The sequence below is a fragment of the Bradysia coprophila genome, unplaced genomic scaffold, assembly GCF_014529535.1.
Source record: "Bradysia coprophila strain Holo2 unplaced genomic scaffold, BU_Bcop_v1 contig_232, whole genome shotgun sequence".
Taxonomy (NCBI): domain Eukaryota; kingdom Metazoa; phylum Arthropoda; class Insecta; order Diptera; family Sciaridae; genus Bradysia; species Bradysia coprophila.
In genome coordinates, this window is record NW_023503493.1 from 662,534 (window position 1) to 797,137 (window position 134,604).

Below are 134,604 nucleotides of genomic sequence, written 5' to 3' on the forward strand. Positions count from 1 at the left end.
TGGACTTCATTTGTTTGAACAATAAATGGCTGAAATTCAAAAAAGGCCTCGTCGGGATTTCGCCCGACTAACCGTGGATTTACATAGCAACGTAAAAGTGACAGATGCAATGTTTTTTAAATACTGCAACCCGAAATTTCATTCATAAAATTAAAATTATGAATGAAATTTCGAGTTGCCGTATGAGAAAATTTTTGCATCTGTCACTTTTACGTTGCTATGTAAATCCACAGTAAGGCAAAAGGCCCTTCGGGAATCGCCCGAACGCCCAGTAAGGCCAGTCCGGGCCTGTCTTCAACTATTTTTTTTGTCAAATGCACCTTTTGAGTGACTGATATTTTCTCAATAGATTTTTGTAATTGTAACAAAAACGTAAGCAAATAAGTTAAAACTTTGTAGGATTGAGCCATCTCTGTCAAAGTATGGTCAACTTTCAAACAGTGCTGTACTTCTGGGCCGCTGCTATTTGCTCGTCGTGCATAAAGTACCTCTTGATCATGAAACATTGTTTAGCCACATCTCTGCTTGCAGTTGTTTAGACGAAATGATGCTTCCGTTGTAGTTTTGAATGTGTGGCATGAATCAATCACAACATAAATCAAAAAAAGACCTAGCTGTATTTACAGCATTCTATTTGCTTACCCTGTATATGTAATTTTAGGTATCTGCTGCTTGTTAATTATCAATTATCAAATCGATTATTTTGTTGCATTTATATTTTCTGGCAAAACTTTTGACGAATTGTTCACACATAGTTCATCGTCGAACTTGACCTTCCAAATGTCAAATCGATAATTTTGGGAACCTAAATTTTTCACTAGTTTCTCCAGTCACTGGAGAATAACACATTAAATTATCAATTATCAACAGAGTAAAATCCTGTTTTTCTGGAATAATTTCCAGAACCTTATTCCGAGATGGCCCATCTTCGAACTTAACCTCAGGAATCCCATTCCTCGACGATTAAAAAGAAAATCATCAAAATCGGTTAAGAATTACTCAAGTTATCGTGATGACAAAAAAAATTGGTAACAAACAATTACGTTTTTGATAACATTTCATACATTGTGTGGTAACCAACATTTCAGGGTATTTTCTGGCGTAAGACCCTTGATTTTCAGTCAAGGGAATTAGGATGTTGCCACATATAACCACTCAAAGCCTAATATATACCTATGCATGAAGGAAGCAAACTTAAAACCGTAGAATGTACGTAAGTTTTCGGTCACAAGTATTAATTTCAAGCACAGCAAAATCCATCTATCGGCCTGACACTTTGCCGTAAGTTGCATAATAAAGATAAAGAGAATAAGTCCAAAGCGAAGCAATGACAGAAAATGTACCATGGAAAGCTATATGGAAGGCTGAGTTGACAAAAATACAAGGAAAAATGTGTCGAATTACAGTCCAAAGTTACCAATTTTAATGGTATTTGTCGGAGAATTTTTATACCATTCAAGTATAAATTTGTAACTTTGGACAGTAATTAGACCCGTACGAAGTACTGGGGTCTTATAGGTTTACGCATACGTTTGTAACACGTCGAATTGGACTCCCTGAGTAAGGGGAAACCTATTGTGGTTGTCTAGAGATGCCAAATCCGCGAAAAAAAAATGTCCGTCTGTCCGTCTGTCCGTCTGTCTGTCTGCACGATAACTTGAGTAAAACGCATCCGATTTTGAAAATTCTTTTTTTTTTCCCGTTTGGTAATGTCAAAAGACAGGCTAAGTTCGAAGATGAGTGATTTTGGATCGACCCCTCCCGAGCTGTGGCCCAATAAGTGCTTTACGGGTTTTCGAAGATATCTCCGGACATTTAAACGTTAAACTTGTAAGTGATACGTCAAATAAAAGGTATTTACAATACCGATCGACAAAAAAAAAGTTTATGGAAATCGGATGACCGACTCGTGAGTTAGACCCCTTGGTGTGGAACAGGCACAGGGCGGCAAGCATTTTTTGCTTGTAGGTCGGCCACATTTGAACATATTTCGTCTGTTTTAGCTTTATTAGATAGGTATTGACCGTACCAATCAGGGAAAATTTTTTTTATGAAATTATGTTCTCCGGAGCGTGAGCTAGGTCTCTTGGAGTGAGCTCTTATCTGGCTACTCGGAAGTACAGTGAACGTGGTGTATTTTGACAATATCTCGAGTAAATTTTGACCGAATTTCATGAATTTTTTTTTGTTTGAAAGGTATTAACGAATGTAAAGCGTCGGTACTATTTCCGGTCTCCTAACAAAATGGCTGCCGGCGGCCATATTGGATTTTAGTAAAATAGAAATATCTTGGGAAAAATGATACTTAGAGAGTTTCTGTTAACATGGAAATAATTTGTTATGTGTGTGGGGTTTCAGGGATTCCATATACGGACATCTATATATACCTATATACAGCTATATTGAGCTATATACAGGCATATAGAGCTATATAATAGCATATATTTATCTGTGAAATGTTTATTTATAGTGAAATATAGTTAAATATAGCGGTATATAGCTGTTTAAATAGGAATTTATGAAATTTGTCTTCGTACGGGGCTGTCTATATTGCCTCCGGCAATTTAGTTGTATATGATAACAAGGCAAAGAGTGGATAATGTAAGTGATTTTAAAGGGAGAATAGTTTTTCAGCAGAGAAGAAAATGAAGTAAGAGAAATGAAGAGTTTCACATTAAAGGCTTTTGATACGAATAGGTGTTTCGTACGGGTCGGCGTTAGCTATGTTTCTATATATTCTTCATTCATTTTTCAGCGTGTAGACCGTGTGTTATTTCTAGTCTTTTTTCAACAATTTTCCACGAACTTAAAGACTATGAAAAATGTTGACGTAAAATGTATGAGCCGTCGGTCAAATATGTTTCTGGCTTTGGGAGAGAGATTACGTCGTCACTTCTCTTTTCTCAATTATATCAAAACTCTACCGATAGAGAATTTCAACAGAAAAATAATTAATTTTTGACTCGACGGATTTTAGTCAAATAAAATGTCATCGCATAGCTCCACGACTCCGGGACTGCTAGAAGTTGTGATTTGTATGAACCTTTATTGGAGACTGATAAATTTTGATGAAGAATTATTAAGGTATACTTAGATCAACCTAAAGTATAAAACCTTTCTACAATGCTACTTTGTTATAATCTATAACTTCAACAGGGACAGTAATCAGTTTTTCAATCGGCGATATTGGTGATATAAGAGTATTAAAAAACGATTTGATAAAATGACAACAACTGTCAAATAAACAAAGAAAAAACTCAATTTTGTTTTCTCACACGGAGCACCTTTTTTTTAAGACAAAGCTGAAAGAAAATCGATCTGAGCAGATTGTCATAGCAGCTAAACGCAAGACTCATAATTTAATGTGAATCTGACTGACGCCTTTGTACTTAAACTAAAAGATGAAACAAACGTATTTATACATAATCCCCTATTGTATACAAATCGCATACCTTTTAATTGGTCTAACACACATCTTCTTGTATATAGGTGGATTATATAGATTTTACCTAAAAACTATTGTTACACTAATGCCTCTCGGTGCATTATTCGACTTTTGTGTTAATGGCTTTTCACAACATCCACACAAACACTTCACATATTAATGTTCTATTGTGTAGACGATATATATACACACCGAAGGCTTTGTGTACAGTCTATAGTCGGGGATTTGGAACTGTTTACTTAAAACATATTAAATATTCCCTACTTGATTTTCTTGTTTTCTTTTATATCTTTGGCGGGAGAGCTTTCATTCTATACAGTAAATGTGTTACGTTACGTATATATATATGCACTTACAGCAGAATTTTGCTATGGCTAAACGAGTATATCTCTGACAAGAAAAATAAAAATCAGCTCATTCGAACACATTTTCTACAAATTCTATATAATACAGTGTTTGGAAGTGCTTTGGATGCCTTTTGTTTTAATTAAAGTTTACTGGAAAAGGAGAACATTCATTTTTATATAATCATGCTCGTACATTAGTAATCGAGCGTGACGCAGGTCCAGCACAACAAAAAAAAAGATTGGTAAGGAACTGAACTTGAAGACTACTCAGGTGACTTGGCGCTGACGACTCCTACTATATGAACATTTGAAATCTAGGAATCCTGGGATTCGAGGTTATTCCTCTAGCATTTCTCAACTTCCATCAGGTTTTTTGATGAAATCGGATTGTTATCGACGTAACCAACCTGCTCCCATTATGGTTCCCACATTTTGGGATTCGAGGTTATTCCTCTAGCATTTCTCAACTTCCATCAGGTTTTTTGATGAAATCGGATTGTTATCGACGTAACCAACCTGCTCCCATTATGGTTCCCTCATTTTGGTATTCGATGTTGTTCCTCTAGCATTTCTCAACTTCCATCAGGTTTTTTGATGAAATCGGATTGTTATCGACGTAACCAACCTGCTCCCATTATGGTTCCCTCATTTTGGTATTCGATGTTGTTCCTCTAGCATTTCTCAACTTCCATCAGGTTTTTTGATGAAATCGGATTGTTATCGACGTAACCAACCTGCTCCCATTATGGTTCCCTCATTTTGGTATTCGATGTTGTTCCTCTAGCATTTCTCAACTTCCATCAGGTTTTTTGATGAAATCGGATTGTTATCGACGTAACCAACCTGCTCCCATTATGGTTCCCTCATTTTGGTATTCGATGTTGTTCCTCTAGCATTTCTCAACTTCCATCAGGTTTTTTGATGAAATCGGATTGTTATCGACGTAACCAACCTGCTCCCATTATGGTTCCCTCATTTTGGTATTCGATGTTGTTCCTCTAGCATTTCTCAACTTCCATCAGGTTTTTTGATGAAATCGGATTGTTATCGACGTAACCAACCTGCTCCCATTATGGTTCCCTCATTTTGGTATTCGAAGTGATTTCTCTAGCATTTCTCAACTTCCATCAGGTTTTTTGATGAAATCGGATTGTTATCGACGTAACCAACCTGCTCCCATTATGGTTCCCACATTTTGGGATTCGATGTTGTTCCTCTAGCATTTCTCAACTTCCATCAGGTTTTTTGATGAAATCGGATTGTTATCGACGTAACCAACCTGCTCCCATTATGGTTCCCACATTTTGGGATTCGAGGTTATTCCTCTAGCATTTCTCAACTTCCATCAGGTTTTTTGATGAAATCGGATTGTTATCGACGTAACCAACCTGCTCCCATTATGGTTCCCTCATTTTGGTATTCGATGTTGTTCCTCTAGCATTTCTCAACTTCCATCAGGTTTTTTGATGAAATCGGATTGTTATCGACGTAACCAACCTGCTCCCATTATGGTTCCCACATTTTGGGATTCGATGTTGTTCCTCTAGCATTTCTCAACTTCCATCAGGTTTTTTGATGAAATCGGATTGTTATCGACGTAGCCAACCTGCTCCCATTATGGTTCCTGAATTTTGGGATTCGAGGTTATTCCTCTAGCATTTCTCAACATCAATCAGGTTTTTAGACGCATTCTTATCGTTTTCGATACAACGAACCTGTTCCCATTATGGTTCCTACATTTTGGGATTCGAGGTTGTTCCTCTAGCATTTCTCAACTTCCACCAGGTTTTTTGATGAAATCGGGTTGTTATTGACGTAACCAACCTGTTCCCATTATTGTCCTTACATTTTGGGATTCGAAATGATTCATTTAGCACTTCTTAATTTAAATCACATTTTTGAACGAATTTGGATTGTTTTCGACCTGCTCCCATGATGGTTCCTAGAGTAACGCATTAAGTAATGCTAAATAACAGATATCGCTAGTAATACCCAAGGAAAATTTTTGCTCCGAAAAAATTGCGTCATAAGTGCCAAATGTTGAGGAAGTCTCACCACTTTTTTAGGAAAATTTCAATTTTCGTTGTCAAAATGTTTGACTTCAGTATGCGTCGCTCTCCCAGCGATAACTGTTATTTTCTAAGTACCAACACACGGACTTGTGTCACCTTTACCCTTTTCCACTAACTCCTTTTGCACAGCACTACATGATCTTACCTGCTAAGCCTTCGGGTGTTGGATAGGTATGTTATACGCTGGAAAGTTGTAAACTTCTCACTTCCCAAGCAACTCACATACGGGTATGTACGTACATCGGTGTAGCCGTTCTGTATTGAAGAAAACTTGCTATAAACACTGTAACACAGTAGTTGAAGAGGATAAAACAGAAGTGGCACCGGTGCACACATATTCTTAAACCGAAGAGGCCAAGAAAGTTTTTAATTGGGAAAGAAAATGAACCAATTATAGGTGGGTGGGTATCTTACACGAACACACATAACATATCGACGCTCAGACTGGCGAAAAGAATGGAGTAAATTTTTGTTTGTGTGACCGTGTTAAATGTAAGTGTCGCGAACAATGTAAAACTTTACTGTTGTTGTAAAACTTTCGTTGAGGATAATGTTTTAACGACGCCCGTTCATGCAGCTATAACGTTGTTTTACATAGGAAACGTCTACAGATTGACAAACTATCAATAAATGTGTATGCTACATGCTACACATCCGCTAGTTATAAATTTAAATTGTAATTGATATCGTGTGCGCAAATAAATGGGTAGTTAAGACAAAAAAATTGTCGAAAAGGAGAAAAGAAGCGAGAAAATATCTAGAAATCGGGAAATGACCGGATATCGGAAGGAAGATGTCCCTATGACTTTTTATTGCATTTTCGTATAAGAAACATACCGCTTTGTTCAAAAAATTGACATTTTTGACATCTGAAAAATTTCGTCATAACTTCAACTGAAAAACGTGAACTTTACACAAAACTTGTCTTTAAACAATTAATTTTGAACAATATTACAGATTATAGATATAGACTTGTGTACAGTTCACGTTTTCAATTGAGGTTATGACGAAATTTTTCAGATGTCAAAACTGTCACTACATGACAGAATTTTCGATGTGGTTTGGCAGTTTTGACATTGACATTTTTGACGTTGTCAATAATGACATCTGAAACTTTTTGTCATTTTTTGTGTCCCTAAATTGAGGTTATGACGAAATTTTTCAGATGTCAAAAATGTCAGTGTCAAAACTGTCACTTCACGACAGAAAATTTCGATGTGGTTTGGCTCTAAGCTTTGACTACTTGATTTTATTTAGCGCGTCTCACATTGCATCACATTACATTGCAATCATAAACCGAAGCGATAGTGGAGATTTGTGACGCTAGTTCGACTTCCCTAAAAAATAAAAAAAGAACAACCAACGGGAGAACTAAGGAACCGATACATAGGCAAACATTTTACCTTTTACACTCTGAACCGAATCAAAAAAAAATATGTTCAAACGAAAGTACTCGTCAATACAAGTTCAACGAGCTACAGATCATTAAAAACGGTTATTTACATCCGGAGAAACCTTGCATTAATTCAATCTTAAGACTTTTTCACCGGCAAATCAATAAATTAATTTCTGTAATTAAAACATTTTCATGAACATTTCCAAAAAAAACGCGCTTTTATGAAAGCCATTCTTTCATTTATATGACAAACAGATGACAGCTACATTTCATAATGATTGTGTAGTAGATCAGTGTTGCCGTGCTTCACATAAAATGTGTGCGAAATTATGAATTTGAAAAATTTTGTTTCTTCGCAAAATTTTTGGAACATTTTGGAATTTCTGGTTTTAGGTTCCAATGTGGAATTTGTTTTAGGGTTTAAGGTTAGAATGATCCAACAAAATCTTGGAAATTCTTTTAATTTTTTGTATTTAGGCCTATATGGCACATACATAGTTGCAGTAAATTGGTAATCATTGAGTTTCGTTGGCGGATAAATTTTTGCGGCATTTCAAGAAAATGGCGGCCATCTTGAAATTTCGTATTTTTGAGCTATAAGCTATAATAATTTCGGGCTATAATGCATGGAAACGTCGAAATAGTGTATAGCTTTACTCAATATAAATACTTTTCCTCTGTACTCGCATCATTGCAAAGGAACGGCTGGACATTTACGAGTCAATTTTTTTCGCTCGCTCCGCTCGCCTTTCTTTCAATGATAAAGACATTTTTACTCAAAAAATATTTCTCTCACTCCGCTCTCGCCTTTAAAGAAAAACATTGTTTGTCGATAATTATGATGAAATGATGCCATATTGTGTTCGGGAACCTTAAAGAGGATTTACGTAGGTATGTGGCTTCAATAAGATTGAAAATAAATATTCTTTACCGGGAAATCCCAATATTATCACCGGGAAATTTGGTCGAATTTTCGATACCCGGAAAAATCGAAAAATCTGATGTGGATACCACGGAAAAAACCTTATTTGCACACGCGATTGGCTAGGTCAAAAAATGTTATATTTATGCTACCATCTGTCATACAAAGCTCGTCTTTATACTAACCATCAGGCCATCACAATACATTGTATAATAAACGCTAGTTTGCTTGTTTTTGTCGGTTCGTTGCTGGCTGATCATCATCATCATCATCATCGTGGAAATATAATGCAATCGTATCAATTAATCGTATACACATTGCATATTGATACGACGAGCGTATGTTGTTGTGGCTGAGCTGAAATTTGGGAACAAGTCGGTAAATTGAAATTAATTAGTCTCGGTTTCGCCGCATGTTAAGATTTTAGCAATATATAGTGCTATGCTGTGTGCTGTCGAATGTGTAAGTTCAATTCGTTTCGAATTAACAATCCATCTGTGCATATCGAGGGACACCGTAATCATGTTTCGAACAAATAATATAGAAAATTGTACGTGTGCAAGGTGTGCAAACACAGTTATCGATTTGTAAATCATGAACACTTGCAGTTAGAGGGTGTACAGTACAGTGTTATAAGGTAGATGGGAATTTGATTGGCGTGGTTCGTTATGTATATATATCGTAACAGGCTCGTCCCAAAAACAGCTGATTCATTAACTTTCTTGACACTCAATTGCAACACGACAGCATAATACGATCCCAACAAAATCTCTTCGAGAAAATTGTGACGCAGTCTTTGTAGTAAAACAACAAAAATTTTACCCAAAAAATCTGCGTCGAAGCTGAAAGCGTCAACTCTAGCGATATCATTCATTTTAGAAATTGTATTTCAAAGACTGCGTCACACTTTTCTCGAAGAGATTTTTGTTGGGATGTCAACGATAAGTTTACCGATGAAATTTTACAACGAAAGTTTTACAACAAAAAAATGCGTCACAAGTGGCAGATGCCGAGGAAATCCCTCATACGACGATAATCATCTGCAACTTTTTGACACATTCTTTTTGTAAAACTTTCGTAAAATGTTTCAAAGAAAACAACGAACTTGCGAGAGCTGTCACCCAAAAGAATTTCTCCTTCATTTGACACTTCCCACAATTGGTTCAAGTTTGAACTTGCTGAAAGTGTCAAATGAATTGGAAATTCTTTTGTGTAAGTGTTTTGACAGCTACCGAAAGTTCTTTGTTTAATGGATTTCCGCTTCGAAACAGTTACCCGTCATACGGGGAGATGACGCCATTATGTCACTATACATCAGTTTCATGACATTGTAAACGTCAGACGCGATCCCTGCTGTCAGACATGTCGAATGAATTGAACGAGCGACTTGTGTGCAGTTAATGTCAATTAATTGAGGTTAAGGACTACTTGACGAAAAATTGAGTGTCGTTACGTTGACGAGTACCGTGTAATTAAAATGATCTATAGAACCTGTCGGTAACTCAAATGGCATTTCAATACAGAATTTCAACTGAACTAAATTGCGCTACAATTCTGTATGAAAATTACAGCACAGTTCAGTGAATTTTTTGCAATAATAACCCGCAGCGAACGGCGTAACCTCCTCATATACCGTCTTGGATATACTCTTCCCTTGCCTTCGGCAGTATAAATCATTTTTACCTAAGTGGCAAATCTCTACGCACGCTAATACTCTCATCATGTGTCATAGAATTATCTATGTTCTCCTTCACGACTACACCTTTTGCTCGGTTAGCGCAAAATGTATTCAAGATAAATGTTCGATTTAATCACGTACTGCAATAACATTGAAACTGTCGCCAAGCTCAATATTATCAATCGACTGGAAGACTTCCTTACCGTTTTACTCAAAATCTTTCGTATTTAATTGTCCTAGCGCTGCATTGACTTCATAAAACCACCGCTTTCTGTTATTTAATTAAGCCAAAAAAAAAGTAAACTTTATCCCATCACATTATCCATTCTTCTCGCCTTGAATAGAATGGAGAAAAAAAACGATCATAAATCACTCTCAACCATAGAGGGACGTTTAAATTTAATGCTTCAGAAAAATTGCAACTTTACTATACTTGAATTTAATAAGCCCACACGCCAAAACGGGAGAAAAATTCTTTCAAGCAAAACTCAGCGTCATCTCGTACAAACACCGTTCTATCTATATAAATCAGATACAATGTTCTCTTCACTCCGTTTTTATATCGTTCCCTTAAATTAATATGAGAAAACAAACTTAATATCTCGTTCATATTATATTAAATACCTCCTCCTTCGGAAAATAATAAGCTTTGGAATCATAAACAAGCGTTATCCATTATTATTATGGACCCAGAAAGCTTTATTCTCCCTCTTTTGCCATATTACAATATAAACCGTTATAATGCACATCGCATTGAAAATCATATCTGTATGATGTGCTATGTGTGGATAGATACGTGTAAAACATGCTTACAACACCGTGCGTATTATTATCCCTTTGCATGTGGAGTCAAGGGACTCACGTCAGAAAATACTCCTTGAAGTTCCCATTCTATCTATCTATCACTCTGATAGGTTTTATGGGAAATGTGAGCAATGTTAGCAAAATGTTTCATCGTCCAGTGAACGCGCTGAGTTAAGTTATAAGCTCGTACAGAAAATCTATTTTCATGGACGCGTCTGCCCCGTCTCCCCTCAATTGCGTTTGTTATCCTGAGTTATCCAAAATACATGAAAATGACAGAAATCGGTGTAAGTAGGGCTGAGTTATCATGGCCATACGTTAGTGAAGGGCTGTGACGCAAGTCCGTTCACACTGAAAAATTTGACAAACATTTTTTCCGCAAGACTTAGGAAGATATTTACACGAACTTTTTGACTTTCCCCCTTTGCTTCAACTTATTATTTATTCTGGACGTTCATACGAGGTCAACGAGCTATCACACGCCACATAAGGTTAAAATTTGGCCGAGATATTAAATTTCAAAACTTGGAAATTTTTAGAAATTTGTATGAAGAAATTTGTCACTTTGTCCTTCTGTTACAACGAAACTTTTAAATTTACCGGTGGATTTGGCTGAAATTTTCAGAATATGTCAAGGACGTAATTCTAAGAAACTAATTTGAAGGAATTTTCATAAAAGCTTATAATTTCGGAGCTATGAGCGTGTTAAGTTGTTGAGCTATGGGACCTTATAACTCGGAAAATGTGGCAGATTGAAAGTTCGTTTAAAAGACAAAGTCATACAGTTTCACATTCTAGTCGACACGCATTTCATGGTTTCACTAAAAAGTCGTCTATTTGGGAGCTATGAGCGTATTAAGTGCGTCAAATTTTTAGAATTTCCTCAAATTTTCGATTGTCGTCAAATTTTCTATTTTCGTCAAATTTTCAAATTTCGTCAAATATTTCGAATTTTGTCAAATTTTTGATTTACGTCAAATTTTTGTATTTCCACAAATTTTTTAAATTTCGTCAAATGAAAGCTGGAAGGTTTAGATCAAATAGGACAAACTGCACAATATGATTGTCTGTTATCTGCGACCAAATCTTGACAAATCACATCTTACAAACGAACTGATATCGCCAAAAACCACATACAGTGGAAGTGTGACGCAAGTCCTGTTATCCACTTACAAAAGAACTGAAATCGGTGTAGGTGACGCTTACAGATTCCACACGCAAAAAGATATGCGTCACAAATGGCAGCTAATGAGGATAAAACGCGAAAGTTTGATCATAAAAAATTTTAACAGAAAAATTTTTTGTAAGAAAATTATAACAGCGTCACCTGCACCGATATCAGTTCTTTTGTAATTGGATAACAGGACTTGCGTCACACCTCCACTGTAAGTGGTATTGGACGATCGACGATCCAAAATACATGAAAATGGCAGAAATAAGTATCGCCCAAAACCACTTACGGTGCAGGTGTGACGCAAGTCCTTTTATCCACTTACAAATAAACTGATATCGGTGGGCTTGACGCTTACAGCTTTGATACGAAAAAGGTATCACAAATGGCAGACAATGATGTAAATGTAAACAGCTGATTGAAAATTGGTTATTAAAAACCATAGACAGGTGTGCGCGTGTACACAAACGTTTCATTGACAAAAAAAGAGCCAAAAAATTTTAGAAAGAAAATTGTAAAAAATAAATGGCGTCACTGTACCTTCTTTCTAAAATTCATGAAGCGCGGGAAATTCAAATATGTAAACCTGATGTAAACTCTGATTTTCCATACTCTTTTCCGATTTTTTATACGAACTCTGTGGTCGCCCTAACAGTTTTAGAGCTGAAAATTGTTGCCATCGAAAACGTTTTTTTCGTATTATTCCCCGCTAAAATGTTTCCGGTTTTTTTTTCCTGTATTAAAATTATTCTCTGCTGTGAAACGACAGTTATAGAAAGCGAAATGGGCGAAAGATTAACATTTTTCAATATTATTTGCTGTCAAACGTTCGAATCCATTTCTTTGAGTCGTTTTATTTTTGTAGCTCACCTTACATCAAAATCAAATATACTACACACACATCATCCCATTCACCCCCATTCTTTACACAAACTTTAAGTCTATCGAACCATGGGACTTCAAACAAAAACTTTTCCATATCAAAGTTCAACATTATTCCGTGTCGTCTCTTATGTATCAAAAGCTTCATTTCTACAATTCACCTACATTCCATCCAACATATTCTGTATAGCACCCAATATACACCTTTCACAGTGCTCCAAAAATCTATATATTATTCAACCAACCAACCCAAGGTATTAAAGAGATCTTATTATGGTGGATGTCATGGTTCATTTGTCGCAGACGATGTTTTTCAGTGGGTTTTTGTTCGGAATGAATAAAAATAGGATCATATTATACCTTCCAGGCAGGATATATACTTCTTTTTATTGACAATAAAATATTTCGATGGGTTGAATTTGGTGAAATCATAATAAAGAGAAAAAAATTTTAAAAAAGAAGAAAATGAAAACATGGATCTTATACCGACTACGACCTGATTATTTGACTTTCCAAAGAAAGTTCACGAAAAGATTTAAGTTTATTCCAACATTCAATTCATTTGGTGTGTGGCTGCGATGTCTGTTAATGAAATAGCATTTCGTCAGTGATTTTCACTTATTACTAGTCCACACAGTTGGTGAGATCATGTTTGAAAATGGTGTGTCTACATTACATTTTCTTTTTTGACAGATCATTCACTGGTTCACTGGAATCGTCAAGAAAATAATGACAAGTTTCATTAAGAGCAATGGACCCTTTTTGAAAATTTGTAGCCTACATTTAGGCGGAAAAATATTCGTTTTTTGATTATTCTCTCAACCAAAATCTTTTTGCAAAAATGCAAAATTCAACAATTTGTTACTTTTAAAAGGAAAAATTGGTTCGTGGGTGAGAACTTATCCCACTTGGAGAAACCTGTGCAGATTACATAAATTTACACAATCCGCACAGGTTTTTCCAAGTGGGTTGAGTTATGACTCACAAACCAATTTTTCCTTAAACTTTTTGCGTGCTCCAACGGTTTTACTTTTTCAAAAAAAGATTTTTGTTCAAAGAATCATCAAAAAACCAACATTTTCCCGCCTAAATGTAAACTACAAATTTTCAAAAAGGGTCCATTGCTCTTAATGACAACTTTCACTGACAAGATAGTTGTGACTGTTTGGATCAGTAGTAGGTCTATTCCATCTGTCAAAATGACATTCTACCCGTCAAACGAAAATAAATTTGCGAAATGGTCACCAAATCGTAGATTTTGCTTTAGCTCGGTTCCACCAACAGAAGTGAGGAAAATTAACGATTTTTGTGACTTATTCGAACATTTGTTTTCATTTAACGTTTCAAACGTCACTTTGACAGATGGGATAGACCAACTTATGATCAGAACATTCACAGTTCTTTTCGATCAATCATTGGAGGACGCAAAAATGTGTTACTTTTAAAGGAAAAATTGGTTTGACATTCGTAACTTGACCGGCGCAGTTTACACAATCACAGGTTTTTCCAAGTGGGTCAAGTTATCACCCACAGACCAATTTCTTATTTAAAAGTAACACATTTTGCGTGCTACAATGGTTCTACTTTTTCAAAAAAAGATTTTGATTCAACGCAATCATCAAAAAACGAACATTTTTTCGCCTAAATGTAGGCTAGAAAGCAATTGGTATATTATTCTTAAGTCTGAATTCACAGTCCGTTTTCATTCCCTTTTGCCTCCGTGTACATGACAGTTGGCATTTCATACAATAGAGCACATTGTTTGATATGACAACTGTCACGTACATGGAGGCAAAAGGGAATAAGAATGAACGACTCTAATGGCTCTGAGGCCACCTTAAGCCGTTCAGTAATTCACTTTTGTTTTCAAATATTCTTACAATTAGTGACAGTTCTCACAATTCTACCCATATCGCTGACATCAGAGAGATGCTAATAAGACGACTGTGCCGTCGTTTCGAAATGACCCAGTCGTCACAAAATGGCAAGCTTAATTACGGCTAATATTACGGCTAGGACGTCGACGGATAGAGAGAATATGTAGAATGACAGCTGGGTCTTTGAGAGACAATTCAATGCATTTTCTAACGATCGAATTCAAAATCATTTGACATATTCCATCTATACGTCGAAACGACGTCCTAGCCAAACAATACAGCACATGATGAACCTATTGTGCAAAAATTGGTAACTTATATATGTTTTCTGTTAACATATTGCATTTTTCGAGCAATTTTAATACATTTTTCACGATCTATAGATCAGTACACAGTACTGAAAGAAGACAGTGTATGAAACAAATTTTTGGATTGTTAAAAAATCTGGAGACATTTTTCATACAAAATAGTACTCTATTTGACAGCTGTCACACGAAGCACTTTTGCTTGATGTAAACCTGATGCAAATCAAGACTGTATACTTTTGGGAGGTCACGCAGATCGCCATTTTATTAGATACGCGGGAAAACACCTTTTCCATACAAACAAATTCGCTAAAATTGTGGTGTGTAACCCGCGTATCTGCATCTGCGTGACCTCCCCAAAGTATACAGCCTTGGATGCAAATGCTTATTTTTCAGACAAGTTCCATTAATTTAGCATGGTCTCACGAACTCTGCATACTTATCTTAACCTGAGTTTAGGTAGTGTGCTTGTCATCAATTTATGAGTAGCTGGTGCAGATATTCAAAGTATCAGAGAAATTTCGTACTCAAAATGTTAAGTGAATTAAATTGAAGATAATGCAATCGTTCAGCGGATCTCAAACATTACGGAATAAACCCAAGGTTCGCGTTAATTTAAGATTTATTATGTTGCATCCGTGACGATCGGCCTAATAATGTTGTTAGAACCAAGGTAACATACTGAAGGTAACGCAAATCCGCAAGACCACACGGATCCAAAGTTTCGGGTGAATATAATCTTTATAATGTTGGACACAAGACAAATTCACTTTGTTAGGTTGCAACACATTGCAACACTCAATACTAAACAACGCAGTTCCAACAACATGATCATGCAAAATGTCACGGACGCAACATAACAAATCTTATATTCACCCGAAACTTTGGATCCGAATTTCTTGCTATTCCCTGAGTGTCTGCGTTACGTCAGTACGTATATTTACCTTGGTTTCGTTGTGTTTCACATATATTGAATTCGTTTGCGTCAAGTTGCATCTAGTGGTGAATTTGGAACAATTTAGCGGCGTTATGTTGGACACATATAAAATTCGTTTGCGTCAAGTTGTATTTAGTGGTGAATTGGATAAATAAACATACTGAAGGTAACGCAAATCCACAAGAACCCACTGCCCGCTACTTTCCGGCGAATATAATTTTCATCGTGTTGGACACAAGTGTAATTCACTTCACTACAACATAACGTAGCACATGCAAAACTCAATACTAATCAACGCAGTTCCAACAACATTATTATGTTAAACGTCTAAGTTAGACAACATACGAAAATGAATTTCTCTGATCCGCTGAGGGTCTGCATTTATATACTTTGCAGTTACAACCAAGGTTCTGAAAGAACAGGTTAAGACAACTCTGAGTTGATCACGAAGGCGGTGACACACACAAATTGCGTCAACGACTCCGAAGTTTATATGAAAAAAGCAACTTTCTTAACCTGTTCTTTCAAAACCTTGGAAAATGTGTTGACAACATTACAAAAATAAATTCACCTGAAAGAAGAGATCAAAAACAACTCTGATCCGTTGAGGGTTTACATACTTTGATTACAACAACATTATTACGCCAAAGGTCACGGATGTAACATAACGAATCGGTAATACTGAAAAGAAACAAGGCATTCATAACATGTTTTCGTCCTTGTTTTCATGACGAAATTGTCACAACTGTCAAATAAAGTTAGAAATTTCTCTATCGAAAATTACGATTGCTGCATTTGTCAATGAAAACTAGGACCACTAGACACGTTTTCAATGTCTCGTTTGTTTTCAGCATAAAGTTTGTGATCCGCTGAGCTTGTTTGCGTCGGTTTACATACTGGCGAGGTGAATTTTTTGTACTAATTTTTTTCAAGTTGTCAGCCTTGGAATAGATTGCGTCATCAACATAGAATGGGGGAATTTTCACCGAACGAATCGTGAGCTGAGAGGTATGTGGGGAAAAACTGGCGAAATAATTGAAGTTTCAAACGTTTTCCCGCCCAAATATTGTTCGAGACTCGCACCACAACCCGTTAAGTTGGTTGGTGTCATCTGGTGGTGAATTGCATGAACCAAATGACATTTTTGACGTTTTAACGAAACAATTTTTTTTCTGGTCGAATTGTTTTGACAGTAAATTTCATGAAGAGTTCTAAATTCTTAACTTTTGTTCGAAATTTCGTGAAAAACATTATTTTACGGCTTACCGAATTTTCGACTTAGAATGGACGTCAGAGAGGTGTGTAGGACATGCCTGAAACGAGCCACGGAAATGCGGTCCATCTACGAAAATGATGATAGCGAACAGGACCTGTCAACAATGATAACATCCATTTCAGATACCACGGTAACCGAATCTAAATTTTGCTTTTGTTTCATCGCATTCGCAACAATCCAATTTCAATTTGAAGGCCTCGGAACTGGATGGACTGCCGAGCCAAATTTGTATCGAGTGTCTCGGCACTCTGCGACAGTCGGTTCAGTTCAAACAACAGTGCGAAAATGCCTACGAAACGTTGAAAAGTGTGCTCGGCGTTTCGATCGAATCAACAAAGCCATTGGAAGAACCGGGTGCGGTGGTGGAAAGTGATGTCGGCGATGCAATCGAATCGGATTCGAGTGACCACTTGTACACAGATCATCGGGTCGATACGCAACATTGCGGTCCGAACGAAAAGTCCATTCAAACGGAAGACATTTGCTTCTATCCGTGCGAGATGTGCGAACTGAAATTTTTCAAGGAAGAAGCGCTGAAAGAGCATCGATTGATGCACAAGAACAAGGAGACCGGTTTCAAGTGTCGCAATTGCGACCGGAATTACACGAGGCTGTCACATTTGCGACGGCACATCAATGCCGCACATCCCGAGGTGAATATCAGCGGAAAACTGGACGACATTTACTGTAAACAGTGTGACAAACACTTTACGCGACACGAACATTTACGCCGGCATATGCTGGTGCTGCATCCGGAGCAGACGGAAAAGGCAAAGTTGAAATTGGAAAGCGACGGCGAATCGGTTAAATGTGGCGGATGCGGTCTAGGGTTTCCGAATCAACATTGTTTCGATCAACACGAGAACTGCGAAGCCAAAATTGCGTAAGTGTCGGTGAATCCAATTGGTGGGCAGCAACGCCGATTGACCAACTTTCTCTTTCGTTTCAATTGTATCAATTGATTGACTGCCAATGGTGTCGATTAGAACTCGAGTGCCAATTGCATCTATTGGAACTCGAGTGCCAATTGCATCTATTGGAACTCGAGTGCCAATTGTATCGATTAGAACTCGAGTGCCAATTGCATCTATTGGAACTCGAGTGACAATTGCATCTATTGGAACTCGAGTGCCAATTGTATCGATTGGAACTCGAGTGCCAATTGCATCTATTAGAACTCGAGTGCCAATTGCATCTATTGGAACTCGAGTGCCAATTGCATCTATTGGAACTCGAGTGCCAATTGCATCTATTGGAACTCGAGTGCCAATTACATTTATTGCAACTCGAGTGCCGATTGTATCAATTTGACTACTGGAACTCTTGTGTCAATGGTGTCGATTTCGAGTGCCAATTGTATCAATTACATCTATTGGAACTCGAATATCGATTTTATCAATTTGACTATTGAAACTATCAGCACCGCCTATTGACCAACTTTCTCTTTCGTTTCAGGATACTGGACGAGAAGCTTAGCATCGCGAAAATGGAGTGCACTGAGGAGGAAATAGTTTTCGAGCCGGAAATCAGCGTCGAAGCCTGTACGACCGATGTGCCTGTAAAGTCGGAAATCACATCCGATGATGATGAGCCGATGATTCCTGCCGAGGACGAGGACTCTTCGTATGCAATCGAAACGGCAGAGGACGAAAATCAAATGGACACAATTGCAGGCGATTGTACATCGGACGGAGTCGCCATTTCGAAAGGACGACGTGCGAAAAAATCAGCAAAACAATCGCCGAAACCGAAACGACCGACCGGCCAGCAGGAGAAAGTTCACCAATGCGCCAAATGTGAGAAGATTTTCAACCGAGCGACGCATTTGAAACGGCACATGGCAACACACAGTGATGTCAAACCGTACAGTTGTGAAATATGCGACAAGCGTTTCCGGCGACCTGATCACCTGAACATCCATCGACACCATCATTCGTCCGTTAAGCCGCACATTTGTGACATATGCCAGAAGGGATTCACACGATCGGAACATCTGCGGAAGCATAAGGAATGCCGGCACGGCGACAAGAGCCAGGTGACGATAAAAACGGAATTCTGTGATATTTGTCAGGTAAGTTTTGCAGAGGCGCTGGATGTGAGGCTTAGCAAAATGAAATTCATTTTTTCCAGAAAGGATTTACGACACCGAAGTATCTGCAAGTTCACATGAAATCGCACACCGATCGCACGTTTGCCTGCAAATTTTGTGAGGAAAAATTCGGAACCAAGGCCGAATTGAACGAACATCAAAAAACGCATGTCAACGAACGGTGAGTGTGGGCCCTGACCAGCAATTTTCTGCTTTCGTCATTTTCCATTTTTTTTTCTTGTTATATGCTCTCTGTAGACCGTTCCTTTGCTCCGAGTGTGGACTGAGATTCGTGCGGAACGATTACTTGGTCATTCATATGAGGCGACACAAAGGCGAAAAGCCGTACAAATGTGAGTAGTGCCATACAAAGGCGGCCATTGCATTTCCAGTGAAACAGAAACGAAGTGACTGTTGTCACTCGAGTGCCAATAGTGTCGATTAGACTAATGGAACCGGAGGGTTAATTGTTCCAACTTGACAATTGGAACTCGACTGCCATAGTGTCTATTAGACTTTTAGTACTCGACTTCCAATGGTGTCGATTAGACTGTTGGAACTCGAGTGCCAATGATGTCGATTATATCAATGTTACTCAAATGCCAATAGAGTCGATTAGACTATTGAATCTTGGATGCCAGTGGTGTCAATTAGACTTTTAGCACTCGAGTGTCAATGGTGTCGATGAGACTAATGGAACTCGAGTTCCAATTGTGTTAATTATTAGACTATTGAAACTCGATTGCCAATAGTGTCGATTAGACTAGTGGAACCTTAGGTAAAATTGTCATTTAGCTACAAGTACCAATGGTCTCAGGGAGCTGCTGGAGTGGACCACGAAAACCACCTTTTTGATCATTATTTGCGTAAAATTCCTTCGACTTGAAATGTACTGCAGAATCTGCAGTAGAACTGAAAGTGAAAGATTTCTTATCGACACTTGTCGGCAATCGAGTTCCAATAGTCCAATTGATCCAATTGGCACTCGAGTTTCAATAGTCTAATTGACACAATTGGCACTCGAGGTCCAATAGTCTAAATAACTCTATTCGCACTTGAGTTACAATTGTCAAATTGATACAATTGGACCTCGAGTTCCACTAGTCTAATCGACACAATTGGCACTCGAGATCCAATAGTCTAAATAACTCTATTCGCACTTGAGTTACAATTGTCAAATTGATACAATTGGACCTCGAGTTCCACTAGTCTAATCGACACTATTGGCAGTCGAGTTCAAATAGTCCAATTGACACTATTGGCACTCGAGTTCCATTAGTCTAATCGACACTTTTGGCAGTCGAGTTCAAATAGTCCAATTGACACTATTGGCACTCGAGTTCCAATAGTCCAATTGATACAATTGGCAGTCAAGTGCCACTAGCATGTACCATCCTGGAATCCTCAAAGCGTCGACCAATTTCGACCAGTTTGATGATTCCATGTTCTATTCACCCGGGAATCATTTCCATCGACACCTCAATTTCTGTTCTACTTTTTACAGGCAAATACTGCAACAAAGGCTTCCCACGAGCAACGGACTTGACCGTTCACGAGCGCTATCATACCGTAAGAGTTAAAAATGAAATTTGTTTTCTATGAAACGATTAAATATATTCTCTCCCATGCATGTGACCAAAGGGCGAAAAGACACATTTGTGTACGATATGCGGAAAGGGCTTCCAACGTGCCTATAATTTACTTGTCCATACCAGAGTGCATACAGGTACAGTTTGAAACTAAATAAAAACTAAATATTTTGTTCAACGAGCGAAGAAAAGTTGGAAATTGGATTTCGAGGGTCACCACAGAAAATTCAATTTCCAACTTTTGTTCCCTTAGGTGAAGACAACGTTTTTCACAGCAAATGCTTCTGAAGTTTCAGTGGAGGGAAGAAGGTGACTATTTTCTCACCTGCGTTGTGAAATAGTATTTTACGTTACTAGGGATGAAAATTGGAGTTTTCGTGTTGATCCGAGGCGTAGCCGAGGTCAATAAACACACTAAAACGAGACATTTTTACTTCGAGTTATATATAAGTTGAAGGTCTCTGCAGGTCAGTTACTACAATCTGACCACTCCTCAGTGTGCCCAACTTGCTCCCAACTCTAGAACTCAAGGATGGTGTGAGCTTCAATCAGTTTTTTTCGATATGCCAGATTAACTGAGTGAATTTTCCATTTTCCGAGAAAAAGTTGTTCGACCGATTATAGGTATTGAGCCGACCTTTCGAAATCTGGTCCAAACATCAAAAAATATTCGGTTGTGAGGGAGACATTTCACTGAACACTGAAACCGGTTTTTACCGTTATTTTTCGGTTCAAAACACCCATCCTATCCCGTTATCAAAAATCCAAAAAGTTCTCGATCTACACGTGGATCTCAGACTACATGTGGAGAAACTGCAACGTTTCTCACTCGAACTGTGATGTTTTTTTTGTTTCGATGACAAAAAACGTTGAATCACACCTCGCATGCATGCAAAGCGTTGTGGCCCTCGCTTCGCTCTGATTACAAACATATCGTTGGAAGTTCCTATGTTTCTCCCATCGGTAAACAAATAACTATTTCAGGCGAACGACCGTACAAATGTCCCCACTGCATCAAAAGTTTCGCTCAGGGCAATGACCTCAAAGCTCACGTACGCCGACACACCGGGGAACGCTACAAATGTGAAATTTGCAACGAGGGTTTCATTCAGGTAACCGAACACAATTTGGCACCATCCGAAAAACGTTCACATCCGAATCACATCCCCGAATTTTAGGGCTACCACTTGACGCAGCACAAACGAAATGTCCACGGCATTGACATGAAGTCGCACATTCGTCGCGTGGAGAAATTTATTCCGCCCGCTGAAAGTGTGGACATTCAAGAAATGGATTTGTACCGAATGCAACAGAGCGAACATTTGCGCAAATTGCAGCAACAAGCCGACGATGAACCGGTGGACTTTCGTAATCACTTTAAGGTGGTCAACGATGACGGCACCATCGAATTGTTGGGTGGAGTGGTGGAAAGTGGCGCCACGGAAATGATCAAAATTGAGCATACACAACATTTGTCGCAAGATTCACGATCGTCGGTGAGTGTGTTTGTCAATAATTTCGATTTTTTCGCTGGAGAGGAACTTTTTCACCCGAAACTTCGGTTCGCTGAAGATTGGCACGGGCATGTAAATAATGTTTCCTTCGCGGTAACCGAGTCAAAATTTCCCGGTAATCAAAAATGTAAAATTGACATCACGGTTTCAATTTCCCGGTAACCAAATTAGTCTGGGCTGCTATGTCAGAAAAAGTCGTCTCGCTTGCTGGCGACTTTTAATGTATTTTGACTGCAGTATATGATTGAGGTGCCAAAGTTTCAGAACTAAATTTTTTTTCTTGGCCCTCACGAACCGGTAATAACCGGTTAAAACCGGTTTTACTGTAAAACTTAAAACTCAGATATCTCCGTCAAATCGAAATATTTTTTAGTGGCCTCAACGGTTTCGGAAACTTTGATCCAATACCTAAAACTCATGGAACAACTTTGTTGTCAAGGGACCCAAAAGTAACCCAAAAAAAACCGCTAATTTTGAGACCTATTTCACTGACCATTTCTTATTCAACTTTGACGTGTGGGTTTTTTTTGGAAAGGTAATTTCATACCCTACCAACAACAGCTGGCCAAGCTCTGTCATATCAAAGAATCGGGCGCCACGGCTCCAGGAAGCATCAGTACTCTTCTCACAAGTTTTTTTCAGAGAAAATTGTGGGAATTAATAAGTGTTTCGAACGATTTGAACGATTTTTACTCAAGACTATGATACCTTTGATTGATATGACTCAGTCTGAGTCTTCCCAAATGCATTCCAAAGCTAGAACTCAAGAAAAACTAACATTTCCAGCAATTTGTTCGTTGTTTCCTCTGGATTTGCGGACAGAATGATGTGTTTGGACGTCGGTTCATAGAATTCCATCAATCCGAAGGGTCACCTTTCTTCCCAGTGCTAGAACTGGTGAGATGGTGAGTACTTTCTACGGTTTTTTCGGACTTTCTTCTGGACTTGAGGGAAGTCTGAGATGTCTGGAGGTCAGTTCCTAGAATTCCATAACTGCAAAGGATCCATCTACTTCCAAATGCTGGAACTTTAGAATGACCAGTACTTCCATCAGTTTTTATTCTATTCAATGAACATTCGAAATATAGTAGAACTAACCTCTAAAGACCTCAAAAGTTCCTTAAATCCAGAGAAAAGCTTAAAAAAAAACTGATGGAAGTACTGGTCATTCTAGAGTTCTAGCATTTGGAAGTAGATGGATCCTTTACAGTTATGGAATTCTAGGAACTGACCTCCAGACATCTTAGACTTCCCTCAAGTCAAGAAGAAAGTTCGAAAGAACCGATGGAAGTACTCACCATCCTAGAGTTCTAGCACTGGGAAGAAGGGTTGCCCTTCGGAGAGATGGAATTCTAGGAACCAACATCCAAACACATCATTCTGAAGACTCAGACTCAGTCATATCAATCAAAGGTATCATAGTCTTGAGTAAAAATCGTTCAAATCGTTCGAAACACTTATTAATTCCCACAATTTTCTCTGAAAAAAACTTGTGAGAAGAGTAATGATGCTTCCTGCAGCAGTGGCGCCCGATTCTTTGATATGACAGAGCTTGGCCAGCTGTTGTTGGTAGGGTATGAAATTACCTTTCCAAAAAAAACCCCACACGTCAAAATTGAATAAGAAATGGTCAATGAAATGGGTCTCAAAATTAGCGGTTTTTTTGGGTTACTTTTGGGTCCCTTGAGAAAAAAGATGTTCCATGAGTTGTAGGTATTGTATCAAAGTTTCCGAAACCGGCGAGGCCACTAAAAAATATTTCGATTTGACGGAGATATCCGAGTTTCAAGTTTTACGGTAAAACCGGTTTTAACCGGTTATTACCGGTTCGTCAGGCCCAAGAAAAAAATTTAATTCGGAAACTGTGACCCCTTTACAATATCCAGTAGTCAAAATACTTTAATAGTCGCCAGTGAGCGAGATCAATAGCAGCCCGGACTAAATTTTAACGAAAAGAATTTACCGGTAACTACGTTACCAGAATACCACATTATTACCATGCATTACCTGTCATTCAGCTTAGTCGAGTCCGTTTTTGCGTTGAATGAAAAATTCAATTTAGTCGAGTCTTTGGTTCTGAGGGCGGGCTCGCTTCGACAGTCGCTGAATATTCAAATGTTATTTCGACGACTTTTTCTTCCACAGGACATAACCGTCACCCAACCGAACATTCTACTGACGAATGCCGACGAACAACTCGACGACCAAGCCGATGGACTTATGCCGCTAAACATCTTCTCTGGCCTGCATTCCAAACTAAAATTGTCGACCAGTTTCCAACAGTAGCAGTAACGAAATGTAGATTCACGCCCCACCCACACTTTTAAGCAATCTGTTTTCCGGTACGAAAAGTTGGCCCGTTCCGACCGCAATAAAAAGCTCTGTACAAAGATTTGGTTTTCGTTTTATTTGTCATCCCCTTTACACATTTCGTATCTGATGCATTCAGAGCTAAACCACCCGGTCCAAAGCCTCCACCAATACGATGCTGTTGCCCCGAATCACCTGTGAATTGACATAAATGTGAGCAAACTGCAACACACCAAACAGAACGTTAGCGCAAACTTACCACCATACCGATGTTGTTGCGTGTACCATCGCGACATTCTTCCACCGTTTCGTCAATGACGACATTCATGAACGGATCGAATCCACGCAGTATGCCGGCCACCGTACGACCGCCATTCAATTTCAGCATCATTCGTTTGTCCATGAATCTGAGCGGTAAGAGAACGGGAATGTGATTATGGTTGCGGTTGGCTTCGCGGGAAATGTATTTTGTGAGGATCTCGCTCTGGTAATGAACAATACGCTCGAAACGCAATTTCCCACTTTTCATCACTCGTTGAACAAATTGCTTTTGTTTTAAAATGTCAAACTTGCGCAAGCTACGCAATTTGCTCGATTGATTCATTTCGATCATCAAAATTGCGTAGCTTTCGCAAGTTCGACATTTCAAAACAATTAGAAAAGGCTTCAGGCCTCAAAAGAATTTTCTGTAAACATCCAGTAACCGAACGCTCTAACCGGAACTATTTCACTCAACGTTTATGTCAAAGAATTGGGCCTTGAGTCCGAATCATCCAGACCAAAATTTGCAAAGTTTATTGCGACCGTTACTCGATTATTGTTGGTGCAAAGCATAGTGATTTACACCTTGTCTCGACCGAAACATAAACTGCCACCATAATACTACGCACGGCGTTTCGCCCAGTTACTCAAAATACGATCAGTTTGCAATCAGTTGATCGGATTCTAATGTAAACACAACATAACCTCCAAAACAAGCAAAAATATCGACGAGAATACAATGCGAATCGGACATTTTCCGCCGTTTCGTTTTAAGTTTACTCACTTTTTCAACTCTGGCGGATGGGCTTTATTCGACATTATTGGTCAGTAACTTGGCAGCAACTTTATAGTATTAGAATGGAAACGTTTAGTTTTTAGGTGCGCTTGTAATGTTTGAAGCGGTGTTTTTGATTTGTTTCACTGTTCCCTACTGTCTTCGTTCGTTCTGTCATTTTACTGCGTAAACTGATACCGAGATGGCGCAGATAGGTACACTGAACGAACGAATGTTATCGTTAAAAAAATGAGCTGCCGATTTCATAACAATATGTTTCCAAGATTTTGAATATGGCGATGTTACCGATGTTACGCAGATCACAGCAAACTTTTGGGAGTTCACGGAGTTCAAGCTGATCGTAATAGGAAAGTTCGGTTGGCCCATAGAGTTACACTCGTGAGTTGGCGTGATGGCGTTTTGTCGTTTTATCATCTATCCATGTGGTCACTACATAGACAACCCTACCTTTGTAGCATTTATCAACCCTGATTCATATGTTGATCTGTCAAAACGGAAATTATGCTGACTTATTTCAAAACTGTAACGAAATTCACAGATTTAAACCAACTCTAAGAACAAACAAACACAACACAAATTCAATGACAAAATGTCAGACAGTACTCAATGAGTACTACTCATGTAACATCAGTCAAAACAGCAGTAAAAACAACAGCTACTGGCCACAAGAATACAATTATTAGGAGCATCGGCACCCAAAATGCTGGTTTCCTCTTAGAAGTAGCATTTTCATAGAAAAGCGCCATCTCGCCAACTCTCGAGTGTAACTCTATGGGTTGGCCTATAGAGATGCTACAATTTTTTTTCAGTACTTCATTTTTTGCATTCTATTTTCAGGTGACATAACTTCACTCAGGTCATAGCCATGAAGTTGCTTTATAAAAAAAATCAGAGAAATGATAAGTTGGTACGCCTGTGGCGAGACAGAAGGAACATTGGAATGACAGTTGGCTTCTATGGTAGAGAATTTGAGAGAATGTATGTGCAATTCACTCATATTCCCTCCAAATGGAGCCAACCGTCATTCCAATAGTCCTTATACCTCAGGCGTACTAACTTATCATTTCTCTGAAAAAAAAAAAATAGATCGATGACATTGACGAAACGTACTAGAAACCAAGGTTCCGAAAGAACAAGTTAGGACACTTTCGAGTTGATCACGAAGGCGGTGTGATCAAAACTTTCCTGTAGCGCCAACTATGTTTGGAAAATTTTATATGGCGATTTCAACTTAACAAAAAAAAAAATATTTTCAAGCTGACTTTTAAAACATTATACAATCGCTAAACCGTTCTGGTGTGCATACGTTATTTTGCACCCGCTGGTCCCATTTGGAATTGTATGTGACCAGCTGGTGCAAAATAACGTATGCACACCAGAACGGTTTAGCGATTGCACATGTCTGTATTGTCAAGATTTGTGTTTCACCCGCCTTCTTTCAGAACCTTGCTAGAAACAGAGAAATGTTGAGCTGGTACTCATATGGCAACAATTGTGTATGAAATTCTCTCGCATTATTCTATCCCATAGAAATTTTGGGATGACAAATGATTCCTCTGGCACTTCCTAACTTCCATCGGATTTTTCGATGGATTTGGGTTATTTTCGACATGGGTGTGGTTGTCCAGCGTTGGTTCCTAAATTTTGGGATGACAGATGATTCCTCTGGCACTTTCTAACTTCCATCAGATTTTTTGATGGATTTGGGCTATTTTCGACATGAGTGAGGTGTTCCAAGGTTGGTTCCTAAATTTTGGGATGACAAATGATTCCTCTGGCACTTCCTAACTTCCATCGGATTTTTCGATGGATTTGGGTTATTTTCGACATGGGTGTGGTGGTCCAGCGTTGGTTCCTAAATTTTGGGATGACAGATGATTCCTCTGGCACTTTCTAGCTTCCATCAGATTTTTTGATGGATTTGGGCTATTTTCGACATGAGTGAGGTGTTCCAAGGTTGGTTCCTAAATTTTGGGATGACAAATGATTCCTCTGGCACTTCCTAACTTCCATCGGATTTTTCGATGGATTTGGGTTATTTTCGACATGGGTGTGGTTGTCCAGCGTTGGTTCCTAAATTTTGGGATGACAGATGATTCCTCTGGCACTTTCTAACTTCCATCAGATTTTTTGATGGATTTGGGCTATTTTCGACATGAGTGAGGTGTTCCAAGGTTGGTTCCTAAATTTTGGGATGACAAATGATTCCTCTGGCACTTCCTAACTTCCATCGGATTTTTCGATGGATTTGGGTTATTTTCGACATGGGTGTGGTGGTCCAGCGTTGGTTCCTAAATTTTGGGATGACAGATGATTCCTCTGGCACTTTCTAGCTTCCATCAGATTTTTTGATGGATTTGGGCTATTTTCGACATGAGTGAGGTGTTCCAAGGTTGGTTCCTAAATTTTGGGATGACAAATGATTCCTCTGGCACTTCCTAACTTCCATCGGATTTTTCGATGGATTTGGGTTATTTTCGACACGAGTGTGGTGGTCCAGCGTTGGTTCCTAAATTTTGGGATGACAGATGATTCCTCTGGCACTTTCTAACTTCCATCAGATTTTTTGATGGATTTGGGCTATTTTCGACATGAGTGAGGTGTTCCAAGGTTGGTTCCTAAATTTTGGGATGACAAATGATTCCTCTGGCACTTCCTAACTTCCATCGGATTTTTCGATGGATTTGGGTTATTTTCGACATGGGTGTGGTGGTCCAGCGTTGGTTCCTAAATTTTGGGATGACAGATGATTCCTCTGGCACTTTCTAACTTCCATCAGATTTTTTGATGGATTTGGGCTATTTTCGACATGAGTGAGGTGTTCCAAGGTTGGTTCCTAAATTTTGGGATGATAAATGATTCCTCTGGCACTTCCTAACTTCCATCGGATTTTTCGATGGATTTGGGTTATTTTCGACATGGGTGTGGTGGTCCAGCGTTGGTTCGTAAATTTTGGGATGAAAGAAGAATCTCACAAAAAAGTGACACAAAAACTTTTGAAAGAAAATTTGACAAAAATAAATTTGAGTCACAAGTGGCAGATGTTGAGGAACCTATTGTTAGGAAAATGGTTGAAAAATGAACTGAAAGAATTTAAACGGAAGAAAACCGAATCATCTGCCACTTGTGACGCAAATTTGTTTTTGTAAAATTTTCTTTCACAAATTTCTTGGGTCAACTTTTTGTTGATAAAACTGTTGCGAACGTCGCACAATGCGTCACCATCAGCGATATCAGTTATTTTGTAAGTTTCTTAAGTTGAAATCGTCAAATAAAACAGACCTAGTTGGCGCCACAGGAAAATTTTTTGATTACATCGCCTTCGTGATCAACTGGAAAGTGTCTTCACCTGTTCTTTCAGAACCAGGGTAAAGTCATGAGAAGTGGTGTGTTACCGCGCGTATCTAATAAAATAGCTTCACTACTATGACGTTTACTCTGTGATAACAAAAGTGAAGTTGCTTCACATGAAAATAATCTGCGGGGAGAGTTCAAGGTGAAATTTTCTTTTCCTTTGCCATCAATCTAGTTATCCTCAATCCTTGATTGTTAAACGTAAAATAAATTCAATTTTGGTTGTCTTAAAAATAAATTTTCAGTTGAAAAAAGATGATAAATCTAATATCATTGGATCCCACAATAGTTATTCGAACCACACCAATACCACCAGTCATTTGGTTTGAACAGAACGGCATCATCTTCCAAGATCTCAAATACGATCGCTTCGACGAAGCAATAGAATTTTTGAAAGAGAACTACATTCCCTTCGACACACTTTGCCGCTCGGTCAATATGGTCGACCACATCGATTTGATCGAAGAATTCTGCGAAGCAATCCGATTTCTGTTAAAAAATGATTGTTCGATCATTGCGGTCGAAAAGGCAACGAACCAAATCGTCGGAATCGTTGTAATGACAATAATGAGACAAGAACATCGATCATGGTTAGACCGCGGCCAAGGGTCTATGTTAAATTGATCTAATGACTATTGAAAATTCAGGCTGTTTTGGGCATTCCTGGTGAATAGAAGTGCTGTGACGAAGAAAATATTTGGATTCCAATGTAACATAATGCTCGAATACTTGAACCGAAACCGAACTGCAATCGTTGATGTTTCGTTGCACATTTCCATTGTGACTATTGCTCGCCGTATGAAAGGAAAACTGTTCAAAGAAGATATCATTTTGCAAGCAGCCAAAAGTGCTAGAAGTGTGGGAGCGAATAGTATTTCCTACATAGCAACGTCGAACAATGACATCGAGAGAGCCCGACGAGTTGGATTTAAGGTTTCTGCGAGAGAAAAATAGATATTTTACGTCACAAGGCGTTCAATTCAAAATCTTTCTCACGCAAGTCTTTCTGACGCGGCGCCATTTTCATACAAGGAAACGTTGAAATGCATTTTCAATTTTCCATCGACTCGTTCACTTGAAATTCACTTTTTAGGCACACTTACGGCGTGAGTTGAAAAGTCGAGTTTTTGCGGAAGGTTGCTCCTTCAGGAACTCTTCGTTAAGTTTCACTGGTGATAATTTTGACACTTCTTTCATATAAAATATGTCAAAATCTTCACTTTGGGTAACGAATTTTTAGTTCCTGAACGAGTTCTTGAACCGGGACTTTTCATTTTTCCGCCGAGTTACGGACAATATCATTGACGAAATCAACGGTTTTCGGTGCTGAATCTTCGGCTTCGTCTCGGATCAACAACCTTCACGCGAAAACTGGAATTTTCGACTTTTCCGTCCTTGTGACGTAAATATCTATTGCACAATTGCTTCACAACTACATCAACAGTCGACAATTTATTTAGGAAGTAGAGCTGAGAACATACAACACATACATGGACGAAAACGGAAATGCTGTGCTATCAAATGTACCGGCTGGCGAAAATTGTTCGATAATTTTTCTGAATTGTGTTGGACCCAAAGCCAATACATCTATCGCTTCCATTCTGTATACGTAACTGAATTTTAAGTTGATCCAAAAATGAAAAATGTTTTCGCTTCAAACCTACCATTTTACCGATTTTTTTTGTATAATAGAATCTGGTTTGATCTCTGCAAGACTTGGCGAGCTGTCAACTTCTGGGACGATTGGTATTTTTATAAGAAAAATCTAACTTGGCAAAAACACGCATTTCGTCAAGTTTGATTTTCTTGTAAACAAGCCGAGCGTCCTATAAATTGTCATTGCCGCGAAATACTATAATATTCATCCGTTTTTCCTCATTCAGCAAACTTTTCGTGTTGCTTGAACAGTAATTCTCTATTACAAATAAAAATGGGTGACTTTATCAAAGATCGGAGATATTTTGTATTGAATTCAAGCAATTTTAGTCTCATACGACCTGTTGTTATAAATCATTATCCCAACAAAAATCTCTTCGAGAAAAGTGTGACGCAGTCTTTGAAGTACAATTTCTAAAATGAATGATATCGCTAGAGTTGACGCTTTCAGCTTCGTTACGCAAAAATTAGATTTTACACCCAATTAGTTCAAACAAGCTGGCTTAGTTTTTCTCATCATCTACCAAATAATTTTTACCAAAAGAAATTTGACTGGAAACAACCAAAATTTTACCAAAAAAATCTGCGTCGCATGTGGCAGATAAATTTTCTTGCTGGTCTGTTCCTGAACATCTGCCACTTTGCGACGCAGATTTTTTTGGTAAAATTTTGGTTGTTTCCAGTCAATTTTTTTTGGTAAAAATTAATTGGCAGATGATGAGAAAAACTAAGCCAGCTTGTTTGAACTAAAATTGGGTGTAAAATTCAATTTTTGCGTCAACTCTAGCGATATTATTCATTTTAGAAATTGTACTTCAAAGACTGCGTCACACTTTTCTCGAAGAAATTTTTGTTGGGATATCAGTCGTTTTAAGAGTTTTAGAACACTGCTTTTTATAACAGTTTGTAACAGAAATTCGAAAATTTGACGAAATTCGAAAATTTGACAAAGTTCGAAAATTGGACGAAATTCGAAAATTGGACGAAGAAAGTAATTCTCTATCTGCCACCATTCAAGAAATATCTCTAAAACCCCAATTGACCCACCCATTTCCAACTTTCGACATTTTTCACAAATGCTGTTCTACTCGTAAAACTCTGAGACTTTGCCGAAGAAAGTAACTCTCTATCTTTCATAACCCAAAAAAATATTAGTCCTTTCATCCTACGCTCGGGTAGCTCAAAATTTGGTCACTCTAATCACTCTAGCTCAAACGAATCTGCCCCGATTTTTTAAATTATTTTTTTGTTCGAATCGTGTTACGAATACCTTTCATTTGATGGGTCGCACGCCTCTGTAGGTTTCAATACAGCTAAGCTACAGCCGAAAACGCGTTCCCGACCCTCGAAAACCACACTCAGAAACCACTTCGAGGCCAATAAAACAAAATTCTGGTTTTTCCTGGGGTAATGGCGTATCACATATTCATTTTTATGCCCACCCTGAGACTCCTGTAAAATTTCATGGAGATTGGCTGACTGGTTTCCGAGATCGACCGTCGATAGATAGATAGATAGATAGATAGAAACATACAGAGTAAGTTGAAAGATTTTGATTGTTTGGGAACAGTCAATTTGGTGCATTTTCTATCAAAATGACCAACTTCAAAACGATGTATCTCCGGCAATTTTAAAGTTACATAGTCGAGTGATAGCTCGTTTTGCTCGTATTTGAAGAGAGAATATGATAGAATATGTTTTGTAGTGATTTTCTTCGTTCTTTTTTTGGAAGTTAGACTGCGTCAAGTCCTCCGCTATCGCTCCGGACATGATTGTCAATGTTGTTTCAGCTGTCAAATAAGTTGTAATTTTCACAAAACTGACCTTAAATCGAACAAAAGAGATAAATTTACGCTACAACTGCGCTACAGATTAAAACACCGTAATGCCTTTGCCATATTCGTCTACATTCGTCGACACGATATTACCAATATTTCATGCATAGTTCGCTTTTCGCATATCTGCTTGACAATTTTTCTGTCAAATAATGTGGAAATTGGCAATGATTCTTTTGAAAAACAGCCTACCGAAATCGGGCGTGTTTTCTAGTGGAACTTTTTATAGGCACCTAGAAAGGACTTCGACCCTATAACAGTCATGAGAGCCGCCAACTTTCAGCCGCCAAAAAACGGCGGCTAAGGGCTAAAACTGCCGCCGCCGCCGCCGAGGTTTTAAGAAGGCTAGACACGGCTAGCCGCCGCCAGATGGTTAGGTCGGCTGACTCGGCGGCTAAAGGAAATTATAAGTAATAAGAATGGTATTTTTTCTTCATAAATATTAAACACCAAATATCAACTACCATACCAAATAAGTAGTTGATTTAAAAAAGATAATCTTTTTTATTTACCTGTTGTTGATTATGATCATAATAATATTGCATCATAAACTTTTGAAAAAAGCGCTAAAATTTGTGAAGAAAACGGAAAGCAAAAATGCAAATTGCGATGCCGTCACTTAAAACCTTACCCGTACGCTGCAATCTTCTGCCTATTGTATTGTAACAGTATAATTTTTTAATTGTTAAAATCAATCGGTATCGGTATCTAATTGTATGTGTGTCATATGTGTTTCATCTTTGATTTGGTTGTTAATAAAAAATGAGTTTCGCTCTTCAGTTTGGTGTCGTTAAAAGTGTTTAAATTTAAACAAATTGAATCGAATTTAAAAAAAAAGGATTTTCGATGATTTAGTGCCCTGTAGTGCCCTAAAAACATTTACGAATTGGAGTCAGACATTCGAAAAATTGAAACGATAATTTTAAAAAGTGAAGACAAAGACTTAGTTCGGTTGTGTAATCAATTGAAAATCAAACTTTGTGGTAGAAGAGATTTTTTCCAAATTCAATACGCAAATATTCAGTACAATATCCGAAATCATAGAAAGGATAAATTTGAAGAGTATAACATCGAAAAATTTTGAATTCCTCGAAGTCCTTTGTCGTGCTTATTATTTCAAGGTCAGTGAATAATTGTTTGAAACAAAAAATTGCTTTTTCAGTGGTCAGTGTATAAAAAATAATTTTCACTTTGACATTTAAAGGAAAGTTTGAAGCATTCACTATGGCTACTTCGGATGAACCTGAGAATTTTGTTTACGACGAAAAACTGTCCGTAACAGTGTGCAATGTTAAAGAAGGTGAAAATGCGTCGATTAAGAATTACTTTGGGTTCCTGATCCGATCAGCCGCCGCCAGCCGACTTTTTCACCGGCGGCTACTCCTGGACGCCGCCAGACTTTTACTAACGGCTTAGCCTGTATAGCCGCCAGCCGCCAGTCTTTTTTAGTTCGGCGGACGCCGCCGACGATTTTTTGTCGGCTCTCATGACTGCCCTATAAGCCAAAACCACTTTCAAAAAAATTCTTCGAAGCTTGTGTGGCTGGTGAAAGGTGATCGAAAGCCGAAAATTTGCACTTTTCTTACCAAAATTTCTCCAGGTACACGAGCCGTACAGGGTCGTATGGGGTGTCATTAGAAAGGTAATTACATGTACTATTGAGCCGAATAGAGACTCATTGGTTTTAAGATTAATCCACACTGAAATATGTGCAGTTGAAGTTTTCAACCGAAGACTTACACTGTTCTTACAGAAATTTCTCGAGGTACACGAGCCGTACATGGTGGTGAGGGGTATCATTTGAAAGGTAATTTTATGTGCTTTTGGGCCAAATAGGGTCTTATGGGGTTTGGATGCATATGCGATGAAATATGGGCACTTAAACATTTCAACTTATCATATTTCATCGTAGATGCTTTCAAACCACCATAAGACCCTATTTGGCCCAAAAGCACATAAAATTACCTTTCCAATAATACCCCACACCACCATGTACGGCTCGTGCAACTAGAGAAATATTGGTAAGAAAAGTGCAAGTTTTCTGTTGAAAACTTCAACTGCACATATTTCAGTGCAGATTAATTTTAAAACCAATGAGTCTCTAATCGGCTCAATAGTACATGTGATTACCTTTCTAATGACACCCCACACGACCATGTACGGCTCGTGTACCCGGAGAAATTTTGGTAAGAAAAGTGCAAGTTTTCGGTTTTTGATCACCTTTCACCAGCCATAAAAGCTTCGAAGAATTTTTTTGAAAGTGGTTTTGGGTTCTAGGGTCGAAGTCCTTTCTAGGCACATAGAAAAAAGTCCACTGGAAAATGCGTCCGATTTCGGTAGGCCGTTTTTCAAAAGAATCCCTCCAATATTGTGTAGACAGCTCAAACGCACTTCAAGCATGAGGGTATTGAAACTTGACAGTTTGTCACACAGCTGTAAAAATATTTTCATGTAAAATAGAGTTGTTTCTGCAGCTGACCACTACGATCACTTTTGCTTGAAGTGCGTTGACAGCACTCATGTAGGTTTGTTGCAATTAACTGTAAACCCGACAACGACAACGATTTCAGCCACATAGATGAACATAGCCTAAACGTCAACATTTTTCTTTGTACATTTTTCGTTAAAATTTTCGTCAGCCGTAAAGTTGAGGTTAAGTTCCCTACTGTGGATGAAATTTGACATTTCGAAATGATCTTGGAACAAACCTATTGTGTGGCCAAAGCAAAAGAAAAATATTTTGAACAAAATATTTTCAGAAACAGTACATTGACATTTACGACATACTAAGCCGTCGTTAAAGTTGCCTGTTCCGTCGAAACGGCGTCCCAGCTGTGATATCTGCATATCTCTGTAAATTTATGTTTTTTCGTAAGCCTCTACAAGCGATGATCGTTGCACGGAAATAAGATAATTTCGCGTAAGAAAAAGGAACTTGACTCCACTTACCGGTGTACACTTGGGTGCAGTGTCAGTATAGTGCTTACAATTTCTATAGAATTTTGAATTCAATCAGGTTTCCCGTAATTTACATAATACATCGCTGAAGCTTTTTGCGTTATAGATAGATCAAGTCCAAAGTTATTCGAAATGTCAAAAATCATCCACAGAGACACTAAGCTGAACATATGTGCAATCAGAATGAGTAGGCTTTTTGTGCACGTTTGAAAATAGAAGCAAATGTTTGAATGGTTTTCATGGTTTTCTTGAAAAATATTGAGCCTATAAGCTTGCGCCATACAAGAAACAACGACAATTTCATTTTAGGGCTCAATATGGATGACGGTGTAGCTGCGATCAGTTCGCTTTTCAAGGAAAATGAACACAAGTAATGAAAAGTGAACAGATTGCAGTTGTCAGCCAGAGAGATGCTAAGATAACGGCTGGGACGCCGTTTCGACGGATAGAGGGAATTTGTCAGCCTTTTTCATATAACGAATGAAATTTCAAAAATGGCTGACTTTTTCCAAAATTGGTCGGTTGTTTACAAAATAATTAATTTTTGACTACAATGATTCGAAAATCAGAATATGGAAATACGTTTGCATCGGTGTCAAAATTAACGTAAAGGGTTTTATTTGCAAGGTTCTTTCGTATTATCTGAGATATACACGTTCAAAAATTGGTCTCCAAAATTGCTTTTTTCAATTCGGAAATTGTGTACGAATACTGAATCTGATTTATAAATAAATGGACTTACGTTCATTCTGATCCCACAAGGATCATGTTAGCAATTTATTTCATTAAAATTGGTGATGCTGGAAGTATTAAAAAAAATCTGTGGTTATGTCTTTTTCAATTTGACAGCTGGTCGCATACGGTTCAATTTTTTTCAGAAATGATGGACAAATTCCCTCTATCCGTCGAAACGGCGTCCCAGCCGTCATATTAGCATCTCTCTGTTGTCAGCGGTCAATTCATCCCTTCACACCATCTAGTCTTTTTTCGAACTTAAAACTCTTTAAGAGCGCTCACCCCTACATTTGTGCGCACAAATATTCATATCTTGATGATTTCTCTGAATCAAAATCTTTTTTTGAGAAAGTAAAACCAATAAAGCACACAAAAATGTGTTACTTTCAACGGAAAAATTGGTTTGTTGGTCATAACTTACCCACTTGTAGAAACCTGTGCGGACTACACAAATCTGGAAAGGTATCTCCAGGTGGGATAAGTTATGACCCGCAAATTATTTTTTTCTTTGAAAGCAACAATTTTTGCGTACTTTAAGACAAATCGACACAAGTGAAATATTTTCGATGATCACTTTACATCCGCGCTCATTCTGGAAAAGGTGGGACCATCGTTTTGCGTTAAAATGTGTTGGCTTTGAGTAAAAATAATAAATGTTTGTGGTGGTGTAAACCTACTACGAGAAAACACAATAGTTCACTGAAATTAGAACGAATTCTGAGTTTTCTCATAGAAGTCAACATCACCACAAACATTTATCATTGTTACGGGACGCCAACACTTCTTGTCACAAAACGGTTGTCCCACTTTTTCCAGAAAAGACGCGGATGAAAAGTGATCATCGAAAATATATATTTCACGCCGTACGTGTGCCTAAAATTTGAATTTTAAGTGAACGATTCGATGAAAAAGTGAACCAAAAAATACATTTGAACGCTTCCTTGTATTAAAATAACGTTAGAAAGACCTCCGCACCTTTCATTTTGAATTTCGACCGTACTTACGGCGTGAATTTTTTCACCGAAATTTAGGCTACAATTTAGCGTTGTGTCGATTAGTCTTAATGGTTGACTTTAAAAAAAAGTGTGGTTCAGGCGGTTCAGGGATATCATCAAAAACCGCCCAAATGTTGGCTCGTAAAGGAGCACACGTTTCGATGGATTTAAAACAGCACCTAAATATTAACCGGTTTCGCGCGGGCTATTCTTGAAAATGACTGAATCAAACATCTAATCTGATCGAATTAAAAATGTTAGCTTTGATGTTCACAAGTGTGAAATTGTTATTATATGAACAACGTTAATAATGAACGGATTTCTCAAGAATTTTAAGAGAGAATTGTTCTGTCAGCACTTTTAACAATTTCGTGCGGACTTGGTGAAGACGCAGCTTATTGTTTTTTGTTATCGAATCACACATAACAGTCTGATCTTGTTAGCGAATCATCTGTATCATAGAATTACACCTAACACCAAACGTATGACATTCGATGTATTTTCGGCTCGCCGCTCAATAATTATGTAAACATTACATGCTCGAAACGAAATACAATTATTGCACAAACATTTATGCACCTTGACGGCCGATAAACAAAAAAAAAAAATTTGCTGCGATCCAACAGCTTGATGCATTTGAATCTGGGTGTATATATTATGCGACAGTCTGATGGATAAATCATTAGTCTTTGATCAGTTATCATCAGTTGCATAATATTGTTAATTTGGATTATGCAACAGTTGATGAACAGTCGGTGAACTATTTATTGTGAAAAACGTGCGATTTTTTGTATGCAGTAGATTCGGGCTAGCATATCACTCTAAAAATGATGAAGCGCTTCACTTGTCTTCTGCTGGCCGGTATTCTTATACAGTGCATAACCGTTACGGTTGCATCACCTTTGGATAAGTACGTTTTTCTATTTTGTGTAAAAATTGACATTACTGTGCCTTCACACAGCGACGCGAAAGTGACGGATGCGAAAATTTTCTTTTGTCCTAATGTCAAAGAACAAAAGAAAAATTTCGCATCTGTCACTTTCGCGTCGTTGTGTGTAGAAACACTTATGGATCACACATAAATGACCGCTTTTTTCAGTGCTGCTGGCAGATTGAAATCATTATTAACTCGCTTAATACAAGGTCATTTCTCCCCACAGGCGTACCAACTTATCATTTCTCTGGAAAGAACAGGTTAAGACACTTCTGAGTTAATCACGAATGCGGCCAAACACAAACTTTGACAATTTTGAACACACTTAGGACAGATTGTGTGAAATGGCAACTTGATAAAAATAATTTTTTGCCTTCAAGTTTACTTTTCACACAATCTCTGATGAGTGTGCTTAACAAAACTTGTCTAAATTGTCAAAATTTGTGTTTCACCCGCCTTCGTAAGTGTCTTAACCTTAACCTTTCAGAACCTTTGATAAATATGCGTTCTGGAGAGTTTAATGTATGTTCTACCTCCCAATTAGGGGGTCTCTTTGGGGGTAGAAAACACATTTGACTCACGAAAATGCATATATTTAGCGAGTTTTTAATGATTTAACTACTTAGCTGCCAGCGCTGAGGACGTCATTTATGAATGATCCTTACCTAATAGAATAGATTCAACACGCCCTAAGCAGTAGGATAGACTCAACAGGTGAAATAGTCGAAGAAGACACCAGTCTCAATTAAGCGAAAACTCCATGCGAGTGATCTCTAATAGACCTTTTAACTTCGAACAAGGACTAGATGGTCTGGAGAGATGAATTGACAGTTGACAACTGTAATCGATTCGCTTTTGATCACTTTTTACTTTGTATTCAACTAAAGTGAACGAAAATAATGAAAAGCGAACCGATTACAGCTGTCAACTGTCAATTCATCCCTCTAGACCATCTAGTCTTTTTTCGAACTTAGAAGGTCTATTTTGACCATTTTGTCAACACTTTCATTGATTTTGACGTCATCTAACCTACTTCTGCAAGGGTTGTGGTGATCATATTGTCATTGTCAATGTCATTTGATATGTCAAATTAGTTGTCAACTTCATCCAGTTACCCTCAATTTTTGAAAAATTTATTTGAAATCTTAATTTTTCTGAGGTCAATTGAATCAATTTGACAGCTCATTTGACACTTATTTGAAAAAAAAAAACCCGCTATTTGATAATGATCTCTTACATCGCCAAAAAGTGATTTGTTTTTTGGAGACGAAATTGATCTAGTTTCGAAACGGCGTCCCAGCCGTCATATTAGCATCTCTCTGCGATAATCCTGATCCTAATTTTGAAATTTTTCAATTTCCTGCAGAACCAAATTATCCAGCGCAAACGATGTGGAATCGAATCAACGAACAAAACGAGAACCTGACGTGGCGTTAGTTCTGTCAATCATCGATAAAAAATCGAGGAAAATTAAAAAAATCGAAATTGGCGTGGACGACGATGGGTTCGATATCAACGATCGACGTCCGACAATCACATCGGACGAGGGTAAACGTCTCATAACCAAATTGTTACAGGACGGCGGTGTTCAAATCAAATCCAATGTGGCGGAAAAGGATGCGAAGAGTGGAAAGTGGGAGGAATTGTTTGAAACGCTTCAAGATGCTAACGAATCCGAACGTTCGCATACGCAAAAGATTACGAAAGGCCACAGTTCCGATGACGATAAATTGGACAAGATATTGCAATTTTTAGCAAAATTGAATGAAAAAAATGGCGGCTCTCAGTCAACCGAAAACTGTGAAAATTCTGACTGTGAAAATGACAATGACGTGAAGCGAAAGCCGAAACCAGAGCACATTAGTGGTAGAAACGATGATACCCAAGAATCTAAGCGTAGACCGAAGCCGCCTCATGTCGATGCCGGAAGCTCTGAAGACTGCGACGATTGTGACGAAAATAACAACGACGTAAAGCGCAGACCGAAACCAGTCCACATTGATGACAAATACGGAGAGCCTGAGGATACCCAAGGATCTGTCAAACGAAAGCCAAAGCCATCTCACAGTGATGAAAGTCCCGAAGACTGCGAAGATTGCGACGAAAACAAGAACGACGTAAAGCGAAGACCAAAACCATTGCACATTGATGACGTAGATGAAGATAGTGACGAAGAACTTCAGGAACCAGACAGCCGAGCTCATCGACGCCCGAAACCACAACATAACCGCTACAAAGATAAGGATACTCAACGAAAACCAAAGTCGTCTCACATTGACGTTGAAAGTCCCGAAGATTGTGAAGATTGCGAAGAAAATAAAAACGACGTAAAGCGCCGACCGAAACCACTGCACATTGATGACAAATACGAAGATCCTGAGGATACCCAAGGATCTGTCAAACGAAGACCGAAGCCATCTCACATAGACGTTGAAGGTCCCGAAGACTGCGAAGATTGTGACGAAAACAAGAACGACGTAAAGCGCAGACCGAAACCAGTACACACTGATGACAAAACCGAAGAGCCCGAGGACATTGATGAAAGTCCCGAAGACTGTGAAGATTGTGACGAAAACAAGAACGACGTAAAGCGTAGACCGAAACCAGCACACATTGAAGACAGAGATGAAGATAGTGACGAAGAACTTGAGGAACCAGACAACCGAGCTCATCGACGCCCGAAACCACAACATAACAGCTACAAAGATAAGGATACTCAAGGATCTGCTAAACGAAAACCGAAGCCGTCTCACATTGACGTTGAAAGTCCCGAAGATTGTGAAGATTGCGAAGAAAATAAAAACGACGTAAAGCGAAGACCGAAGCCAGTGCACATTCATGACAAATACGAAGATCCTGAGGATACCCAAGGATCTGTTAAACGAAGACCAAAGCCGTCTCGCAGTGATGAAGGTCCCGAAGACTGTGAAGATTGTGATGAAAATAGCAATGATGTGAAGCGTAAACCGAAACCAGTGCACGTTGATGACGGAGATGAAACTAGTGACGAGGAACTTGAAAAACCGGACAACCGAGCTCACCGACGCCCGAAACCACAACATAACCACAGAGATAAGGATACTCAAGGATCCGTTAAACGAAAACCGAAGCCGTCTCACATTGACGTTGAAAGCCCAGAAGACTGCGAAGATTGTGAAGAAAATAACAATGACGTAAAGCGAAGACCGAAGCCAGTGCATATTGATGAAAAATACGAAGAGCCTGACGATACCCAAGAATCTGTCAAACGAAGACCAAAGCCGTCTCATATTGACGTTGAGAGTACAGAAGACTGTGAAGATTGCGACGAAACTAACAATGACGTAAAGCGAAGACCGAAACCATTACACATTGATGACGGAGATGAAACTAGTGACGAGGAACTTGAGGAACCAGACAACCGAGCTCATCGACGCCCGAAACCACAACATAACCGCTACAAAGATAAGGATACTCAAGGATCCGTCAAACGGAAACCAAAGCCGTCTCACATTGACGTTGAAAGCCCAGAAGACTGCGAAGACTGCGAAGAAAATAACAACGACGTAAAGCGCAGACCAAAACCAGTGCACATTGATGACAAAACCGAAGAGCCTGAGGATACCCAAGGATCTGTCAAACGAAGACCAAAGCCGTCTCACATTGAATCGAAGAGCTCTGAAGAATGCGAGGATTGTGATGGAAATGGAAACGATGTAAAACGGCAACAAAAACCAAAACACATCTACGACAAAGAATCTGATAATGAAGATGAAGAGAACCAGTCATGTCCTGATGATTTAGACGAAGAACAGCTACTTCAAGGTATCGCATTCGTACAAAGTCAATTGAAACGTTTCCTGGGCATCGAGTGTACATGCAATCCAACAGAGAACACTGTCTTGAAAGAAGATTGTCCAATACATAAAACATCATCTGCGCGCCGCAGAAGGGAACACCAAGATGAAAGTGTACTAAGTGGTCGATCGTCAGCAGAAAGCCGGGGGAAAATCTCCAAAAGCAAAAAATTTACGAAAAAAGCTTCTGTAAAAGATGTAAAGAAGGGAAACAGTGGACCGAAGAAGATCACAAACAAGCCCGATTTGACGACTGCCAATAGCATTGCAAAGCAAAGAGTTATTGCAACGGCGAAACATTTGCCAAGAGTCACAGCTGACGACATCATCAATTTATTGAAAGAGCTTGGATTATCAGCGGACAAGGTAACAAAATCTGAAATTACTCCTACAAACAGCCGCTCTCCATCGAAAAAGCATGACACAGCCAATGACGATCTGCAGTTCTTTCGTAACGAGTCCAGTGTACATAGATCCTCGGCCAACGGCGAATCGTCATCTAAGAAAAATCGACGAAAATTACGAAATCGGAGAAAAGGAAGAAAAGCTTCCTCATCAAGAGACGTCTCGGCAACTTCAATCAAACGAAAGCAAAGAGGTATCGAAAGTGACGAAATTGCAGCCAAACAAGACGAAACCTCGCCTCTACATAATTACAAAGCCGAAGGTTATACAGAAGAAATCTTACTATCTCGTCCTGTAGAATCCGCTGCTGAAGACAGCGTCGACCCGGACATTGAAATTCTGAAAAGTATATTCGCTAAGTATAAGGAACATGCTGCGGCTGTCAAACAGAACGATAATGTAATGGTCGAAACCAGTGACGAATCGCCAAGTACTTCAACCGATCAAGACAGTCGGGTCGAGGGAACAGAACCTGGCATTACCGAATCGGTGGAAAATATTCTAAAAGAAGTTTCAGAAGAAGGTAACGGCTGGACAGACGATTCCGATTCGTCAAAAGAGTATGTGATAGCACAGGTGTCGGATAGTAATTACCGAGATTTGTACAAGAAATTTGCAAGTTTGTTTGGTGACACCGCAACCGTGGACAGTGACAGTTCGACAACTATCGACGGTGATAAGTAGGAAAGAATGAACGGGGCTCTGTAAGATGGTTTAAGTTTAAGTTTTTTTTTATTAATAAAATTTGTATTCAAACGAAATGCAACGGTTTTTGATTATATAATCTGCTGCTCCTTTCCAACAACAAACATTGTCCGCAGGTTACTAAATAATATAGTCTTGGTATACCCTTCCATACACACCTTGAATGAATTTTCATCAACGGTTTTTATTTTGAATTATTTTCGTAACAAATACACACACGCACATAAGGACATACAGCCACACATATTCTATACAACTGGTGTAGTTCCCCGGCTTTGCTCGGGATTGCTATAATGACAAAATACTTTCAAGCGTCACAAACATTTTCAGTCACTTGTGACGCAAATTATTTTTTGTAAAATTTTCTTTCACAAATTTTTTGAGTCAATTTTTTGTTGATAAAACTTTTACGTACTGCGCACAATGCGTCACCCTCAGCGATATCAGTTATTTTGTAAGTAAGATAAAGGACTCGCGTCACATTTACCCTTTAAGGGTTTTTTGACTGATATCACCACTTTTGTGAGTATGTCATGTCGACAACATCAAAAAACCTTATGGAAGTTAAAAAATTCTAGGGAAATCAGTCTGAATCCCAAAGTCTAGAAACCAATCTTGGAACATCTCACTTATATCGAAAACAACCCTAATCCATCAAACAAAACCGATGTAAGTTAGTTAGTGCCAGAGGAATCGTCTGTCATCCCAAAATTTAGGAACCAACCTTGGAACACCTTACTCATGTCGAAAATAACCCAAATCCATCGAAAAATCCGATGGAAGTTAGGAGGTGCCAGAGGAATCATCTGTCATCCCAAAATTTAGGAACCAACCTAGGAACACCTCACTTATGTCGAAAATAACCCAAATCCATCAAAAAATCCGATGGAAGGTAGGAAGTGCCAGAGGAATCATCTGTCATCCCAAAATTTAGGAACCAACCTTGGAACGCCTTACTCATGTCGAAAATAACCCAAATCCATCGAAAAATCCGATGGAAGTTAGGAAGTGCTAGAGGAATCATCTGTCATCCCAAAATTTAGGAACCAACCTTGGACCACATCACTCATCTCGAAAATAACCCAAATCCATCAAAAATACCGATGGAAGTAAGATAGTGCCAGAGGAATCATCTGTCATCCCAAAATTTAGGAACCAACGTTGGAACACATCAATCATGTCGTAAATAACTCAAATCCATCCAAAAATCCAATAAAAGTTAGTAACTGCCAGAGGAAACATCCTAAAATTTAGGAGCCAACCTAGTCGAAGTAAATGTAAACCACCGAAGGAAAATCTGCAAAACTACACGGAATTCTAGTGTAACGCAGGATCATTGAAGCAATAGGTTTGTTCCAAAGTCATTTCGAAATGTCAAATTACATTCACTGATGGCTCTTCACCTCAACTTTCAGGTTGACGACAGAGAGATGCTAATATGACGATTGGGTCGTTTCGGCAGAAACCAATTTCAAAATCATTCGACAAATTCCTTCTATCCGTCGAAACGACCCAGTCGTCATATTAGCATCTCTCTGTCAAAACTGTCCAGCATCTGGTTGACGAAAATGTTAACGAAAAATGTTGAAAGAAATTTGTTGACGTTTTGGTTATGTTCATTTCTGTGGATGAAATCATTGTTCGTGTTGTCAAAGTTCGGGTTTACAGGGTTAACAGTTAATTGCAACAAACATATGACGATTTCAACAGAATTCGTCGATGGTATGGTGAATTCAATCAAAATATATGAACGTTACCATTACCAAACTTTGTTTTATTTTTATTATTAAAAAAAGGAAATGTCTACCACTTCTTGTTACGAAAATAATGTTCGAACTGGAAAGCGTAAAACTGAATTCACATTATTATTTGCCTAGACCTCCTATTGGACAACGACCATCGCGACACATACCTGTTGGCGCGATGCCAACCATATCATCGCACATCTGTCCGTTAGGTGAATTATGAGATTCCTGGCTTCCATCCGCATACTTGCATATTATTTGACATGAAAGGCGTCGATTTTTTGTCGCATTGATAAGGGTTCTATCTGATGCATTATCTTCACATATTTGTTTTTCTGTTGGTTTTTATACAACAAATGAAAACTTTAGTGCTAAACGACTTATAAATTATTTAAATAATTGCCTTCGTCATTGGGTTCCAGTATACCCTGCGCAGAAGTAAACTCAAACAGATTGAGTGCAATCATTACAGCGAAAACAGCAAGCGGTAAATTTCGTCCCATTTTATATTCTTTGATAATCACAAAATCCTCAGAGTTACTAAATTTAAAATGTCGTTTGAAGTTCTTTTATACACATTTTTGCGTACCGCGAAATCATGCTCACACGTTATTAAGCGGGCGCAATGCAAGTCCACTATCAAAAAAAGTTTTTAAAAAAATGGGACGATTTACAGCAACTTTTTGACTTCCACACTAACTTCAACGACCCACAAACTTAGATATTTGTAATCCAGGCATCCATACAAGTTCAACGAGCTAACACACGTTACAGTAGCATGTGATTTAGCTGAGATATTGAATTTCAAAATTTTGATTTTTGTATGAAAATAACAGAGCGTTGCTAATATGACGGCTGGGACGACGGAACGGCAACTCTGGCACTACCTAGCTTCCATCGGATTTTTGATGGATTTTGGTTATTTTCGACATGAGTGAGGTGTTCTAAGGTTGGTTCCTAAATTTTGGGATTCAGACTGATTTCTCTAGAATTTTTAGACCCGTACGAAGTACTGGGGTCTAATATGTTTACGCATACGTTTGTAACACGTCGAATTGGACTCCCTGAGTAAGGGGAAACCTATTGTGGTTGTATAGAGATGCCAAATCCGCGAAAAAAAAAATATCGCTGAGGGTGACGCATTGTGCGCCGTACGCAAAAGTTTTATCAACAAAAAATTGACTTCAAAAATTTGTGAAAGAAAATTATACAAAAAATAAATTTGCGTCACGAGTGGCAGATTTTGAGAAAGCTGTTGTTAGGAAAATGGTTAAAAAATGTGCTGAAAGAGTTTAAACGGAAGAAACCCTAATCATCTGTCACTTTGTGACGCAGTTTTTTTGCAATTTTCTTCCACAAATTTTTTTGTGGCAATTTTTTGTTGATAACACTTTTGCGTACAATGCGTCACCCTCAGCGATATCAGTTATTTTGTAAGTAAGATATAGGACCTGCATCACATTTACCTCTTACGGGCTTTTTGACTGATAATTTATTAAAGAAAAAGGTTTAATTAACTTTTTATCGAAATCAAATAAAATTGACATACTTATGTTCTACATTAAGTTTATTATTTATTTCAATGGCTAAAATAGTGCATTACAACTAAGCCATTGAAAGTCACTCAATAAATAGTTATTTGCATCACTTGGTTTGAAACCATCAAATTACAGTTTAAGTGTGAATTCGTATGCCGATGGAATAATTTTAGCATAAGTATGTATGTTTCGTCGAGACGAAGTCCAGTACGAATACTTTCGCTTTATTTGATAGGTATTGACCGTACCAATCAGGGAAAAAACAGTTTATGAAATTCGGTTCACCAGAGCGTGAGCTAGGTCTCTTGGAGTGAGCTCATATCCGGCTACTCGGCCGTACAGTGAACGTGGAGTATTTTGTCAATATCTCGAGTAAATTTTGACCGAATTTCATGAATTTTTAGCCCCGTACGAAGTACAAAGGGGCTTATAGGATTACGATGCCGTGTGTAATTGATTGATTTCGAAGCAGACGGTCAGGGCAAAGTGTTTGCCTATGTTCATAGATGACGAATCTGCAATAAAAATTTTGTCTGTCCGTCTGTCCGTCTGTCACGTCGATATCTTGAGTAAATCAAATCCGATTTCAAAAATTTTTTTTCCCTGAAAGATAGTCGAAATAGTGAGGCTAAGTTCGAAGATGGGCATATTCGGGTCGGCCCTTCGTGAGTAAGGGCCACCTAAGTGATTTAAGGTCTTTTGGTGATATTTATGGCAAAACAAACGATGGAAATGTAAATGACATGGCAAATGATAGGTATTGTCAATACCAATCCAGGAAAAAAAAGTTTTTTAAAATCGGGTGAGTGGACCGTGAGTTAGGGCCTTAGAAGTGAAATGCTACTAGGGCCCTATGTGTATTTTACATAGAACTCGAGTAAATTTCATTCGTTTTTCGTAATTTTTGTTTCATTTGGAAGGTAATCAAAGGCCGAATAGAATGTTGTTGAAAAAAAAAATTAAATTTGGGTCCTCGGACTGAGGCCGATACTAGGCCCTTCAAAAAAAAAATTTTTAGGGCGATTTGAAATTTTTGTTTCATTTGAAAGGAACGTTAACCGGCGCAATAGGCTTACGGTCAAAGTAGGGTGACAGACGCACTAGGACCACGTATGCAATAGATATACGGGTTTGTACGGGGCTCCGACGGTTCTGATGGCTCGTTTGTTTGAAAAACAATAAGTTTCTTCCAAGGCCGTTCAAAATGTCAATCGTCATCCACTGAGAAGCCAACAAACATAACCTCACTTTGAAGTTTTAACGAACAAATTTGTTTAATTTGCGGTTATGTTTGCTTCTGCGGATGACGGTCGGTTGTTTCGGTCTATCAAAATTCGTATGGAAGAAACCTATATCCATATTACGATTAGCGACTTCAACGACGACTTTCTTCGTAAAACCATATTCGACTTAGTTCAGGGTGTGGATTTGAGTAGTAAGTCACAAATATTCTATTTGTAAAATCTTTTCAATTTGGAAATATTTTGGCTTCTTATTTTTCATATTTCTACAATATTTGACAAAAAAATCACGAAAAAAATAGATTAACCCCTTCCTCATTTACCTGATTACAGATAGATGCTAATTTATGACGACTGCGACGTCGTTTCGTCGGATAGACGGAATATGTCGAATGACAGCTAGTATTTTGCAAGGTATAGATAAAGTGTGGAGGTAATGATTTACTCAGATGGCCCGATTTTCTATTCCATTTCTTGTTTTTAACGAAGGGAATAGGTGGCGTTTGTATCGAACTTTCGTGCAACCGCATATCTGATTCGGTATATATGACATTACCTCCACACTATATTTACCTTGGTTTTTTGCGAAAGAATTTAACACATTTTCTCTCGACCAAAATCAAAATCATTCGAAATATTCGCTCTATCCGTCGAAACGTCCCAGTCGTTATATTAGCATCTCTCTGAATGAAAGTCGGGATCCGTAATTTCTCTGATCAGCTGAGTGTTTGCATTACCTTCAGTGTCATAAAGGCAAGTTCCAGTGCTCTAGGATTTTTTCGTCTGGGCTCCTACAGACAGGACTTCAAAATCATGTCCGGAGCGTTAGCGGAGGACTTGACGCAGTCTAACTTCCAAAAAAAGAACGAAGAAAATTTTTTGAGACGCGGCAACTATATAGCCGAACATTTCAGTTTCTACCCTTTGGTTTATATCACCACAAAACATATTTTATCATATTCTCGCTTCAAATACGAACAAAACGAGACTATGTAGCTTTAAAATTACCGGAGATACATCGTTTTGAAATTGGTCACTTTTCATACAAAATACACCAAATTGACTTTTCCCAAACAATCAAAATCTTTCAACTTACTCTGTATGTTTCTATCTATCTATCGACGGACGATCTCGGAAACTAGTCAGCCAATCTCCATGAAATTTTGCAGGAACCTCAGGGTGGGCATAAAAATGAAATTGTGATACGCCATTACCCCAGGAAAAACCAGAATTTTGTTTTATTGGCCTCGAAGTGGTTTCTGAGTGTGGTTTTCGAGGGTCGGGAACGCGTTTTCGGCTGTAGCTTAGCTGTATTGAAACCTACAGAGGCGTGCGACCCATCAAATGAAAGGTATTCGTAACACGATTCGAACAAAAAAATAATTTAAAAAAATCGGGGCAGATTCGTTTGAGCTAGAGTGATTAGAGTGACCAAATTTTGAGCAACTCGAGCGTAGGATGAAAGGACTAATATTTTTTTGGGTTATGAAAGATAGAGAGTTATTTTCTTCGGCAAAGTCTCAGAGTTTTACAGAGGGGCATATGTGAATAATGTCGAAAGTTGGAAATGGGTGGGTCAATTGGGGTTTTGGAGATATTTCTTGAATGGTGGCAGATAGAGAATTACTTTCTTCGTCAAATTTTCGATTTTCGTCAAATTTTCGAATTTCGTCGAATTTTCGATTTTCGTCAAATTTTCGATTTTCGTTAAATTTCGTCAAATTTTCGAATTTCGTCAAATTTTCCATTTTCGTTAAATTTCGTCAAATTTTCGAATTACGTCAAATTTTCGAATTTCGTCAAATTTTCCATTTTCGTCAAATTTTCGATTTTCGTTAAATTTCGTCAAATTTTCGAATTTCGTCAAATTTTCGATTTTCCTCAAATTTTAAATTTTCGTCAAATTTTTGATTTTCGTCAAATTTTCGAATTTCGTCAAATTTTCGAATCTCGTCAAATTTTCAAATTTTGCCAAATTTCCGAATTTCTGTTATAAACTGTTATAAAAAGCAGTGTTCTAAAACTTCTAAAACGACTGATATCCCAACAAAAATCTCTTCGAGAAAAGTGTGACGCAGTCTTTGAAGTACAATTTCTAAAATGAATGATATCGCTAGAGTTGACGCTTTCAGCTTCGTTACGCAAAAATTAAATTTTACACCCAATTTTAGTTCAAACAAGCTGGCTTAGTTTTACTCATCATCTGCCAAATAATTTTTACCAAAAAAAATTTGACTGGAAACAACCAAAATTTTACCAAAAAAATCTGTGTCGCAAAGTGACAAATGTTCAGGAACAGACCAGCAAGAAAATTTATCTGTCACATGCGACGCAGATTTTTTTGGTAAAATTTAATTTTTGCGTAACGAAGCTGAAAGCGTCAACTCTAGCGATATCATTCATTTTAGAAATCGTACTTCAAAGACTGCGTCACACTTTTCTCGAAGAGATTTTTGTTGAGTTTTTAATTGTGAGAACTTCAGGAATCCGTCGATCTGAAAAAAGTGACCAGTACTATTAACACGATATTTGAAGTTCTACTAATGAGAGTTGATGTCTCGAAAAAAGTAAAAATTGTTGAGGAAATCCATCTAGCCGAAAAAATTCGCGATGGAGAGACTTGTGGTTCATAGTGGACACAACACAGTTTTGCACACAGTTAATTTATCTTCATTTACCATGCATTCGGAATCACAAGGACTTTCAAATTGTACCGCACTTACCATGGTCACCATGGCATGGTGTCCATTACACAAGGGCCGGAAGTGTCTCATTTATCCTGTGATGTATTTCTACTCGAAAATGTTTCCAATATTTTAAGTTCATTTCAACTATGATTCGCTAGACTTGTTCGTGAGCAAATTGTTTTTAAAACATTGGATCAAGCACCACCGTCGGAATTTGTATCAATTGCAAATGAAGACAAACAAACAAACAAACAAACAAACATTGAACTTTATGGTATAACAAAAACAATCTACGTCGGTTGTTCCATGGACTTAAAATTGTTCCTAATCTCATAGAGAGAGAGAGAGAGAGAGAGAGAGAGAGAGAGAGACAGATAGATAGAGAGATTACAATACAGCATTTTGCCTCCAATTTTTTTCTTGCATTTTTTATCTTCATCATGTTAAGCAATTCTATGATGTGTCTCTTCAACAGTAAAAGTAAGAAATTCTTTAAAACCGAACATAACCGATCGTTCTACAATCCCATACAAAACATTTCAGTTGAACACATTTGTAACAACAGCAACAAAGCTGTTCAATTCCATCGAATATATAAACGAAGACTGCATTATACATGCACCATACAAATGAAAAGAAGACGAGAAGAAGAAGAAGTGAAAAATGAACTTAAGTCCTCGGGGGTTACCAACTTGTTTATTGGATGGAATTCAATTTCAGTCGTTGTGGTATGTTCAATCGGTTCGGATGGGTTTAGGAAATTCGATGTTTTTTTGTTTTTGTTGTTTTTGTAACGCGTTACTGAATTCGGTTGATAAATTTATTAAATTTTTATTATTTAACCAGAAGAATTCCAAATAAACCGGAAACTTTTTTCTAGTTTTGTTCATTCATTTTGGTAATTAGTTTTGATGTTGCGTGTGTCCAATATATAGACTCGTCGGAACCATCTCGTCTAGAACAAGTTCATACTCAAAAGAGCTATTATAATTACATGAACTCTTAAATCAAAGTAATTATTCTAAGAGCCACAAAGTCAGCATTCTTGCAGTTATTATTTATAAGAAAAGAAAAGAAAAAAAAAAGATTGTTGTTGTGTTGTGCCTTCCTCTTTAAATAATATTAAAACGTGAGAAAAACAAGAGAAAAATTTGCGATTTATAAATTCTTCTCAAGAGTGCCTGGTTATCGATATGTATCTTGATGTAGCCATACGAAACTTATATGCAACATTATAATGCAATAGCATTTATAACAAGTGGAATAAAAGAAAATTACCAAGAGGAGCAAAAGAAAAAGTAAGAAGAAGAAGAGGAAGAAGAACAAAAAAAAAACGTGAGTCCGGTTTTCAGTCCCTGAATGTTGATCCAATTAAATTGCTGGAATTTTGAATGTAATATCAGTTTGAAGTATGAGATATAAACCGTTTCAATTCAATGAACGTCATCAGGTTTGCATTTTTATTTATGGAATGGTGTTCTATTTCCTCAACAGTGTTGAGCATGCAATTGATAAACAACAAGGCATCAGAACAGTCGGAGCGTCTGCTGCGACTTAGCCCCGTACGATCCGTAATCCTATTTCGTCCGTAACCATAATACGTCCGTAGCCGTAATACGCCCGGAACCCTAATACGTCTACAACCCTCTAATGCGTCTGTTACCAAAATGCAAGTCAAGTTGGGCATGGTCAAATTTACTGAAAGTGTTCATTTTTAAAATTGCGCATAGCGCAATTACGAAAGCCCGTACGAAGTACCTCTCAAATAAAACCAACAATTTACGACATTATTTTATAAACCCAAATTTTTTTGCCAACTTTCCATTGGGTATTCAATTACCTCTCAAATAAAACAAAAACTAGCAAAATCGGTTGAGATTTACTCGATTTATGTGCAAAAAGCACTTAGGGCCGAGTAGCGGCCTTAGTCCAAGGGCGCAAATTTGAAACTTTTTTTGCCATCATTCTATTCGGCATTCAATTATCTCTCAAATGAAACAAAAACTAGCAAAATCGGATGAGATTTACTCGATTTATGTGCAAAAAACACTTAGGGCCGAGTAGCGGCCTTAGTCCAAGGGCCCAAATTTGAAAAATTTTTCGCCACGTTCTTTTCGGTATTCAATTACCTTCCATAAAAAACTAAATCTAGCAAAATCGGATGAGATTTACTCGATTTATGTGCAAAAAACACTTAGGGCCGAGTAGCGGCCTTAGTCCAAGGGCCCAAATTTTAAACTTTTTTCGCCACGTTCTTTTCGGTATTCAATTACCTTCCATAAAAAACTAAATCTAGCAAAATCGGATGAGATTTACTCGATTTATGTGCAAAAAACACTTAGGGCCGAGTAGCGGCCTTAGTCCAAGGGCCCAAATTTGAAACTTTTTTTGCCATCATTCTATTCGGCATTCAACTATCTCTCAAATGAAACAAAATCTAGCAAAATCGGATGAGATTTACTCGATTTATGTGCAAAAAACACTTAGGGCCGAGTAGCGGCCTTAGTCCAAGGGCCCAAATTTGAAACATTTTTTGCCATCATTCTATTCGGTATTCAATTATCTCTCAAATAAAACAAAATCTAGCAAAATCGGATGAGATTTACTCGATTTATGTGCAAAAAACACTTAGGGCCGAGTAGCGGCCTTAGTCCAAGGGCCCAAATTTGAAACTTTTTTCGCCACGTTCTTTTCGGTATTCAATTACCTTCCATAAAAAACTAAATCTGGCAAAATCGGATGAGATTTACTCGATTTATGTGGAAAAAACACTTAGGGCCGAGTAACGACCTTTGAGCCCTCCCAACAAGCTCGCGTTGCATCCTACACAAAAACAATGTTCAGCAACTTTGTTCTACTCGTCAATACCTTTCATTTGATATATCACAAGCAGCTATTACGTGCGTATTTCGGTAGATATCGTCGAAAGACTGAAAAACACCTATAGGGCCCTAGCTCTGGAAGGGCCGACCCTACCATGCCCATTTTCGAACTTGACCTTACTTTTGTCGATACCAATCGGGGAAAAAAAGAATTTTGAAAAAAGGTTGTGATTTGCTCAAGCTAGAGGGGTCACGGACGGACGGACGGACGGACGGACATTTTTTTTATTGCGGATTCGTCATCTATGAACATAACCAAAAGCTTTGCCCTTACTGTCTGCTTCCAATTCGACGTGTTACAAACGGCATATTAATCTTATAAGCCCCCAGTACTTCGTACGGGGCTAAAAAAATTGCTGAAAAGTTTGATGACTGGCTCAGTTTTGGTTTTTAAATCAGAGTTGCACGTTAACCTGCTGGGCCGTCTTAGGTTGACTTTTTTTTTGCGCCAAGGGGCAACTGTTAAATTCACGTCAAATGTACATGTGGCGTTACGGTTAGGGTGGTTCAAAAAAGACTTTGTGTGATTTTTCTGGGTCCCATAAAGGATGATTCTTAAATTACGTAATGCCTTTTCAGTGATTTCATCAAAATTAAATCCGAAATAACTCGAGATCAGCGCGGTCTGTGAAATCAAAACTATTGCCTATTCCCCCCATCGATGGTAGAACCTTGAATCGTAGAACTTATTTTTAACTTTGCAAGCCACTTATCATGTCCGGAGCGATAGCGGAGGACTTGACGCAGTCTAACTTCCAAAAAAAGAACGAAGACAATTTTTTGAGACGCGGCAACTATCAGAGAGGTGCTAAGATAACGGCTGGGACGCCGTTTCGACGGATAGAGGGAATTTGTCAGCCTTTTTCATATAACGAATGAAATGTCAAAAATGGCTGACTTTTTCCAAAATTGGGCGGGTTTACAAAATAATTAATTTTTTACTACAATGATTCGAGAAGCAGAATATGGAAATACGTTTGCATCGGTGTCAAAATTAACGTAAAGGGTTTTATTTGCAAGGTAATTTCGTATTATCTGAGATATACGCGTTCAAAAATTGGTCTCCAAAATTGCTTTTTTCAATTAGGAAATAGCGTACGAATACTGAATCTGATTTATAAATAATGGACTTACGTTCACTCTGATCCCACAAGGATCATGTTAGCAATTTATTTCATTAAAATTGGTGATGCTGGAAGTATTAAAAAAAATCTGTGGTTATGTCTTTTTCAATTTGACAGCTGGTCGCATACGGTTCAAATTTTTTCAGAAATGATGGACAAATTCCCTCTATCCGTCGAAACGGCGTCCCAGCCGTCATATTAGCATCTCTCTGGCAACTATATATTGCCGAGAATTTAAGTTTCTTTCCTTTGGCCTGTATCACCACAAATCCTATTCTATCTTATTCGCGCTTCAAATACGAGCAAAAAATGAAAGGTTTTCGTAACACGATTCGAACAAAAAAATAATTAAGAAAAATCGGGGCAGATTCGTTTGAGCTAGAGTGATTAGAGTGACCAAATTTTGAGCTACTCGAGCGTAGGATGAAAGGACTAATAGAGAGTTACTTTCTTCGGCAAAGTCTCAGAGTTTTACGAGTATAACAGAGGGGCATATGTGAAAAATGTCGAAAGTTAGAAATGGGTGGGTCAATTATGTTTTTAGAGGTATTTCTTGAATGGTGGCAGATAGAGAATTACTTTCTTCGTCAAATTTTCGATTTTCGTCTTTCGAATTTCGTCAAATTTTCGATTTTCGTTAAATTTTCGATTTTCGTCAAATTTTCAAATTTCGTCAAATTTTCGATTTTCGTCAAATTTTCGAATTTCGTCAAATTTTCGAATTTCGTCAAATTTTCAAATTTTGACAAATTTCCTAATTTCTGTTATAAACTGTTATAAAAAGCAGTGTTCGAAAACTTCTAAAACGACTGATATCCCAACAAAAATCTCTTCGAGAAAAGTGTGACGCAGTCTTTGAAGTACAATTTCTAAAATGAATGATATCGCTAGAGTTGACGCTTTCAGCTTCGTTACGCAAAAATTAAATTTTACACCCAATTTTAGTTCAAACAAGCTGGCTTAGTTTTTCTCATCATCTGCCAAATAATTTTTACAAAAAAAATTTTGACTGGAAACAACCAAAATTTTACCAAAAAAATCTGCGTTGCAAAGTGGCAGATGTTCAGGAACAGACCAGCAAAAAAATTATTTGGCAGATGATGAGCAAATCTATGCCAGCTTGTTTGAACTAAAATTGGGTGTAAAATTTAATTTTTGCGTAACGAAGCTGAAAGCGTCAACTCTAGCGATATCATTCATTTTAGAAATTGTACTTCAAAGACTGCGTCACACTTTTCTCGAAGAGATTTTTGTTGGGATCTTCTTCATAGTAAAATATTGCAATTTGACTGACTACTTTCTCGCTATAGCAAAGCACACGAATTTCCAAACTCCAGTTACTAGATTATGCAAATTACAACACCTCCGCTTGATTTACATAAACCAAAGATTCGTTGACTATTTTCCGACTAACTGGCACATTCCATTTCCGAATCATGTATGTTCCGATTTCAATTCCATTTCGTTACACTTCCATTTTTGTTTCCGTTTCCTTCCATTCCCATGCGGTCAATTCCGTCTACCGCTTCCGATTCTTTGTGGTGAGTTCCTTCTGCCACTTGCGATTCCATTCTCAGCATAAATGTCAGCTGGACTATGGCCTTTAAACAACTCCCAACAATTCAATCTTCTGACGATTCAATACCCGATGTATCTTCCACATCCCGAACTGAATTATTCCCTCCTGTGTGATCTGGGCCCATAACCTGTTGGTTTTCCAGATTCCAGTTGCAGTAATGACATTAGGCTTGTTAACCTAGCACATGACCAAGAAAAGAAAATGGCCGTCCACATAGACTATCCTCCATACAGACTTGACAAAATCAATTCCAAATTTTATGCCAATCTTTCGTCAAGAGCTTCCAAGAAATGACTAGCGAGATCAAAAATTGTGGTTGAAAATATGTTTTATACCAATTTGACCCACCCTAATGTCGGACGCCGAACGTACATGTCCTCAAACTCAATGTAGATAAACACTGAAGGTAATGCAAAACCCTCATCGGTTCATATAAATTACGGATTCCGACTTTCGGGTGTTTTCTTGTGTTGTTACACCTGCTCTGTTTGTATGGAATCTCATTCATTTCACCACTAGCTGCAACTTGACGCAAACGAATTCATTATGTGTGCACCATAACGAAGCTAAATTCAACTGAAAGACCGAAGGTAATGCAAATGCGCAGTTACGCACGGATCCCTACTTTCAGGCGAATTTAATTTCGTTATGTTGCACAGTTGCACACATACTGAATTCGTTTGCGTCAAGTTGCAGCTACCTGTGAGGTGATTTCAATTCAGAGAAATGATAAGTTGGTACGCCTGTGACGAGATAGAAAAAACAGGCGTACCAACTTCAATCAATTCCTTACAAACTTAGCAGGTACAACAACATTAGAAACGAGAAACTATCACGATGGCAACATTACAAAAATGAATTCACCTGAAAGTCTTGATCCGTAATTTCTCTGATCCGCTGAGGGTTGACACTACCTCCAGTGTTTATTATACTTTGCAAGTTCTAAGTAACATAAAAAACCTGTTTGTAGTCTCGGGTGCGATGTTTTTTCGGCGCCATAGGGCCAATTGCTCGTTTAGCCCATATGGAAATGAAGCCACTGTATAACCTCTTTTGCTTACCTTACATAAAAACGTTTACGCGCGCAGCCATAATGCGAGCAATGTTTTGCAATAAATGTGATTCGCATGCGATTATACTTAATGCTGAACCATTTCTTGTTTGTTATTGCAATTGAATGAATGATCGTTTGAATGGAGGCATTACATTAACCGATTTGTTTGCTGATTGTTTTCATTGTCATCATGTTCGGTACACAAATTTTTTCTTGATGTAAATGCTCGCGTTATTAATAATTGAAAAATATTTGTTTTTTGTTAGACCGAAATTCCGTTGAAATTTCACCTCATGTTCTGATGTTTTAAGTGTAAAAATTATGGGTACGTGACACGAACGTATAATGATCGCGCACGAGTCACATGTTCATGGCATACAATGGCATACAATTGAATTGTATCAGTCACATGAGCAGTATTGTAAAATGTGGGTGAATGAAGTGTGGGCTAATGAGACAATAGAATTTTGAGTCTTTTTTTCTAGTCCGCTTGCCGCTTCCTATTTAAGACTTTTTGTTCATTTGCTATTGACAAAGACCCGGTACCGAGTCATATTTGTACAGAGAAAGCTCTGGGCTTCAATTCGTACAGATCAGTGACAAATAGCGGTTTCTTCTCTCAAAAAGTGTCAACTCAGTTGTCAATTTCACAAAGCTAACCTCAAAAGATGTTTCGTTCACAGAGCCGCCCCTTGAAATGAATGAAAATTGGTGTGGCGTCTCACCATCCAATCCTTTTTTTGTTCGATTTGAGGTTAGCTTTGTGGGAATGACAACTTATTTGACAGCTCAAACGACATTGACAATGGTCTAAACAAAATGTTTCTGGGATGAAATTCTCTCAGTTTTATTTGAAGTGATGTTATCAGCCGCCAGGCGTTGCTCTGTTTATGTGTCGACGTTGAATTATTGTTGAAACTGTGATGGAGAAGACAATAATAAATTAAGACCACCTCTGACGCTTCTAGTAGCAATATTTAAGGTAATAGTCCAGGCTGCTATGTCATCTCGCTCCCTGGCGAGTTTTAGATTATTTTGACTGCAGTATATGATGAAGGAGTCAAAGTTTCCGAACTATTTTTTTTTCTTGGCTTAAACGAACCGGTAATAACCGGTTTTACCGTAGAACTTAAAGCTCGGATATCTACGTCAAATCGAAACAATTTTTAGTGGTCTTAACGGTTTCGGGAACTTTAATCCAATACTCAAAACTCGTAGAGCAACTTTTTTGTCAAGGGACCAGAACTGCCCAGAAAAATGGCCCCAAAAAACCGCTAATGACTCATTTCCTTGGCCATTTCTCAATCATTTTCGACGTGTAAGGGCTTTTTCGAAAGGTAATTGCATTCGAGCTTTCTTCTGAACTTGAGGGAAATCTCAGATTTCTAGAGGTCAGTTCCCAGAATTCCATCACTGCGAAAAGTCTATCTTCTTCCCAAAGCTAGAACTCAAGAAAAATTTACATTTCCAGCAGTTTTTTCTAGTATTCCAGATGAGGAAAGATTGAGGTGTCTGGAGGTCAGTTCCTAGAATTCCATCACTCCTAAGGGTCCATCTACTTCCCAACGCTAAAACTCTAGAATGACCATCACTTCCATCAGTTTTTTTTAGTTATTAGTCAACCAAACAAAACCTCTGAGCCGAAACTGGAGCTGTGAAAGGAAGCAAGGACCAAGGAGGAATTTATAGTGAGATATTCCGACCAGTTAAAACTGTGACAATTTGTATGAAAAGCCGGTCTTTTCAATCTGTTAAAGTGACGTTTTAAACGTCAAAAAAATATTCGATTTAGTCAGAAAATCGTTTATTTTTCCTCAATACTTATGGCGAAACAAAACTAAAAAAAAATAATGATTTTCTGACTACTTCGAATATTTTTTTACGTTTGACGTTTAAAACGTCACTTTGACAGACGGAAAAGACCGACTTTTGATCCAAACTGACACAATTCTTGAGTAATGAACTCCTTTAACTTACGAGATCGGAAATAAGGCGAGTAGCTTGTCGAATCTTTTATCTGTGTTCCCGCTTATCAATTGAAGAAGCATCCCGAAACTTGCCTAGTAAAAAAAGTTGAAAATTTTATTTCGAGGGTTTTCGAATTGGAAGGAAATGAAATCTCAGATTTAATGATATTATTGCATGCCCCATGAGAAAGTTGACCATTACATGGTAGTTTGTCACTGCGAAAATGATCCATTACACGAAGCATATTGTCGTCGGCTCATTTTACTCCAATTCCTTTGTGACAATCAACTTTTGCATGAGGAAGCCAATTACCAAAGATTGTTGCTCAAAAACGTTGCTTCTATCACAAAACTGTTACCTCATGAAATGAACAACTTTAGCAGCACCAAACGTATTCCACTACTGTTGTGAAACGCTGGCCCTTTCGTTTATAACTCTCTTTGTTACCGAATCTTACAAAAATCTTTCCACATGTAATTGATTCTTCAACACGTTAAGCAAATTTCTCACAATATTTTTTCCCGTATTTGAATTCCCATTTTGCAGCTCATCACCATAATTATTGAGTTGTGATTGCAACCGTCTAATTTTCTGCACAATATCGTGAACAACGAAATGTTAGTTGCATCCATTGCGGTCATGACTTTTTTTCCTCGATTCAACAATTGTTATGGAAAAGTGATTTCAGTCTTATCGTGGCTGAAGTTCATATGTTCTGTTTCGTTTCCTCCATGGTTCAACACTGTTTACATATTTGTCTTATTGCAACATCGAAATGTCAAACGTCATCAAGAGGCAACATAACCAAACAAAAATGTTGACAAAATGTATAGGTTTGTTCTAATTAACTGTAAACCCGAACTTTGACAGCACGAACGTACGAAAAGACAACGATTTCATCCACAGAGATGGACATAACCTAAACGTCAACTTTCTTTGTAAATTTTTTGCTACAACTTTCGTCAACCTGAAAGTTGAGGTTAAGTTGCCGTCTGTGGATGAAGTTTGACATTTCGAAATGACCTTGAAACCTATGGAAAAACGTTGAGATTATGGCTATGTGGTTGACGTTTAATAGTAAATTGCACTTTGTACCTGCACTTGGAAATGATCTATAGATCATCTTCAAGATACGGTACCCATTTCAGACGAAACCTCACTTAAGTTTCGTTCACTCATTCATTTGTATGAGATTTTTATAACGTGGATGACATTTCAGACGGCCTTGAAGATGATCTGTTGTGAGAAGTGAGAACTAAATCGATTGATCGTTCGCTACTAACTTCAAGCATATGAAATGCATTGACGTTCAATATTTTGCATTATGAAGATCCCTTTTAGAGCGATAAAAAATATTTTTGTTTCACATCCCCATACGATCAGACACATCATACGAATTCGATATTGGCTCTACGGATGGAATATTTTGTGTGTTATTGGATCTGTGTGTTTCACAGTCTAGAAAAAATGTATTTAATGCGTTCATCGTTCGTTTATATATCTTTTAACGAACTTTTTATTACTCTCGAGACACATGACGCCTACATTTCGATAACAAGAAGCAGAAAAAAAATTGTTCGGAGGGTTTATTGTCACCAAAAGTTTTTTTTTATTTTTAAATAAAAACAATGCCGAGCAGTTCATTATCTTGGTAACTATTTCATTTGCGCTTCAATTATCACCTTCGAAATTCTTCTTCCAATGAAACGTTAAAGCGTTCCATTTTAATGTCCAGCTTATTTCTTAAAGTATAGTTTCCACTTAAAAAGAGCACTCCGTTTAGCCTCCGTCTACATGACAGTTGTAAAATAGAACAAAGGAACTGTCACGTAAACGGACTAAAAAATTGAAATAAATTCAATTTCCACTCCGTTTGCGTGACAGTTCTTTTGTTCTATTTTACAACTGTCATGTAGACGGAGGCTAAACGGAGTGCTCTTTTTAAGTGGAAACTATACTTAACGTGTGAGCCTTTACCGAAAAACGTTGAAACGTTGAAAGCAAGGTTGTAAGGCTATAAGGAGGTTACGTCGATGACTGGGGCAGCAATCACAAAAAATCACTAATCTTTGCTGTAATTTTCATACAAAATTGTAGCGCAATTTCAGTTCAGTTGAAATGCTGTTAGAGTTACCGATAGTCGCATCTACTTCAGCGGATGACAAAAAACACAAAGTACAAGTTTCAGGTGATATTGAATGCAGCGTCATATGTTGTTTGGTGTAGCGCTTACGATTTCAAAGCAATTGGAAAAGGCCTGGGTGCCGATTCTCGAAACATTCGTAATTAGCATTAAGGTGACAACTGTCAAGTTATGAATTCTTAAATTTACGAGAATCGGCATCATGGGTCTCAATTCTCATTCTTGAAGAGTTCCTTACTTGACAGTTCTTCTCTGATTTTATACGTGCAGTTGTCAAGTTACGAATATTTGGACTAGTTATGAAAATACGAGAATCGTCGTCCTGTGTCAGAGAAATGATAAATTGGTACGCCTGTGGCGAGATAGAAGTAACATGTGAATGACAGTTGGTTTCTCCCTAGGGGAGATAATGTGAGAAAATTGCATACAAAATTGGTTCCATTCTGTCACATAGATACCAACTGTCATTCATATGTTCCTTCTATCTCGCCACAGGCGTACCAACTTATCATTTCTCTGCTATAAACACGAAACCCAAGTTTCAGGTGAATTTTAATGAAGTATCATATTTCGTTTGGTTCAGCGCTTACGATTTGAAAACAATTGGAAATGGCCTGGGCGTAGATTATCGTAGAATTCGTAACACTGGGAATTCGGTATTTGACAGTTGCCTGCATAAAATATCCCATAAGAACTGTCAAGTTACGAATTTTTAAAGTTACTAATGTGACGAGAATCGATGGGCGTAAATTCTCATGCCGTTCGTAACTTTAAGAATTCGATGGGATATGCACGCAACTGTCAAGTTACGAATAATGACTTACGAGAATCGTCCCCCAGGATGCCAATTCTCGTGAATTTACCGTTGTCACTTTAACAGTTACGAGTCGTATGAACCACTATTAGCATAGTAAGGTGACAACTGTCCAATTACAAATTCTTAAATTCATGAGAATTTCACACACTCGGCCTCAATTCTTATACGTTCGTAACTTGACAGTTCTTCTAGGATATTATACACAACTGTCAAGCTACGAAAATACGAGAATCGTCGCCCCTTACGAAAAGTATGAAATGACAATAAATCTACGAGTCTAATCTAGTCTTCTTTTCAAGCCATTTGTTTTGAAATGCATTTGAAATGCCCTGCGTTCATAACTTCAAACATTCGTGACTTGATAGTTGCATGTCTCAAATCCTAGACGAACTGTCAAGTTACGAATTCTTAAAGTTAAGAAATTCATGAGCATCGACGTCAAAATGATTGTATGTCAATCTCGCGTCGGTATGCGTAGCTACAGTAAGGGTGAAAAGTATTTCAGCGCTAGAGAGAATTTTACTGAAAATCGTACGTGTGTTACACTGAAATGACCTTGCGCTGCACTCGATTTCATCCGAAACTTGTGTTCCGTTTGTTTTTTGTGTTCAGTGGTCTATGTACTTTAGGCACATCAAAAAGACATTTCAAAAAGAAAGATTCTGCATCCCAGTCCGTCCCTGAAGAATATACTTCGATACATAGATACCGCACTGTGAACACCTCCTAACAAAAAATAAATGTTTTCCATTAGAATACTCGAGTTCCTATGAAAAATGTTACTAATTCCAGGACATTTACATTTCATACCTATATATGAACAAGAGTACGAATTTGAACGGTGGGAAAGTCAAAATCATAAAAAATTTGACGGAACAGGTACAAAAAGTGTAAAAAGAGAATCTATAAACGCCATAAAAACGTAAATACCAAAGATCCTTGTTCCGTCACGTTGGTGAATGAATGTACCGTTTAAGACATGCATTGTAGGAAGTAAACATTGAATGAATGAAATCAATTTATGGCTTCAATGGGACCGTTCAAAAATTACGTCACGTGTGCAGGTCTCCTCTTAATTCATTCTCCATGGTAATTTTGATTTATTCCTCCATACATGTTCGCTAAATGTCCTCTGGAACAGTAAAGCATTTCGTCCAAGCAGCTGCCAGCTATTGAAATTAATTTTAAAAGTAGGCGAAAGGCAGTCAACAGAAAAAAACGTTGAACAGAAATGCCACAACCACAACATGGAAATGTAATTCATTAGAAAAATCATAGAAACATCATAGATGTGAATCATCAGCCCAAAAAAATTCTGAATGGGATGACATTTACGATCTCGACTTAATCATTCGTTTTTTTTTCAATCACCCAAGATTTGAATGATTTCGGTTTATCACATGTCAAGCAGACGTTGCATATGACGCCGTTTAGTTTCGTTAGAAATGGATTATTTTGTGACTCATTTCATTTTAAAGGTTCAGTTGTTTAAAAATAAATGTTTTATTTCGCCGAGCGTAGTGTTTGTAGATCGAGCCGAAGGCGAGGAATGCAGTTCAATGTTTGTGTTTTCAATTCTATCTAGCAAAAACCGGTTTTTTCGATCAGCGTGGACCCTTTGCAAGTTTGTAGCCTACATTTAGGTGGAAAAATATTCGTTTTTCGAAATGATCACTCTGGACCGAAATATATTTTTTTTTAAAGTAAAAGCATTAAAACACGCAAAAATGTGTCGCTTTTAATGGAAAAATTGGTTTGTGAGTCATACCTTATCCCACTTGGAGAAACCTGTGCAGATTACATAAATTTACACGATCTGCACTTGTTACTCCAAGTGGGTTAAGTTATGATTCACAAATCAATTTTTCCTTTAAAAATAACCCATTTTCGTGCTGCAATGGTTTTACTTTTTCAAAAAAAGATCTTGATTCAGAGAAATCATCAAAAAACGAACATTTTCCCGCCTAAATGTAGGCTACAAATTTGCAAAAAAAGGTCCATTGCTCTTAATGACAACTTTCACTGACAAGATAGTTGTGACTGCTGGGATCAGTAGTAAGTCTATTCCATCTGTCAAATTGACATTTCAAATGTCAAACAAAAATAAATTTGCGAAATGGTCACCAAATCGTAGATTTTTCATCAGCTCTATTCCACTAATGAAAGTAAGTAAAATTAACGGTTTTTGTGACTAATTCGCATATCTATTTTCATTTGACGTTTAAAACGTCACTTTGACAGATGTGATAGAACAATTTTCGATCCGAACAGTCACAGCTCTTCTCGATCAAAATCGGTCGTGAACCTCACAGTTAACTTTCATAGGACTAACTGAGCGACAAAACTTAAGAGCAATGGACCCTTTGCAATTTTTTTGTCTAAATTTAGGCTGTTTTTTGATCATTTCTTCGAATTAAAATCGTCGGAGGACGCAAAGAGTGTTACTTTTAAAGGAAAAATTGGTTTGTGGTATCACCCACTTATCCCATTTGGAGAAACCTTTGCAAATTAATTGATTGTGTAAATTTATGTAATCTACACAGGTTTCTCCAAGTGACTCAAAAACAAATTTTTCCTTTAAAAGTAGCACATTTGCTCCACATTTGCGTGCTCCAATGGTTTTATTTAAAAAAAAATGTTTCAGAGAAATCATCAAAAAACCAGGCAAAAAACAAATATTTTTGAGCCCAAATGTAGGCTACAAATTTGCAAAGCCCAAATGTAGGCTACAAATTTGCAAAAAAGGGTCCATTCCTCTTAAGAATGACAGACGACAAGCATATCAACAGTTTTCCTATCTGATCTATTACTTCATTTGATCAACGATTTTCAGAGATTGATTTCAGAAATCTCTTACTTCATATGTTTTGAACATGCTTTTTGCTATATAAGATCTCATCAGTCAGACCTTGTCGTTTATATTATTGCTGTAGTTGTCGATAACAGATGACAGCCGTCTGTAACAGGTTCGTTTTCCCAAGTGTAGTATTTGCAGTCAATGTTTGTGTTTTCAATTCTATCGAACAAATTCAAAATGACCACAATGCCATGAAAAACAATTTTTTTTTCGTTCAGCGAGACAGATTTATGGTCAAATCGGCAATGTTAATGCATTTGTTTTAGTTTATTGCAAGGAACAAACCGAACGCTAAAGTGATAAAATATGGTGCATAATTAGCCAAATAAGTGAATCCATATGCCTCGTGTGAAGTCATTTCACTCCGTCCACCTTCGGCTCCACTCGTTCCACGAACATTCACACTCAGATATATATACTCTCGCCCGCATTCAAACTCGTGCAATCAGGACTCACTTACTCGACCAACTGAGCACAAGGGAAATACGTTTTACCGCTCATGAAGTAATGACTCATTTCTCATTAATATCTCCACCAGCAGCACAAGTTTTGACTATTCGACTATCGCTATGACGTGGTAGAAAGTTGAGTAAGCCTTTTTCATTTTAAACACGACAGACATCGATCTACTGAATCTGCTACTTCTTTCGTTAAAAACAAAATCTTTTACCTCATTCGTTTAAACATACATTTTGCTATATAGGACCGCATTGACCGGAGGTTATCGTTTCTTGTTGTTGATAACACAGGGCTGAACGTTGCTAAGAATGAATTGGCTAAAGGATAAAATTCGTGTCTTGACTCCGAAAAATATGCAACACCAGCGGACCGTTCTAAAATAAAACATTCACATTCGGACACTGACAGCACACCTGACTCTCTAACTCTATCTCTATTCTACTCACGTGGGGTAGCAAACGGTTTTTTTTTGTTTTAATCGAAATGATAGGTCTTCTTGTATAGTACACCACTTACACCGCTAACTATGCACGCACCCGCCGGTGCACTTTAATATTCACATTAAATTTTAGGGGATAAAAACCGGAATAACATTTCCGCTCTGTCTGTTGGGATTCGTGCAACTCAATGCTCGTTTTAATGTTACACCAGTCCCTTTGATATGAAATTGTGTAAATTGTGTACAAAATGTTATTTTCATTTTCATGTGTTATTGTGTGCACCATTCTCGGATATTATAAAACCCACCTTTCGTTTTATTCATGCACACCGAAGTGTGCATTGTAGGACTGGATTAATAAATACGTATTCTTATATCCACATTATCATTGTAGAGTATATGCGCGGCATAATCACATACAAGTTGAAATTGAATGAAAGGATGTGGAACATAAATAAATAACAAAAAATTGTGTAAAGGCGGTTAAAAATTACAACTCTCATGTGTTGTTGCTCACATTTGTTGTTGTCTTGTTTCACATAATAGTCTGGCCTCCTATGTCGGAAAAAATGCGTTCTGCTCGATATTTTGAACTTTTTTTGATTTTTGACGACGGGATATGATTGGGGGGTGAAAGTTTTTCGAACAAAATTTTTTTCTTGGGTGTTTTTAACCGGTAAAAACCTGTTTTCGTGTAAAACTTAAAACTGAAACATCTCCGTCAAAACAGAATATTTTTTAATGGTTGGACGAGAATCTGAAAGCTAGGCTCAATACCTACAATTACTAGAACATTGGAAAATGGAAAATTCACTGGGTTACACTGGGCTCCCTGAAAACAACAACTCAGGACTCATGTTCAGGACAACTCAGTGAACTTTCCATTTTGTTCTAGGGAGGTATTGAGCTGACCTCCCAGATTCTGGTCCAACCATCCAAAAAATATTATTTTTTAACCGAAATATTTCAGTTTTAAATTTTACACTTAAACGAGTTTTTACCGTTATTTAACGGTTCAAAACAGCCAAGAAAAAATTTTGGGTCGGGAAACGTTCGCCCCCCCAATCATATCCCGTCGTCAAAAATCAAAAAAGTTATCAATTGAACAGGATGACAAAAGAGCCCGGACTATAAACACTTTTCGATTTATACGTTGAGCAATTGTATAGACGTAGCTAGTTTTACGTGGAATTTCTACAGTTTCTTTATGTTCTTCGAAAGAAACCATATGAATGAGTTTAACTCGTTTAACTTTACGCAAAAATTGGCTAGTATATCTCCCTGTAGTAAAAAGGTGAAAGGGATTTGTAGGGCATTCGATCTATTACAGTATCTCAAACTCTGCGACGTATGATTTAGTTATGAAAGTTCGAAATTTAACCTCTACCACACAGGCCCACTCTAGCTTCCAAGCACTAACATAGAAAACCTTCGGAGTCTACTGTATTCCGATCCTGCGTTTCTTGCATGAACATAGAACATTTTCTGAGGAAGATAAAATGGGTCATTTCAAATGACATCACAGTGTTCCAAAACGTTACTGCCACATTCATAAATCTATTTTTGACATCAGTACGTCACTTTGCGACCCCTTTATGTCCGGAATTACCCTACAGTAACAGTAGACTTTCGAAAAACCAAGAAAAAATTTTGTTGGTTTCTTGGGTTTTGGAGCCCATTTTCCCCGTGAGGGGTTTCTAAATTTTCCATGTTAAATATAAAAATCCTAAGGACGTTGCAACTTGCATTGAGACACCTCAAGCATACTCCTTATGGTATTTTCTATGTTCCCGAACCTACCTGCTCACCAATCGCTGTAAAACAGATCTCTTATTCCACATTTTCATCAATAACCAAAAAAATTCAAAAAAGCCTCATGAAATAAAATCGTTGTCTCTAACATTTCTGCAGTAGTAAGTGAAGGCGAGAGGCAGGGGAACATAGAAAATACCATAAGGAGTATGCTTGAGGTGTCTCAATGCAAGTTGCAACGTCCTTAGGATTTTTATATTTAACATGGAAAATTTACAAACCCCTCACGGGGAAAATGGGCTCCAAAACCCAAGAAACCAACAAAATTTTTTCTTGGTTTTTCGAAAGTCTACTGTTACTGTAGGGTAATTCCGGACATAAAGGGGTCGCAAAGTGACGTACTGATGTCAAAAATAGATTTATGAATGTGGCAGTAACGTTTTGGAACACTGTCATGACAGTAGGCACTGCGTTTCTTTTGACTTGTTTTCGTTGTATATGTTTGTTCCAATTAACTGTAAACCCGAACTTTGACAACACGAACGTGCGAAAAGACAACGATTTCATCCACAGAGATGAACATAGCCTAAACGTCAACAATTTTCTTTGTAAATTTTTCGTTACAATTTTCATCAACCTGAAAGTTGAGGTTAAGTTGCCCTTTGTGGTTGAAATTTGACATTTCGAAACATACAACACAAACAATCGTAAGCCCTTATCACTAAAACCACCAAATTTGACACATGTCAATTCAGTGTTCATGCTAGGAGCAGTGCTGTGACAGTAGGTATGTTTTATATGTGTGAGTCAGACTCCACATTTGACAATGTGATATCAGAGTTTTAAAAGTAATCGATGTTCTCTGTCAATTAAGAGCAATGGACCGTTTGCGAATTTGTAGCCTAAATTTAGGCGGAAAATTTTTCGTTTTTTGATGATTTCTCTGAACTAAAAGCTTTTTTTTTGAAAAAGTGACACCAATAAAATGTGTAACTTTTAAAGCAATTGAAATTTGAATTCATTGAGGCGTATTCAAAATTTGCGCCAAAATATCAATGGTTGGAAACATTTAATTGACTGGGAACATCAATTACTTTAAAAACTCTTAAGCAGAGTGCTGCGGGAAAATTGTCACAACTTTATTCGTAATTCTAATATTGCTAGATTTTGAATAGTTAAATGCAGAAAGGGGACGTGTCACATTAGCGAACTATAAGAAAAATGAAATTTCGTTCATTTAGCTTCGTTCCGATTAGGCTGACGATGTTTAAAACAAAAAAGAAACTGCAACTGTCAAATTGACGTTTTAAATGTCAAACAAATAAAAAATATTCGAAGTAAGCAGAAAACTATTTACTTCTCCTCAATTCTATTACTTCCATAAAATTGAGGAGAAATAAGCGATTTTCTGGCTACTTTGACTATTTTTGGTACGTTTGATTCAAATGTCAATGATGAATGACAGATGGAAAAGACCGACATGTAATTCCACCTGTCACAATTGACATCGTTAGTATATTAGAAGTGGAACTAAATCGATGAAACTTCATTTTTCTTATAATTCACTAATGTAACACGTCCCCTTTCTGTATTAAACGATTCAATCGTGAAATGTTCAATATATAGCTCATATAATAACGTTTCACCGGCAGTGTTTCACTTCTTCATTTCATTGATAAATTGTGGATCGAAGAATTATGTCAAATCTCGATCGTCTGATGACTCGAATCAAGTTTGTGAGCTCACTCAAAACTCTTTATGAATCAATTTCTTTCAATTTTCGTTTTAACGATTAGGTAATAACGATCGCACTGTGTGAATTCTCATTCAAAACTGTGGACCGAATTGTCTGTGTTGTCTCCATTGTTATAAAATCACACAAATAAAAATTTGTATCAGGAAATTATTAGTCAATTAAAACAACTTTTTTTGGGAAGTGAGTTCACGAATGTTTGATTTTGCATATCAATGAGATAGACCACAATATTGTGCTTTAGCGAAAATGAATAAGACATTGACATATAAATAATGAACGGCCAGACTCTGTATGCAATGTCAAGAGCTCAATAAATTTTACATTCATTTAAAAGGTTGTTTAGAGCTACAAATGATTGACATCAGCAATGAGATTTAAGTCTTTTTTTTCCTGAAGATAAATATTTACATTTTACCTTTTGATGGAGAAAAAAAATGTTTTCTCGTCTTTACATTCAAGGGTAGAGAGCTAGTATCTCAGAAATGAATTACTTGTGGTATGCGAGTAAGACTTTGTACGTAGAACGTATGGCTTGAACAATGCTCGAACAAGTTTAGTTTTCTCACAACCAGTTTTGTGGTAGTCCTCCTCCAGTCGAAGAAAATGGGTAGCATGGCTGATGACGAAGCTTAAGTTTACATCCAAAGTAAAAATGATTTGCCCGGCATTCTATTGGATACCAAGACTTGAGCCTTTCTTTTCATTAATCAAGACTATGAGCTGTGAGACTAGCTAGGCGAATACACTGAATGATTGATTTGGGACCTCCCTCACAGCCTTTTACTGCCAATAAGAAGGGCAGTCTTTTACCATCGGATTTACATGACTTTCGAACCACGCCTTAAAGTATGCAAATACTTTCTGAGGTAACTGATATCTCTCTTGAATGTAGGCTATACATATTAGCACAAATTCATCGTACTTGAACTACACGCTACATCATACGAGTCATTCAGTGTGTACATCGTTAAAGCCAGAAAACATACCGCCACTGGCCAAATTACGAAGCTTCCCACAATTGTTACTCATGAAAGATTGCTTCGTTTCTCTGTACGCCTATTGATTCTGTACTGCTCCGACTATCCAAATTTAACAACACAACCAAAGTTTGATCATTTGTTAATTATGCTCCTGATAACTGGGCCCATAACCTGTTGGAATTGGATGATTCATGTAACAGGACGAACAAAATAGCTTTAAATGAAACCAAAATTGACTTTATTGACGACGAAATAATTTAGATGTGTAGTCCTGAAGAGATAGTAACAGAATCAACAATTGATTTTTGTGAACCAAGTTACTAGATTTATTGCAGGATTACTATGATTTCCAACAATAAATAGTTAATTTACGAGTTTCTGTGTAGCCAGTAGCGCGAAAAGAGTTTTTTTTTGGGTCTTATAGAGTCGTTTTATTCCATCGATCTTTAATTAACCTTGATAACTGTACTGACCTTTTGACCTTACTGAGTAAGCCTTACTCGGTTTTTTCCTTCTCTATAATTTCGTTCATCCCATTTGCTTTTAAATCCAATTTGTCCTCGCTTCCCCACAGAATGCTGCTTAGTAAAATGCAATATGTATGATCATGTGGACGTTGACATTGACCACATAGTTGTTGCTGTTTGTTTAATCAATGCTTTCGTTGAAAGAAAAACCTAAGCCTAAACAGGAATTCACAATCAACACCATATTTGACTGTAGAGTTCGCCTCGTCATCACCGGTTCTCTTTTTTTTTCTTCTTCTCCATTATTAATTTATTACTACAAAACATTGTATGTATCGAAGACATATTGGTCTTATACCAATACTCTCTGGTGTAAAGAATATATGCTGGGAGTGTGTGGTATAGTTTGATCGTCAACAAAATAAAACCAGTCTTTTTATACGTTGTGTACGCAGCAGTTTTTTTATTGAATGAATGCGAACGTGGATTTTTTTCCGCTCCTCTCCTCTGGTGTGTTTAACCAAATGATTTTGTATTATATCTAACAGTATTTCTGACTATAATCTCTGCATTTTACAGACCATGTTGGTTTATGTCGGCAGGTTAGTTAGCGGGCGTGACGCAAGTCACAAAATCATTTTTTTATGGACTAAGAAACCTTCACTGTCTTCAATAATTCACTGTCCTTTCGACGCTTTAGAGTCTACTTCTTGTAGAATAATTCAATTCTTCTCATCCACGTTCTTCGTGTTTCTTCGTCCAGTCTTTCGCCATGTGACCCACTTCACTACATGTATGGCAACGAAACTTAAACGCACCATTTTTCGACGATTTTACCATCAATGCACCACCGTGACTTTTCTTTATAGCTAGTTTCGGGTCTTGTAGAAGCAATGTCTTCACAGGATCCAACGTCAATTGCGCAGTTGAAGGGTGCTGGGCCCATAACCTGTTGTAATCGTATATTCGCAGTGTACATAAATGACTTCCTTACAGTTCAAAGTGATAGACAAGAATGATTTATTCGGTGAGAAGTTCAACGTACATAAATACTGCGGAACCAAGGTTCTGAAAGAACAGGTTAAGACACTTCTGAGTTGATCACGAAGGCGGATGACACACAAATTTTGACAAAAAAATGCTTTTTATTGAACAGACTCATCACAGATTGATTAAAATGTCAACTTAATAAAAACTTTTTTTTCTCTTCAAGTTGACATTTCAAACTATCTGCAATGAGTCTGTTCAATAAAATGTATCTATTTGTCAAAATTTGAGTGTCGACCGCCTTCGTGGGTGTCTTAACCTGTTCATTCAGAACCTTGATTGGAACAAGCCTAAATCAAACGTCCATATGACCCGTACAAATTACAATTCCAACAGATTTTTGGAATCTTGGCAAAATTTTGTATTTTGAGGTGAACTGACCCACGAAATTTGGAAAATAGAAAAATAGTGACAGTTGAGGTCAAATATCGGTCTAATGCATCTGTCAAAGTGACGTGAATACAGTCAGAAATGAAATGAAAATGAATGGACTATCTGTCATTATTTCACTACCAGCGAAAAGAGTAACAGAAAGTTCATAAAATTTTACTTCTCAGCTAACAGACGCGATAGAGATCTGGTTCTAATTTTTCTTCTGTTAAACTTGACAGAAGAACAAAAGCAAAATTTGAAGTAGGTCTCTTTCGCGTTGCTATGTCTAACTAGAGTACGTCTATACTTAACTTTAAAGAAACGTCTTCGATTTTGTGATCACAGCTAAGATTTATTTTCGTTTGACGTTTAAAACGTCACTTTGACAGATGTAATAGACTGACTTTTGATCCAAATTGTCACGATTATCTGCGTGATCTATCTATTCTGGACCTATCTCTTCTGTAGACTGGAAACTACGTTTCCCCTACGTTTCCATACAATCTTCATAAACCCGCTCTGAATGTGTGTACGTTGTCAATGAAAATGAGAAAACAAATTTCAGCGAGGGATGTGTTGGGGTTGAAGTGTGAATAGTAAATATTGGTCAAAAAAAAGTGTTTCAATTTTGGGTCTTTGGAGGGTTTTTGGGTTTGGGGGGAAAGAGAAGTTTTGTTGGTCAAAAATATAACTTTTGATATGTTGTAAGAACATCACTTTTCTGGAAAACGTTTATTTGCAAAAATTCGAGATTTCAGGGTTTTCTTGGTAAAATGTTTCCCACCTCGATAATTTCTCCGAGATGTACTCTAGGCTTTCGTTGGGCAGGAAGAGATGTAAAGGTTTTTGCGGAGAACTAAGTTGGAAAGGAACTTTGTTGCCATCGCTTCATCCAGACGAGTGGGCGAAATAACGTCAGAAATGACAAAAAAATCTGAAATAACAGCAATCTTTTGTAGGAACTGCATTCTAGATCTAAAATGAGGAAGAATGCCTCAAAGTAAGAGTTTCTCCAGCTGTGCTCCATACAACTCACAGGGCAAAAATTTTAGGATTTTCACGAATTTTCAGTTCTTTTTTGGACTCCACTCTGGAGTTTCCTCATCATCGTGGTGGTGGTTGGTCGGTTCCTGAAATAACATGGTCCTTTACCTTTCCAAGGAATGAACTCATGGACTTTTGTGGCTTCTGAGGGCTTTGTTGGGTTCCTTTCTGAAACTTTGGGATTATTGAGGACGTGGTGTCTTAGTTCCTAAAATTCCGTGTCATGAATGAAGGACTAGATTAGTTGTTCTCTAAAGAAAGAGTGTGTTTGTGTGGACGCAATTTTGTGTGTGAACATTTTCTTTGTTAAATTTTTCGAGTGCACAATGCGTTACCATTAGCGATATCAAATATTTTTGTAGGGAAAACCACAAGGACTTGCGTCACGTTGACCCTTGACGGGGTTTTTTTGACTAATATTAAATTATGTTTTTTTAATGAATTTTTTTCTTCTTTTCTTTTCCTATTTGGATTCTTATATGTAGACTGCTGCTGTAATTGCTGAATAAAATATCTATGCGATGAACGTTTATGTGGCCAAATAGAATGTTTACAGACAACGAACGCAACAACAAACAACGATAGCAACTCTCTGCAGCAAACGTATTATAAAATTAAGTAGAAAAAAAACCAACAACAACCCAATTAACAACAACAAAAACAGTGCAGTGCTCTTTGAACTTGAACAAGTTATTAAAATGTAAAGCAAAATATTTATTAAATTGCCAAGCCAATTGATTCAGTACAAGACATTCGAATCCACCGATGAGTGTTTACATAAAGTGCGCTGTGATGTGATCATAGTCTCAGTGTGTTCAAATGAATGAGTAATTTGAAACAACCAACGAAACGCAATGAACGAACCATTCACCCATTCACCATACAAAACATGTGCAAAAGACCAAAACGACAACGACTACCCTTCAAAACGTATCACATTGCCAAACTTAAAACGGTCTAACCGTCTCACACATCCATCGCGCGTATATAAATGCTAAAACATATGCCACCGGTCCCCGCGTCATCCGGTCCAAATCGTGGTCAAACGCGGGGACACAATCGATCCATTCAACCGCTGAATGTGTCTACGATATCACAGCAGAGCGGCCAGAAATTGGCCAATGGTGGACCACCGCGAATGATGCTCAACACGACGCCGTTAACGTCGTCCGCGTCGTCGAACAATCATAGTCATTTGAATTTGAATACCAAACATCGCATTGGTGCTCGTGAGGCGCTCACCAGTCTGGGTCTATTATGTTTAGGTAATATCCACATCGTGAAATGGCGATGTTGTTTAAGAGCAATGGACACTTTGCAAAGTAGCCTACATTTAGGCGGGAAAATATTCGGTTTTTTGATCATTTCTCTGAACGAAAAATTGAAGACATTGGAGCACGAAAAATGTGTCGCTTTCTAAGGAAAAAATGGTTTGTGAGTCAGCAGTAGGTCTATTACATCTGTCAAAGTGACATGTAAAACGTCAAATAAAAATAAATTTGCGAAATTGTCACCAAATCGTAGATTTCTTTCCACTAATAGAAGTGATTAAAATTAACGGTTTTGTGACCTATTCGAATATCTGTTTTCGTTTGACATTTAAAACGTCACTTTGACAGATGGTATAGACAACTTTTGATCAGAACAGTTACAGCTCTTCTAGATTAAAATCGGTCGTGAACCTCACAGTTAATTTTCAGAGGACTAACTGAGCGGAAAAACTTAAGAGCAATTGACCCTTTTTGGCGGAAAAATATTCGTTTTTTGATGATTTCTCCGAACCAAAATCTTTTTTTGAAAAAGTAACACCATCAAAGCACGCAAAGATGTCTTACTTTTAAAGGAAATGGTTTGTGGGTGTGAACACTCATCCCACTTGGAGATTACATAAATGTACACGATCTGCACAGGTTTTTCCAAGTGAGATAAGTTATCATCCACATTCCAAAAATCAATTTTTCCTTTAAAAGTAACACATTTTCGCGTGCTTCAATGGTTTCAGAGAAATCATCAAAAAACGAATATTTTCCCGCCCAGATGTAGGCTACCAATTTACAAAAACGGTCCATTGCTCTTAATAACAACTTCCACTGACAAGATAGTTGTGACTGCTAGGATCAGTAGGTCTATTACATCTGTCAAAGTGACATTTTAAACGTCAAACAAAAATAAATTTGAAAAATTGGCTGGTCGGTGATAACTGGTCCCACTTGAAGAAACCTGTGCAGATTCTATGTAAACCGCACAGGTTTCCGAAGTGGGACCAGTTACATCTTTTTCCGGTAAAAGTAACACATTTTTGGGTGCTTAATGGTTTTACTCTTTCAAAAAAGAATCTTTGTTCAGAGAGAACATCAAAAAACGAATATTTTTCCGCCTAAATGTAGGCTACAAATATGCAAAGGGTCCATTGATCTTAAATGGATTATTTTGGCATCGAAAATGTGAAAATGAAACTCTTTTCGTTTTAATTTCAGTTTCCCTTCTACTGGCCCTACTTTCGTTGATATTTTTGTTAAAAATTTCGCCCGGAGGACGTGATCCACCAATAGGTAAATATTTGGAGAGAAATTGCCAGTTCAAAGACTTTATTTCTCATTGAAACCGTTTTCAGAGAATGACGAATACATAATCGTTTACGATGATGTTACATTAGCCCTGTGCGCACTATCGTTGACGTTGAATTTGTCATGCCTTCTGGTGTGTGGTATCCAATTTCTGTTTGCTGTAAAATTAGTTAGAGCACCTGCAACGTCAGGCCGGTAAGTGGAAACATTTTTTTTTGATCGTGCAACGATATTTGCTGTATCGCAAATTTGTTTCATGAAATCGTGTAAATAAGCCAAACTGTACTAAAAAAAAAACAAACAAAAACATTGCCACGAATTGGGTAAATGTCTATAGCTTAAAAAAGTGTGTTACCTTCATGTCAGTTTTAATATTGTTACAGCATTTATTGTTGATCAGTCAAAAAACCCTTAAAGGGTAAATGTGAAGCATGTCCTTTACGACGCTTTGTACGCAAAAGTTTTATCAACAACAAAGTGACACAAAAAAATTGTGAAAGAAAATTTTACAAGAAAAAATTTGCGTCACAAGTGGCAGATGATTCCGTTTAAATTCTTTCAGTACATTTTCAACCATTTTCCTAATAACAATAGTTTCCTCAACATCTGCCACTTGTGACGCAAATTTCTTTTTGTAAAATTTTCTTTCAAAATTTTTTTGAGTCAATTTTTTGTTGATAAAACTTTTGCGTACGGCGCACAATGCGTCACCCTCATCGATATCAGTTATATTTTAAGTAAGATAAAGGACTTGCGTCACATTTACCCTTTAAGGTTTTTTTGACCACTTCTGTAAGTATGTCATTTCGACAACATCAAAAAACCTTTTGGAAATCAGTCGGAATCCCAAAGTTTAGAAACCAATCTTGGAACACTTCTCTCATGTCGAAAATTTAGGAACCCACCTATGAACACCTGACTTATATCGAAAATAACCCAAATCCATCGAAAAATCCGATGGAAGTTAGGAAGTACCAGAGAAATCATCTCTAATCCCAAAATTTAGGAACCAACCTTGGAACATCTCACTCATGTCGAAAATAATCCAAATCCATCGAAAAATCCGATGGAAGTTAGGAAGTACCAGAGAAATCATCTCTAATCCCAAAATTTAGGAACCAACCTTGGAACATCTCACTCATGTCGAAAATAATCCAAATCCATCGAAAAATCCGATGGAAGTTAGGAAGTGCCAGAGGAATCATCTGTCATCCCAAAATTTAGGAACCAACTTTGGAACACCTCACTCATGTCGAAAATAACACAAATCCATCGAAAAATTCGATGGAAGTTAGGAAGTGCCAGAGAAATCATCTCTCATCCCAAAATTTAGGAACCAACCTTGAAACACCTCACTCATGTCGAAAATAACCCAAATCCATCAAAAAATCCGATGGAAGTTAGGAAGTGCCAGAGGAATCATCTGTCATCCCAAAATTTAGGAACCAACTTTGGAACACCTCACTCATGTCGAAAATAACACAAATCCATCGAAAAATCCGATGGAAGTTAGGAAGTGCCAGAGGAATCATCTGTCATCCCAAAATTTAGGAACCAACTTTGGAACACCTCACTCATGTCGAAAATAACACAAATCCATCGAAAAATTCGATGGAAGTTAGGAAGTGCCAGAGAAATCATCTCTCATCCCAAAATTTAGGAACCAACCTTGAAACACCTCACTTATGTCGAAAATAACCCAAATCCATCAAAAAATCCGATGGAAGTTAGGAAGTGCCAGAGGAATCATCTGTCATCCCAAAATTTAGGAACCAACCTTGAAACACCTCACTCATGTCGAAAATGACCCAAACCAATCAAAAAATCCGATGGAAGTTAGGAAGTGCCAGAGGAATCATCTGTCATCCCAAAATTTAGGAACCAACTTTGGAACACCTCACTCATGTCGAAAATAACCCAAATCCGTCAAAAAATCCGATGGAAGTTTTGAAGTGCCATAGGAATCATCTGTCATTCCAAAATTTAGGAACCAACCTTGAAACACCTCACTCATGTCGAAAATAACCCAAATCCATCAAAAAATCCGATGGAAGTTAGGAAGTGCCAGAGGAATCATCTGTCATCCCAAAATTTAGGAACCAACTTTGGAACACCTCACTCATGTCGAAAATAACACAAATCCATCGAAAAATTCGATGGAAGTTAGGAAGTGCCAGAGAAATCATCTCTCATCCCAAAATTTAGGAACCAACCTTGAAACACCTCACTCATGTCGAAAATAACCCAAATCCATCAAAAAATCCGATGGAAGTTAGGAAGTGCCAGAGGAATCATCTGTCATCCCAAAATTTAGGAACCAACCTTGAAACACCTCACTCATGTCGAAAATGACCCAAACCCATCAAAAAATCCGATGGAAGTTAGGAAGTGCCAGAGGAATCATCTGTCATCCCAAAATTTAGGAACCAACCTTGAAACACCTCACTCATGTCGAAAATGACCCAAACCCATCAAAAAATCCGATGGAAGTTAGGAAGTGCCAGAGGAATCATCTGTCAACCCAAAATTTAGGAACCAACCTTGAAACACTTCACTCATGTTAAAAATAACCCAAATCCATCAAAAAACTATTTTCCTGCCTCACGTATTAATATGGGTAGTTATGTCCTCGTTTGGACATAAATATTTTGCCAGAATAGGCCAGGGATGTTATCATATTAGTCCAAAAAAAATACTTACAGTAAATGTCCATCCTTTCCGCGGGGTGCTGCGAATGGAACAATTTGTTCCAGGGCACCATATGAAACAGAACCTATAAAATCACTTGCGATGTATTTGTGTTTAATTCACCGGATTATTTAGTGTTGTTGCTGTCCGTGTTGTAGATGTTAGGTATATAGATTATCGAATATGGCTTCAATTTGCGATTAAACGGCATCAAAATTAAATTACATATTTAATGAGGTCGATTGAGGGAGTGAACATGTAAAGCGAGCTGTAGTCGTAATGTCTGATGCAATTTTTCTTTTTAAAGTGAAATTTCCTCTCATCTCTCAACACTTTGAACTAACACGAAATTTCCATTTTGCAGAGGAAATAAATACCTTCAAAAATCAAGCGTAAGCAGGGTCTGCGCTGTTGGTGGATTCTTCATTTCGATACCGATATTTCTAACTGGTAGGTTCAATCGACTCGTCCAAATTTTTGTAAACTGTTCACTACTTCCGTTTCAGGCATAATTCTGTACACATTCACGCAATTCCATTCAACACCAGCAATTATAACCAGTGTCCTAATCGGCATCGGCATCGTATTCTGTGGATGCGCAATGGTTCACAACGTATTCGTTTGGCAGAAGGAAAAGACGATATGCGTTCGCCAAAATCCGATCAACCTAAATTTATCGCTGCACGCACCGATCAGTACAATATCACCGCCCGTTCAGTACATGAACCATCCCATCAATCATATGCACCTGAATCACAACCATTCCAATCACAATCACAATCACACACCGCTAACGCAAATCAGTCACACCACGGTGACGCCAGTGACGCCACTGTCACCGAACCATTCGCATGTGAGCTTCAATCATTCGTATGTGCCCACGTATGGCGTACGGAACGCAACGCCACCAACACCGAAAGTCCTGAGCAATATCATATCGAGCAGTCGGGATGCCAGTCCGGCCATGGCGAATGGAACGTTGGAATTGAGCAATGTGACCAGTACCAATTCGCATGAATTTTCCACACTGGTTTAGTGGGGGAATGACGGACGGGCTTTCTTTTTGTAGATAGAGATGCACTCAAATTTGTGTGTAGAATTTTGTTTTAATTTTTATTTAACTTTGATCCGTCGGATACGAGAAATGAAAAGACAATTGCTGTAGCAGTAGGTGTTGTTTCAACGAGAGATGCTAAATTTTAAGACAAGCTGTACATAGCCATTTTAATTAAACTAAGCTCAGTCGATATATTTATGAAAAATACAGATTTGGAATTTTCTTCGAATTGTTTCACTAACTATTGCATACTAAAAGCCCGGAAAAGCAAGTCGGTCTTGCCAAGAATCCAAAATTTAATTTTTGCGTAACGAAACTGAAAGCGTCAACTGTAGCGATATCATTCATTTTAGAAATTGTACGACAAAGACGACAACATTTATCGAAAATTTGACAAAAATCGAAATTTGACAGGAAATTTGACGAAAATCGAAAATTTAGTGAAAATCACCCTGAAAGTGACCAAATATTTCCAACTGCCCACCAAAAAATTTGAATTTTGAAATTTCTACAAAATTACAACCAACTTCACAACACTATCATTATCATCACAACACTCTCAACACTCTATATGAGAGGAATTATTCCGAAAATTAATTAATTAATTCTTCAAAATTCTGATTTTTCCATGGATAATGATGAATGAAACTTAAGTTCTAACGGCCTGACTAAGGTTCCTGCAAAAATTTATGGAGATTGACTGCGGTTTTTCCGAGATCAACCATCGATAGGTAGAGAGACAAATAGAAACATACAGAGTAAGTTGAAAGATGTTGATTGTTTGGAGAATGCCATTTTTCATGTATTTATACTGAAAATGACGACTTGGAAAACGCAAAATCTCCGGTTCCCGAGCACTTTGGTAGGCGTGTGACAGCTCATTTTCTTTGTATTTCAAGTGAGAATATCACTCAAAAAAATTTATTCGTTCTTTTTTCGGAGGGTCAGATTGCGTCAAGTCCTCCGCTATCGCTCCGGACATGATGTACAAAGCAAGCGAAAAAAATGGACCAGTAAATGTCCAGACGTTTCAATTCTGTTCCTTTGAAACGACGCGAGTGCAGAGGAGAACGTATCATGTCCGGAGCGTTAGCGGAGGACTTGACGCAGTCTAATTTTCAAAAAAAGAACGAAGAAAATTTTTTGAGACGCGTCAACTATATATAGGCGAGAACTTAAGTTTCTTTCCTTTGGTTTATATCACCACAAAACATATTCCATCATATTCTCGCTTCAAATACGAGCTATCACTCGACTATGTAACTTTAAAATTACCGGAGATACATCGTTTTGAAATTGGTCACTTTTCATACAAATCACACCAAATTGACTTTCTTCGAACAATCAAAATCTTTCAACTTACTCTGTATGTTTCTATGTATCAATCTATATTGGTCGATCTCGGAAACTAGTCAGCCAATCTCCATGAAATTTTGCAGGAACCTCAGGGTGGGCATAAAAATGAAAATGTGATACGCCATTACCCCAGGAAAAACCAGAATTTTGTTTTATTGGCCTCGAAGTGGTTTCTGAGTGTGGTTTTCGAGGGTCGGGAACGCGTTTTCGGCTGTAGCTTAGCTGTATTGAAAGCTACAGAGGCGTGCGACCCATCAAATGAAAGGTATTCGTAACACGATTCGAACAAAAAAATAATTAAAAAAATCGGGTCAGATTCGTTTGAGCTAGAGTGATTAGAGTGACCAAATTTTGAGCTACTCGAGCGTAGGATGAAAGGACTAATAGAGAGTTACTTTCTTCGGCAAAGTCTCAGAGTTTTACGAGTATAACAGAGGGGCATATGTGACAAATGTCGAAAGTTAGAAATGGGTGGGTCAATTATGTTTTTAGAGGTATTTCTTGAATGGTGGCAGATAGAGAGTTACTTTCTTCGGTAAAGTCTCAGAGTTTTACGAGTAGAAAAGAAGGCATTTGTGAAAAATTTCGAAAGTTGGAAATGGGTGGGTAAATTTTGATTTTGGAGATATTTCTTGAATGGTGTCAGATAGAGAATTACTTTCTTCGTCAAATTTTCGAATTTCGTCGAATTTTCGAATTTCGTCAAATTTTCGAATTTCGTCAAATTTTCGATTTTCGCCAAATTTTCGAATTTCGTCAAATTTTCGATTTTCGTCAAATTACCAAAAAAAAATTTGACTGGAAACAACCAAAATTTTACCAAAAAAATCTGCGTCGCAAAGTGGCAAATGCTCAGGAACAGACCAGCAAGAAAATTTATCTGCCACATGCCGCGCAGATTTTTTTTGGTAAAATTTTGGTTGTTCAGTCAAATTTTTTTTAGGTAAAAATTATTTGGCAGATGATGAGAAAAACTAAGCCAGCTTGTTTGAACTAAAATTGGGTGTAAAATTTAATTTTTGCGTAACGAAGCTGAAAGCGTCAACTCTAGCGATATCATTCATTTCAGAAATTGTACTTCAAAGACTGCGTCACACTTTTCTCGAAGAGATTTTTGTTGGGATACTGAGTAAAGCTACACTATTTCAACGTTTCCAATATGAAGAAAATCGATAAACGATTTTAAACCAGAAATGGCGAGCGAAGCGAGTGACAATTTTGGTTCAAGGTCAAACCTTTTTTCTATTTTCGTAAAAAAATCTCGATTCGCTTCCCGTTGTGTACTTCTGATTCGTTTCGTTACTTTTACGATTTTCTAGTTTCTCAATTATCAATTTTCTGTTTTTTGGTAATTTGTAGATTTCTGGTCATTTTCCGATTTTTAGACATTTTCGAATTTCGGTCATTTCTGGTCATCTATAGTCGTTCTCGAATTTTCTTCTTTTTTTTTCATTATTTCTTCCCGCTAGGCCGGGTAGATTTCCCGGTATCCAGTTTTTCGGCAAAAAATTCCGAGATCGAGATCTTTTGTAGGGAAATAGTAAAAAAAAGCCTTGTCATTGAACTATAATAGCGATAAAACAAAAATTGTCGCTTGCTTCGCTCGCCTTCACAGGTTTTTAAAAATCGTTTTTCTTAATTTTGAAAACGTTGAAATAGTGTAGGTTTACACAATATAGGTTCTCCCCTGCACTCGCGTCATTTCAAACGAACAGAATTCAAACGTCTGGACATTTACTGGAAATTTGGTCGAATTTTATAGGTTGGGAAAGATCGGGAAATCGTATACTTTCGTAATAGTAGGCCCATCACACTCACCGCATTTCGTATGTAGGATACCGACGGAAAATTGGTACCTAACTCCAGCTACACATAGCGACGCGAAAGAGACCTAATTCAAATTTTTCTTTTGTTGTACTGCCAAACTTCACAGAAGACTGGATTTCCACTTACAAAAAAAAAACATTTTCGATTTTGGTGAATTTCTTCTGTGTGAACTCCCCAAAGTTTGCAGTTTTGGTATATTTGACGTTTATCAAACCAGTGTGTTTGCCAATATTAGGTGCAATATTACGGTCTGTTTTATGCTAATTTATGAGATCCACTGAATGTTAGCATTACTATCAGTATCCTAGGAAACACAGAAAAGGTAAAACCGACGGAAGTTTTCGCTGAATTTGATCATCATCGATTTTCTAGACGAACTGGAAATGTCATTGCAAATCTGAATGAGTATTATTAAGAATATTCTAATTCAAAATTGGCACATTAACATTATAAGCTATGGATACAACATTGTCGATTTGGTATGTTTTGTTTGCCGTCCGAACTCTGTTAATTCTGCAATTTCATCAATAATTTGACTAGTTTTACTTTCAAACTATTATCAAAATTGGGTGATGGAATCTGCCAGATTGATGCTAAAGTCGTACAATTTAAATTACGCAAATAAAGGTTTCCTACATTCAACCATTCAGTTCGCCTTTTTTATTTTTTCCTGAAAAGACGCTCAATGGATCTTCGCTAAATCGTATTTTTAAACCTACCTTGGATATTATTGTGCGCTGTTTCGTTCAAACGAAAGATGGCACTGCGTAGCTTCTACACCTTCTACATCGAAAGTTCTACTATAATTGTTCAGAGATTGATACATAGATGGCTTCACAAGAAAATTGCTTTTTATAGGTGAGTTTGAAAATTATCAACGGGAGTGCCGTAGAAAATACAGTACAGGTTCTAGTACTTTAATAGATCCAAGATCAGTTTCATCGTATTGAAAAAATTGTTCAGTTGAGTCACGACAAACGTCTCGTGAGCTGTAAAATTCCGTATCAGAAACATGCTGGAGGTAAACTAAGCACCGTTAAATCACGCAAAATATGAAAAGATTATTGAGATTACGTTCAAATCAACACCTTTTATCAGCCAAATGGAATCGCATTGATTAAAATTGTATACGTCGCTGAAACGTCATCTGGCTAAATTTAAATCTGTCTCATATTCACACGGTTAAAGCAAGACCAAGATGTGAAGATAAAGAGTAATCGTTCAGGTATCATGCCCGCACGTTAGTAAGCGGGCGTGATGCAAGCACATATGACGGCTGGGACGCCGTTTTGACAATTTGACAGCTGGTCGCATACGGTTCAATTTTTTTTTTCAGAAATGGTCGACATGTTACCTCTATCCGTCGATATATGATGGTCTTGTCGGAAATTTTATGGATCATTAAGTATTACCTTACTGGGTTGGTCCCTAAATTTTGGGATGACAGATGATTCCTCTGGCACTTCCTAACTTCCATGGGATTTTTCGATGGATTTGGGTTATTTTCGACATGGGTGAGGTGTTCAAAGGTTGGTTCCTAAATTTTGGAATGTCAGGTGATTCCTCTGGCACTACCTAACTTGCATCGGATTTTTCGATGGATTTGGGTTATTTTCGACATAAGTGATGCGTTCAAAGGTTGGTTCCTAACTTGCATCGGATTTTTCGATAAATTTGGGTTATTTTCGACATTAGTGCGGTGTTCCAAGGTTGGTTCCTAAATTTTGGGATGACAGATGATTCCTCTGGCACTACCTAACTTACATGGGATTTTTCGATGGATTTGGGTTATTTTCGACATAAGTGAGGTGTTCTAAGGTTGGTTCCTACATTTTGGAATGTCAGGTGATTCCTCTGGCACTACCTAACTTGCATCGGATTTTTCGATAAATTTGGGTTATTTTCGACATTAGTGCGGTGTTCCAAGGTTGGTTCCTAAATTTTGGGATGACAGATGATTCCTCTGGCACTACCTAACTTACATGGGATTTTTCGATGGATTTGGGTTATTTTCGACATAAGTGAGGTGTTCTAAGGTTGGTTCCTACATTTTGGAATGTCAGGTGATTCCTCTGGCACTACCTAACTTGCATCGGATTTTTCGATAAATTTGGGTTATTTTCGACATTAGTGCGGTGTTCCAAGGTTGGTTCCTAAATTTTGGGATGTCAGGTGATTCCTCTGGCACTACCTAACTTCCATCGGATTTTTCGATGGATTTGGGTTATTTTCGACATAAGTGATGCGTTCAAAGGTTGGTTCCTAAATTTTGGGATGACAGATGATTCCTCTGGCACTTCCTAACTTCCATGGGATTTTTCGATGGATTTGGGTTATTTTCGACATGGGTGAGGTGTTCTAAGGTTGGTTCCTAAATTTTGGAATGTCAGGTGATTCCTCTGGCACTACCTAACTTCCATCGGATTTTTCGATGGATTTGGGTTATTTTCGACATAAGTGATGCGTTCAAAGGTTGGTTCCTAAATTTTGGGATGACAGATGATTCCTCTGGCACTTCCTAACTTCCATGGGATTTTTCGATGGATTTGGGTTATTTTCGACATGGGTGAGGTGTTCAAAGGTTGGTTCCTAAATTTTGGAATGTCAGGTGATTCCTCTGGCACTACCTAACTTCCATCGGATTTTTCGATGGATTTGGGTTATTTTCGACATAAGTGATGCGTTCAAAGGTTGGTTCCTAAATTTTGGGATGACAGATGATTCCTCTGGCACTACCTAACTTCCATGGGATTTTTCGATGGATTTGGGTTATTTTCGACATGGGTGAGGTGTTCTAAGGTTGGTTCCTAAATTTTGGAATGTCAGGTGATTCCTCTGGCACTACCTAACTTGCATCGGATTTTTCGATAAATTTGGGTTATTTTCGACATTAGTGCGGTGTTCCAAGGTTGGTTCCTAAATTTTGGGATGTCAGGTGATTTCTCTGGCACTACCTAACTTCCATCGGATTTTTTGATGGATTTGGGTTATTTTCGACATGATTGAGATGTTCCAAGGTTGGTTCCTAAATTTTGGGATGATTCACATGGCACTTCCTAACTTCAATCGGATTTTCTGCTGGATTTGGGTTATTTTCGATAAAATTCAGGCGTTCATAGTTGGGTTCCTAAATTTTCGACATGAGAGCTGTGTTCCAAGATTTTGGGATTCAGACTGATTTCTCTAGAATTTGTTAACTTCCATCAGAGTTTTTGAGGTTGTCGACATGACATACTTACAAAAGTGTTCATAACAGTCAAAAAACCCTTAAAGGGTAAATGTGACGCAAGTCCTTTATCTTACTTACAAAACAACTGATATCGCTGAGGGTGACGCATTCTGCGCCTCTACGCAAAAGTTTTATCAACAAAAATTTTTTGAAAGAAAATTTTACAAAAAGAAATTTGCGAAACAAGTGGCATTTCTCTGGAATAAAATGACCAAATATTTTTTTCAACTTTCTAATCTTTAGCGATATAACAAAGGCTGTAAGCTAGTAAACTGTAAACAATAAACGTTGACGACAATCGCAAATTTCCTCCGCCGTTTCCGCCATCAGATGGAGTAGTCGTTTCAAAAGACGGTGTTGAAGTTATGTTTCCACCCCACGGTTTCGGTACAAAAGAGTTGCATCCATCTTCGAAATTACAGGCGCAGCGAAAAAATATCCAATGCTCAATAGGTCCACCTATCGTACAGTCAGGGAACACAGGATGCCTGGGAATACAGTTGCGGTACACGAACAAGACGGTCGTACTAGTATAGTTCCCCGTGTTATTGCAATCCCAATTGGTTACTTGTTCCGTTGCTACAATGGGGAGATGTGTTATTGTAACGAATTAAATAAAACCAAAAATGTCTTTCCTTTACCATCATTGGTGTTGGTACAATTCTGCAAATACTTGATGTCTGGATCGATACAATCTTCATTCGGATTACTTAGGTCGTGAGTACATTGATAACACTGCAATGCTTTAAAAATATTTCAATTATTAGCCATTGTCTACAGCGACTGCTGGGACTGCTGGGCTGGAAAAGGTGGAATACCATCTAGAGTCGCTTACCTAACGACTTTAATAAAATTCACTTTTTACATGGTCCTGGCTTCTAGAGAATACTTACCGTAGGCTGTGCGGAAGATCACGAATAAAATTAGACCCGAGAATAGTACAACGTTCATGTTGTTACTGTGTACGAGTAAATTTCGAAAATGTATACTCGAATAGGTTGAGCCGAGTTTCTTCAAATGAATAAATTTCATAAATCTTATCCGTTATCGTATCAAAAAGATATTGTGATAAGACTGAACTACACACATAAATGAACACCTAGAATGAATGCGAAAAGAAGAGTTGCTAAGAACCATTTCACTCGATATGTTACTACTAACCGACTAGTTATCGTGTATAGAGCTGCAAAATTGTTACACACTGCGAGCATATCACTGCATAGTCACTAAATCTGTTACTTCTTTTGTTTAAAGTATCATCTACAGTTGGATTCTAAGTCTTTTACTTCATAAACTTTATCATACATTTTACTATAAAAAGACGACAACTTGGTGCTGTCGATAACGATGACAGGCCAATTCTTAAAGGTTTCAACTGCAGCTTAATCATGCCCGCACGTTAGTAAGCATATTTACAGGCACTTCATTATGTATTAACTTCCACTAGGTTGTTCCTAAAATTTGGGATGACAGATGATTACTCTGGCACTTCCTAACTTCCATCAGATTTTTCGATGAATTTGAGTAATTTTCGACATGAGTGAGGTGTTACAAGGTTGGTTCCTAAAATTTGGGATGACAGATGATTACTCTGGCACTTCCTAACTTCCATCAGATTCTTCGATGAATTTGAGTTATTTTCGACATGAGTGAGGTGTTACAAGGTTGGTTCCTAAAATTTGGGATGACAGATGATTCCTCTGGCACTTCCTAACTTCCATCGGATTTTTTGATGGATTTGGGTTATTTTCCACATGAGTGTGGAGTTCCGATGTTGGTTCCTTTCTAAATTTTGGGATGACAGATGATTCATCTGTCACTACCTAACTTCCATCGTCATGGATTTCGGTTGTTTTCGATATAAGTGAGGCGTTCCAAGATTGGTTTCTAGATTTTGGGATTCAGTCTGATTTCTCTAGATTTTTTAACTTCCATAAGGTTTTTTGATGTTGTCGACATGACATACTTACAAAAGTGGTGATATCAGTCAAAATAACCCTTCAATGGTAAATGTGACGCAAGTCCTTTAACTTACTTACAAAATAACTGATATCGCTGAGGGTGACGCATTCTCCCCAAAGGCTTCTTTCTGAAATTTTCTGTGTTGATAAAACTTTTGCGTACAGGCGCAGAATGCGTCACCATCAGCGATATCAGTTATTTTGTAAGTAAGGTAAAGGACTTGCGTCACATCTACGATTTAAGGTTGTTTTTTTGACTTATTCGTAAGAGAAAGACTTTTGCAAAAAATATTGTGGCCAGCTACGTTTTCATTTTAACAAACTGAGTATTTCCAATCAAGTCAAGGCCTAATTGCGCCAATTTTTAAAATAGTCCAGTGTTGCTAAGCGATTACAGATGACGTTTGTTTTCGAAGTGCTGAAGCAACGCCGTCTGTATTCATTTTGACAAGACAACGATTTAGTAAATGCAAAAACAGCGGGAAACAGGGGAATGCACAGACTGTTTTGAGACCCATCATAAAAACAATTACGAGTTTTACGTTGTTTGCCTCTGTTTTGGGTGCCCACCTAACTTTCTGCCGTAAAAATGTTATCAGATTCAACGGAAAATAGTCCAAAAAAGGACGGAAGTTTGGAGTCAAGTCTCAGGAGTCAGGAAAACAGACTTTTTTGTGTTTTCGATCGTTTTATTCAGTTTTCATTGGATAACTTTAAGACAGCGTACCTTGACAGTACATATGGGATTTTATACACGCAACTGTCAAATTACGAATATAGGTTTGTTCCAAGGTCATTTCGAAATGTCAAATTTCGTCCACAGAAGGCCACTTAACCTCAACTTTCAGGATGACGAAAATTTTAACGAAAAATGTTTAAAGAAATTAGTTGACGTTTAGGTTATGTTCATCTCCGTGGATGAAATCGTCGTCGTTCGTGTTGTCAAAGTTCGAGCGTACAGTTATTTGGAACAAACATATTGGGAGTTACGAAAATACGAGAATCGTCGCCCAGCCATCAAAGTAGTTTTAATAGCTTCGCGCCGATTCTCGTGAACTTAAAAATTCGTAACTTGATAGTTGTCACCTTAATGCTAAGAGTGGTCCATACGATTCGTAGCTTTTAAGGTGACAGCTGTTATGCTCAAAACAAACGAGGCATTGAAAACGTGTTTTGGTCCTAGTTGTCATTGACAGATGCAGCAGTCGCGATTTTGAATAGAAAAAGTTCTAACTTCATTTGACAGTTTCGAAAATTTCGTCATGAAAAACAGAACACGTTTTCAATGCCTCGTTTGTTTTGAGCATTAAACTACGAATTCTTTAAGTTACGAACGACATGAGAATCTACGCCCTGGAGACTTAAAGCGTCACATTTTTTGTGGTGAAAGTTTTTTATGATTCGATTGCCAGCTACGATTACAAAAGAGTTGGCCGAAAAAATTCCGTACGCCCTTATACTTCCGCTGATTCTCAGTCAAGACGTAAGTTCGCTGAAATTTCGAAAGTGGAAAGAGACTATAAAATACTTGGAGAGGTCATGCAGACTGTTACTTTATTAAAATACGCGGAAACACACCACTTTCGATGATTTTGCGTATAAACAAGTCACCATCGTCGATTAGTGATTTTTTTTTTATTAAAATCCGCCTTATAATAGACCTGAACACAATCCAAATATTTACAATAATTTTTCGAATCTCACCCCAAATAGTCAACAAAAGAACATTATGAGTGGAGTATGGAGTAGCAATTGATTTCGAACTGTTTTTTGTTTTGTTTTTGTCTTCGTTTCTACTTTGTTCTATCCAAAGCCATGAACTATATTTTGCGATTAATTTTCGACACAATGTTAATTCGAAATGCGCGCTGGTTGCTACTTATATTATATGTGCCCATAGAAGTACTAAAACGAATTTACTATATTCCCATATTTCAGTGTCGACACAAAGTTAATTCTCTTTTTTTTTCGCAACATCATCTTTGATTGTTTCCCTATCGCCTTCAGCCACAAGGTGTGCGATTTATACACCAAACACGCGATACAGTCAATAATATTCAACTCATTCATTCAAATAAAATATAAAAAAAAAACGAGAAATAATCCAAACATATCACAACATCGATATAATATACACACTGCTGCCCCGAAAGCCCCACAAAAGAACGCAAAAAAATGTATCGTAACAAATATTTGATTGAGCATTTCCATTAAAACCGGAATATTTATTCAAACCGAAAAGAATAACAAATCGAATATACAAAAAAAAAACCGTTACGGAAACAACAATCGCAGGACGAATTACTATTATTGTTTGTGAATTGTGGTGGGGACAGCACTTGTCAAAAATCTGTACCACTATTCGATTCGAAATATACCGCAAAATCATTGCATACTTAAGGTCGAAACACACGAGCAACTTTTTGCGTTAATGGGATCGACAATTATGATGCTGAGCTTTCAATGAGTATGTACCAAGGGAGATGCGGGAAAACAGGAAAAGTAGGAAAACACGTAGTTTTTCCTGCTTTTCTCACCAATAGCTACTGTTGTATGTACAAACTCGATTTTCCAAAAAATTTAATAATTTGTTGCGTCTCGTCAATACCTTTGATTTGATGTATCGCACACCATTTTTAAGCCAAAACATCCAGAGATATGCTGGATATAATAGTGAAAAACGGGCACAACAAAACAAAAACATTGTTTCGGGAACGTGACAGCAAACTTCCGTCGCTGTTTTGAAGCACTTCCCGTTGAGTCGCGATAACGTGATTATGTTGGAATGTTAGATGGGCACGTAAAACAAAGGTAGACACAGTAAAAGTAAAAAAAAGTTGTAAATAGGGTCTCAAAACAGTCGACGTATCTGGCTGTTTCCCCCGGTTTTTTTCAACGGGAAACAGGCAAATACGCCGACTGTTTTGAGACCCAAAATAAAAAAAAATTATAAGTTTTACGTTGTTTACCTCTGTTTTGCGTGCCCACCTAATTTTCTAGCGTAATCACGTTGTCGCTACTCAATGGGAAGTGTTTCAAAACAACGAAGACAGTTTGAAGTCAAGTTCTCGAAACAGAGATTTTGTTTTGTTTTGTCTGTCTTTCATTAGCTATTCAAGCATATCTCTGGATGTTTGGACTGAAAAATCGTGTGCGATATGTCAAATGAAAAGTATTCACAAGACGAGGCAAAATATTCAATTTTGATGAAAATCTGGTATGTACAAACAACAGTAGCTATTGGTGAGAAGGCAAGAAAAACTGCATATTTTCCCACTTTTACTGTTTTCCCGCACCTCCAAGACCATTCGAATTGTCAAATTACTGTCAAATTTCATCCATCACAGAGACATAATCTCAACACATTCTCTCCCATAGAAGCCAACTGTCATTCACATGTTCCTTCTATCTCGTCCATCTCGTCACAGGCGTACCAACTTATCATTTCTCTGCATAAAAACCGATCACTGTGGATGAAATCCAAAGTATGTAAACACTGAAGGTACCGCAGATCCGCGAAAACACGCGGATACCTACTTTCGGGTGAATATAATTTTCATAAGGGTCTGCGGTAACTTTAGTACTTACATACTTTGGATGTTCGCCCTGTCAAAGATTCGTGTTTACAGTTACTTGGAACAAACCTAATGTTTAGCCTGTGGTGAATATCGGATTCCAATGAAAAACGCAGCGTAATTGTCGATCCCATCAACACAAAGACATGTTCACTGAAAAACAATATCAGTCGGTGATAAAATTTCCAAATAATCGATTCAACATCAATCGAATTTTGTATCGATAATCGAGAAATATCGACTGATAATCGAATTATCAGTCAAAATTTATTTGACAAGTGGATCGCCACAAGTTTTCAGTGTGTTTTGATTTTCGTTTTTTTACACGTACTGTGCTGTTCTCAAAATCAAGTTTTTTACAGGAAGACTACGTAGATTACTTGGTGAAAAAGGACTTCACCTTGCACAAATTTAAACGCTTGGACAGTATCTGGCACTACAATATATGCAACCTGAAAAAAACTGAATTTCGAAGCCCTCTGAAACCCCGTGCTTCCATCTACGTAGTAAACACATACTGGGCGAGTCAATCGTAATCTATCGAATGAATTATCGACTTTATGTGTTGGTAACATTGATTTTGAGGCTGGTTATATGTCAAAATTGCATGAGATGATGTAGCGTATATAGAGCTACTGCGTAACGCTACATCTTTGTCTCATACAACTTTGACATCTAAGTGGCTCAAAATCAATGTTACGAACACAAGAACTTAAGTGCAGCACGTCATATTTCGTTGCTGACGATTTCTACACAGAATTGATACAGAAGTAAACCTGGGCTGTATTTGATTTCACAGTGTGAAATTCACACTTGGGTGCCGTCTGTTTTGCAAATTCGCATTGTTAGGTTGCAACACATGACAAAACTCAATACGAAACAGCGCAGTTCTAACAACACTCTCTTCTTCGACACTGTAGTCCGGTCAGAGTTTATTCTGGGCTGATCAAATTTCGCATTATCAATACTACGCGACATATACAAAAGTTCCAAGGTTTATATGGAGTAGGTTACGCCGAACTCTAACTGCATTTCAGTACGAAAATTCACCTGAACTGAAATTGCGCTACAATTTTGTATGAAAATTACACCAAAGTTCACTGGGTTTTTGCGATAACGGGCCCATCGGCAACCTTGAAAAGTTCCACTTGACTTGAACCAATTTTCAAAATGTCCAAAGAATGTATTTACCCCACAACACAACTTAATGGTTTTCCCCTTGACAATATGTATAATTATACGTTGAGCGGGTATATTAGGGAACGTCAGATTTTCTGAACAGAAAATCCGAACGGAAACGCAAACAGGAAAAGGGCAAGTTTTACAGATTCAATGAAAAATCATTAAATACTGACTGCAAAGTGCCATTGTGTAGCGCATGATCTCAGGAGGCCGGTAAACTAATTGTTTTCTTGTGAGATCATGCGCTACACAATGGCACTTTGTTTAAGAACAATGAACCCTTTGCAAATCTGTAGTCTACATTTAGGCGGTGAATGTTCGTTTTTTGATGATTTCTCTGAAGCAAAATATTTTTTTTGAAAAAGTGAAACCATTGGAGCGCGCAAAAATATGGTACTTTTGAAGGTAAAATTGGTTTGTGAAACTTATCTCACTTGGAGAAACCTTTGCAGGTTTTGTGTAAAAATATGTAATCTGCACTGGTTTCTCCAAGTGGGTTGAGTTATCACCCACAAACCGATTTTTCCTTTAAAAGTATCACATTTTTGCGCGCTTTAATGATTTTACTTAAAAAAAAAAGATTTTGGTTCAGAGAAATCATCAAAAAACGAATATTTTCCAGCTAAAATGTAGGCTACAAATTTGCAAAGGGCCTATTGCTATTAAGTTTTGTCGCTCAATTAGTCCTCTGAAAGTTCTGAGTTCTGATCGGATAATTAGTCACAAAAATCGGTAATTTTTATCACGTCTGTTAGTGTAATAGAGCTAAAGAAAAATCTACGTTTTGGGGACCATTTCGCAAATTTCTTTTTGTTTGACGTTTAAAATGTCACTTTGATAGAAGGAATCGAACTACTATTGATACCAACAGTCACAACTATATTGTCAGTGAAAGTTGTCATTAAGAGCAAGTTACACATTTTGTAAATTTGTAGCCTACATCTGGGCGGAAAAATATTCGTTTTTGGAAAAATGTGTTTGTGGATAATGACTTGAATCACTTGGAGAAAGCTTTGCGGATAACATAAATTTACACAATCTGCAAAGGTTTCTCTAACTGGGATCAGTTCTAACTCACAAACCAATTTTTCTTTTAAAGTAACCCATTTTTGCGTGTTCCAATGGTTTTACTTTTTCAAAAAAAGATTTTGGTTCAGAGAAATCATGAAAAAATGAATATTTTCCCGCCTAAATGTAGGCTATTGCTAAGGGTCAATTGCTCTTAATCGACATCTCGTCCAAATAAAGACTAGACATTATGCACAAAAAATCGTATTTTGAATACGTTTAGATCACCAAACACACTGCAACTACCCAAATTATGAAGCTTTGAGTGAAATTTAGGACGTAAGTTAGTTAAGAACAATGGACCCTTTTTGTAAGTTTGTGGCCTACCTTAAGGCGGGTAAATGTTCGTTTTTAGATGATTTCTCTGAACCAAAATCTTTTTTTGAAAAAGTGAAAGCACTGAAAAATGTGTTATTGTTAACGGCAGATTACATAAATTTACACAAGCTCCGAGTGGGATAAGTTATCATCCACAATCCACAAACCATTTTTTCTTTAAAAGTAACACATTTTTCAAAATAAAGATTTTGGTTCAAAACAACCTTGAACTTGTTAAAATACGAAGTTTCCAGCTTCACACGGTCGTAAAAGATCGAACTAAACCGTTTCAAAGTTAATATCCAGTGACATTTTGTGTGTGAAATATTTAATTAAATTCATTGTTTTGATGTCTTAAAATGCGTCGAAAATACTATAACATAATTCAATGAACCAATTCTGACTGCAAATCATCCAATTCAAATGATTTTATTAAGCAAACGTCAAACATTTACTGCAACTTTCAAAACCTTCGCACATAAATAAGTTAACTTGAATTATGTCACGAAAGCAACACACACACATTCAAGAGATGATTTTTCATCTTCATTTGTCATTTTGTTCTATTGATAGGGGCCTTGGTTCATAGAAATCATCAAACAACAAATATTTTCCGCCTAAATATAGGCTACAAATTTGCAAAGGATTCGTTGCTCTTAAACAAAATCCTTGCAGTCAGATTTAATTACTTTCCATTGATTCTGTCAAACTTACCCTTTCCATTTCGATTTTCTGTTCAGGAAATCTGACGTTCTCTATTAATGCCTTTAATACACCAATAATCTGACACCAATCACCTCATTTTCACCTTTTCATAATCAAAACACAAAAGTGTGCGAAAAGTTGTGTTGCGATAATTTGTTTTATGATGAGAGAGAGAGAAAAAACTACAAATTTATACGTATATATCGAAAACTAATCAAACCGAGCGTGTGACCGGCCCCATCCGTTTATATATACGTATTATATCACTTACTTCACACCGGTGTTGTATATGTACTCGCGCTTTGAATAAACAACTCATTGACGGAATGCGTTGTGTAAAAAGCGAAAACGCAGAGGAATTTTCGGTTTTGTTTTTATTATTTTTCTTTTATTTCCAAATCACCTTCGCTCGGGGAAGCATCAGACACACCAGCAGCGGAAGGAAGTGTACAGCGAAGAAGAGATGATAGAATTGGCCAAAGGAATGAAGAATATAAAAAAAACGCGTCATTCTCCGGTTGCGTATGCCGATGGGTGCTATATACATAACTAAATCCACAACAAATTTTTTTCTTGCTGTTTGGTTCGACTTCTTCGTGTTCTCTTGGAGACATGGCACCGGTATATATCTATGTTTAATACATCTAATGTGTATGAGAATAAGACGTTGCAGGTTGAGGAAATATATTCCATATTAAAGAATGGGTGAGGGATGGGAGGAGGGTGGAAAAAGCCATGAGGTGTGATTGCGTGTATAGTATGGTTTTTAGAGGAGATCCCAAATGAACTAACTTCACTTTATTATGTGGCCTTATAACTTGTTGTAACGGCACGTTTGTTTTTTTTTTTTTTTCTTTTCTACTTTTCTCTATTGATATTTGGCATGAAAATGAAAACAGAAAAATCGAATCGGAAAAAGTTTAGTGTTGTTTATGGTGTTGTGTTATTACGTTTACGGTTTTTTTTTTTGGTTGTTCGCCCTTCTTCTTTCGTTCCTCATTTTTGCGCCAGTTATCAAGCCGATATGAAAGTCAATAAAATCCTGTTTCTTGGCAAAATATTGTTTTTCAATAACACCAGATTAAGGAGTTTTTTGTTGTTGTTGTTGTTGTTCGTGGCTGTGGCTGTTGTTGTTCAACATAGTATACAACATCGGCATAATATTGGTTCGAAATGGTGCTATTACACGTTGATGCGGTGGATATGGGGCGCGCTCGGTTGTATGTACAGTATGGCATCAGAATTACATATTTCGTTCGTTTTGTTTATTTTCTTTTCCAGCAATCGAGACACCAGTTTAGCTGGTATTTGATATATTTTCAATGATAATAAACAGGATACAATGGAAGTGTGTGTACACAGCACTCGAAAAATTAAACTCAATTGATTCAATGGGACAAGGTCGTTATAATTGAAGCAGCACACGTATAAACTGTTATGATTAGAGCCAGAGTACCACCAGACCAGTTAATTATAACTTGCCATTGAATATTTTCGTAGGAATTTTGACATGACTTCACAGGCCTAGACTTAGACATACATGGTAGATATAAGGTTCGCTGGCCCTATTGTAAAGTTGGCTTTACAGTTGAGAGATATATTAAAGTAAAGACCTAGATCAACTCTGACGACAATTGTCATCAAAATTATGACAATCCACTTGAGGATCCCTTACTGAATTTTCACGCAAGAACAAGGTCATCGTAGACAATGTGGTAGTCAGCCTACATTTTTGCGCTTTTTTTATTTCTGGATTTTAGTTTACTTTCGATGATATCTTTCCACCAGAATCATTTTTCAAAAATATAGGATCGCAATAACGACCACGAATGTGTTAGCTTTCAACAGAAAATAGATTGTGTTGCAGCAGTTGAACCAGCTCTGAGACAACTCAGTAGTTTTTGAAAAATTCCGTTAAACTACTCACTTTTCTCAGAGCTGGTCAAACGACTACAAGCAAAACCAAATTTTATTTAAAGCTAACAAATCTGTGGTCGGAATTGCGGTCGTACACTTTAAAAAAAGTATTCTGATAAAAAGATATCATCAAAAATGAAATACGAGGCACACAAATGTAGGCTATAATTGTAGCTAAGCATCGCGTCTTAAAGGTTTTACTTAAAAAAAAAAGATTTTGGTTAATGCAAGCGGATCTGATCAATAGTCGGCGGGGAAATTTTTCTTTATGTGTCTTGCAGAGGTAGCATTCGGTTGAAACAGCCAATGCCGATTCCGATTCAACATAAATTGAAAGCCGTTGATATTCGCCCAACACATTTTGTTGAACAATCCCGAATGATACATCATCTTCTTCTCTTGCTTTCAATGCAGTAATAAGTGTATCGTAACTTCTTGGTAAACTACTTAGCAGAATTGCAACATTCCACGACTATGACATTTCTTCTTCAGCAATATCGATCAATTTTTGAAACAAATGGCTAATTTCGTTGATGTTTCAGCATTACCGTCCTCTGCCATTTTCAGCTTTCAAAGTCGCATGACATGAACTTTGTTGCTTAGAGTTGGTTTTTCATGGTATTTACGCTTCCAACGAGTCCCAGGCGGTAGCCGTCCTTCGAATGTGATCGAGCTGACCATCCTCAGCAGCCAAACCAATTAGTGCTCGGGCTACACCATTTGCACCTTCTACACCATTTGCACCTGCTACACCATTTGCACCTGCTACACCGTTTGCACCTGCTACACCATTTGCACCTGCTGCACCGTTTGCACCTGCTGCACCATTTGCACCTACTACTACTTCATTTTGAACCACTCGAACTTTTATTACTTACATTACTTGTACTTCCAGGTTGAGTAATTTGAATTGTTTTTCCTCAGTTTTTCCTAGTTTGCATCCGCCGTTTTCCTTAATAATTCTGCGACCTAATCAACTAATTATCTGGTGCCTGGGCCCATAACCTGTTAGAAGACTAATCTTTCAGACAACTAGTTAAATACGTTTTTATTGAATGACTTCAAGAAACAGAATGAAAATTATTAGTTTCCTTAAATTTGGTTCCTTTGATTGAATATAATTTGTACTGTGAACAAGAATGTGTTACTTATTATTGCAAGTATGTGGCAAAAAGGGTCCATTGCTCTTAAGATTGAGCATAACTGACGATTATGCCACTACAGAACTAGCATACTCAATCTAAAAATTATCGAAGCAGCATAGGCACAGATAGCCGAAATAACCGAAATGTTCAAGGATGCGCCCCAAGCAAACGAAGACGATGAAAAATGTACTCGAGAGAAAAAAAGGGTTGTGGTCGATTCTTCTTCTTTCGGTATATTTTTTGTTTTCTTTCCTCCCGTCTCTGTTGTTGTTCTGTACAAAAGAAAACAAAGAGTCAAGTAAATAGCACAAGTTTTAATAATACAAAAAAAAAACGAAAAACCATTTCAGCTCAACCCATTGAAACACTCGGTATTTGTTTAGAATAATCTAATTAACAGGAGGAATAATTAATGGCAACAAAGATAAATTGTGACTATAATCTTGGCCTTAAATCATGTACATAAAATATTATCAAACTTGGCAATTTAAACTTCGTCTCCAACTGAACCATATATATATAGTTGGAGTTTACAATCCTCTTCTCTCCATATGAATACGGTGCGGGTGTATACCATAACACATATCTTCTGTCCTATGCACATGTGTGTACCATATTCAAATCAAATATATCCAATTAAGCTTTTCCATGTAGCACAGAGGGCAGTAAAATATCAGATATATTTCGTCGAAAATACCTAACGTCGCACTATACATAAAACCACTCTTCGGTCTCCTTTATCGGTACACAAAAACGTACACTAGCAGCTCGGTGTACACTTTTACAGCATAAATATATTCATAATACAGTGTAGAGTCAGAGAACATTGTAAATTCCCTTTAGCATTTCACTTTCCCTCTCAATATTCCAACCGAACCAACCACCCCACTGTATACAACACATTCACCATTCATCTCGCCCCGGCCTCGGCTCTCATACCACCCGATCATATCGTCGACGGAACACCAGAAAACGCCACATCGTCCATATACCAATCTATATTATGATTATACGTATATGCATACGTATATACACACCATCAGCAGGACTGTTGTATATACATGTTTTATGTCCCTCTGTGTTGGTCCACGAAATCATCTTTAAATCCTCCTTTCGTCCCGGGCAGCTGCTACATCTTCTCTTGCCTCAATAATTTAAAGCATTGAAACCCCTTTCTCTTGTACATAAAATACATTCACTTATTCTTCTTTTAGCATGTTCTCGTTTACTTCCTCCTCTTTTATGCCCACTGAACGGACGAGAGACCGTCGAGAGTAAATTATGCGTGTCACCCTTTCGCTGTAAAACTCCAAACTAAAATTTTCGTAGAGTTTGGGGGTATTGGTGGAATGGGGGTGAAGTGGTGGCGAAAAATGTTGTTTTTTGAAGGGTGGAAAGTTGTGCGTATATATGTTTAACGTGTAGATGGGAATTTTCCCGTATTCTGTGTATACATTTTCGGGTGGGTGGTTTATTCGGAGATGCTTGGTACGGATGGCAAAAATTTAACATTCTCGAAATTGGAATGGAACATGCAGGGGGATATAAGTTTGGACGTTGTATTATTATATGCTGAATAGATTGGTAGCTCCGAGAAAAGCAGCAGGACACAACAGCGATAACGATGGTAAAAAATATATATAGAGAGGCAGCAGCAGCAGCAAAAAAAAACAATTCGAGCAAGAGGGCAGTATTTTATTCTGGTTAGGCACATGAGCGATAAGAACGGAAATATTTTTTTAGGCGAATTTGAATATTATGGATTGAAAATAAGGATGTTTGCAAAGTGTTTTTTTCCCATTTTATATTGGTTTAGCTGTGTTGGTTCTGGTGGTAGTTCGTTATACCGGCCACCGATACGTACGAGATTGCGAATCGCTGAACGTTTAAATGTAGTTCTGGTGCTTTTTTTTCGCCGTTCAATTATATGGTCGAGAAAAAAAAGAAGAGATTACCTTGGTTCGCGAGACTGTATACGGAATTTGTTGAGTTCATTTAAGTGTATCTGTTACTGGAGGAACTCTTTACAACGAAAGACAGAATGAAACAGTTCGAGTTAATAATAGTCCTGATGGACGGTAAAATAATTTTGTATTCCCTAGTGTTCTGTGACGATGTTATTCTTTGGCCCGTAGAGTTATACTCGAGAGGTGACATGGTAGCACTGTCGATCAAAGGAAACCACAAAAATATATGGGAAACCAGACATTATGAAATAATGACAGCGTCACCTTGACATCTCTCGAGTGCAACTCTATGCTTTGGCCGATTCACAGGAACGTTTTCTTGATAATGTACATCAACAGCGGTAGTTGTCCACGGCGGTAGTATCCACTCTACAGTGGATTAAACAGGCATACTAGACAACTTGGTGATTCGTAATTCTCTGAGAATCCCAATGCCCGGAGATTATAAGGTTCAATCTAAGCTGTGGAACGGATTAGTCGTAAGAATATTGTACGTAAAAATGGTATTGTGTTGAAGTAGTACACTTAGCTTTCTCATAAATTCTAATTGACTTCAATCAATCACATTGGCTTTTGAAGAAGGAAAATGGTTGAACTTTGAGTTTCTGATCAGAAAGAACGAACTAAAGTGTACATATGAGCAGCGTTGTCAATCAACTAGAACTTCTAACAGGTTATGGGCCCAGATCGGGGATAGAGCAGTGAAGAGTTGAAGACATGCTGGCACGGACTGAAAACTGACTGAAAACGAAAGAATGTGCGTTAATGACAAGAATGACAAATGGACCAAAGATTGGATTGCGATTGAAGGACGAGCAATGATATAAAGAAGAAACGATTCAAATGGTATTTACTGTAATGACCATGTCAAAGTTTAATGGACGACAGATAAGAAAGGTAAGGAAAAGAGAAGAATTGTGACAGAATTTGAGCAACAGAGCTTGACGATGATAGATCGAGTGCCTGCAGGAACTGTCAATATAATTTGAGCAGAGAGCAATGAAGCAGATGAAGAAGAAGATGATGAATATGAAGAAGAACAAAGGAAGGACAAGTGAATAATAGGATGATGATATGCATAAGAAAACGATGATGATGATATTTAGGAGAAAAAGAAGTAGAAGAAAAAGAGGATGGCGAGCAGAATAAGAAGGTCAAGCTAGGGTGCAAGGCAAAAGACGAAGGAGAACAATGAAGCAGAAGACGACATATGAAGTTTCGTCGATATTTGGTTGACCCTAACGGGAGAACTTTTTTGTCAAGTGGTAGAATTTATAAAAAAGGAAAAAAAGTGTTAAAGTAGCTGTGAAATATTGACGATGAAAGACCTCTTTTGGTTGATAACTGAACAGACGAATCTTTATTGAAGTTAGCTTGACCGTGGCTCTCACAAGACTGACTGTAACAAGAGCAAAATGCCCTTGTGTAAGTGTTTGACTCTACGTAATACAAACATGCGATGGTGATAAATCCCGTTCAACATCCTTTCTATTTATCAACCATCAAAAAAAAAACCATAAAAAGGTTTTCCAATCACCACAGAAAACATTGCTGAACCTTTCACATTGAAACTCGTTGGTAGGTCTTCATCTGACAACTCTGTCGGACAATTTTTCTTGACGTGTTCTCTACCACCACAATTGAAGTACTTGATCATCCTGCCAGATGCCCCCGATTTCTTTGCGACAAACGCTTGACTTTCCAACTCGTTCGCTTGGTTCGTTTCCAGTAGCATTTCCTCACTGACTAACCTCGCTGTTAGATTTTCCAATGTTTTATCTGCTGCTGCCGTCCATTCCCATGAACAATGAAAGTGACTTAGCTCTGGTGGCAACGTCATTAGAATTTTCGTCATCAGAAATTTTTTCTCCAAGGTCAGCAAGTCGTTTCACGATATTTCGCAATTTCGATGTGTAAGTTGCGATGCCATCTCCCTCCGTCCAGCTAAAACTGTAGTACTTCTGAAGCAGTAAATGTATTGACAGCTGAGAACTTTGCCCGTAGGCCCATAACCTGTGACATATTGGCGATGAAACGAAAGACATTTTTTGGTTGATACTGAACAGGCGAATCTTTATTGAAGTAAGCTTGACCGTGGCTATCACAAGACTGACTTTAACAAGAGGAAAAGGCCCTTGTGTATGTGTTTGAATCTACGTAATACAAACATGCGATGGTGAAAAATCCCCTTCAACAGTAGTACACCTAACATTCACATAAATTCTAATTGATTTCAATCAATCACATTGGCTTTTTGTACAAAGAAAATGTTCTCTTCATTCTGTTTGAATCCGTCGTTGAATCAACCAAGGTGCTGAAAGAAGAGGTTAAGTCACTTCAGGTGAAACACGAAGCCGGTGAAACAGAAATTTTGACAATTGTCGCCGTAAGTGCGGTTGAAATTCAAAATGGAAAGTGCGGAGGTCTTTCTAACGTAGCGTCATTTTCATACAAGGAAGCGTTGAAATGTATTTTTCGGTTCACTTTTTCATCGAATCGTTCACTTAAAATTCAAATTTTAGGCACACGTACGGCGTGAATTTAGACATGTTCTGTAACCACACTCATTACAGATTTTGTGAAATGTTAACTTGACAAAAATATTTTTTTTCTTCAAGCTTTCTTTTCACGCAATCTCTAAATGAGTGTCTTTAACAAAACATGTCTAAATTTTCAAAATTTGTGTTTCACCAGCCTTCGTAAGTGTCTTAATTTGTTCTTTCAGAACCTTGGAATAAACATCACGTTCAGAGTGGAGATATTTCACCAGAAAATCTATCACAAAGAATGAAGTACTGAAAAATAAATTGCGACGCCTCTACAGGCCAACGAAGGTTTCCTATACACAATATCACCATTTCAATCAATTCGAAATTCCGATTTTACGCATCTTATTTCGCAGACATCACGGAGGCAAGAGATTCTACAATACGTTAGTCAGTTTTAATCATTTCTCTCATCAATAATTTACAGAGCAAAGTCTAAGTTTGAAAGTGATTTCTGTTGTTAATTAAGGGGATCAGGTTAATAAAGAAAAAGGTTTGTTGGATGTTATCATAAACAGCGCACTTTTCATTCTTCTTTTACTATCCCATCTCATTAAAAAAAAATGGAAGTTTTAATTTTATGGAAAGTAGAGTATTGCTTCACGAACAGTAAAGAAAATGTCAACGCTGTGTTTTTGAAGCTGGGGTGAAGCAAAAAAAAGTCTGATTACAAAATTATAGAAGAATGTGAGTGGTTGATGTGTTATTAACCTTTCACGGTCTTATATAGCACACCCATGTATGATTGGGTTTGGTAATGAGATATGAGTAGTTGAAAAAATGGAAATATTTTTCTGCATTGCCTCGCTCGACAAAGAAACTAAACGATGAATGCCCACGTCGCTACAAGAATCAGCTTTCAAATGATACCAAACATGCAAATATGACACTCTGTCTCTCTACTCGAACGATGCTGCATGGAAGTAAAGTTTGATCAAAAGGTTCAATTTTGCTGAGAATTTATTTGTTCGCAATCAGTGTCTCAGAAAATTGAATTTTGTAATAGAACATTCGATATTTTTAACGTTGCGAATTGGCATCGTTATGTGAACTAAAATCATTAAAATTTAACCGGTAACGTTTCGCATTATCTTTAAAATAAAATTTTGTAGAAGGAATAATCACTGTCTCTTACAAACACTTTGTAAAAAAAGGAGCTCACGCTCTTCAACAAACAATTTGTGAAATAAAGCATCTTCTTCTACAAATATGTTGTAAAAGTAAGCATCTTTCTATATACTGCAAACATTCTGCAAAAGGGCAACTGTCCCTCTGATACAAGCACCTAGTAAAAGGAAACACTTTGTGAAAGGAAGCATCTATCTAAGGCTCGGAACAGGTCAGGTTCAGGTCAGGTCAGGTCATGAGAAAAAATACCTGAGGGAATCAGGTCAGGTTCAGGTAATTTCCAAACCTGACCTGACCTGAACCTGACCTAATATGAAAAATACCTGATCTGACCTGATCTGACCTGAATTTGATAAAAGAAAAATTTGAATATTATGGGCGTTTTCAGCCTAGATCTGAGTCAGGAAGCATTGTTTTGAAGAGAATACCAAACGATCTGATTAGCCAATATATTGTTATTGTTTTCTTCGTGATTTATTGAAGAAATAAGTCGAACATTTTAAACGGTAGAAATCATAAATATAAAAAACAATAATTCAGTATTTTCGGAAGAGGAACAAAATTTAAGAGTGCTCACCCATTGGCAAATTTCTAGTCTACATTTCTGCGCAAAAATATTCGTTTTTTGATAATTTCTCTGAACCAAAATCTTTTTTTGAAAAAGCACAACCATTAAAGCATGCAAGAATCAGTTACTTTTAAAGGAAAAATTGGTTTGTGGTTGATAACTTATCCCACTTGGCGAAACCTTTGCAAAATGTGTAAATGAGACATTTTTCAAAGGTTTCTCCAAGTGGGATAAGTTATTAACCAGAAACCAACTTTTTTTTAAAGGTAACACATTTTTGCATGCTTTAATAGTTTTACTTTTTCAAAAAAAGATTTCGCTTCAGAGAAATCATCAAAAAACGAATATTTTTGCGCAGAAATGTAGACTAGAAATTTGCCAAGGGGTGATCGCTCTTTGTACAACGATTTAACGCACATAACCGCGTGTTTAGTTTTGTGTGTGAGAGAGCATCTGGTGGGGGTAATAACGTCAACAGCTCCAAACAGTTCAACACAGGCCGATCCGGACTGAACCGCGAAAAAATCGCGGGCTATACTCGGCAAAGAGGGAAATGTTCCAGAATAGGAATTCCAGTAGTCCAAAACATTAATGTCGTTGATCTTCAAGGACAATTTACATGACGCTTGTCAGGACAAAACAATAGTTCAACAAAACAATGAAATATTGAGGCATATCATTTGACTGTAAAAATAAATCATTTAGGTGGGATGTAATGTAGTAATTGTGTAGACTTGCCTCTTAAAAGTACCCGAAATCAACATCAGACTCGTGTTTAAAATAGCCTTCATTGCTTGACTGTTTTTAAAAATGTTTTTTTTTTTTCGTTTTTAATTAATAAATACTTAGCAGAATAGAACTTTTATATAATTTTGACATAATTTATAAAATTATCAGAAATGTAAAAAATTAAAAAAAAATTCAGGTCAGGTCAGGTTTTTTCAGGTCAGGTCGAAACAGGTTAAAGATCACTTCAAATCAGGTCAGGTCAGGTAATTAAATTTCAGGTCAGGTCAGGTTAACAGATAATTCAGGTCAGGTTTCAGGTTGACCTGACCTGTTCCGAGCCTTACATCTATCTCTCTCTATTCGACAAATATTTGGTAAAAGTAAGCATCTTTCTATCTACTGCAAACATTATGTAAAAGGAAGTAGATGTCTCTCCTACAAACACTTTATAAAACGAAGCAGCTAACTCTATTCAACAAACTCTTTGTGAAAGGAAGCATCTATCTCTCTCCGACAAATATTTGGTAAAAGGAAGCATCTCTTTCTCTATCTCAAACACTTTGTAAAACGAAGCAACTGTCTCTCTCATACAAGCACCTAGTAAAAGGAAGCAGCTCACTCTCTTCAACAAACACTTTGTGAAAGGAAGCATCTATCTATCTCTATTCGACAAGTATTTGGTAAAAGGAAGCATCTATCTATCTACTGCAAACATTCTGTAAAAGGAAGCAACTGTCTCTCAAACACTTTGTAAAACGAAGTAGCTCACTCTCTTCAACAAACACTTTGTGAAAGAAAGAATCTTCTTCTACAAATATGTTGTAAAAGGAAGCATCTCTCACTCTATCTCATGCAAACATTCTGTAAAAGGAAGCAACTGTATCTATCATACAAATATTTGTAAAAGGAAGCAGCTCACTCTCTTCAACAAACACTTTGTGAAAGAAAGAATCTTCTTCTACAAATATGTTGGAAAAGGAAGCATCTCTCACACTCTCTCATGCAAACATTCTGTAAAAGGAAGCAACTGTATCTATCATACAAGTACTTGTAAAAGGAAGCATCTATCTTTCTATCTCTTTCCGACAAATATTTTGTAAAAGGAATCATCTCTCTCTCAAACACTTTGTAAAACGAAGCAGCTCACTCTCGTCAACAAACACTTTGTGAAAGAAAGAATCTTCTTCTACAAATATGTTGTAAAAGGAAGCATCTCTCACTCTATCTCATGCAAACATTCTGTAAAACGAAGCAACTGTATCTATCATACAAGTATTTGTAAAAGGAAGCAGCTCACTTTCTTCAACAAACACTTTGTGAAAGAAAGAATCTTCTTCTACAAATATGTTGTAAAAGGAAGCATCTCTCACTCTCTCTCATGCAAACATTCTGTAAAAGGAAGCAACTGTATCTATCATACAAGTATTTGTAAAAGGAAGCAGCTCACTCTCTTCAACAAACACTTTGTGAAAGAAAGAATCTTCTTCTACAAATATGTTGGAAAAGGAAGCATCTCTCACACTCTCTCATGCAAACATTCTGTAAAAGGAAGCAACTGTATCTATCATACAAGTATTTGTAAAAGGAAGCAGCTCACTCTCTTCAACAAACACTTTGTGAAAGAAAGAATCTTCTTCTACAAATATGTTGTAAAAGGAAGCATCTCTCACACTCTCTCATGCAAACATTCTGTAAAAGGAAGCAACTGTATCTATCATACAAGTATTTGTAAAAGGAAGCATCTATCTTTCTATCTCTTTCCGACAAATATTTTGTAAAAGGAATCATCTCTCTCTCAAACACTTTGTAAAACGAAGCAGCTCACTCTCTTCAACAAACACTTTGTGAAAGAAAGAATCTTCTTCTACAAATATGTTGTAAAAGGAAGCATCTCTCACTCTCTCTCATGCAAACATTCTGTAAAAGGAAGCAACTGTATCTATCATACAAGTATTTGTAAAAGGAAGCAGCTCACTCTCTTCAACAAACACTTTGTGAAAGAAAGAATCTTCTTCTACAAATATGTTGGAAAAGAAAGCATCTCTCACACTCTCTCATGCAAACATTCTGTAAAAGGAAGCAACTGTATCTATCATACAAGTACTTGTAAAAGGAAGCATCTATCTTTCTATCTCTTTCCGACAAATATTTTGTAAAAGGAATCATCTCTCTCTCAAACACTTTGTAAAACGAAGCAGCTCACTCTCGTCAACAAACACTTTGTGAAAGAAAGAATCTTCTTCTACAAATATGTTGTAAAAGGAAGCATCTCTCACTCTATCTCATGCAAACATTCTGTAAAACGAAGGAACTGTATCTATCATACAAGTATTTGTAAAAGGAAGCAGCTCACTTTCTTCAACAAACACTTTGTGAAAGAAAGAATCTTCTTCTACAAATATGTTGTAAAAGGAAGCATCTCTCACTCTCTCTCATGCAAACATTCTGTAAAAGGAAGCAACTGTATCTATCATACAAGTATTTGTAAAAGGAAGCAGCTCACTCTCTTCAACAAACACTTTGTGAAAGAAAGAATCTTCTTCTACAAATATGTTGGAAAAGGAAGCATCTCTCACACTCTCTCATGCAAACATTCTGTAAAAGGAAGCAACTGTATCTATCATACAAGTATTTGTAAAAGGAAGCATCTATCTTTCTATCTCTTTCCGACAAATATTTTGTAAAAGGAATCATCTCTCTCTCAAACACTTTGTAAAAGGAAGCAGCTCACTCTCTTCAACAAACACTTTGTGAAAGAAAGAATCTTCTTCTACAAATATGTTGTAAAAGGAAGCATCTCTCACACTCTCTCATGCAAACATTCTGTAAAACGAAGCAACTGTATCTATCATACAAGTATTTGTAAAAGGAAGCAGCTCACTTTCTTCAACAAACACTTTGTGAAAGAAAGAATCTTCTTCTACAAATATGTTGTAAAAGGAAGCATCTCTCACACTCTCTCATGCAAACATTCTGTAAAAGGAAGCAACTGTATCTATCATACAAGTATTTGTAAAAGGAAGCATCTATCTTTCTATCTCTTTCCGACAAATATTTTGTAAAAGGAATCATCTCTCTCTCAAACACTTTGTAAAACGAAGCAGCTCACTCTCGTCAACAAACACTTTGTGAAAGAAAGAATCTTCTTCTACAAATATGTTGTAAAAGGAAGCATCTCTCACTCTATCTCATGCAAACATTCTGTAAAACGAAGCAACTGTATCTATCATACAAGTATTTGTAAAAGGAAGCAGCTCACTTTCTTCAACAAACACTTTGTGAAAGAAAGAATCTTCTTCTACAAATATGTTGTAAAAGGAAGCATCTCTCACACTCTCTCATGCAAACATTCTGTAAAAGGAAGCAACTGTATCTATCATACAAGTATTTGTAAAAGGAAGCATCTATCTTTCTATCTCTTTCCGACAAATATTTTGTAAAAGGAATCATCTCTCTCTCAAACACTTTGTAAAACGAAGTAGCTCACTCTCTTCAACAAACACTTTGTGAAAGAAAGAATCTTCTTCTACAAATATGTTGTAAAAGGAAGTATCTATCACTCTCTCTCATGCAAACATTCTGTAAAAGGAAGCAACTGTATCTATCATACAAGTATTTGTAAAATGAAGCAGCTCACTCTCTTCAACAAACACTTTGTGAAAGAAAGAATCTTCTTCTACAAATATGTTGTAAAAGGAAGCATCTCTCACTCTATCTCATGCAAACATTCTGTAAAAGGAAGCAACTGTATCTATCATACAAGTACTTTGTAAAACGAAGTAGCTCACTCTCTTCAACAAACACTTTGTGAAAGAAAGAATCTTCTTCTACAAATATGTTGTAAAAGGAAGCATCTCTCACTCTCTCTCATGCAAACATTCTGTAAAAGGAAGCAACTGTATCTATCATACAAGTATTTGTAAAAGGAAGCAGCTCACTCTCTTCAACAAACACTTTGTGAAAGAAAGAATCTTCTTCTACAAATATGTTGTAAAAGGAAGCATCTCTCACACTCTCTCATGCAAACATTCTGTAAAAGGAAGCAACTGTATCTATCATACAAGTATTTGTAAAAGGAAGCATCTATCTTTCTATCTCTTTCCGACAAATATTTTGTAAAAGGAATCATCTCTCTCTCAAACACTTTGTAAAACGAAGTAGCTCACTCTCTTCAACAAACACTTTGTGAAAGAAAGAATCTTCTTCTACAAATATGTTGTAAAAGGAAGCATCTCTCACTCTATCTCATGCAAACATTCTGTAAAACGAAGCAACTGTATCTATCATACAAGTATTTGTAAAAGGAAGCAGCTCACTTTCTTCAACAAACACTTTGTGAAAGAAAGAATCTTCTTCTACAAATATGTTGTAAAAGGAAGCATCTCTCACACTCTCTCATGCAAACATTCTGTAAAAGGAAGCAACTGTATCTATCATACAAGTATTTGTAAAAGGAAGCATCTATCTTTCTATCTCTTTCCGACAAATATTTTGTAAAAGGAATCATCTCTCTCTCAAACACTTTGTAAAACGAAGTAGCTCACTCTCTTCAACAAACACTTTGTGAAAGAAAGAATCTTCTTCTACAAATATGTTGTAAAAGGAAGCATCTCTCACTCTATCTCATGCAAACATTCTGTAAAAGGAAGCAACTGTATCTATCATACAAGTATTTGTAAAAGGAAGCAGCTCACTCTCTTCAACAAACACTTTGTGAAAGAAAGAATCTTCTTCTACAAATATGTTGTAAAAGGAAGCATCTCTCACACTCTCTCATGCAAACATTCTGTAAAAGGAAGCAACTGTATCTATCATACAAGTATTTGTAAAAGGAAGCATCTATCTTTCTATCTCTTTCCGACAAATATTTTGTAAAAGGAATCATCTCTCTCTCAAACACTTTGTAAAACGAAGTAGCTCACTCTCTTCAACAAACACTTTGTGAAAGAAAGAATCTTCTTCTACAAATATGTTGTAAAAGGAAGCATCTCTCACTCTATCTCATGCAAACATTCTGTAAAACGAAGCAACTGTATCTATCATACAAGTATTTGTAAAAGGAAGCAGCTCACTTTCTTCAACAAACACTTTGTGAAAGAAAGAATCTTCTTCTACAAATATGTTGTAAAAGGAAGCATCTCTCACACTCTCTCATGCAAACATTCTGTAAAAGGAAGCAACTGTATCTATCATACAAGTATTTGTAAAAGGAAGCAGCTCACTCTCTTCAACAAACACTTTGTGAAAGAAAGAATCTTCTTCTACAAATATGTTGTAAAAGGAAGCATCTCTCACTCTCTCTCATGCAAACATTCTGTAAAAGGAAGCAACTGTATCTATCATACAAGTATTTGTAAAAGGAAGCAGCTCACTCTCTTCAACAAACACTTTGTGAAAGAAAGAATCTTCTTCTACAAATATGTTGTAAAAGGAAGCATCTCTCACACTCTCTCATGCAAACATTCTGTAAAAGGAAGCAACTGTATCTATCATACAAGTATTTGTAAAAGGAAGCATCTATCTTTCTATCTCTTTCCGACAAATATTTTGTAAAAGGAATCATCTCTCTCTCAAACACTTTGTAAAACGAAGTAGCTCACTCTCTTCAACAAACACTTTGTGAAAGAAAGAATCTTCTTCTACAAATATGTTGTAAAAGGAAGCATCTCTCACTCTATCTCATGCAAACATTCTGTAAAACGAAGCAACTGTATCTATCATACAAGTATTTGTAAAAGGAAGCAGCTCACTTTCTTCAACAAACACTTTGTGAAAGAAAGAATCTTCTTCTACAAATATGTTGTAAAAGGAAGCATCTCTCACACTCTCTCATGCAAACATTCTGTAAAAGGAAGCAACTGTATCTATCATACAAGTATTTGTAAAAGGAAGCATCTATCTTTCTATCTCTTTCCGACAAATATTTTGTAAAAGGAATCATCTCTCTCTCAAACACTTTGTAAAACGAAGTAGCTCACTCTCTTCAACAAACACTTTGTGAAAGAAAGAATCTTCTTCTACAAATATGTTGTAAAAGGAAGCATCTCTCACTCTATCTCATGCAAACATTCTGTAAAAGGAAGCAACTGTATCTATCATACAAGTATTTGTAAAAGGAAGCATCTATCTTTCTATCTCTTTCCGACAAATATTTTGTAAAAGGAATCATCTCTCTCTCAAACACTTTGTAAAACGAAGTAGCTCACTCTCTTCAACAAACTCTTTGTGAAAGAAAGAATCTTCTTCTACAAATATGTTGTAAAAGGAAGCATCTCTCACTCTATCTCATGCAAACATTCTGTAAAACGAAGCAACTGTATCTATCATACAAGTATTTGTAAAAGGAAGCAGCTCACTTTCTTCAACAAACACTTTGTGAAAGAAAGAATCTTCTTCTACAAATATGTTGTAAAAGGAAGCATCTCTCACACTCTCTCATGCAAACATTCTGTAAAAGGAAGTAACTGTATCTATCATACAAGTACTTTGTAAAAGGAAGCATCTATCTTTCTCTCTATCTCCGACAAATATTTTGTAAAAGGAATCATCTCTCTCTCAAACACTTTGTAAAACGAAGCAGCTCACTCTCTTCAACAAACACTTTGTGAAAGAAATCATCTCTATATCGCCGGCAAACATTCTGCAAAAGGAAGCAGGTGTCTCTCTTACAAACACTTTGTAAACACTCTCTCCCTCACTTCTACATAAACACTTTGTATAGGGAAATAACTCTCTCTTACAAACACTTTGCAAAAGAAAACTAATCGCACTTTGTGTGAATAGCCATTTTGTTGAGAGATTGCGCATATCAAAAGGATACATTCGTCGTCGGTGTGGAAAACTGAGTTCTTTCGATTGTTAGTTTCTTTGTCGAGACAGAAAGAAATCTTCAAACACTCGCCGAGTTTTTAACTTCTCATACTAAGCCACGCATTGTCATTGCGGTCAGGGGTGAAGTGAACAAATTGCTGTAAATATGTAGTGAAAATATTTTGGTAGCAGTGGACTTGCGTCACGTCCGATAACTAAATTGCGGCAATGGCTACATCTGATCGAATTTTCAGTTTTCGATCTTAGAGTTATTGCGAATCAAAAGACCAAGTATGATTATGATTAGACATAGCCATCATAAGCGGTTTCTTTTCTCATTGATGTCCTTTCTGCCACCTCATCCAATGTAATTAAATAACATTTTCGCAATGGATTCCGTTTTCAAGCAGAGCCCATTAATCAAAACGTATATAGAGACCATGAACATGGTGAACAGTGCGTACTATGCGTGTAAGTATACAAAGTATTGTGTGATGGGGCCATATAAGACGATATAGATATAGAATGATCTTCGCTGTGCTGTTATCTATTTTAAACTGGAAGCCATTATCAATTGACCACGTCACACCATCATAACTATACGTATATGCCGACGAAGATAAATCAAATTAATTAATCATTAATTAAAACGATTTCAAAATGTGCCACCCATTAAATACACATTCAATATAAATTTATATCCCGAGAGAGAGTTACTTTCCACTATAAATGTGTATGACCAAACCATATCCTCCTATACACACAGTTGCGTATAATAAAATATCTTTACGAACAACAACAGTACAGAGGAGGCAACAACAACAACCCAAAAAAAAAAAATACTCAGCACACCGAACCGAACCCTAAACCAGGAGCTATACAACACTTCAAAATATCCTCTTATTTCATGTAAGCATCATCAGTCGAATGAAAAAAAAGAGTATTATATAGCCGAAGAAGATTCTCCCGCTTTATACCCATCATATATATCCATATGCGTCGTGTGTATATCGTCCATATATTTGCTTGCCTTTGAGGTACATGCAAATATGTATCGATCCAATTCCATTTAGTATGTAGATTTTCTCGAAAATATATTCCGAATAATATAAGTCGCCAAAGTCCGGCAACTGTATAATGTATGTATATGAGAAGACTTACATGTATAGATGTATGTAGCCCGGGCCCGAGCAAGCACAAATCGATACCCTGGAGATTCTCGAACGACTCTTCCCGAGAGTAGATATATTTTAAGAGGAGGATGGGGTATGGAAAACTGCGAGGAAGATGAGGAGGAGGAGGAGGCGAGAATAAAATAGACGGGAATGTTAGCATAAAGTAAACTATACCCCACATATATTAGATAGAATATAAACCATGGTTGAAAATATCATGGACGGAGCGGTAGCGGAGTCTGTGGCGCTCGGTTCTTCTGTGAGAAAAAATTAAACGAAGAATGATTTTGGGCGCGACACTATGCATGGTCGAACTTTTTTCTTACTGCACTTTGATCTACATCGACACAGAACCTTTTCCATCATATTCTCGCTTCAAATACGAACAAAACGAGCTATCACTCGACTAAATTGGTTCAAAATTACTGGAGATACATCGTTTTGAAATTTGTCACTTCAAAGTCCTTCAACTTGCTCTGTATTGCTCGGTTGCTGTCTACATATCTGTAGACGGGCTATCTCGGAAAGTAGCCGATCTACATGAAATTCTGCAGGAACCTCAGGGTGGTCACAAAAATGAAAATGTGATCACATCAGGACACCAGGACAATTCTGTATTTTGGGTTATTGGCCTTGAAGTGCCAATTTACAGGGTTTTTTAAGGGCTAGGAACGGTTGTATGGATACTCTGACGGTGTGTCGACGCAAAGCTGTCGACGAAACGAGTCTAAAGGAAAAAACTGCACAAATCGACCAAGTGGGAAGAGAGAAAGAGACCTTGTAATGGGTGAAACTCGGGCTTCTCGGAGAATGACTGGTGTGAATTTTTGGTGTGTATGGAATGTGAGGTTTTAGTCTGACATTTTTGAAAGTTAATTTTGTCAAATTTTCGATTTTCGTCCAATTTTCGATTTTCGTCAAATTTTCGAATCTCGTCAAATTTTCAACCAAAACTTCCAAAACGAGTGATATCCCAACAAAACCATCTCAAGTGAAAAGTGTCGCGCTAGCCATGTGTAACTTCTAAAATAACTTCTCCGCGCAAATAGTTCTAAGGAAAAAAAAAACTACACAAATCGACCAAGTGGAATGGAAGGTAGAGGCACCTTGGAATGGGTGAAACTCCGGCTTCTCGGAGAATGACTGGTGTGAATTTCTGGTGTTATGGCATGTGAGGTTTTTATCCGACATTTTTAAAATTTAATTTTGACAAATTTTCGAATTTCGTCAAATTTTCGAACTTCGTATAATTTTCGAGTTTCGTCCAATTTATTATTTTTGTCAAATTTCACAACATTTTATAGTTTCGTCAAGTTTTCAAGTTTAGTCAAATTTTCGAACTTCGTCAAATTTTCGATTTTCGTCGAATTTTCGATTCTCGTCAGCCAATGGCCCCACTGGACACTTCGACAAAAAAAAAATTATGTGAATAGTGTCACACCCTTGATTATCGTCAAATTTCATTCAATTTTCAATTTTAGTCAAGTGTTCGAGTTTCGTTAAATTTTCGATTCTCGTAATTTTCGTCCAATTTCGTTCAATTTTCTAGTTTCGTCAAATTTTTGATTTTCGTCGAATTTTCGAGTTTCATCAAATTTTTGAATTTAGTCAAATTTCGTCAAATTTTCGACATAAAACTTCCAAAACGATTGCTATCGCAAGAAAAACCTCTGAAGAGAAAAGTGTAGCGCCACACCTTGTATAACGTCTCAAATAGCTTCTACACGCCATGAAGTTGACTTCATGTAAAACAATATGTTCAATAATTATCGACACACAATTGATTCAGATCTCGTTCTCTTATTTTCTTTTTCATATTTAGGCAACAAGATCAGGTGAAAGAGAATGCATCTAAGAACGAGGTCGTCAGAATTATCTGCCAATTGCGAGTCGTTAATTTTTTAACATAATTTTCTACATTAAGCCAATTATTTGTCGAGCTGAAAGTAACACCTTCAGCGATATCATTCATTTTAGAAGTTACACAAGACTAGCGCCACACTTTTCTCTTCAGAGGTTTCCGTTGGGATGTGTTATACACACCTCCACCTCTCTACATATCTATCTGCACGGGAAAATAGCACTCGCACTATATATGTAAATGTATATATGGTACAACAAACATGTGGCATATAATATTCGTAAAACGACCTCTATAACTATACTATCGGAGAGATGAAAGTAAATTTTCGAAAATGTTATGGGGATGGGGCAATGGAGATCGGCCCAGTGTAGAGAGATGTAAATGTCCCCGCGGCATATCAACCACACGTTCCCTCAGACGCACATATAATTTCAGTATTTAATATATGTATACCGATACCGAACGTATAAATATACACGCACCGACGCATATAGAACTATACAATATATGGACAATGTTCGCATTAGAATGTACACGCATATATAATACACAGTATATTCGGATATACACAACATAAACATCCTCATCCTCATCCTTAACATGCATATATGTATACGCATAGATGTTGAACGCAACATAGTAGAAGAGAAAGTACAAGTAAACTCAGTGTGTGGGGTGGCCATCGTCCAGAACCAGAGATCGATAAAACTCTTACTCGTAACTTTCTATAGAAACGCTGGTACGAGTAGCATTGATATAAATGTGTATATATACGTCTTCTACATGTATATACATCTCCTCTGGTAATAGTCAACGGTCTATATAATTTTTGGTTATACATCTATAGATGGATACGTAACGTACAAGTCGAATGTATTTATATATATATATATATATAGACACACCGAACGTACCATCTCTCTACTTTCCTCCCCGTTCTCCCCCTACACGCCGACCGCTTTTGAATTATTTCGAATAACCATAGAACGGTATAGAGTAGTAGCCCTACAGCAAATTCTAAGCACGTGCTCATATAATGAGATAAGACATGGTGCCGATCGGGTTTGTAACTAATCGACAAACCTTTTTCCTATAATATAATATTGGGAACAAGTTTTACACAAGTAATCAGTAATCAAGATACTTGATGGAAAGTTTATTTATTTTGAAGATTAAATCATAATATACATATAAATAAAATGATTATAACTTTATGTATTTATGTATATTTATATATGGTGTGGTGTAGCGATATATGTCGAGCGGCGACAAAGCTAATTTTCGGCTGCCTGGCTTTTCTTCGCCAATTTTCTTATCCCAACAAAAATCTCTTCGAGAAAAGTGTGACGCAGTCTTTGAAGTACAATTTCTAAAATGAATGATATCGCTAGAGTTGACGCTTTCAGCTTCGTTACGCAAAAATTAAATTTTACAGCCAATTTTAGTTCAAACAAGCTGGCTTAGTTTCTCTCATCATCTGCCAAATAATTTGTACCAAAAAAAAATTTGGCTGGAAACAACCAAAATTTTACCAAAAAAATCTGCGTCGCAAAGTGGCAGATGTTCAGGAACAGACCAGCAAGAAAATTTATCTGCCACATGCGACGCAGATTTTTTTGATAAAATTTTGGTTGTTTCCAGTCAAATTTTTTTTGGTAAAAATTATTTGGCAGATGACGAGAAAACCTAAGCCAGCTTGTTTGAACTAATTGGGTGTAAAATTTAATTTTTGCGTAACGAAGCTGAAAGCGTCAACTCTAGCGATATCATTCATTTTAGAAATTGTACTTCAAAGACTGCGTCACACTTTTCTCGAAGAGATTTTTGTTGGGATATCAGTCGTTTTAGAAATTTTAGCTTTTTATAACAGTTTATAACAGAAATTCGAAAATTTGACGAAAATCGAAAATTTGGTGAAAATCGGAAATTTGACGAAATTCGAAAATTTGACGAGATTCGAAAATTTGACGAAAATAGAAAATTTGACGAAATTCGAAAATTTGACGAAATTCGAAAATTTGACGAAATTTGAAAATTTTACGAAATTCGAAAAGACAAAAATCGAAAATTTGACGAAATTCGAAAATTTAACGAAATTCGAAAATTTGACGAAATTCGAAAATTCGACGAAAATTTGACGAAATTCGAAAATTTTACGAAGAAAGTAATTCTCTGTCTGCCACCATTCTTTTCTACTCGTAAAACTCTGAGACTTTGCCGAAGAAAGTAATTCTCTATCTTTCATAACCCAAAAAAATATTAGTCCTTTCATCCTACGCTCGAGTAGCTCAAAATTTGGTCACTCTAATCACTCTAGCCCAAACGAATCTGCCCCGATTTTTTTAATTATTTTTTTGTTCGAATCGTGTTACGAATACCTTTCATTTGATGGGTCGCACGCCTCTGTAGGTTTCAATACAGCTAAGCTACAGCCGAAAACGCGTTCGCGACCCGCGAAAACCACACTCAGAAACCACTTCGAGGCCAATAAAACAAAATTCTGGTTTTTCCTGGGGTAATGGCGTATCACATTTTCATTTTTATGCCCACCCTGAGGTTCCTGCAAGATTTCATGGAGATTGGCTGACTAGTTTCCGAGATCGACCGTCGATAGATAGATAGACAGATAGAAACATACAGAGTAAGTTGAAAGATTTTGATTGTTTGGGAAAAGTCAATTTGGTGTATTTTGTATGAAAAGTGACCAATTTCAAAACGATGTATCTCCGGCAATTTTAAACCTACATAGTCGAGTGATAGCTCGTTTTGCTCGTATTTGAAGCGAGAATATGTTTTGTGGTGATATAAACCAAAGGGTAGAAACTGAGATGTTCGGCTGCGTCTCAAAAAATTTTCTTCGTTCTTTTTTTGGAAGTTAGACTGCGTCAAGTCCTCCGCTATCGCTCCGGACATGATTTTAGCACTTTTTGCTGCATATTTTTCATCAACAATCTTCAATCGACTGACTTGACTTTTATGAAGGCCCGTCATAGGGATATGACAGGACAATTTCCCGAATATGTATGGAAAATTTTATCACAAAAATTCACCGAAAAAATTCAAAGAAACTCACCTCTGATGCTCTCTCACCTCTCTCCAACACAAAAAATATTTCGACACAGCTGTGACACTCCGCTACTATAAGTACAAGAATGAATGTTTGCTGTGTTCACTTCGGCGGTAAAATATTTTCATTCGAAAAAGTGTCGGACATTTTATAAAACTCATCAAACCGTTGACAAAGGATAGCGTATACGTTTAATAATGCCCACCGATCATTTTTTTTAAAGCTTGACAAGAGTTCAGCGGACATTCTTTCAACGACAGGAGAGCATTTAGAGGGATTCTTCTGAAAAACAGAAGACTGAAATCGTACGCATTTTCTATTGGAATTTTTAAAATGTGCCCAGTAAGGTATTCGACCCCGGAAGCCAAAACCACTTTCAAAAAAATGGTAAGAGGTCACCATCGAAGAATTATTAGAACTCAGCCGATATTTTTATTCAAAGATGTGGCATAATTAGGCTCAGCGAAGTCTTCTTAGCTTACTAAAGTTGAACGAACATTTATTTACGCTCAGCGCAGTCTTACGAGAGGGTAATATTTTAATAAATGCTCTCCTGTCGTTGAAAGAATGTCCGCTGAGCTCTCGTCAAGCTTTGAAAAATGGTCGGTGCAGGGCCTATTTTTGGGAAATTGAATTTCCCAACATTTGCCAAAATTTGCTAGAATTTGCTATCAAAAAATTTGGCAAATTCTGGAAAATTTTGGAAAATATTAGCAAATTCTAGCAAATTTTGGCAAATGTTGGGAAATTTGGAAAATTCAATTTCCCAAAAATAGGCCCTGCTATTAATCTTCTCTTAGAACGAAACAGTGGTCGAATAAGTATTACTCTCTTCTCTATTCCGTTATTATGTGCTCCGAACGTGATTCATTACATAAGTGAAGAGTTTTGTGATAAGAGTGAGAGCAACAAAAATACTCTTTCTCTCTCTCTCTGCAGCAAAGAAACTACAATTATTTAGGTGGTCAGGTCGTTTGTGACTCTCTTTTACTTTGTTCACACTTTGTTTTATAACCCTTATTAAGAAGCAGCGTTACTCAACCTTGTTTTGCCCCAGAAATCATGCTCTGGACACTCTGTGAATAGCAGCATTTAAAAAATGAAGAATATCGTGAATAGTGTCAGGCCCGTGTCAGTAATTCGATTTTTTCAGACAGTTTAATTGGAAAGAGGCTTCGGTAACTGTTCTTTTTCGACAAATGTAAACATTCTATAACAGAGCCGAAGGCAAACACTGTTCCGAGTTTTCGAATATTATAAAATCAATCAAAAAACCCTTAAAGGGTAAATGTGACGCAAGTCATTGATTGTAGAAATTGTACTACAAAGACTGCGTCAAACTTTTCTCGTAGAGATTTTGTTGTGATATAACTCGTTTTGAAAATTTGACGAAAATCAAAATTTGACGAGAATTGAAAATTTGACGAAAATTGAAAATTTGACGAAAATCCCTACATACCCCAAAAATGACCAAACTTTTACAGCTGCCCACCATACCTCGAAATTGACGAAATATTTCCAGCTGCCGAGCATGCCCTGAAAGTGACCAAATATTTCCAGCTGCACAATATACCCCGAAAGTGACCCAAATTTTTCTAATTGCCCACCATGTAAACCATAATATTCAAAAACTTTGCATTTTGATATTTCGACCAAATTACAACCAACTTCAGAACAATCGTCAAAACACTATCAACACAAAATGGCTATATATTTCTACAATGAGTGAAATTGTTCCGAAAATTAATTAATTAATTCCACAAAATTCTGATTTTTTCTGGGATAATGATCAATGAAACTAGAGTTCTAATGGCCTGACTAAGGTTACTGCAAAGTTTCATGGAGATTGGCTGAGGATTTTCCGAGATCGACCATCGATAGATAGACAGAAGTTGAAAGATTTTGATTGTTTGGAGAATGCCATTTTTCGTGGATTTGTACTGAAAGTGACGACTTGGAAAACGCAATATCTCCGGTTCCCGAGCACTTTGGTAGGCGTGTGATAGCTCACTTTCTTTGTATTTCAAGTGAGAATATTTTGAAAATAACTTGGTTGCGATATAGGCCATTTTGCGAAAGTAGAATTCTCGCCTATACATAGTTGTCGCGTCACAAAAAAATGTCTTCCTTCTTTTTTTGGGGGTGTAGACTGCGTCAAGTCCTCCGCTACCGCTCCGGATATGATATTTCGAAGTTCAATATCTAGGCCAATTTTGAAGCTGCAGTAACGTGTGATAACTCGTTGAACTCGTATGGATTCCTAGATTCCAGATATCCTAATTTGGGGGTCATTGGAGCCAAGGGGGAGAAGTCAAAAAGTTGCCATAAATATGCTCTGCCGTCAACAATTAAAAAAAAACTTTTTTGGTAGTGGACTTGGCGCACGCCCGCTTACTAAAATGCGGGCACGATTGTTTACGAATTAAGGAATTACGTAGAAGCATCCTGTAATGGATTTATTTCGCAGAGGGCAGACTGATATGTAAACGTCAACTTTCGCGTGTCAATAAAATTATTTTCCAATCTTAAAGACAGCCGAACGACTCTTTTAAACGTAAACAATCTGAACTAAAAAGGAAAGATTAAAATTCAATTTTTTATAAAACAAATAATTTCATTTACAATGATCTTTCAAGTGTAAAGTAAGAAGTTCACCTCTTTGATGGTCCTAATACGTCCATCATTTCTGAACATAATTTTAATATGAAATAACGGCTGTTACCAAAATGTATACACACACCGCATCATCTGAATATAATTTCGTCTTATTTTCGTCTGATGAATCTTTCACAACCAATTAAAAGCAATCCGAGTTGTTAATTTCGTGTGTGTCTACTGGTGACATGAAAAAGATCCAATTTTTTTTCATTTCGTTAAATTTGTAGTTATATCCACACACAACTATTTGGAGGCCGTCAAGCAAAATCTAGCCAAAAGAGATAAAACAACATATGCATACAGCCAGCGCATATAATGGCAATAAATAAAACGGATTGACAAAATTCGAAGAAATTTAGCTTAGAAATGGTTTTTATTGTTTTACAGCTGCCTAACGACAAAAAGACCATAAAACAGCATGGCGTATATAATATGTTCGTTTGTACGTATTCTACCAATGCTACATTCGCTCACTGGATGTTCGACATCGTATAATGCTCATTTTCAGCTGAAATAGTACTTAACGTACACAACAATTGGAATGTAATAATCTATGTTTTGCGGTTATTATAGTAGCCAACTGTTCACCAGGCTTAATTGAATGTCCATTCGAATATGGTTATTTGCCAGCGATAAAGGAGAATCAACTGGTCCCAGTACATCTCCGGTTGTGCAGAACCAAGAGGACCTTTTTGTAGTTCGTTTTAATTCCTCCAGTCGAACAACGAATTAGAGCAAATGATGGAACAAATGGCTCAATAGCAATGTACTGACATTAAACACTGATAAAACTGGTTACATGACATTTGGACGAGCGAGTGGACTGCCCGATCTCAACATGACGATCGAAGATAAAGTCATTCAACGGGTTCGTTTCTACGACGAGAATTTGACATTCTACCTTCACGTTGATCACGTTAAAAAGATGATACGTCCATTCATCTCGTTCATATGGAGACGTGGGAAATTCATCCCGACCGAAAATAGGGAACAACTCTTCGATATGACAAAAATTTACGTGACGTAATTCTGTTACTTCTTTTGTTCAAATAAACCGTGGGTCGTTCAGAAATTGCATTCGGTTGAAACAGCCAATGCCGATTCCGATTCATCATAAATTGAATTGTTTGAACGCCGTTGATATTCGCACAGCACCTTTTGTTGAACCAACCTGAATGATAAGTCACCTTCTTCTCTTGCTTCCAATGCAGTAATAAGTGTATCGTAACTTCTTGGTAAACTACTTAACAGCATTGCAACATTCCACTACTCCGAAATTCCTTCTTCACCAATATCGACCAATTTTTGAATCAAATTGCTCATTTCGTTGACGTTAGTTTCAGCAGTACCGTTCTCTGCCATTTTCAAGTTGCAAATTCGTCGCATGATATGAACTTTGTTGCTTTTTCATGGTTAATGTAATTGGGGTGCGCAATTTTTAGTTAATTTTATCGATTTTTAAGTAACGCTTCCCACGAGTTCCAAGAGGTAGCCTTTCTTCGAATGTGAGCAAGCTGATGATCATCCTTAACAGCCAAACCAATTAGTGCTCGGGCTTTGTTGCTGTCACTGCTGCACCATTTGCATCTGTTACACCATTTGCACCTGCTGCACCATTTGCACCTGCTACACCATTTGCACCTGCTACACCATTTGCACCTCCTACACCATTTGCACCTCCTACACCATTTGCACCTCCTACACCATTTGCACCTCCTACACCATTTGCACATGCTACTGTTGCATTTTGTACCACTCGAAATTTCATAACTTAGTTCCAATTAGCTCGAATTAGTTTCGAATTAGTTCTATTTTGTTCTTCCAGGTTGAGCAATTTGAATTGTTTAATTTTACAAACCTAGATTCTTTTGAAACTGGCATTTTCTTCGCACAGTTTTCCTTAGTTTGTATCCGCCGTTTTCCTTAATGATTCTGCGACTTAATCAACTAATTATGTATCTGGTGTGTGGGCATCATAATCTGTTAGAAGACTATTCTTTAAGACAACTACTTAAATACGTCTTTATCGAGTGACTTCGAGAAACAAAATGAAAATTATTAGTTTCCTTATTTTGTGCAAGTAAATTTGGTTCATTTGATTGAATGTAAATTGTACTGTCAACAGAACATTGACAGTTATAATTTAACGGAAAACCTGCTGTTTGCGCTCCAACATATAAATTGTTCAGTTATTCTTACCTCTTCATACCTACATGTAAATGGTCTGACGTTTCCATGCAGAGTATTTGGAAAAGTCAATTTTCATTTTAAGACCTCGTAGGACCAGTCTCTTATGGCTGTTATCGCCATATATATAGAGAACATATTAAAATGACTTGCCTTTCACTTCTCTTATCGTTTCGTCTTCAATTAACCACTTTGGTTGAAAATAACATCTCTATTATCTGTATCACGTACGGCCTCATCTCATTTGAAGTGAAGACATTTTTTTTTCTCGTTCGTTCGCCTCCTTTTTTTCCGTCTTCCCCATATATTGTGTAATGCTAAGTGAAAAGCAGCTGTTCTTAGGAAATTTACCCATTTTCCTATCGCGATCAAACTTCCATTCCACCGATATGGCATACCGAAAACACACTATACAACAGCCTAATAATAATAATAATATGTTATGTACGTGCAAAGCTCTCTCTTCTACACTGATACCATGGCCCAACATATATCCGCCGACACTATTCACATGTACCAATGGTGTGTACTCTAATGTATACATCATATAGAATGGCATACATATAGTGTGTGCTTGGTGTACACATTTTACTGTTTATATTCTTTCCTGTAGGTTATGTTACGGTATAAGAAATGAACACGAATACTAGAAAATACGACACTGAGCACAACAGCCGTAAAAGCTAATTGAATATTTTAGGATAGGAAAATCGTACAACGTCCATGGCCATAATATTATATAACGGCATCGTAGACACACCAGCAGTACGTGGTGTACGCGTATAAAAAGAATTTTCTTCTCTGCTGTGTGTTGTGCGTTCTATTTTTTCTTCCTTCTTCTTCCTCTCGTTGTTATTTCCATGGGGTGAATTTACAGGGAGTCCATCTGTGCGTTATAAACGTAGTGCGCTTTGGGGTTGCTTTAGAGACGTTCATTGGGGAGCACCGATATATGTGTGGAGAGTATTCCACCGGAAAGCTGCGGGAATGGACCAAAAAAAAACCCCATTATTTCAATATCTTCGTAATTTATTAGAATTACTGCGATTTGAAGGGTACCAGAGAATCTGCAGTAGAGCTTACCGTAAAAGGTATATTGTATTTGATGGTGGTGCTCCTCTTCCATCAAAAAGAGTGTATTCAGAGGCTTCTCTCGTACCAATTAGGGGGTATATTTGGGGGGGTAGAACACACTTAAATCATAAAAACGCATTTTACCGAGATATTGATGATTTAAATCTGCTGGAAGCACTGAAAAAGGAGAACGTTCTTTATGGATGACCCCTTAATCAGAATAGGCTAACCGTCACGGAGATTTTCAGGTATTTTTTGGCTTAGGACCCTGACTTACAATCAAGGGATTATAATATTTTTAACGTTGCGAATTGGCAACGAACCATTAGAATATCATATGAGTGAGTGTTACATAGAAAGCGAATGAAGGAAAAATCATCTTGCCCAGCCTCGGATTTGAACACGGGACCTCTCGTTTATGAGTCGAGAGCTCTAGCGCCAAAGCCACGGGTTCAAACAAAATGATATTAACTTCGAAGGTTTTTATGTTGTGATTAATTTCATAAATTGAGTGAACCTCTGTTAATGCTCGTTTTGTTTGTCTGTTGAATTTCGGTCTTTCATTAGTTTCTTTACTCCGTTGCCAAATTGCAACGTTAAAAATTATGCTTAAATTGACGATGATGATGATAGAGTATAATTCTATGGGTGATATCAATAAAGGAGTTTTAAAATCGAGGAAGAAAGAAAGTTTGCTTATAAACTCCATTTTCAAGGTTAACTGCAACAGCTGTGGATATCTTTGCAACATTGGACTTCGTTGTCACAAAATTATGCAGAAAAGTGGGACGGTGAATGAATTTAATTAAACAACGAAACCTCAAGTAGTTAATCACTTCAGTTTTACATGTTTTTATTCATGGTCATGTGTTTCATTGATTTCCTGAAAAAGAACCGAACGAAAGTAGATCAGTGGTTTGACAAGAATTGTTTTGTTTTTTACATGCTAGCGTATAGCTGGGAACGTGTAAATTTCAGGTCTTACAAAACTTAGTCCAACGGCTTTGAAGGGAGCTCTGGTATAGATCGGAAGGTGATTTGTAGATGAAATCTGTAGCACATTGGCAAACATATTCAAGGATAAATCTCTAAACATGTCAATTTCAGGTTAAGACCTGAAGGCGATAGATTTGTTTGCCCTGAATTTTACCTGCTCCGAGCTATATGCGAACGAAATATAACTTCGTACACTTAACGACGCATCATCGACTTTCTTGTTACATTTGATTGTGCTACAATATATTTTGAGAAATAGAGTCAGCCAAGCTTTTTTGTGAGTTTTGTGAGAATTTCCGAATCACAGGAAATTACATTATTGCACAACAGTACTCGAATGTAAATAATTTTGAAGTTCAATTTCACAATACAGCCCATCTGTACATCGATGTACAGGAAAACTGTACCACGGAGATGTACGATGTAATAGGAATTAATGTCTGTCAAACACAAGTACTTGGTTGCGAAGTGGGTAAGTTATTGGATCAGAGTACCACAGGTTCCGGGTTCGTACCTCGGCGGTCGGATTTTTTTTATACATTTTTTTAAAATAATGTTTACAATAACATTACACTGAAAATTGACGAATTTGGGCTATATTTTCTGTAGAAATATTGTTTGTTTCCTCAGAAAGTCAGCGTTCCCTCACCTTTACATTGTACAGCTAGGCTGTACACAGGGCCGGATTAGCATTTACAGCGCCCTGGGCAACGAGCCTTGCAGCGCTGCATGAAAAATTTATTAAAGAAATTGTTTCCTACATTGTCAACCAAATCAAATAAAATGTTTTCAACATTTCCTCAAGAATATTATTTTCTAAGTAATGTGTAGTTAGAAACGGCGAGCGAGGCGAGGTGGCAAGCTTATGATAACATATAACCATATATGAATAAGAGATATATGATATAACCAGAGTTTTCGTGATTAATTCGCAAAACTTTCCCACAAACAAAAATCAAGTAAAGTTATAAAAAGGTTTCGCTCGTATTTTTCGGGATTTTAAGTTTGAAGTTTGTAGAATGAATCCGAAACAATTTTTTCTTGAAGAACAAATCAAATCAAACAAATTTATTTAGCAAATAGCTATTTTCAAATACAAAGTTCCATAATCACAGACATTGAAAAATGAACACTACAATTCAAATTTACATCACAATTCTATAGTTTCATTCAGGTGTTCTTTCAATTTACACTCGAATGTCCTCTCATTATTCTCACTATTCACTTCCCTTGGAAGATCGTTAGAACATGAACGCGTTGTGAGGAAAAACCAAGAAAAAAACGTGAATTTTTGACACAATATTTGTGATACTGTTACAGTTTCATTATATTGCGAGATTTACTCTACTTGGTAAGGCAACGCACTGCTCCTAGCATGAACACTACTTTGACAAACGTCGAATTTGGAGGCTTTTGTGATGAGAGCTACCGCTTAAGATTGATTGTATTGTGTGTTTGAACTCACACAACTAAAACAAGTCACCTATCTTCACGAAAGAAACACAGTGCCTACCGTGACTTCATCAGCCTCCAAATATTTCTTATGTTCATGCTAAGAGCAGTGCGTTGGGTAAGGTCATGATTCGGAAAAAACGACTTGCGTTGAAGCAATTTCAAGGATCTAGGACTCGAGATCCCAAAAGTATTGAAGTTTAGGGCACTCTAGAATGATCCTTTGTCTTCACTCTGAAAGTGTTAGATCTTGAAATTTCGGTAGTTGGCCTTGGATTTCGACAAAAAAAATCGCGAATATATGCCATGAAAATATATGCCAATGGGCGGAAACGGATTTGTTCGGCAGCTTTTCCAGCTGCTTTATTTGTTCCAAACTCCCGTTGTCCGGCGATCATGAGCAGGTTTCAGCTCATGAGGAATTTTCAAAATTTTCGAAAATGCCTCATGAGCTAAAAGCTTTTCATCATCCGACTATCACCGGCGGCTGACGAAAATGAAGCAATGGAATGGTTATTGAAAATTATTTATAGTGTCTTCAGCCAGAAGCCTCAAAGTTCAACTTTTCTAAAGCAGGACCATCATAAAAACGCTTTAAATAACCAAATACGAACAGCCTTGGGTTAGTCGATGTGCGTGTATTATTCAAAAATATCAAGTTAGATGTATATATGCATTTCTTGTAGCTCACATTTACCCCAAGAATGTAATGTACAGACGCAAGCGAAGCGAGCGCGATTTTTTTTTAATCGACGTTGATTTGTGCATGACTTATGTTGAACGTGAAATGATTACATTGTCAAGAAAATTTAATTTCTAAGCGCCCCTATTTTCCCAGCGCACTGGGCCGGGCCCACTTTGCCCATGGGTTAAGCCGGCTCTGGCTGTACAATACTACTGGAGCAATTGAGATGTTTCCTTCTTTAAAATGTTTCAAGTATTTTGAATGGAAAGAGAAGAGCTATGACGTCATAAATAGGTTACGTCCGCTTAACGGTTGGTCAGTTTCAAATACAAATGGAATATATGACACTCGCTTAATTGAAGGGAAGCGTCACAGTTAAACCGATTGCGAAAACTTTAATAAATACACAAAGCACCGATAACCGCAACACACTATGCTCGCGTCTGTGTGTAAAACATTTGTTGCCTAAATCATTAATTAATTCCTGCAACGAAATAACTCCAATTTTTTTGCATAAAACTCATAAAATCTTCAACAGAAATCTTGTTTTGATGTCTTCTTCTCTAACTGTACTGAGAGTTCCTCAATAAAATTTAACGTACAGCTGCTAGGAGTAATGAATGCACGACGAAAATATTTGTTCCTATTCGATTGATTTTCCCGATTTTCGAATGAGAAAAATAAAATTGATTTTGAAGAAATCGATTACGATGTTATCATTCAAGTCCTGTTGCATACCTGAGCAATGGAAAATCTGTTGTGATAGCCCAGAGATGTCGGTTCACTTAAAAATTGTCTATCCCCCAACAATGTTTTTCAATAATATATTAAATTTTATAATTTTCTTCCTAAAATCTTTCGGTTAAAATTTTTGTTGATTAAACTTTCCTCATCAGCTGCCATTTGTGATGCATATCTTTTTGCGTGTCGAATCTGTAAGCGTCACCTAAACAGCGATGTCAGTTCGTTTGTGAGTTTTGATGTTTCAGGATTTGGTCGCAGACAATAGACAATCATATTGTGCAGTTTGAACGAAAATATTCTTCTTACAAAACTGTATAACTTTCTCTTTGATCTGATACTTCCAGCATTTGACGTAAATTTGACGGAATTCGAAAGTTTGACGAAATTCAAAAATTTGACGAAAATCGAAAATTTGACGAAAATCGAAAATTTGACGAAAATCGAAATTTTAACGTGACATGGGTCACATAGCTTACACTGAAAACGCTGATAGCTACCAAATAAGCGAACTTTTACGAAAACCATGAAACATCTGTCGACTAGAATGTGAAACTCTATAAAATTGTCTTTTACACGAGGTTTCTATCTGCCATATTATCCGAGTTATGGCTGACATAGATCGCACTTAAAACGCTCATAGCTGGTGAAAACACTGAAACAAGTGTCGACTCACATCTGAAATTTGTCTTTTAAACGAACTGTTCATCTGTCATATTTTCTGAGTTATAGGTCACATAGCTGGATAGCTTCAAACGCTCAAAGCTCAGAAATTATGAGCTCTTATGAAAATTCCTTCAAATTAGTTTCTTAGAATTACGTCCCTAACATACCCTGAAAATTCCAGCCAAATATACAGGTAAATTCAAAAGTTTCGTTGTAACAAAGTGACAGCAAAGGTTGGTAAAATTCATCAATTTCAAAATCCATATTTCCTATAAAGTTATGTGGCTTATGTGGCGTGTGATAGCTCAGATTGCGAATAAAATAAATGGGGGGGTAGAAGGAGCGGAGGGAGAAAAGTCAAAAAGTTAGTCCTGCGGATTTTTCTTCTTCAAATTTTTCAGTGTGAACGGACCTGCTTCACTAACGTAGGGCCATGATAAAAGGTGATTTTCTTAGCAGATTCCCGCATCTCCCCGCTGATATATTTACACACAATCGTGTACATTTCCGCATTTTCGTATCAAAACCAGTGTGTATACACCATACACCACACTTCCTTTGCTCCATATTTATTTATTTATTTACGGACGCTGAAAAACTATTCGACACACCGGCGTTCCAAATTGGAACGTGCTTTATGGTCCGGTTTTATGTTCTCGCGAGCATTGCAAAATGAACGTAAAAACATTTCGTGTACAACCATAAAACTTGAAGCAATTTCATTTCAACGTTCAAATTGCTATGGATTGTATACGGGGAGGCTACACGTCATCTATACATATACTTACAGCCTCCAACCAAAAAAAAAGGAAAAGAAATTCGAAAAATGAAAAAAAAAACAGCAAACCCGGAATGTTTTATGTTACTTCGGTATGTAATATTTACTATTCCATAAAAAAAAATTGTTTTATTTTGTGTGTACTTTATAAGTGATGGTTGTTTAATGCAATAAAGGGCAAACACATACCACGTTTACTATCGTCCATATCCGTTCGCATAATTTATAACGAATGGAAATGAAATAAATATTCCTTTGCCGCTGATGGCCGTGATGTCCGAGCGTGACGTGGTGACCTCTCAGCCAATCTAAATAATTCTGAGGATTCCGAGAAAAATAAAACAATAAAAATGGTGACTGAAACCCACAAATATCCCAAAAGGGATATACGACGTCATCATTTCAGTGTTGCCATACTTATGCTTAATCGTTGATCACTCCATAAATATGAATTTTTGATGTGTCGAATGAATTACCGATCGCAAAACACACTTTATTAGTAAGGGGACGGAGCATATATTGAGTCTCTTGAAGTAATTGTAAAAAGTATATGTGAAAAATGGAGTATGGCAACACTGCAGTCAAGGCTAGATATGATTTTTTGCGACTACTTTGGCTACTAATTCATTTTTTTAGCCCAAATCCTGACCAATGGTAGCAAAGAGATTATTTTCCGACTACTTTTGCAACTATTTTTACAATCACTTTTGCGACTAATTTTGCTGAAGTGGGGTAAGTGAAGCTCTGATGATTTTGACCACTATTTCAAATCAAGCACAAGTTGCGTACAACTTTTATAGAATTCATCCTTTTACAAAAGGTATCGAAGGAGAGTTTTTTGTTTGCGCGAATAGGAAACTCATCCTGTTACGAAAAGTAACTAAAGAGGGTAGTTGCGATACTTGTAAAAAGATTGCTTTGCGAGTACTTTCACCACTACTTCAGCTTCTTACCCAAAATCCTAAAATAGTTGTAAAAAGGCGTATATAGCTACAATGGCTACAGTGATGTCAGCCCCCGTTTTTTACAACTACTTTAGAGGGGACATAAATTAACTTCCTAAAACCCACTTTTTTCGAGTTATAATTATGTCTGTCAACACTGAATTGTGGACGTAATTTATGGATGTCTCCTTAAAACTGATAACACTCGAGTATATAGTTTGAATGTCACTAACGTTCCAGCCTTGAATCTAGCCAAGCACTGCTCACAACATTGAAAATATTCGAAGACCCAGAAGACAAAAATATCACACTCTGGTCGATATTATTGCCCCGAAATTATCACACTGGACAGTAATATTACCCCGAGTGGACGATATTATCATCTTCTGGTGATGATATAGTGTTCTGGGAGCAGAGAAATGTTAAGTTGGTACATATTTGGCGAGATAGGAGATACATGTGAATGACAGTACATTTCCAGTACATTTCGTCCATAAAATTGTGTAATGTAAACGCTTTATTTTTGTGAACCAACTTCACACCTTAGACATTTCATGGATATTTAACGGAGTGAAATTATTTCAGCGGAAAATAGAGCACAAAGAATGAAATATTGAAGGAAAAAATGTGGCGCCTCTACAGGCTAAAATTCGAAATTAGCCAAAAATTACCAAAATTCATCGAACTTCTCGGTAAAGTTTGACAAGTTTGAGGAAATTCGGCAGACTTTTGATGAATTGCTGCAAATTTTTTAAATGAATTGACTTATCCAACCCGTGCCCTGCTATAACAATACTTTCATCTGAAAAAATCCTATTGTGGTCAAATCGACAACACACACTACTGTGATCAAACAATTGAGTGTTTAATCATCATCGAACTTAGTTAAAATTCCATTTTGACGAATCACCAATCAAAACCAATTAATTTTCTTTTTTCTCTCTTTTTTCGCTTTTTCGTTCTCTATATTCATGTTGCTACCGGCAAAACATAACTAAATGTACAAAGATCAACATAAAAGACAATTTATAGCTCACCAGTGCGGCTCATGGTTTAACACGGACTTAATGTAGAACACTGGATGGTTAAAGTGATAAGGAGGAATTTTAACATTACCTTGTAGGGGTGTGCGATGGATAAAGGATCGAGACTGGCGTAGTCCACAAAAAATTGTTATCGTCCCTAGATGTCAAAAATCGATTTTAAAAATTTTGAAAAATTCATTTACAACTTGAAGCTAAATTTTCGAGTTTTCGGCCACCCACCTATTTCGACCTCTTCCAAAAAACTTCTTTGAGATTTTTGCTGGCTGTATCAGTTCCATTCTACTAATTGTGACAGTTGGGATCAAAAGTCGGTCTGACAAAGTGACGTTTAAAATGTCAAACAAAATTTTTCATATGAAAAAATTACCGATTTTGTAAACATTTCACATAAGAAATCTTGTTTGACGTTTTAAATGTCACTTTGACAGATGGAATAGACTGACTTTTGATCCCAACTGTTACAATTGGAGTCCAATGCAACAGAGAAAAATAAAATCCGGAAGAAGTTTGTCCGAGAAGCCTTCTTCGTGAGTCGTCAAAGTTCGCCGACTATGAAAAATTGAGTGGATCTGGAACTTGAAAATTCGTAAATTCCTTTGAAAAATGATTCAATTTTTGCTCAAGTGGGCTTAAATTCTTAAGAATGCTGGAGGCTATATAGAACAGGAAAGTTTTTGAAAATCATGTGAGAAACGTTTGCGTCGCGAGTGTTTGTTTGGCCTAAAATTGGGGCAAAATGCCTCACCCGAGGCCTCACCCTATTACCTACTAGGGCGTATCGAATTTTGAGAATTTAAAAGGGTCACGATAGCCTGTGTGCGGAAAACGTAGATCATTGAAAACTCAGTCCAGGCATATGGTTGATGGATCCGAAGGTGCCCGGGAAGAAGTCCCCCCGGACGACTTTAACTTTCAAATGGTCATAACTCGGAAAGTTAAGAGTATTTTTGAAAACAATGTTCTAGCAGGATGTAGAGCGTTAAAAACTCTACAAATCTGCCAAAGAAACCGATGGTCCAAAAGGTGTGTCTGTCGAGGTTTTCTAACATCGAAAGTTCGACATTTTCGTTTCCTGAGAGACAAATTATTAACTTTAGCTTTTGGCATGAGGTTGTAGAGGAGGTCGAGTACTACCAGTACACTAGGCATTGTCCCGGTCGGCAATCCATCCGAAACCACTTTTTCAACATTTTTGAATGGACTTTTTAAGTGTACCCACGTCGCCCACGAAGCCAGTGCAGACAATGTAACCGGTGTTGCTGAGTCGAGGTAACCTTGGCCAGTAAGTGCACATAATATTCCATAACAGTAGCTGAACCCTCGACAGACACACCTCTACATCCTGCTAGAACATTGTTTTCAGAAATACTCTCAACTTTCCGAGTTATGACCATTTGAAAGTTAAAGTCGTCCGGGGGGACTTCTTCCCGGGCACCTTCGGATCCATCAACCATTTCAATGATCTACGTTTTCCGCACACAGGCTATCGCGGCCCTTAAAATTCTAAAAATTCGATACGCCCTACTACCTAGGCCTAAACCAATGTTTAGGTGAAAAATGTGGTCCTTCAATTGTTAAGCAAAGTATGGTTTGAGGAATCAATCAGGAAACTTATAATATGTTTCATGGTCCATCTCATGTCGTCGGTTAACATTTTCACCGATTGTGTTTCTAAAACTCCTGAATTCGCGTACGTATCGTATCGTTCGATTGACCGAACACTGAAACACCTCCAAATCTCATTCGTATCCGAATCCAATAATTTCCCGCAATCAACATCAAAAATATCATTCATGATAAAATGCACCCTCCAGCCGACCATTATATCAACAACATACAGACAAACAGATAGAAAATGTAAAATTAACCGTAAAAAAAAGAGGAAAAGATAAATGTTATGACGTCACCATAAATGTGCTTTCATCTACTTAATTGGGTGAATCCATATATAAACACACACGCGCGGCATACATACATCAAATCGTCTGCCAATTGTCTACCTTATTCTTCTCTAAATTATATCGCATGATAAGGAAAAACAAAAGTGAGTCAAAACTTTGGTGTAACTTTGACCCATTTTTTTGTTGTTGTTTCCTTCGTCTTCCTTCTACCGTACACACTTTTTTCTTTCCTCCTCATCTCTCCTGTCTTTGAACATTTATCTTTTCTCATGATATACCCTCCGCCGGTATTAAAGCTAAAAAGATTCTTTTTTTGGTTGGTTATATATACAAAAGTAGCAGTAGTCTCGCAGCAGAGTAAACGTATAAAAAGGCAAATAGCTTTTCCTTTTCGCCAAAAATATAACTTTTGTATAAATACACACACACAAAATGGGAGCAAGGGAATATAAATACGAAAAATCATATTAGTAGACGCATTTAACCGTCTGCGAGTCCTTTTTCTTATTTGAATATTTACAGGATACCGTTTTATTGTTGTGCATGGAATTGTGTTATACCCCGAATTCAAGGATGATGATGTTGTTGATGATGACGATGGGTGTTTTCTCGTTGTATTTTCGGTTTGGGGTTTAATATGATCAATCTTAACCTTTATACCGAAAGGATAAATCAATAAAAAGTGGTTTTGCGGATTCGGTTTGTCTTTAATAAATTTTTGCATTTTATTGGAACGATTTTCCATTCTATAATTTTGACTTATCTAAGTATTTAAACAATTAATTCGACTAACTTACAAGTACGAGTAAAATTTACATAAATTCCTTGGTTTCTATCACAAGATTAATTAAATTTAACCATTGCATTGCTGTCCTTGGTGCCAGGTCTATCATTGGTGAGCTTTTTTACCGAAACTTTTCCAAATTTTCCATCATTTACCCAAAGTGTGGAAGGGTGTCAAAACGATAATAATTCAAAATCTAAAAATCTACAACATTTAACGAAAATTCTGAACATTTAACGAAAATTTACCGAAAAGATCTAACACTTAACGAATTTATAGCAAATTTACCAAAACGTCAATATTTAACGAAAATTTACGGAAAATTTATCGAAAATTTCGAACATTTAACGAAAACATTTTCTCTAAATTTTCTCTAAATTTGCGTTAAATATTGGAAATTTTCGTAATTTACCGAAATTTCCAAATTTTAACGAACAACTTAACCTGGCCTTGACGAATCTATCGAAAATTTTCCGAAATTTCCAACATTTAACGAAAATTTACCGAAAATATCCAACACTTAACGAATTTGTCGAGAATTTAACGAAACATCAATATTTAACGAAAATTTACAGTAAGTTTATCGAAAATTTCCAAAAATTTAACGAAAACATTTTCGATAAACTTTCGCTAAATGTTTGAAATTTTCGATAAATTTTCGTTAAAATATTAGAAATTTTCAGAAAAGTTTCGGTAAATTCGTTAGATATTAGAATTTACCGAAAAGTTCCAACACTTTAAGCCAGGTGAATGTGTTTACTCTCGCAAAAACTGTAAACAACTTCATCTGGCCAAAACGAATTTATCGAAAACTTACCGAAAATTTCCAAAATTTAAGGAAAATTTACCAAAACGTTCCAACACTTAAGGCCAGTTGAAGGTGTTTACTTGAGGACGCCAGCTTTTTTGGACAAAAACGATAATTCCCAACAATAATGCCCCGTCAAAAATGGCGACCATTGTGAATGCATACACATGGACAAGTAAATTTTCTAATTATTTTTGATTTTTATTCTAAAAGTGCGTCCGGATCTACATTTTATTACTGCAATCCGTAGATCTAATTTGTAGGAAGCTAACGACAGTGAGCTGGAAAAAATTGTTTCACTTTACAACACGCTGTACGACGACAAACATTATATGTTCCGCTTGCAGGTTAAGCACGTGTTTGTTGTCTGGTGGATGATGTTTGTCGTTGAAAGATGAAC

General features: G+C 37.2%; 6 protein-coding genes across 6 annotated transcripts; 4 read left to right on the forward strand and 2 right to left on the reverse strand.

The window, feature by feature from the left end:
* Window positions 1-17,004: 17,004 nt before the first annotated feature.
* LOC119075782 (zinc finger protein 431-like) lies at window positions 17,005-24,697 on the forward strand. Its single transcript, XM_037182342.1, has 10 exons — window positions 17,005-17,242; window positions 17,307-17,995; window positions 18,568-19,183; window positions 19,243-19,382; window positions 19,460-19,554; window positions 20,706-20,770; window positions 20,843-20,927; window positions 21,775-21,902; window positions 21,969-22,286; window positions 24,450-24,697. The coding sequence occupies exons 1-10, from the start codon at window positions 17,120-17,122 to the stop codon at window positions 24,588-24,590; spliced, it is 2,400 nt and encodes a 799-aa protein (XP_037038237.1). The 5' UTR covers window positions 17,005-17,119; the 3' UTR covers window positions 24,591-24,697.
* Window positions 24,693-25,823, reverse strand: LOC119075818 (probable small nuclear ribonucleoprotein G). The gene is made up of 3 exons (XM_037182386.1): window positions 25,660-25,823; window positions 24,874-25,021; window positions 24,693-24,809 (listed from the first exon to the last, which is right to left on the reverse strand). The coding sequence occupies exons 1-3, from the start codon at window positions 25,692-25,694 to the stop codon at window positions 24,756-24,758; spliced, it is 237 nt and encodes a 78-aa protein (XP_037038281.1). The 5' UTR covers window positions 25,695-25,823; the 3' UTR covers window positions 24,693-24,755.
* A 3,403-nt stretch (window positions 25,824-29,226) lies between these two features.
* On the forward strand, window positions 29,227-30,683 carry LOC119075809. The gene is made up of 3 exons (XM_037182376.1): window positions 29,227-29,615; window positions 29,673-29,958; window positions 30,486-30,683. Exons 1-3 carry the CDS (start codon window positions 29,281-29,283, stop codon window positions 30,636-30,638), a joined length of 774 nt encoding a protein of 257 aa, XP_037038271.1. The 5' UTR covers window positions 29,227-29,280; the 3' UTR covers window positions 30,639-30,683.
* A 7,221-nt stretch (window positions 30,684-37,904) lies between these two features.
* LOC119077172 (nucleolar protein dao-5-like) lies at window positions 37,905-43,543 on the forward strand. The gene is made up of 6 exons (XM_037184354.1): window positions 37,905-38,114; window positions 39,505-40,381; window positions 40,520-40,561; window positions 40,673-40,867; window positions 40,988-43,083; window positions 43,532-43,543. Exons 1-5 carry the CDS (start codon window positions 38,032-38,034, stop codon window positions 43,061-43,063), a joined length of 3,273 nt encoding a protein of 1,090 aa, XP_037040249.1. The 5' UTR covers window positions 37,905-38,031; the 3' UTR covers window positions 43,064-43,083; window positions 43,532-43,543.
* Window positions 43,544-51,006: 7,463 nt separating this feature from the next.
* On the forward strand, window positions 51,007-79,570 carry LOC119075799. Its single transcript, XM_037182366.1, has 6 exons — window positions 51,007-51,593; window positions 73,521-74,300; window positions 75,513-75,587; window positions 75,650-75,797; window positions 78,655-78,740; window positions 78,797-79,570. The coding sequence occupies exons 2-6, from the start codon at window positions 74,027-74,029 to the stop codon at window positions 79,324-79,326; spliced, it is 1,113 nt and encodes a 370-aa protein (XP_037038261.1). The 5' UTR covers window positions 51,007-51,593; window positions 73,521-74,026; the 3' UTR covers window positions 79,327-79,570.
* Window positions 79,571-85,991: 6,421 nt separating this feature from the next.
* Window positions 85,992-86,727, reverse strand: LOC119077173. Its single transcript, XM_037184355.1, has 3 exons — window positions 86,653-86,727; window positions 86,401-86,502; window positions 85,992-86,338 (listed from the first exon to the last, which is right to left on the reverse strand). Exons 1-3 carry the CDS (start codon window positions 86,708-86,710, stop codon window positions 85,992-85,994), a joined length of 507 nt encoding a protein of 168 aa, XP_037040250.1. The 5' UTR covers window positions 86,711-86,727.
* Window positions 86,728-134,604: the final 47,877 nt, after the last annotated feature.

Bases quoted from the DNA above. Each gene is read 5' to 3' on its own strand.
- LOC119075782 (XM_037182342.1), top strand. From the start codon at position 17,120: ATGGACGTCAGAGAGGTGTGTAGGACATGCCTGAAACGAGCCACGGAA. The intron at 19,184-19,242 runs GTAAGTTTTGCA...CATTTTTTCCAG, and splicing joins AATTCTGTGATATTTGTCAG to AAAGGATTTACGACACCGAA. The intron at 19,555-20,705 runs GTGAGTAGTGCC...TACTTTTTACAG, and splicing joins AGGCGAAAAGCCGTACAAAT to GCAAATACTGCAACAAAGGC.
- LOC119075818 (XM_037182386.1), bottom strand. From the start codon at position 25,694: ATGTCGAATAAAGCCCATCCGCCAGAGTTGAAAAA. The intron at 25,022-25,659 runs GTGAGTAAACTT...CTTACCGCTCAG, and splicing joins CATCCGCCAGAGTTGAAAAA to ATTCATGGACAAACGAATGA. The intron at 24,810-24,873 runs GTAAGTTTGCGC...GTCAATTCACAG, and splicing joins GCAACAACATCGGTATGGTG to GTGATTCGGGGCAACAGCAT.
- LOC119075809 (XM_037182376.1), top strand. From the start codon at position 29,281: ATGATAAATCTAATATCATTGGATCCCACAATAGTTATTCGAACCACA. The intron at 29,616-29,672 runs GTTAGACCGCGG...TTGAAAATTCAG, and splicing joins AGACAAGAACATCGATCATG to GCTGTTTTGGGCATTCCTGG. The intron at 29,959-30,485 runs GTTTCTGCGAGA...CAATTTATTTAG, and splicing joins CCCGACGAGTTGGATTTAAG to GAAGTAGAGCTGAGAACATA.
- LOC119077172 (XM_037184354.1), top strand. From the start codon at position 38,032: ATGATGAAGCGCTTCACTTGTCTTCTGCTGGCCGGTATTCTTATACAG. The intron at 38,115-39,504 runs GTACGTTTTTCT...AATTTCCTGCAG, and splicing joins GTTGCATCACCTTTGGATAA to AACCAAATTATCCAGCGCAA. The intron at 40,562-40,672 runs ATAGACGTTGAA...GAGCCCGAGGAC, and splicing joins GAAGACCGAAGCCATCTCAC to ATTGATGAAAGTCCCGAAGA.
- LOC119075799 (XM_037182366.1), top strand. From the start codon at position 74,027: ATGCTAAAACATATGCCACCGGTCCCCGCGTCATCCGGTCCAAATCGT. The intron at 75,798-78,654 runs GTAAGTGGAAAC...TCCATTTTGCAG, and splicing joins GCACCTGCAACGTCAGGCCG to AGGAAATAAATACCTTCAAA. The intron at 78,741-78,796 runs GTAGGTTCAATC...CTTCCGTTTCAG, and splicing joins GATACCGATATTTCTAACTG to GCATAATTCTGTACACATTC.
- LOC119077173 (XM_037184355.1), bottom strand. From the start codon at position 86,710: ATGAACGTTGTACTATTCTCGGGTCTAATTTTATTCGTGATCTTCCGC. The intron at 86,503-86,652 runs GTAAGTATTCTC...ATATTTTTAAAG, and splicing joins GATCTTCCGCACAGCCTACG to CATTGCAGTGTTATCAATGT. The intron at 86,339-86,400 runs GTAAAGGAAAGA...TCCCCATTGTAG, and splicing joins TTGTACCAACACCAATGATG to CAACGGAACAAGTAACCAAT.